Below are 142,390 nucleotides of genomic sequence, written 5' to 3'. Positions count from 1 at the left end.
TCACTGCCAAACCTGAGCTCAGCTCGCTGCCCTGTGTGGGGGCATAAGCCCTTGGGGCAGGGGTCTCTGTGTATGGGATGGGAGTGAGAGGACCCTGAGGGGGCCAGTGACTGAGAGGCTGACTTCCACTTCCACGCTGTGGGGCCCAAGGCCAGTTTGAGGCTGCCCAGGAGTCCCAGGCAGAGTGGGGGCGGCCCAGGGCGAGGGAGCAGGAGGCGCAGGCCCGGAAGGAGTTAACTGTGTGAGGGACCTGAGTGAATCAGAGGCTCCGCAGGCTGCGATGGAAATTCCCTGTGCATGGCGTGTGGTCACCCAGAAAAGGGAAACGGTGCTTTTCGGAGCAGAGGACAGCGGGGGCTGGAGCTCCGGAGCAGATGCCGCCTGGGTGGGGCTGGCAAGGGTGCTGTGACCAAAGGGGCCTGGCCTCTGGGTCTGCTCAGGCCCTGGGTGGGAAAGGGGATGTAAGGAGCTGCCAGGCCAGGCCAGGCAGCTAGAGTGTGTCCATGGGCCCTGACGGATGAATAGGAGTTCACCAAACTCAGAGGAAGGAAGGGCTCTCGGACAGTGGGAAATGCTGAAGCCAAGACACAGGGATGTGACTCAGAATGGAGAGCCTGCTCCCACCTGCTTTTGTTGGGGAACCCGCTCCTGTCGTTTAGGGTCCATCCCAAGTGGGAACCCTCCCTCCTCAAGTATTCACCACTCCTTCTTGGTGTCTCCCAGGATTTTGTAACTCACCTGCCTTCTCCACAGACCTGTGGGCAGGGCCGTGTCCTAGCTTTAGAGACAGCTTGCCCTCAGCTCAGTGTTTGTGAAATGACAATTTCACAGAAAAGGACTCAGAGGCTCGGAGACGTGAGGTGACCAGCAGCCAGCTGGCTGTGGCTGAGCGGGGCTCGAGCCCGGGATTTTGCCTCACCTGGCCTTGGCGGGAGGAAAGGAACGGGGCAGTTAGATTCTTCCCTCCAGGCCGGGCAGAGGGTCCTGAGCATGGGTGGCCTGGCCAGGGACGGCCATCTGACAACTCTGCTTCCCCTCAAGCTTCAGGTCAGCCACTGCTGCCCGTCAGAGTGCTGGGCGACTCTGTCCTTCCAGTAGGGAGCCTGAGGTTCGCGCTGAAGCAAGGGGGCAATCGGCTGGAGAGAGAAGGGGGTTGGGTGTCTGGGAACCTGGACACGTTCCAGCTGTGTGGTCTCAGGCACGCAGTTTCCCCTCTGAGCCTCGGTGTCCTCTTACGGTGGCGATTAAGGGACAGGCTTGTTCAGAAAGAACTGGCTGGTAGTAACTGCACCCCTCTGCACCAACGTGAGGGCATTTGTCTAGTATGAGCCATGAGCATGCGTACTGCCCGTGCTCGCTCTCCTTGGAGCAGTCGCTGCTGCAGCACCACCCTGCCTGCCATTTCCTAAGCGGGGTGTGCTGTGGTCTCAGGCCCAGTGTCCATCTGTCCCGCCCCGTTCTGCACCGTGAGAGGGGCCTGTGACCCACACCAGCCAGAAGAGAGTAGTGGCCGGGGCCTCCTACCCAGAAACGGGGCCCCTACAGTCCCCACGGGCCTCAGGTTGAGGGCGCCCCGAGAAGCCACCCTCAGGCAAGGCCAGGCCGCATGGTGGCGGCCATTGGTGTTGGAGCTTTTCCAAGCACGAAGGGGAACTGAGACTGTGGGAATGTGCCTCGGGCAGGCAGGGTGGGCTGGGCCCCGTGGGAAGGGGCTGCTGCTCTCAGGAGCCCAGACGAATGGCGTCCTGGGGTCGAGGAGAGAAGGGGCCCTGCAGACTGGCCGCTGTGGGGTTGAGGGTCACTGTTAGGTGCCTCCAGGTCTTCCAGAGAGAGCTGGCCAGGCAGTGGGAGGTTGGGGGGCTGTGTGGGGAAGGAAAGAGGAAGCCATGGGGAGAGGGGGGATGGGCTGCTGGGGATGGAGTGGGAGTGGGGGCTGGGGGCCTGGAGCCACTTTGGCCGCAGCCACTCACTCCTCCCCTTTCGGTTTGTAAATAGCTGCTGTCTCCGTGCAGGCGGGATGGCCCTGTTCCTGTGGCCTGTGTCCAGGGAGGCCCAGGTCTGAGTCGCTGTAGATGCACAAACCCTGGATTTGGGGACCCCAGGAGGCATCAAGGCCAGTCCGGCCTTTGGCCCGGGTGGGCAGGTTCTGATGGGCCCAGCTCTGGGCAGCCCTGTGCTGTGGTCACTGAGGTAATGCAGCTGAGACAGAACTTGATGACTCGGCCACACGGGGCTTATTTATAACTGGGCCTCCACGGGCAGAAGCAGCTGCTGAGCCGCCAACTCAGCACTTGGGCTGGCCCAGGGCGCCAAGGAGGGACAGCATGGTGGGGCCCAGGCTGGCCTGGTAGCCCCTCAGCCTGGGCCTCGGGGTCCTGGGGTCCCCAAGGCCTCTCTGGCTGGAGCAGGTCTGTGTGCTCTGCGATGGGCAGGCCTAGAGCGGCAGGGGGAGCTGCTTTGGGCCGGCATCTCAGGACCCCCTGGACCAAGGGGGTGGCTGAACTCAGTCAGTGGACTGGTCAGTCCCCAGGGGGCTCAGGCCTCACCCTTCCTGCAAAAGAAACTTCCTCCAGAGGTCAGATGCTGTCAGCAAACTCAACAAGAAGCAAGTCATCTCCCCTCCCCTTCTTGCAATAGCAGCTTCAAAACAAAACACATTTGGGAAGAGGGCAGTGCCGAACCCGAAGGCCTGGCCCTAAGGGTGGAACTCTAGGCCCCTGGCAGATGGGGAAAGGCTGGGTCCCCCCCCCCCCGCCCCAGGGCTCCCCCATCATAGCACATGGCACTCATCTCCTGGGGGACTGACGGGGCTGACCCTGGCCCCACCCTCCAGACAACCGCTTGTCTTTCTTCTGAGGAAGAATTCAGGAAGATGTCAAGCCCTTCCCTAAGGCTTGCAGGAATACAGAGGTTCTTAAAGTCTTTCTCCCACTTCTGAACCTTCTGGGTCAGCCTTGTCACCTTCCACTCTCTCTGACTGTCCCATCAACACCATGCCTCCCAAACTTGGTCCTGGCCTTCCCACCTCCAAGCCTTGTTCCAGTCTGGCCCCTGCATGGCATGCCCTTTCCATCCCCCAGTCTATCCAAGCCCCCTCTATGTCCAGGCCTATGCTGAGCCCCACAGCCCCAGCCCCAAAGCTGAGGCTCTTGGGATATAAAAATCAAAGCAAGCCTTGGCCAGCGTGACTCAGTGGTTAGAGCAACAGCCCGCAAACTGAAGGATCTTGGGTTCAATTCCGGGCAAGGGCACCTACCGAGTTGCAGGTTCCCCGCCCTGGTTGGGGCACATACGGGAGGCAACCAATTGATGTGGCTCTCTCAGATCGATGTTTCTCTCTCTCTCTTTCTCTCTCCTCTCTCCCCTTTCCCCTTCCCTTTCATTCTTTCTAAAATCAATGGGGGGAAAACATCCTCCTGTGAGGATTAACAAAACAAAACAAAACAAAAAAAATCAAGGCAAAATTGGGGCCGAAGTGGGTGAAGGGTTTTAGAGCCCAGGTGCCACCCTCACTGCACGGAGGAGAAAGCCTCGCCCTGGAGTGGGTCAGGTGGCCAAGCCATCCAGGGAACAAAGGAGAGCTGAGACCAAAGCCACGTGCCCTGACCCCCGGCAGCTCTCACCCCCAGCCTCTGACCCCTTGGGCCTTGACCTTGAATGACTGTACTGCTGGCCCCGTCCTCTTGGTGGAAGCTGTTGGGGATGAGAAAGACAGAGGCCTGGGGTCTGGGGTAACTCAGGCCATCTAAGCCTGGCTTGGGGCCTGGGGCTGGCCTGGGGTCTGGGGTCTGGCGCCTGGGGTGGCAGGCCCACTTGGGCTCCTCTGGGCAGAGTTGGGGGACGACGCTCAGGGTACCCATCTTGGCCCTGGGCTGGAGCCGCCCAGGCTGCAGCTGCCCTGTTTCCACATCGGCAGTAGCAAGTCCGGCGCCTGAGAAAACAGGAAGCGCCCAGTCACCACAGGAAGCATGTGTGCGCAGCCTCCCCACCCCCGGCCCATTGCAAAACGCCAACAGCCCCATTACCACAGGCACCGCACAGTGGCGGCAGAAACGCTCCGGCCGACCCTCGGGCTTGCCCAGCAGCCCGACAGACAGACTCCAGCCCCCCTCAGCTGGCCGGCCACAGGGTGGTGTCCAGCTGTGGCCTGGAGCAGCAGGAGGTTCCCAGGCTTCGGGCCTCATACCTTCCTCTGGGTTCTCAGCCCAGTCCTCAAACCGGCCTGAGCCAGGCCTGCTTTGGCCACTGTTAAATCAGAATATGGGGTCAGGGGTCACAGAGAAGCTATTTCTCTGCCCTGGTGGCTGGCTGTTGAGAACCCTGGGCCTGGCCTTCAGACCCTGACAGGACCCAATCCCCCAGCCTCACTGAGGCCGTTGGCCCAGAGTCTGCCACCCCCACGACCCCAGGGAGCCATCTGCTTTCAAGCCCACACCTGCCTGCCACACCCTCTGCCCAGCCCCACGCCTTCCCAGCTGAGACTGTGCCAGCCCCTGGGTCCTACCCAGGCCAGCCTTTGGGAGGCCGGGCCCTCCTCATCCCGCCCTGGCTGCACCAACTCACCACTCGTGTCTGGCTCCCCGGCTCAACCCTCGGAAGGAGAAAGGAGTCCAGCGAGGCCAAGACCCAGTTCCTGAGGAGGTCCGTGCTCCTCCAGGCCCGGGGACAGCAAGGAAAAGAGAAGAGAGCAGAGCATTTCATGGCTATAATAAATCAAAGGGGGAAGTCAAGCAGGAGAAATAAGAAACTTCCCTACCCAGGGCACAGGGACCTGCCAGGCAGCAGCCCCCGGTGCCCCAAGGCCTTCCCTCCTCCCTCCTGCCTCCCTGGCCAGGGCCCAGATCTGGTGCCCTCTCCCCAGGCCTAGGCACCTGGGCACCCAACAATCCTTCTTGCTATGCATCCTGGGGCTGGGCCCCTCTTGTCTCTGGGTCTCAGTTTCCCCTTAATGGGCACAGAAATCTGAGAGTCGGGTGCTGGCCGCCTCCAGAGAGGGCTGCAGATGGGCAGTGCCCCTTTGGACAAGGCCCCTCGGGGATGAAGGGAGGATGAGGCATCCTGAGAATTCCTAGTAGGAGAGCTGGGCTGGGCTGAGAATTCCTAGTGGGAGAGCTGGGCTGGGCTGAGAATTCCTAGTGGGAGAGCTGGGCTGGGCTGAGAATTCCTAGTGGGAGAGCTGGGCTGGGCTGGGCTGGTCTATGAGAGGAGAAGTGAGCCCAAAGCAAGAGGCAGGAGCACAGAACAGAGGCAGGAAGAGCCCTGGACTGCGAGAGAGAACAGGCAGGGCTTGACCTCAGCGCTGTCCCTGCTAAACTCCCTAAGCCGGACCACGGGGTCCAGGGGCCGGGTGCCACTGTGTGGGCACTGCGGGCACCATGGTGTGTCTTCCACTCAGGTAGAGACTTTTTTTTTTAAGGGGAGGAAAGCTGACTTACTAAAAAGAAGGATGCACATCTGTATACATTTTCAAGACAAAATGAGGAACTTCAGGAACATTTCGGCTAGTTTGGGGGCCACTACGAGCCATGCCCTCAGATGCCCGGCAGACCCTCCTCCAGCCGCTCCTCGGTCATCGAAATACATTGGTGGAGACTCAGGAGGCCTCTACGTGAAGCCTTCCTGAGATGGTGCGCTCACTCCCTTACTCCAGGGGCCTACGCTCTCACTAGGAGCAGACCCTCCTGAGCGCCAGCCCTGGGGCTCCGGCGATGTCTGCTGGACAGCTGTCAGCCGGGGCAGGGATGCAGGAGAGAGCGGCAGGACCTGGAATCCTTCCGAGCGGCGATCACGCCGCTTCACTCCCAACCTGTCAGGCAGATAAGATAAGAAAGTGGCAGTGACTGTTGGAGTCCAGACTGCCGAGCCAGACAGATCCAGGGTGTGAACCTGGGCAAGTGATCTCACCTCTCGGGCCTGAGTTTCCCCGTTTGGAAAATGCCTACCTTGAAAATGTGCAAAGAGACAAAGGAGGTCATGGAATGGGGTGTTCGTGTGGGCAGCATCACACAACAGAGGCCCCTCCCATCAGCACTCAGAAGCCCCACTTCCTCCCTCCTCTCCCCTTCACCTGCCTGAGGGGGGTGAGAACCTGGCTCCAGGTTCTTCTCTGCACCCCCAGGGCCTCTGGCCTCGCTCTGACCTGTCAGGTCTGGGAGCATGCTGTAGCTGCGGTTCCAGCCCTACCCCAAGGTGCTCCCTCCCTGGGACGGAGACCTGGAGGCCCAAACACCTGCCCTGGCAGGACTCCCCACCTCAGATGCCCCTTTCATCCTCAGACAGCCACGACTGTTTCAACCACTGGTGCCATTCATCGGGCACTTTACATACACGATGTCTTGTAATCCTCAAAGCTGCAGGCATTCTGATCCCCATTTCACAGATGCGGACACTGAGGCTCAGAGGGGAGGAGTGACTGGTACAAGATCAGCTGTCCAGAAAGGTGCAGTTCTGAGATGAGGGCTGGGTTCTGACCGCCGACCCAGTGGAAATCCTATGCAAATCAGGATGCAAAGCAGCACCTCTTCCTTTGAGCTTTTCGGGGTGTCACTGCTGCCCAGGCCAATGGCTTCTCCAGTTCCCCGGCTCTCTCCCCATCACCAGAGCTCCTGCTTCTCCTGGTCCAGGTTGCAGGATATCAGTTGGAAATTTTCCAGCCTCCGGTGCCCAAGAGAGCAAAGAGATGATAAGATCCAGAAAGGTGAGCAGACCCTGAATCAAGCGCTCCCTTGGCTCCCTGGCCTGGCGTGCACACCTAGCAGTGAGACGTAACTCCCTGGAGAGACGGGCCCAAGGGGGCAGCCTTCCCTGGTGGCTAGAACCAGGGCATTGGTGCCAGACATTCACAGGTTTAAATCTCAACTCTGGACCTGAGGTGGCACCCCTGGGAAATGACTTCACCCTGAAATGGACAGGGAAGGCCTCTCCTGGCCTGGAGCCGTCACAGGAGGGAAATGTGTTTCTAAGGGCTCAGGCCTTCTTGGTGCATGGTCTCCTTTAAGCCTCATCACAGCTCTGACAAGTAGGGACTATCATTTCTCCCATTTTATAGAAGAAGACACAGGTAAAGGAGTCTTCCCAAGGTCAGAAACACACAGCCTTGCAGGCCCTTGGACCCCAATTCCCTGTGCCTCCAAGTCAGATGCACTTACACTGTCCCAGAGAGGCCCCCCTTTCTTTTCTCCTAGAAGGTGTTCCCCACCACCTCCGCCCGCAGGGTCAGAGGCCCTAAGTGGCAAGCTGAACCAGAACCGGTTGGAACTGGGGGGCTTGGCCCTGCCTAGCCCTGGTGCAGCCCCCAAATGCCTGACTGCCCTTGCTCTTGGGTTGGGCTTGCTGACAGCTGCCTGGGCACGCAAGGCGCAAGACGCAAGGCGTGGGGACCAGCTGCAGCAGGGCCTCTCCCAGCAGCTCCCGCTGTGTTGGCCACCCTACCCTGTAACCGTGGTGGTGTCTGCCCTCTCCCCTAAGAGGGGTGTGAGCCCTTCCAGGAGGCCAGTGGGCTGGGGCCAGAAAACCAAGAAGCTGAACTTGAGCTTCTCACTTGCTTGGGTCCCTTCCAAGGTCCTAGGAGAGAGGCCTCAGGAAATTTATATTTGTGATTTTGTCACTTATTCGTAAGGAGGCCCCCAAATTAAGTGTCCGGCTCCACAAAACCTAGCTCAGTCCCCAGACTGGGGGCAGTGGAACGGGTCCTACCTCCTCCCCTCTGCTCCGTGCTGGCTCTGTGACTTCAGGCGAGACCCCCGCCCTCCCACCTATACAATGGGGATGATGCCCGGAGAGTCAGGGGGTGCAGCAGGGGCAATGAGAGGAGCTCAGGGTCCCCATCTTTCACAAAAGGCCCAAATCCAGAGGCCCTTCATTAGCCCGGACTGGTTTCACCTGCAACAGCCCTGTGGGATAAGTGGGGGCCCCTACCCCCATTTTCCAGCTGAAATAACTTTGGAACTGAAGGAGCCGGCCGAAGCCCCAGGCGGCCCAGCCCTGAGCTGGGAGGAGGGGGCCGCGGGGCAGACCGGGGCTCCGGGAGCCGGACAAGGGGTGCGGGGGCGGGCTGGGCGGAGAGGAGGGAGGAGGCAACGTCCCGCACTGTCTCACCGCAGAACAGACCTCGGCCCTTATCTGCTCGGGCAGCTTCCGCCGCCCACCCAGCCGGGGCCGCAGGCCTGGCCCCCGCCCCCGCCTCCGGAGGGCCGGCCCCGAGCGCCCCTCCCCCGGCCGCCAGCCCCCAGGGAGCGCCGGCTGCCGCGGCTGTGCCCTGTGCCCAGCGGAGCAGAGAAGGGCCCGCCCCCCACTCCCCCACCCCCCACCCCCCACCCCCCAGGAGAGGGGCCGGAAGTGATAAATAACTCCGTGGGGGAAGCGGGGGCACCTTCGCCATGAGGCCTTCCCTGCCCCAGCTTGTCCACCCCAATCAGAGCGGGGCTCCCCCAAGCAGGCCGCTCCAACCAAAGCTGGGAGGGAGTTTGGGGTTCCTTAAAACCCAAGGGGGGCAGGAGAAGCAGGGGGGGTCGGTCTCCACGGGGGGACACGAGACCCCCATCCCTCCTGCACGCGCGCGCACACACACACACACACACACACACACACACACACACACACACGGCACAACGCCATGGGCGTCCCTGGCACAGGTGTGGGCGGGAAGAGAGACGTGCAGACACCTTAGAGAAAGTGAAAAGCAAGCCACGAACTGGAGGAGACGTCTGCCTCGGACGATCGAAAGGATAAGCATCAAAAATACATTAAGAACCTGCCAATCCACAGGAAAAAAAAACAAAAAAAAAAAACAAGTGATCCCATAGAAAAACAGATACAAGACACGAATGGGCATTTTTACAGAGAAGGAAACACATTTGTCCCACCCGCGTCTAAGGGATGCTCAAGCTCATTGGTGATGAGGGAGATGCAAATGAAGACCACAATGAGATGCTATTTTACACCGTTCAGAGAGCAAAAATAACAGGCCTTCAGCACCAAGTCTTGGAGGAGAGGTGGAGCCACGGAATCTCCAGTGCTTGCTCGTCAGAGTGCAACTGACAGAACTACTGGCCAGTGGCAGGCTCACACCATCTAGCCTTATCTATACAGCGGAGGCCCAGCATGTCCCCTTCAGGCACAAAATCAAGAGAAACTTTGACAAGTGCTCCAAGAGACATGGACAAGAACGTTCAAAGCTGCCCTGTTCTTAACAGCAAAAATCCTGACGTAACTCGCGTGCCCACAAACCAGGGAATGGCTAAATTAATTACCGTGGCTTCATTCACACAGTGGCACATCATTCAACAGTGCAAGCAAATAAACCAGTTCCACGCAATATCATGAATGAATCTTAGCACAGTGATGTTGAATGAAAACGCCAGTCCCAGAAGACAGATACTTCCTGTGAAGTCTCTACAAATAACCATGCTGGCTCCTTCCTCCTAATACCTGTGTGTTTAGGGAGTGACAAAATTACCCACCGAAAGGACTCCAGGGCAATACTGAGAAATTATTATAACCAGTAAGAAAACGCTGTTGGCCCCTGTGCCCTATCAACAAGTACTTCAAAATGTAACCGGAAATATCCTATTCAAAATAGCCGCGAAAATGTAAAATACCTAGAAGTGAACTTATTATGCAGAAGTAAACAGTTGTGCAGGACCTATACGAACACAATTATAAAACTCACTGAATAATATAAAAGAAAACTTTAGAACAGCTTTTTTCCCTTATTAAAAAAAAAGCCACGTCAATTAGAATATAGTCTAGGCATATATGTATGTATGCAGGTAGGTAGATAAATGGAAACTATTGAAACTCTATTTTGTGATCAACACAAAACTCAGGTTCCCCCAAGAAGGAGGCAGGGAGATGGATGGGGGAGGCGTAACAAGTAAGTAAATGTATCAATAAACACCAGTGAAGTAAAAGTGGGCCCTGCAAAGGCTCAGATGCACAGGATTTCGCCCCAATTTGCCCTTCTGAGGTTGGAGAGAGGAAAAGGAAGACATTAGATTCATTTGGACAGACTTTATTCAGGGTCTAGGCAAGCTTATCTATCTTTTCAGAAGCCCAAGGCTTAGGGTCAGGGGTTCCAGAGGGGCAGGTCCAGCTTGGAGAGATGGAGCCTGAGGCCTCTGTAGGAGCAGCGGACCCTGGGTGAGCACCCGACTCTGCCCCCTCCCATCTGAGACCTTGGGCAAAGTGTTCACCGCCCTGAGCCTCAGATGCCTTTCCACAGGGGGTTGCTGCCTGCCTGCAGCCCCCTGGGAAAGCCCTGAGAAGGTAAAGGCCACACTCGGGAAGCAGAAGTGTGCATCATCACCCCAGCCCGGAGCCTCTAGCCCTGCACTGCCAGTCTCGCAGCCACTGCCTGGTCAGCAGGCCCGGGCAGTCCCACCTCCTGGGAATAGAAAGCTGAGGCCAAGTTGCTGAGAAAGACCCCCCCTAAAGGAGGTACCAGAGCCAGTAGCAATGTGCAGACGCTGGGCAATCCAGCGAAGTTAGAGGAAGAGGTCTACAGTCCCTCAACCCCTCCTGGCCACTCAGACCCAAGCGGTGTCCAGGCCCTCCTGGCCTGCTGAAGTTTGTCTGTCCCTGAGACCTCCAGACCAGTCAAACACTCATCTGAGAGAGGATGCCCCCACCCTGTGTCTTTATCCGTTCTTTCATTGCTGGGATATCTTTTTCATATACCCATGTATCTACCTACAGACATAAACAACAACAGCTAACCCTTAAACAGAACTCCCACATGCCAGATACAGTGCTAAGTGCTTCAGACATATCCATTCATTTAATCCTCACAACAATCCGATATAGTAATCCATTTTACAGATGAGGAAACTAAGGCATAAGGAGTTAAGTAATTTGCCTCAGAAAATCTAGTACCAGAATCTGGTTGTCTTAACCTTAACCATCAAACTAGGAGACCGTTACAGATATATATATGCACACGCACACAATATACATATGTACACACACATATATCTGCACACACACATAAATATATACATGCAGTCATGTGCTGCATAACATTTCAGTCAACAAGGGTCCACATATATGATAGTGGTATACCACATGTGTGTATTATTATGTTTTATATATAATTTTTAATATAATTACTTGTGATTGTACACGTTTTAACATGTTTTTAAATTTTCCTTTTTTATATATTTTTTAAATTTTTAATCCTCATCCAAGGATATGTTTTTTATTTTAGAAAGAGAAGAAGGAAGAGAGAGAGGAACATCCAAGTGAGAGAGAAATATCCATCAGTTGCCTTCTGTATATGCCCTGACTGGGGCACAAACCCAAAACCTAGGTATGTGCCCTGACCAGAAATCAAACCCACAACCCTTTGGCACACAGGACAACATTCCAACCAACTGAGCCACACCGGCCAGGGCCCTTTTATATTTTTATAGTTTTTCTTTCCCAACCATAGAATTCATGTTATCACCCTACTGTGTGATCATATATATTTTTTATTTACAATTATACATGGACTTTTATATACTGACTAGAGGCCTGGTGCACGAAATTCATGCACAGGTAGGATCCCTAGGCCTGGCTGGCAATCAGGGCCAATCTGTGGGGCGACCAGGAGGGTGATCGGGGGGCCACCACTGGCACCTGTCTTGGCCGGCCTGGCACCACCCACTTGCCGGCCCCACCCCCCACCACGGCTGTCGGTTGCCTCCCTCTGCAGGGTGACCAGCAGGGTGATTGGGGGGCCCCCCTGCTGGCACCCACCTTGGCTGGCCTGGGGCCTGTGGGCTGGGGGAAGCTCCTGCGTTGAGCACCTGCCCCCTCGTAGTCAGTGCATGTCATAGCAACCAGTCGTTCCACCAGTCATTCCACCATTTGGTTGATTTGCATATTAGGCTTTTATTATATAGGCTTCCCATAATCACATGTACAGATATAAGGTTCCTTCTGTCGTTATTTTAAAATAGTGGATTATGTTAAATAAATATTTATTTAATGTCTCTTTTCTCACTTGGTTATACCTGGAAGCCCCCTGGAAGATCTAATTCACTGCTTTTAACAGTTACACATTAGTTTACCCACCATGTCATTCCACCTGGCCCTCCCGCTTGTTGTCATCTTCCATGTCCCATCCCAATGCCCATGTTTCTTTAATCCATTAGGAAGTCGGATGGTAGAAATTCCAGGCCCGGTGAGAGGAAAAGGCCAGTGAGAAGGCAGCAAATGGCGGCTCTTGCCCCTCCTCTGGCTGGTGGCCAGCAGCCCTCAGCCCCCAGAGGCAGGAATACTGACTGCACTATTGTGAAATCATTTGTATATTGTGAAGTGTTTTGCATAAAATGGAGTGATTTGCATATGGGGGGCATCTTAGAGATCCCAAAGCAGCATCCTGAGTATCTTCCTCCCCTCGCAAAGAAACCAACCCAGGGTTTCCACTTCAGAACTCAGGGAGGGGCACAAGAGGGCATCCTGATCTACCTACCTCTCTGATCTGCCTGGTGGGGTGAGGCAGCCAGGGGACTTTCAGAGGAAAGCTGATCCCACCTGGAAGGAGCTGGGAGTCTAGACATTGGAGTGTGAGGTGGTACAGGGCATCAAGTGTGCCCTCAGAGCCCCCAGGAGGAGAGATCGGCTCAGGACTGATGAAGGGAGCTATCATGGGATGCAGATGAGGGTCAGAGGCTTGGAGAACCCCACCCCATCACAATCTCTGCCCAAGTAAGTACCCACATGCCCCCTCCCGTACAGTCCTGGCTGATTCCCAGAGAAGGCTGCAGAGTGGAAACACCAAGCCAGACTCCCACACTCTAGAAATGAGAGGTGCTGTCGCATGCTCTGGGCTAAGGGACACCCAGAGGTTTGAATCCTGGCTCTGCCATCTGTTCCATTGTTTCACCCTGGGCTAATGGTACCCACCTCAATGGGATAGAATGAAGATTCAATGAGAATGCGAGTGAATGGCACATAGTAGGTGTTCAGTAAATTGCAGTTATAATAATAATGCTATTGTTTGCTGCCCTGTCTAAGAAGTCAGGCCAGCTTCCTCTAGGTGAGGGAGGCACAGAGCCCTTGCTTCCTAGGTTTGGAGTTCAGAGTAGCAGTGTCAAGCCACCATGCACTGGACCCCAAAGGGTTACAAGCTCTGGAGGCAAAGGCCTGAGGTTCCCAGTGAAAAACCAAAGCATAAAAATAATTCGATGAGTAAGAATAAAATTCCCTCTTCTGAGGTTCCCGGGGCTAGGCCCCTCCCTGCGGCAGGCACTTCCCCTTTCCCGTGTTCATGGAGGAGCCAGGCCAGGCTGACTCAGAACTGGAGCGCTGCAGCCATCCTCCCACCCGGGAGCCGGGCGCCGGCCGGAGGCTGCGAGTCCGGCAGTCGAGGGCGCCCCCGTGCGGCTTCGGGGGAGACTGCAGCCCGAGAGAAGAAGCGGCGCCGGACCCGCAAGCCCAGCCGCTCGCGGTTCTCGCGGAGCCACCCCTGGCCCTGCCCAGCCTGCTGAGCGCGGTACCCAAGGTTCTCCCACTTCCGCCCGGCCCTCCTCGCCGCCCCTAGTCCGGCCCGAGCGGAAGTGCGCTGGCCGCCCGGATCCCCCATGGCCGCGAAGCGGAAGCGCTCCCGGACAGCCACCCCCACTACACCGTGGCGCACGGCGCCTCGGGTTCCGGACAAGTCCCGAGTGACGTGGCCGCGCGCTGGGGGCGGCTCCGGGCCGGGGGCCGGGCTGCGGGGCCGGGCGGGGCAGGCCCGGGGCGGGGCGCCGCGCCGCAGCTGGATGGCCGGGCCCGCCCGGAGCGCTGCCGCCGCCGCCGCAGCACGGTGAGTGACCGCCCGGCCTCACGGCCCGCGCCTGGGCGGGATGGACCCGGCGATACCCCGACCCCGGCCCGGGGCCGACCTGGGCCTCTCGCCCGGAGCCTGGAGTTAAACTTCCCTGGGCTCCTCTGCCGCCCGCACGTCGCTCCGCATCTCTCCCTTGCTCTCCCCTCCTCGTCCGTCTCACCCACTATCTCTGATCTCTCCCTCTCGACTCTCTTGCTTCTTTCCTTCTCCTCTCAGACTCCGCATCCCCTTCCCCTTTCCCAAACCTCATCTCTGCGTGATCCCCTCATCCCTACGTGACCCGCGTCGGCCTCCAAGCCCGACCTGGCCCTGGCCTCCCTTTCGTCCCCAGTGGAGCCCCGCGGGTTTCATCAGGGTCTCCCGTTCAGGCTTGGAGGTCCTGAACGTGGGCATCTTTTCCAGAGCAGCTGCTTTCCCTCCCTCCCACCTCTAACAGCAGATGAGGAAACTGAGGCAGTGACTATCCAGTCAAGGTCACAGCCAGCACGAGGCAGGGCAGACCGCATTTATACCTCATGCCTGAGTTTCCAGGCTGAACCTCTCTCTTGGTTGACTCACATTTGAGTCCTGTGACCCCGGCTGGGTGCATTCCTGCTGCCCAGTGCTGAGGCCTCCACAGCATAAGGAGGGCGCTGTGCTTCCTCCCTGCCAGGCACGGTTACCTGCATTATCGAGCTCATCTATGTGCACGACCATGTGAGGGAGGCAATACTTATCTTCATCCTATAGACAAGGAGACTGAGGCTGGGGTGAGGGGGGGACACTCCAGGGACTTGCCCACAAGCAGCTGTAAGTTGCCCAGCACCAAGTTAACCGTGGTGCTCTGAGCATCTGTGAGGCAGCTCCAACTGCAGGATCCTTTCTCTTCAGCCCCACCTCCTGTCTGACTCTGTGCCCTGGGGACATTGGGCTCATTTCCTAGGGAGAAGCTCTAATGGTCCTGTCCTAGCTCAGTTGCTTGGTTTCCCAACCTGCACCTCCTAATGTCGCCCATCGAGCTAAATAGTGCCAGCCTCAGTCCCTGGGGTGTCCTCGCCAGTGCACATCCTGGTAGCAAAACCTCCCCTGGCAGCCAAAGGCACCCGGCTGGGCCGGGCCTGCCCTGCCGGTGGCTGAGGGGAACCAGCCAGCGCCTCACCCTGTCATTAGGAAAAGTTTAGCCTCTGGCAGACATGCTGACACAGTCGGAAGCCGGAAGCCGGCTCAGAAGGAAAAAATGTGGTCCTTGGAGTGTGGAGGAGCAGAGCCCTTTCCTCTGTGCACCCACTATTTGGAGCCACAGAAGCCCTGGGTCAGGCAAGCAGGAGGGTTAAGATGCCATATTTCATACACAGGTGTTCAGCCAACCGTGGCAGCTCATGTAAGTGGCCTTTGTGTTTTTCAGCACCTGGCATGCCTGGATGTCCCTGCTCTGGCTGCGGCATGGCGGGCCAAAGGCTCCTCTTCTTCACTGCTGTTGCCCTGCAGCTCCTGGGAGGGGCTGGGGGTTCTCAGCAGGCCCTCCGGAACCGGGGGGCTGCAGCAGCCTGTCGCCTCGATAACAAGGAAAGTGAGTCCTGGGGAGCCCTGCTGAGCGGGGAGAGGCTGGACACCTGGATCTGCTCCCTCCTGGGCTCACTCCTGGTGGGACTCAGCGGGGTCTTCCCACTGCTGGTCATTCCCCTGGAGATGGGGGCCACACTGCGCTCAGAAGGTGGGTGACCCTCCTCTGACACCTTGGGGCAGCCAGCAGCGTGGGAAACATGCTGCTCTTCCCTGGAGAGCTGGGTCTCACGTCCCGGGTTCCAGTGTGTCTGAGGTGGAGGGCGAGGACAGAATACAGTTTCTCACCTTGGTCCTGTGAGACCAGGGCTCACCATGCTCATTTGTTCATTCATTTATGCGTTCTTTTATTCTGAAAGAATAACCACTAGCAAACAGTCACAATAAGCACTATAGATAGTGGTGAGAAATATGGATGTCAGCCCGCCTGGGTTCAAATCTCGGCTCTGCCACTTACCAGCTGGGTACCACTGGGCAAGTTACTTCACTTCCTTCTGCCTCAGGCTCCCAGCCTTAAAAATGGGTAACAATGGTGTCTACCTCATAGGCACTATTGTGACAATTGAATGAGCTCATATCAGTAAGGCACCAGTAAGGTGCAGGGAGAAGGCTGCGTGTGTGCTGGCCCCGTGCTGGGTGTGCCGTGGCCAGCAAAGCACTGCCTCTCCCTTCAGTCTCTGCTCATCATGCAAAAGAGCTCTCCAACTCGAAGCCCCTGGGTCAGCCATACCCAGGAACATGAGAGAGGTTGGTCGCAGGCCTGCCTCTGGGGAGGGGGTCTGGGAGATGGGGGGCCGGCACGGGTGGAGGCTTTCCTTGGCTACCCTTTCGTATGGTGTGCATGTACTGTCTGTCCACAATGGCATGTTGTAATGAAAAGTCCATGAGATCAGGTGGGGAGGTGCCAAAAATACAGATACCTTGTGCTCCCTACCCCAGAGTGTGACACAGTAAGTCTGGACGAGGGCCCCAGGCGCTGTGCTCCCTGTTCATTCTGTCCCTGGGCTGAAGGCTGCTGCCACGGCTGTGGGTGAAGCCCTGCTGTCATGCCTGTTCCTCAGCTCAGTCCCTGCGAGGTCAGGGTAGGGAGGACTTGGATTATTAGCTCCATTTTACAAATGGGAAAGCGCGGGCACAGAGAGGTTCTTGAACCAGCCTGAGGTCACACAGCCTAGAAGCAGCAGCTTCCCCTGGGATAGTTGCTGCCGCACCCCCAAGGTGCCTCTGCCTTCTGGGTCTCAGTTTCTTTCAAACCAAGGGTTTGGACATGGCCCCCTTCAGGCACTTCCAGCTCTGGATGCTGCAAATCGGCAAAAGTCACCACATCTCTGTCACTTTTCTGAGAGTAACAGAGGCTGAGAAAAGAAAATTCCCGTGTAGTGAGTACTCGCTATGTGTACTGAATTCCCACAGGATCCCTATCAGATAGGTACACTTATCCCCAGTTTACTGAAGGGGAAACTGAGTCCCGGGAGCAATCTGCCAAGGGCACCAGCTGGTGGGTTGGAGAGCGGAGCCCTTAACCATGAGGCAGTAGCTCTACAGTCCATCGTCAGGTTGAGGTGTGTTCCTACTGAGCACCCAGCCCAGGAAGGGCGGTGCGCCATGTCCAGCCTCTTAGAGGCTGGCGTTCTGGTTGGGACAACACAAAGAGCCTAGTAATCTAGGTGGGCAGAGGCCGGGCCAGGGTCCCTGGTGGGTCAGCCCCCAGGCCCCGCCTCTCTGCCTTGCAGCTGGGGCCCGACGCCTGAAGCAGCTGCTCAGCTTTGCCCTGGGGGGCCTCTTGGGCAATGTGTTTCTCCACCTGCTGCCCGAGGCCTGGGCCTACACATGCAGTTCCAGCCTTGGTGAGTGAGGTCGCAACCTGGGGGTAGGTAGGGGAGGGTTGGAGGGGGGCTGGTACCCATGCCCAGGGATGGCCTAGGCCCTGCCTGCTCTGCCAGAATGGCTGGCAGAGGGATTCTGGGTATCAGGCTGGGATCTTGCCCTGGCCTCTGTGGGAGTCCCTGGGGCACCGCTGCCCCACCAGCCAATCCTGGCCCCCTGCCTCTGTCCCTACCCTGGACTAGGTCCCATTCCAAATGGCCCCTCTTCTCTGGCCTTGGCTTGGCCTGGTCTGTCATTGCTGCCCCCTGCAGGTGGTGAGAGGCAGAGCCTGCAGCAGCAACAACAACTGGGGCTGTGGGTCATTGCTGGCTTTCTGACCTTCCTGGCTTTGGAAAAGATGTTCCTGGACAGCAAGGAGCAGGAGGGGACCAACCAGGTGAGCCCCAAACCCCAGGACCTGGGTACCTCAGTCTGTTCTGTGGTGGTTCCAGGGCCTGGAGGCCCAGGTTCTGAGGTGAACCCTGAAAAGAGGGTCTCTTGGCCTTTTCTTGGGGCCTCTGGGAGGCCAGGCCAGCTTGTTTGGGGATCTGGGGAGTGACAGCATCAGCCCCTGCCATGGCTTGTTCTCCGACTGATAGCGACGGCAGTGCAGGAGGCGGACAGTCTTTTGAGTTTGAGGGCACCTGGCGGATCAAGCAGCAGAGAAGTCTAGACAGAGAAAAGGGGTGTTCCCTGTCTCTGTTTCTCCATCTCGCTCCCCTTCTGTGTCCACCCTGGCCAAGCGGGGGGCGGGGGGAGGGCATCTAATGTCACCTCTCCCTCCTTCTCCTGGCCCTAGGCCCCCCGCAAAGACCCTGCTGCTGCTGCCGCCGTGCTCAGTGGAGGCCGCTATGTGGCCCAGCCGGCTGCAGAGCCCGGCCTGAGCGCCGTGGTCCAGAGCATCAAAGTGAGTGGCCCACTTAGGGCCCCCTCCTCCTGCAGCCGCCCCACCCAAGTGGCCGCCCAGCTCAGCCCCGCCTGCCCTGTTCAGCGGGCTTTCTCTCCCCTCACCCAGGTCCGTGGCTATCTGAACCTGCTGGCCAACACCATAGACAACTTCACTCATGGGCTGGCTGTGGCTGCCAGCTTCCTGGTGAGCAAGAAGGTGAGTGGGGGTTGGGGCAGGTGGGGCCCAGGCAATTCCAGTGGGAATGATGGTGCTTGTGTTGACCAGTTGGCTCTGCCTCCAAAATAGGTCTCCAGTCCATCACTTCTTGCTCCCTGCATCAGCAACACCCTCATCTGAGCCCCAGTCCTCCCTGTCGCTCTCCTGGACACGGCCTTCTTTTGTCCCGAGACACTGGTCTGTTCTCCTGGCTGCAGACACTCCTTTTTGGGATCCATGCCTCTGCCTGTCTGCTTCCAGATGCTCCCCCACCTTCCTCTGCCCTCTGTCTGCCGACTTGTGAACACCACGCTTTCCCCTCCTTCATGGCCTCTACCTCACTGTTCCATATGCCTGAACGCTCTTCCCCCCACCCTCAACGCTGGCTCCTCTGCCATTAGGCCTTGGCTAAATGTACTTCCTCAGACAGGCCTTTGCTGACCCCTCATCTGATTAGGCCCCATTACTCCTGCCCATGTCACCCAGTCCTCCTCGCCCCCAGCAGCTGTCAGTGAGTGACACGCGGCTCATGTGTTTACTCAGTCCTGGCCTCCCTCCTCCAGACTGTGAGCTTCATGAGGGCAGCTTCCTTGTCTGTTTGATTGGCTGCTGTGTCCCTGGTCACCAAACGGGCCAGGCAGGGTGCTCAGAGCAGAGCAGACACTGGTAGACTGAGTGGACAGGGGGTGCCCTGGCCCTCGGCACAGACCCCCACAGACTCCCCTTCCTGCAGATCGGGCTCCTGACCACCATGGCCATCCTCCTGCATGAGATCCCCCATGAGGTGAGTTCCAGAGGGCCTGGGAGCCCAGCAAGGGGGTGCGGGCTGGGGCCCAGCAAAGGGATGCAGGCTGGGGGCCCCGTGAGGGGTTGCGGGCTGAGGCCCAGCGAGGGGGTGCGGGCTGAGGCCCAGCAAAGGGATGCAGGCTGGGGGCCCCGTGAGGGGGTGCAGGCTGGGGGCCCAGCGAGGGGGTGCGGGCTGAGGCCCAGCAAGGGGATGCAGGCTGGGGCCAGCAGCAGGGCGGGGGCAGGGGCTCGTGTGCGTGACCATCCCCGAGGTGCTCAGGGGGTCTGGTCGTACTGGGGCCCAGAGTGATCCTCTGGACCTTCCCTCAGGTGGGCGACTTTGCCATCCTGCTCCGGGCTGGCTTTGACCGATGGAGCGCAGCCAAGCTACAGCTCTCCACGGCGCTGGGGGGCCTGCTGGGCGCCTGCTTCGCCATCTGTACACAGTCCCCCAAGGGAGTAGGTACGGGCGGGGCGTGTGGTGGTGGCAGGTGGCCATCAGCAGAGGGGTCCCAGCCAAGGGCACACCTGCCCCACCCCGATATTGAGACTGAGTCCTGCCCTCGGTCCCCACTGTGGGAGGGGTGAGGGACCCATGGGCTCCCAGCCAGTCGGGCCTTCTCCCACCGCAGAGGAGACTGTGGCCTGGATCCTGCCTTTCACCTCTGGCGGCTTTCTCTACATCGCCCTGGTGAACGTGCTGCCCGACATCTTGGAGGAAGAAGACCCGTGGTGAGTGACTCATTGGGACTGCCACTCACGGGGCCCTTAGCAGCTGGAGGAGGCGGGACTCTTCTGGCCTCTTACCTGCCCCTCACCCCGTGCCAACCCCTGAGCCCAGCCCCTCTCCCCACAGGCACTCCCTGCAGCAAGTGCTTCTGCTCTGCACGGGGATCGTGGTGATGGTGCTGTTCTCGCTCTTGGTGGAGTAACCGTCCCTGATGCCCGCTCCCCCCACAGCAATAAGAGACTCGGATTTACTCTGTGACTATGTGTGAAGGCAGAGAGGGCGAGTGTCTGAGAGCCAGTGAGCCTCCGACCAGACAAGAGGATGACGCGTGCGTGCGTGCGTGCGTGTGTGTGTGCGTGTGTGTGTGTGTGCACACGTGTGGACAGGTGTGTGAGACCGACACTGTGATCCCTCATGCCCAGGGCCCAATGCCCGCGCCTGCCCCAGCCACACTGTGGTCCTCTCTCCTTGCCACCCTGTCATCTTGCACCTCCCAGAGAGAGCAGTGAGGAATACAGCGTTGGTCCCAAGCAGAGGCCTCTCCCCACGACCCACAGGGGAGTGAAGGGCAGCCCCAGCAGCCCCTTGCTGCAAGGAACCCCAAAGCTGTCTCCCACTGGGCCTCATAGGTCCCTGGCTAAGAGAGTAAACCCCTCTGCTCATGCACCCAGCCCTGGGCAGCCTAGGGGCCGAGGCTGGGGTGAACTCTGCTGCATCCATGGTCGTGGCCCTTCCTTCGCCATCTCTAAAGCCAAAGAAAGGAGAGGCAGGTGCTCTTGCAGCCCCCAGCCCCACTCAGCACTGACAGTCCTACCCTCCCAGCCTGAAGCCGAGAGATGCTTTCTCAGACCTGGGCCAGCTCCCGTCCCCCAGTGAATGCTCCGTGGCAGCACCAGCAGCTCTTGCCACCTCCAGCTGCCAAACAGCAGCCTGCAGGGCAGCCAGCAGCCCTGTGCCAGGGAGACCTCCCGGTCCAGCTCAGTGTAGCTTGCGCCAGCACAGGGGCCAGGCAGATATCCTGGGAGCAGGAAGAGAGGTTCGTGGCTGCCCTCCCTGCTCGGGCCCCTTTTAGGTGGGGGTGGTGAGGGCTCCATGTAGTCAGCACTCAGGAATGTGCTCTGGGAGAATGCTGAAGCCATAATCCCCAGCTATTTCCCTTGGCTGACGCCCAGGTACTCAGCTGGTCCACTCCACAGCCAGGCCCAGCCCTGCTGCTCGACCTCGGACATTCTCAGAAGTGGCCATTAAGAGGGTCTGAATGGTTTCACAGCAGTTTTGCTGATTCCATTTGTATCTGTAAATACTTGTTCTATATATAAGATGCAAATAAATATTATACACAAACTGGCTGCCTCTGTCCTGTGCACCATCCACAGTCGAACAGGGCTTTTCCGGGCGGGCCGCTCCATAGCCCCGCGCCGGCTGGCTGGCCGCCTGCCGGTCTCGTCCCCACCTCCCACCCTTCTGCTTTGTGCTGTCTCTGAACTGTTACCCTTGCAGTGCTTCTCGGAACGGGATAGCATTTCACAGTTTCCTGGCTTGTCTTGTTAGTTTTTTGTCCCAATAAAACAAGCCTGGCACTGTGTTGTAGCCCACACACTCCCAAGGGTGGCCTCATATAGACCTAGGAACTGGCGGCTTTTTCCCAGCCTGCCTCTGAGTAATTTAATCCAGGAAGGGAGCTCCATCCATAAAGGCGTCTCCAGGTTTAGCCTCATTGAAATTATTTTTCATTAAAAAGAAAAACGTCTGAATGTGCTGAGAGCAAGGACAGGACCAGGCACCGGGAGGGGGGGGGTGGGGGGTGGGGGGGGGGGTGCTGCTTCCCCACAGTGCTCTCTATCCAAGCCAAGCAGGACAGCCTCCAGTAGTTAGCAGAGAGCAGCATGTCTGCACAGCATCACTGAGTGTGCTCAGGGGCTGTGAAGCCCGAATTGCTGTACCAGCCTGGCTCTGAATCGTTCCTTTCAGCAAAAAGGGACTCGCTGCTCCTGACTGACACACCGGGACCTGGTGGACCGGCGCCTGATCTGTCAAGGAAGTAACCCAGGCTCCAGCAAGCATCCCCTCCCCTTGGCAGCGCTGGGGCTCCCATGTTGAGCCTCAGGTGGTGTGTGCAGGTTTACTAGGGTGTTGTGGCCAGGTGAATGCTCCCACTGGTCAGAAGAGGGAACAGGGAATGCAGGAATGGGAACAGCTGAGCCGGGCAGGGGACAGAACCAGTCCTTCAGAGGCCATGCGGAGGCTCCTCAGGCAGGCATGGGAAGTCAATGATTAGGTGCATCTCAGGGCACGGTAGCAGGAAGGCGGGCCTGGAGGTGTTGGGACCACAGGGGAGGGATCAGAGCTGGTTAGGAGCCTAACCTCCAGAAAGGCTCAGGTCCAGTCTGTAGCCCAATTAGGCATGGTCCTCAGGGGAGGGGACCAGGGACCCGGAGGGTATAGGGCTTTTATCAGAGGGAAAGTGAAAGCTGCTGAGTTCTGAAGAGCTGCTACTTTGAAAGGCCATTCAGGGGAGCTTTCAAAGCATATGGGACCAAGACCCTGCTCAAGGTTCATTTTCAGCCAGAGGAAATGGACCAAAAGAGCTAATGGGGCCCTGACCGGTTTGGCTCAGTGGATAGAGCATCAGACTGTGGACTGAAGGGTCCCAGGTTCGATTCCGGTCAAGGACATGTACCTTGGTTGTAGGCGCATCCCCAATAGGGAGTGTGCAGGAGGCAGCTGATGTTGCTCTCTCATCGATGTTTCTAACTCTCTATCCCTCTCCCTTCCTCTGTAAAAAAAATCAATAATTTTTTTATTTTTTTTTTAAAAAGGGCTAATGGGGCCCGACCAGGTGTGGCTCAGTGGTTGAGTGTTGACCAATGAACCAGGAGAGATCACGGTTCGGTTCTCAGTCAAGGCACCAGCCCGGGGTTGTAGGCTCGATCCCCAGGGCGGGCATGCAGGAGAGGCCAATCAATGATTCTCTCTAATCATTGATGTTTCTATCTTTTTTCTCTCTCCCTTCCTCTCTGAAATCAAGAATATATTTTAAAAAAAACAACAGCTAATGGGACGTGGAAAAACAAGAGGCTTGGAAGCCAGGAAACAAAGGAGGTGTTTCAGGGGAAAAGACCCAGAGCCTGGCTCTACAAGAAAGCGAGGCCAAGGGCAAGAGCACCAAATGTGAAAAAAGGAAAGGCTGGCTCTATTTAGGGCCTTCAGCCTAGGGCTTCAGCACCACAACCTTGAGAGCTCAGAGGTGAGGCAGGGAGTGGGGAGGGAGGGGTCTGGAGGGACCCGTGGGACAGGCCTGAGGGCCTCACCATGACAACTGGATTGAGGCCACAGCTGTCCTGAGTTCCAGGCAGGAGCATGTGGGGAAGGGGTTTCGTGCGAGCAGCCCCCCTCTTCCACTAAGAAGCGAGATAGACAGGTGTCAGAGACCTGAAACCATCTTTTATTATGAATTTTAACCAGCAAGAGAGCAGGGGATCGTGTGGTGGGCGACGCCCTAGGCATAGTACTGCAAGTTGGCTTTCTTCTTGGCCTGCACCTCCAGGATGCCCTCCATGTAGTCCTCGTGGGTGAGCTCCGTGGCACCCCTGCGGAGTGCGATCATGCCCTGCACCCAGGACACACAAGTTTCAGGGTGCCTCCCCGCACCCCTGGCCTGGCTCCCAGGGGCCAAAGCCTTCTCAGCCTCTTCCCCTCAGCAGTCCACTGGCCAAGTAACGCTGCCCTGTCCAGGGAAGGGGGCAGGAAGCACCCACTCACCCACCTCACCCCACCACTCACCGCCTCCACACACACAGCCTTGCACTGGGCCCCGTTGAAGTCATCTGTACAGCGGGCCAGCTCCTCGTAGTTCACATCAGGACTGTGGGAGGACAGATGCCACAGGGCTCAGTTACTCATGGGGACGGGGCAGGGGGAGCAGACGTGCTTCCACGCTGCCCCATCCAGTCAGCTCACACTGTGCCTCGTTCTCTTCGTGGCACAAGCTGGGGGGAGAGAGATAGTCAAAGCAGGTTAGACAAGGTCTAATTTCTCTGTCTCAAGCTCCAGCCTTCTAGAAATCTGTACCTGAGACCCCAGGGACCTACTCAGGCTGACGCGGGGGAGCAGGAGGGTGTGGAGACAAGGATGGCCTTCTGCCCTCTCCTGAGTAGCACAGGCGGTGTCAGTATGCTGCTACCACTTAAAAATCTCACATGCTGAGCACTGTGCTTGATGTTGCCACAACCCCATAAGGTTGGTGCCATTACCCCCTCCCCCGCAAGTCCCCGATAAGAAAGCTGAGGCTTAGCGAGGTTATGTCACCTGCTGAAGGTCACAGAGATCTGAACCTAGGTCCATCTGGCCCCTGGCTGGATCCCCCTGGACCATGTTGGGCTGTGCCCATGTGCTGAGGTCAAGGAGGCGGGGAAACTGAGGCCCTCTGGCCTGCAGACCTTCCTATCGTGGGGGAGGAGGAGGCAGGTGAAGCCTAAGGAGTAGAGCAGTCACAGTTGGAGTCTTGGCCCCCGCAAGACTACCTCAGGCACGTGGGGAGAAGTGGAGGTTAGAAAATGGCATTCAAAGGTGCTGTGTGTGAACGGGCCGTGGGAAGGAAAGGGGATGGGCGGAGGCCTGGGGAGGCTCAGCACGAAGAGGAGAAACAGACTGCCCTGCTGCTGCCCCTCCGGGGCTCAGCGCCCTGCTCCTGGTGAGCGTGCTCACCTGACGTTCATCTTTCGGGAGTGGATCTGCATGATTCTGGCCCGGGCCTCCTCGTTGGGCATCGGGAACTCAATCTTCCGGTCCAGGCGGCCAGAGCGGAGCAGGGCAGGGTCCAGGATGTCCACCCTGTTGGTGGCTGCGATTACCTGAACAAGGAAAGAAGCAGCGACTTGAACTGAGGAGAAAGGGCTTCAGACTGGCAGCAGTCATGGCCACAACAGGCAGAGAGACAGCCCAGGGTCCAGGTGAAAGGGCAGGGGATGTTCAAGACAGACCCCAAGTCCTACTGTGGCTGCCACAGCGAGGTAACGAGAAGGTCTTCGCCTCTAAGCCCCATGTTTTTTACCTTCAACAATACTCACCTTGACCTGGGTGTTGGGCTGAAACCCGTCCAGCTGGTTCAGAAGCTCCAGCATCGTCCTCTGCACCTCCCGGTCCCCGGCCTTCTCGCTGTCAAAGCTGAGGCCCGTAGGAGGCCCAAGACACTGGTGAGGCCACTGCTTGAGCAGAGCCCTCCCCTACTCTCCACCCACCAGAAGCCTAACCCAGCCCATCCGGGGTAGGGAAATGTCTCACTCAACTTGGGACCCCAGCCAAGGACTAGCACAGAAAAGGTGTCAGTAACTGTGGATTGCAGCATTCAGAGACTGGGGAGGCTCTGGGACCAGGTGTGGAGCTGAGGATAAAACGTGAGCAAAACCACCCACTGCCTGGGCCGGCGCCCTGATGAACATCCATTGCAAACTGAGCTAAGCTTAGAAGTACAGGGGTCCAGCCCAGACTTGGAGCGTAAGGGGAACCTAGGCAGTTATCCCTGAGCAAGTGTCCCTCAGGTGAAAGCTACAGGCTGAAAACACATCAGCGGGGCAACCAATCACTAAAGAGGGAAAAAGGTAAAGCACATTCCAGACAGGAAACAGCAGATGCACAATATCTCCCACTGCAGAGCCGGAGTGGGCCTGCAAGCCCGGGGTGTGGAAAGGAAAGGGGCTGTGGAGAGTCTCGAGGGAGGAGGAGGCAGGGGCAGAACCAGCATGAGGCCGGAGGGGAGCAGGGACAGCCACTGAGGGGGCCTTGCAGGTCATGGCAAGCCCAAGAATTTACTCCAAGGAGCAATGGGGAGGCCCAGGAAGGGTTTTAAGTAGAATCCGTATGTGTGAGGGGCTGTGGGTGTATGAGTGATATGACAAGGTTTTTGTAGGGAACACGCAGCCAGCTGTGAAAACGGATGGTCGGGGAAAAGATAAGAAGCAGGGAAATTAGTTAGAAAAGAATTTAGGAAGTAGAACACAAAGTAAAGCTACCATCACCCCAGGAAAGGGGACAGGGTGGGATAGTAGGAATTTAGAACCATCTCTTTGGTGGTACCCAGCACCCCCTTACCGCTTGGTGCCGATGGCATCCAGCTCATCAATAAAGATGATGGATGGAGCTTTCTCCTTGGCGAGGGCAAAGGCATCCCGGACCAGCTTGGCACCGTCCCCGATGAACATCTGCACCAGCTGAGGGCCAGCCAGCTTCAGGAAGGTGGCCTGGGTGCAGTGGGAATGGGGGTTGACGCAATCAGGCCAAAAGCACCATGACAGGTTCCTTCAGGCCCCGAGTGCCCAGTCCTGCCCATTTCTCTTCAACCTTCCCAAAGCACTCACCTTGGTCTGCGCAGCACAGGCCCGGGCCAGCAGAGTCTTCCCCGTTCCTGGGGGCCCATACATCAGTACCCCCTTTGGAGGCTGGATCCCCAAGTTCTCAAACTTCTCCTTGTGGTTCATTGGCAGGACAATGGCTTCCACCAGCTGCCAGGAAGAAGTCCTGGGTGAGGAGAGTGAAGCCCTGAGGGCTCCTACAGCCCAACCTTTAATGGTTTCAATCCCAATCTGTAACCCTCCTATTCCAATTCAGGACACTGCCCTCCCCTTCCCCCCTATCAAGGGAACGCGGAACCTCACTCCCATCAAGGCTGACTATGGTCTCTCCAGGAACAGCAGCACATGGTGGAAACACTGAGCCCGAGTTCCAGGCCTGGCTCTGGCCTTAACCTTCCATGACCCTAAGCAAATGGTTCAATCTCTCTGGATCTCAATCCCCTAAACTGTCACATGGCATCCTTCTTGCCTCCCTAGGATGCTATGAGGATAAGAGGCACATTAGGGGAAGTGCCCTGGTCAATGAGGCAGAAAAACACAAAAGGCTGGCAGGCTGCTAGTAGCTGCCACACCTCCCTCACCTCCTGAATCTGCTTGTCCAAGCCCCCGATGTCACTGTATTGTTCTGTGGGCCTCTCGTCCACCTCCATGGCCTTCACCCGTGAGTCGTATTCTGTGGGTAGAGTCTCCAGGATCAAATAGGAGTCTTTGTTCACACCCTGGAGACACAGCACAAAGCCTTCAGATTTGTCCCAGCTCAAGATCTAATTAATTGGCTGAGTGACAGGTATTTGAAGAGTGAAAAGAATGATATGGAGCCCTAGCTGGTTTGGCTCAGTGGATAGAGCATTGGCCTGAGGACTGAAGGGTCCCAGGTTCAATTCCGGTCAAGGGCACATGCCCAGGTTGCGGACTCGATCCTCAGTAGGGGGTGTGCAGGAAGCAGCTGATCAGTGATTCTCTCTCATCATTGATGTTTCTGTCTCTCCCTCTCCCTTCCTCTCAGAAATCAATAAATATATATATAAAAAGATTCACAGAGCAGGGAGACAGGGTCTGACTCTTCAGGCTGCTCTGCTGAGAGACTCAGGGCCAGCAGTGACCTGGGCCTGGGTCAGGGCTCAGCTGCTCAGTGGGAGAAATTCACTGGAAAAGCTCTGCCTGGGCTCAGGGACACCACTCACCACCAAGTCTCCAGGCTTCAGTTTTTCAGCATCCACCAACCCAATCACAGGCAGGAAGTATGTCTGTCAGAAAAATTCCAGAAGCAGCCTCAGTTACTGCCCTCAGTAAGGCTCCCTAGCCCTTCCCCACATCCACCCCTCACCCTCCTCCGTTCTCCTTCTATTGAGCCAGCCTCACCTGTCGTGTGGAGGTTTTGATCACGGCACATTTGCCCTTCCTCTGGGAGTCCAGGTCAATGTTGGCACCATCCTCCTCTTGGTCATTGGGATCAACGTCCAAAAGCTGGGAAGGGGAAGAGCTTAGATGAAGAGGCCCTGCTCAGCCCACGAACTCCCCAGAGCCGGGTACTTCCTGGGCTGAGACAGTCCCAACGCTGGCAGGGCTGACCATCCCTACTTCGCTCCTCACACTGGCCCTGAGCTCAGCAAGTGCAATTGAGAAACCATGGATTGATAAGATCTCTGTTTAGATGATGCTTCTCTGCACAGACAGCTCATCTATCCCCAAGGAAAAATAACCAGTAGAAAATTAGACATGTGAGGCTTCTGAGGCCTTTTCCAGCCCTATATATACACCTAGAAATGCACACTAGGAAGGGTCCCCTTCTGAGGGTGCATTTGGGCCTCAAAACTTCACCCACTCTTTCCCAAGGGCCCATTCACAGGCTGTCTCCAAGCCCCGCTAACCCCTCTCTTCCCCTCCACATACACACACACCTCGATGACGTTGGAGACAAGGTAGGGCAGGGTCTTGTTCACTTTGATCTTCTCACTGTTCTCTTTGATCTTGTCCTTCATGGCTTGGAGTTCGTGGGTAACTCGTAACACTTCGCTCTTCATAATCTGGGATGAAGACAAGTGGAAGCAAATGTTGGGCCTTGGCTGTTATTCCAAGGCCTTGTAATGCGTGAAGTCATTACAGGGGGCCCTCCGCTTCCGCTCACTTGGCTCTTAGGCCTCTGAGTGCCGAGCCCCTTGGACCACTGCCTGGTGAAGGAGTTGGAGTAGAGGGAAAAGAGTAGGACCTTGGGTCAAACAGAAGTTTTAGGTTCCGCCTTTTATTAAGGGCTGGGTAGTTCAAAATAAAAACCTTCTGAGCCTCAGTTTCCTCTCTGTAAAATGAAGGTTTCCTAAAAGAAGGATTTTCGAGAGGAATACTTAAAAGAGCTCGCTGGGAATGGCAGTCTGATTCCTACTTCCAGGCCTGGTGTCCCAACATCCTGTCCCTCTTCTGGTCCCTCTTAAGGCTTAGTTTTCTTTTCTCTTTTTGTGGCCCCAGGAGGAAACAGCGGTCCCCATGCTCCCCCAGGGAGGCAGCTGAGACCACCCGGGCCTGCCCTGGATGCCCACCTTGATTTCACTGTCCAGCAGCCGTGTACGCTGGATAATCTCTTCTGTGGACATCTTGAGCACCTCTTCCCCGATTCCATCTTGCTGTTAAAAAAAATTTTTTTTTTTAATTAACGGCACGTGCCCGCTTTCTCCAAGCCCGCTCAGCCTCAGTTTCCCCGTCCATAAGACTAGAATGAAGGAATCAGGATGCTTGCCCACATCCCAAGCGGCCCCGACCCTGGGACCGGGTCAGACCTCGACCCCCGGGCATCTCCTCCCCTCCCGCCAAGTTGGTCTCCCCGCTGGTCCGGCTCTAGGACCCCCGAGCTGTCCCAGAGCGGACCTCAGCCTCGTCCCACACGGTCGCCATCTTCTCCTGCCGAGTCACTGAACTCTCGAGTTTCGGCAGCAGATTCATTTCCTGGAGGAAAAGATCGAAGATCGGACTGGGCAGGAGCCGTGGCAGAAAATTAGTACTGTCTCTGTTAACACAACCCTTCACTAGTAGCAGACCTCTTTCTTCAAGTCCTGACTCCAGTCGATTTATCTCCAGCCGCGAATCTGCTTCTCGGGTTCAAAAGACCACGCGCGGGCCACAGGACCCACCCCGGTGTCTCCTGAGAAGTTCCCGCCCCCGTCCTGTTTATACTGTGCTACTGGCCGAAGCGTGCAGCGGGCGGGGCCTGGATGTATAAACGGAAGGGGCGGGAGAAAGGGCGAGAGCCGCAAAGCCCCTTGGGAAATGTAGTCTTATTTTGGCCCATAACCGAAGGGCGCTTTGGAAGGAATGATTCAACCTCAGAGTCTGGCCCAGTTAGGAATTAGGGGATTTGCACAACGGCTCTGCCTCCCAAACTATAAACAACATACGCCAGCCGTGTGCAAAGGGAGGAAAAAATATGGGGGGAGTGGGAATAACACCTCAGGCAGCATTTTTATAATTATTATTTATTAAAGTAGAAGCTGGCCACCAGGGGTTACCTGAGAGAATCCTTAACCAGTTTTAAAGAATGATCACTGCTGCTACTAACTTCAGAGCAGGGGCCACAGCACTGCCCCTGTGGGAAGAGCTCAGTTGGCAATGAGCCTCTACAATTAAAAATAAAAAAGTAGCCCTAACCGGTTTGGCTCAGTGGATGGAGCGTTGGCCTGCGGTCTGAAGGGTCCCGGGTTCGATTCCGGTCGGGGGCATGTACCTTGGTTGCAGGCACATCCCCAGTGGGAGGTGTGCAGGAGGCAGCTGATCGATGTTTCTCTCTCATCGATGTTTCTCTCTATCCCTCTCCCTTCCTCTCTGTAAAAAATCAATAAAATATATTTTAAAAAAAAATAAAAAAGTAAACATCACGTCTGTAATCGTTTCTTTTCATCTCACTGAGTAAGACAGGTCTCTGTGGATCAAATGAGACTCATTTGTTGCACCTGTGTCCTCTTCCCTGAGTTAGGGCTTCAACATATAAACTTTGGGGAACACAATTCAGTCCATAACATCTTTCTAACAGTCTCTCTCTCTCTCTCTCTCTCTCTCTCTCTCTCTCTCTCTCTCTATATATATATATATATATATATATATATATATATATATATATATATATGTATTTCAGAGAGGAAGGGAGAGAGAGAGAGAGAGAGAGAGAAACATCAATGATGAGAGAATCATTGATCAGCTGCCTCCTGCACACCTACAATGGGGATCCAGCCCGAAACCCAGGCATGTGCCCTGATTGGGAATTGAACTGTGACCTCCTGGTTCATAGGCTGATGCTCAACCACTGAGCCATGCCAGCTAGGCCCTAACAGACTTTCTATGTTGCTTGATTATTATCATTACTGTCTATTGCATCCTCCCACCCACCCCTGCATGCCAGCAGCTCCTTCCCGAAGAGATCTTTGTCTCTGGCTCACTGGCATCCCAAGAACCTGGAAGGGAAGCTGGAGGCACTCACACATTTGTGCAGAGGGACGCTGTGTCTGAGGAGGCTCACATGGGCAGAGAAAGTCAGAATCACTGGGACCACGTACAAACAGTTTATTTTTCTATAAAGAACAAAGTACAAAGAGGTGGGCGATGGCAGTGGGGCCTTGAGGAGCAGCCGTTCGCAGGCCTCAGACCCTGGTGGAGGCCCGAGGAGGCCTGGTGGTTGCTCCAGGAGTAAACAGGTGTCCAAAACATGGCCCGTCAGGGGTGGAGGAGCAGAGAAGATGAGGTGACCTGAGTGCTGACGATGTCACACAAAGCCAGGCTTCATGGAAGAGCGGCGGCAGTTGGGGCAGCTCCGGGTCCCACTGTTCTGCAGGCACCTTGGGAGGCAAAGGGCTCTGTCCACTCACTGAGCCCGTCCTTCCATCCCGGGCCAGGGCCTCTCTCTCCTCCCCTCTCCTCTGCAGGGGCTTGGAAGGTGTCAAGGGAAGAGGATGGCCCTCAGTTCCCTGCCTGCAGCCCTGCTTGTCCATCGCACTGGCCTGGAAGGAGTCACTTCCAGGTGTCTGAATGCCATGACCTTTCAGAGGCCTCTCGGAATTCTCTTTGGAGAGAATGATCGTAAGAATGACCACCTCATAGGGCTGCTGGGAGGATTCAATGAGTTTACATATGGGAAGCTTTTAGGAACACCTGGGACGCAGAAAGCACTAATGTAAACATCTGCTGTTAGTATTACTATAGTGATTAGATCTTAGAGCACCCCAAAGAGGCCCACGTGCCCCCTTTCCCGGACAGCGGGAGCCCTCACCGGAGGTGGAAGATGTGGGAGCAGGGCAGGGCCTGCAGCCGGCTGTTCCTCTCGCCTATGGACTCCCCGCACAGGCCGCAGTAGAGCTCCGTCTCCTCCACGCACTCGTGGAAGCGCACGACGTGGGCACGCAGCTCCCGCTGCAGCCCCTTGCTGCGGTAGATGCTCTCGCTCAGACAGTGCAGCTTCAGCTGGCTCAGCTGGGCCCGCAGGGACAGGAGCGCAGGCGGAGGGGACGAGACCAGATCAGTGTTGGTGAGCAGCTGTCCCGCCTCCCCTTGCCCAGCCCAAGGAGCTGTCCCGGAGGGGTCACTGCAGTCAGGCTGCACAGGGTCCTCCTGGGCACGTTCCTGCCCGGCTGGTGGACCCAGAAAAAACGTCCTGCCCTCTCTGGGCCTCGGTTTCCCCTCGTGCAGAATGAGGGGGTGGTGAGGTCAGCAGTCTTCCCCCCTAGAACCAGCTGGGACCCCCTGTTTTTGAAGGGTTTTATTGACCAAACCTGTTGCATTGACTCCATAATTGTTGTTAGCATTTCTGATCAGACCAAGATACTCAGGGTAAACCCGAGTGGCTATAACCAAGCATTTTGGGACTATTACCCATTCTCAGAGAAATGCACATCTTTTAGAAGATTTTGAGAAACACTGAGTGTGTTTCCACTGTTTAGAGGTTTGGATACAATTACTGAGTTTAGAGAAGCCATATATCTGGGCAGTTTAGACAGGCCAGTTACCAGGTAGTGGGCTCTTGAGCACCCCGTTGGGCCTCGCCTTCCTCATCTGTAAAATGAGACTCACTATACCCACCTTTGCAGAGAGACAGCGAGGACTGGAAGCGATCCCTACAAGAGCCCATCTCTTAGTGAGTGGAGGCCACTAGTAGGAGTTTTGATGACCATCAAGAAAGTTCTGAGGAATTCTGCTACCCTCTGAACTGCGGAACTCTCACCCAGCCCTTTGAAGCGCTCTCTGGGTGGAAGAGAAACAGCCGGGGTCTGGGGATGGCTGGGGCAACTCCTGGAGATTAGGAAGGGCTCGGGGCATGAGTGGACTCAGGGGGGCCTCTCCACCCACCCACAATCCCACCTTGGGCTCTTGACTCCAGCCCCAGGAGACAGAATCAGGTCTGACCTTGTTCCCCACCTCCTCGGCCAGGTCCTGGGCTCTCTCGATGGCATCCAGAGCCTGGAAGGTAAGCACCGCTCTGAGGACAGAGTTGTCTGACTGAGGCCTTGGCTCATAGGCAAGGAAGGGGGTAGGGAGAGGTGGGCATGGGGAGGGTGGCATGGCTGGCAGCCGCCCTGTGTGTGAAGGTAGCAGGAAGAGACTGGGGTGCAGCTGCAAGAGCTCTGTGGGTGCTGCCTCCTGCTTCAGTTTACTCAGATACAGAAGGGGGAAATATTTCTGTCTGGTGGGGTGTTGTGCAAGCACGGGAAGCAGTTAAGGTATTGAGTTCAAACCCAGCTCTGGCCCTTTACTAGCTTAGCTGTGTGACTGGGCAATGCATGGGCCTTCTCTGAGCCTGGAAGAGGGCCTGGAATGCCTAGATCGGGGGGAAGCTGATGTTAGACAACGTGTGTGAAGTCGATGAGGCCCAGACCCACAGATGGTTGGCTGGGAGCCCTGGGAGAGCTGGGGGCTGTAGGACCGGGCCTAACCTTACCTTGTCCAGCGCCTTCCGGGCCACCCAGCATTTGGCCACACCCAGCAGCACCTGCACCTGCCCCAGGCGGTTGCCGATCTCTGTCATGATGCTCATGGCGGAGTCGTACCTGGGGAAGGCTGTCTGCACAGCCAGGTGGGGGTGGGGTCAGGCTGGGCCAGGCCTGCACCCCCTGCCCCACATCCTGGTGACCTCACCTCCAGGTCCCCGCGGCTCCGGTGGATGTCAGCAAAGCAGAGCAGGCAGAGGGCCTGCAGTGGCCGGTCCCCATGCTGCAGGGCGATCTTCATCGACTCCTGTGAGGGAGGCCGGTCACTCAGGGCTGCTCGTCTGCCCCCACCACTGGGGTGCCCAGGGATCACCAACATCCTCAGAGCCCTACACACCAATCATGGTTCTCAGGCCCCACACACCGAATCAGTGGGGCCTCACAGCACCCAGCAAAGTGGAAACTGAGGCTCAGAGAGCAGAAGTGACCCCATCAGGCCACCTGGCTAGTAAGGGGCAAAGCTGGGATTTGAACCCAGGTTGGTGGAACTTCAGAGATGGCTCTCTTCCAACTTAAAGTGTCCCCCAGAAGATGCGGGGTGGGGGGGGGGCACAGGGAAGCCCCCTCCCCTGAGAATGGACTGTAAGGAGTGAGGTTGGGGATGGGAGAAACATGCATCCTTCAGGGCTCAGCTATAGACAGGCTGGACCAGGAGCAAGACATGGGGTTTCTGTGGGCTGATTTGGAAGGAGGAGACCCACCCTCTCTGGGCCCCAGACCCTGGCCCACACCACCACCTGCCCACTTCCCTTCTGCCCCACCTCACAACACTCCATGGCACTGCCCAGGTGGCCCAGCAGGCGATATGCCACAGCCATGTGGTACTGGCTCATGGCCCGGTACTTGAGGCTCCAGCCTTTGCCATAGTCATTGACGAGCTCTGCAGCCTTGCACGGGAAAAACAGAGCTTTCTCGTAGTCCTGCGGGGACACAGGGAGGGGATGGGGTAAAGGGGGCACACTGAGCATCAGGAGCTGCTCTAAATTGAACGCTGTAGGCCCTGGCCTCTCTGGGGTGTTCATTCATCCTTTCTGGAATCCAGGGAGAGTGATCCAGGCAGGGGCAACAGCCAGTGCGAAGGTGTGGGCTCCATGAACACAGGGATTTGCACCTGGTTTGCTGATGTTGGATTATAACCCACTGCTCGGTTCTTGGCATTTAGTAGATGTACAATAAATATTTGTTGAATGACCCTAGCCCGTTTGGCTCAGTGGATAGAGCATCAGACTATGGACTGAAGGGTCCTGGGTTGGATTCTGGGTTGGATTGCAGGCTCAATCCCCAGTAGGGAGTGTGCGGGAGGCAGCCAATCAATGATTCTCTCTCATCATTGATGTTTCTATGTCTCTCTCCCTCTCCATTCCTCTCTGAAATCAATAAATTATTTTAAAAATATATATTTGTTGAATGAATGAATGAATGAATGAATGAGAAGGCAAAAAAAGGCTTCTCTTCTCACCCAGTCCCTGGTGGCCCCTCAGCTTCAGAGACACACAGAAGGGTGGGGGTGGGGCTCTGGTATCCTCCCCACCCCCACCCGTGAGGTTGCCTCCTGGACCCAGCAGCAGCTGCTCCCTGAAGGCTCCATGACTGCTCACTGAAGAAGGAAACATCGGGACTGAGGCAATGAAATCATTCTCTCATTCTTTCTTTCTCCTCAAACCTCCAAACGCCCTTTCTACCTGCCCGGTAAGAGCCGACAACCTCACCTCACTCAGTTTGGAAAACAGAAGAAAAATCAGTAAGGCGTTCCGTTCAGCAGCTTATCCATCAACCCCACTGGACGGGTCCTCTGCTTCTGTCTTACTAATGTGCAGGAGCGCTCCCCACTGCTATCAACGTGAGCCACTCCTGGGACTCGGGAACAAATCCCATCAGCCTTCCTCAGCTCATTTAAAAGAAAAAGACAAAAATAAAAATCCAACCATCTTCTTTTGACTCATGTCTCCTTCAGCTACAGCCCCGTTTCTCTGTTCATCCTCATAGAAACCTATTTGCTCTTTCACTGCAGAGCTAACAGGCATCTCTGAGTTAATATGACCAAAAGAACTCTCAGTAACCCCAACGGAACCTGTTCCTAACAGTGTACTTTTAATTTGAAGTCATGTAAATGTTCTAGTTTCAAAAAAATTTAATTAAAAATTAAAAAAAACACCCAAAGACAGCCCTAGCTGGTTTGGCTCAGTGGATTCTGGGTTTGATTCCGGTCAAGGGCACGTACCTTGGTTGCAGGCTACTCCCCAGCCTGAGCCCTGGTTGGGGCGTGTGCAGGAGACAACCAATCGATGTGTTTCCCTCACATTAATATTTCTTTCTTTCCCTCTCTCTTCCACTTTCTCTAAAAATCAATGGAAAAAATATCCTCAGGTGAGAAAAAAACCAAAAACCCAAAAAATAGAAAATAGAAATAAATCACCCTAACTGCATATCATATTATTATAATTAATTATGATAACTATAATTATTATCCTATCTAATAAAGAGGGAATATGCTAATTGACCCTAATGCCATTGCAAAGATGGCAGCACCCACAGCCAATAAGGAGGGAATATGCTAATTGACTGCCATGCCCTCAAAGATGGCGGCGCCCACAGCCACAAGATGGCGGTGCCCAGTCCCCTCAGCCCCACCGGGGTGGCAGGCCCAGCCACTCCGCGCGCCTGCCTCTGGAGTCATCCAGTCCCCTCAGCCCCCCAGCCGCCCAGGGCCGGGCCGAGGCAGAGGCAAACCTCAGATGTCAGCTACCCAGCTGCCCAGGGCCACCCGAGGCTCAGGCAATCCTCAAATGGCGGCTGCCCAGCTGCCCAGGGCCGCCCGAGGCTCAGGTAACCAGGGCTGGCCGAGGCTTGCGCTGCTGGCAGTGGCAGCAGCAGAGGTGTGATGGGGCGTCGCCTTCCCCTGATCACCAGGTTGCCTCCTGCCCCTGAGGGCTCCCGGACTGTGAGAGGGGGCAGGCCGGGCTGAGGGACCCCCCCTCCAGTGCATGAATTTTCATGCACCGGGCCTCCAGTCTATATATAGAGCAGTCGACCAGTTGACCAGTAGCTATGAGGTGCACTGACCACCGCAGGACGCTCAACACAGGAGCTACCCCCTGGTGGTTGGTGCGGTCCCACAGTGGGAGCACTGCTCAGCTGACCGACGGGCGCTGGGCTCATGGCTCCCGGTCCTGGCACGGGGATTGACTGGGCACGAGCCCACAGCTGCTTCTCCACACCACGCGGGGAGTGAGGCTGCTATGACGAGCGGCATCTGCGTGGTCATGGGTGCCGGTAGCCCTAGGACGGGAGCGCAGAGACCGCAGCACAGCGGAGCAGCAGCGAGCCTACTGAGTGAGTGGCGTGGCGGCAGGCACAGTGGGGCCTGGATGAGCAGAGTGGGATGGCGCGGCGCCCAGCCCGGGCACAGGCTCCTCCCAGGCCACCTGCCGCTTTGAGCACTACTTTGTGCTGTGTGGGATTGAAGTGGACAGCAGGCTGGAGCCGATGAGCTGGCGGGTAAGACCGGGCTGCAATGGCATGGAGGTCCACTGATCCCCGCAGGCCAGGCCGAGGGAACCCACCCGTGCACAAATCCATGCACTGGAACTCTACCCTGGTGGTCAATGTGCATCATAGCTACCGGTCAGATGGTCGGATGGTCACTTAGGCTTTTATATATAGATTGTTATAATAAATACATTAATGTTACATATATATAAAATAATGCTATATATAACATACCAGGTAATGCTATATAATACGGTTGCATCATAATACATTATATTGTATTAGACTACATTAGTATAACTGCAGAGAAAAAATTTTTTCAAATGAACTTACAACATATACTTGGACAGTTCATCCATAGTGGGATGTATTATAAAGACAAAAAAAAAAAGAGCAAAGAAATCTTAAATTTCCTTCAGTTGTCTTTTTTTTTTTTTTTAAGTAATATTGGTACTGTTGTTGAAACTATTTTATATATTTTGTAGGATAAAGTAAATATTTAATTGTGTTGTTAGAAACCAAGATTTTTAGTCTAAGAGAAAAGAGAATTGATTTTAAAATAAGTTAAGGAAAATCCAGAAACATTAGACTTGAACTGGAAGCATCGCTAGAAAACACCCTGGCAACTGAAAAGATTTAGAAGCAATGACAACCCAGTAGCCATGAGCACCCTGAGAGCCCACACTTTGCCTTTAAATACCATTTTCTACTAAAAAGAAGACAAAGAAATGGCTGATTTCAGGTCTGAGACAAGAAATATAGAAACCAGCCTGGGGCTGTTTCCTGTGCCAGAAAGCAAAACGCTTTCCAAGACTAAATTAATCTCGTCCAAGGACACAGGAGCTTGCTGAAGGGAATTCCACGGACTGGAGTTAAGGTAATATGGACATCAAAAAGAACAATGATTGCAATCGACTGAAGAACACTGAATATAAAGAAAATCCACGATTTCATAACAATACTCCAAACAGAGGAAGCAAAACAAACCTGTCAGTGTGACCACTGAAGGCAGCCGTGGCCTCCACTCCTTATTCTGAAAAGTGGTAACTAAAGAAGGAAAAAGTATTTATTCTGCCTTTCCTTTAGGAACTGTGTTTCAAAGTAACCACCCAATCCCAATAGATAAGGGAAAGGTCTTCCATTTAGAAAATTCTCAGCTAATAATTGTAGCAGGAATAAGAGTACTTGGAAATGGCCATTTTATTAGAATAAAAATGAATGCGTTGATCCAGGCAACAAACATCAACGGGTGCTAAAACCATTACAGTAAATGTCACGGCAGAACTGAATGTTCCCAGGCATCATGAAAGGAGAAACACAAGCCCTAAAACTGAGGGATCAGGCGGTCACTCCCCACACCACCCGATATGATGTAACGTGAAGAACACAGTGTGGACGCAAAGGGGCCACATACTACACCTGGCAAGCTCAGGGGAGGCCTGCGTGGCCTTACAAACTGAGACCTAAAATACCCACAAAGGATGGCCTGAAATTAAAGCTTTTCAACTACAAATTATTTATAGTGGGTAGTCACGCCCTAGGCCAGCATCTTTCCTGGCAAAGGTTAATCTTGACCTTAACTGAGCCTGTCTATTGTCTTTTTGCATCTACGATAACAGACCATTAGAATGTCAAAGTAATTTTCCTTTTTCCGGACCCCTCAATGCACAGGCACCACTCTACGGAGACCACAAACCCCCTCATTGTTATCGAGGTCATTGTTGACTGTTAACTATCCTATACCCATCTAGTAAAAGAAGTCTGCAATTTTACTTTTTACCCACTCCCAGAGGTTTCCCCTCTGCTTCCTCCCGCTTCCCTAACCTATCACCAATGGATTTCATGTAACCTACATATGTCTCCTCTTTGACTGTAAAATGTATAAAATAAGGTGCAAAACGGCCATTCTCCAGAGCATTATCTCAATCCCTTGATGTTTTGCCTCCCGGCAACTGTCAACAGTTTGGCTCAAATAAACTCACAAAAACTCTCTATGGGTTTGAATGTTTCATATGTTGCCAACAGCATTGCTCATGTAACAGTCTTACCAAAAGTGGGCCACCTACATCTATCCACGTCCTTGTTCAAATTGCAGTTCATAGGGAGAAAAAGAGATAAGGGAACAATCATACGACTCCTTGAGGAAGCAATGAGACAATGAGATGGAACATTCTACAAGGCAGGTAATCTGGCTTCTTCAATAGATGATGGGAAATAAACGGGAAGGGTAGGAATTTTCTACCAAAAGAGACTTAAGACACACACTAACCACTACAATATGTGGCTCTCCTTTCTAGTCTAATTCAAAGGAGCCAAGGGCACAGGCGTCTTTTCAGGGTAAGCACAGAAATTTAAGATAAATGAAGTTGCTCATTATGGTGTGTGTGGTAATAGTTTTGTGATTATGTATGAAAGTGTCCTTATATAAGAAAATGTCCACCCGCCCCCAGATGCATACTAAACTACTTTGGGGTAAAAATATCATGATGTCTATAATTTTATATCATGACACTTCAGAGATTAAGAAGTACAAATTAGCAGTTACAAAATAGTCACAGGAATGTAAGTCACAGCACAGGGAATACAGTCAATAATACTGTAATAACTATATATGGTGCCAGGTGGGCACTAGACTTTTCGGGGGGATCCCTTCGTAAGGTCTGTAAATGCTGTACACCTGAAACTGACATAATATTAAATGTCAACTGTAACTGAAATTTTTTAGCCCAGCCTACATGGCTCAGTGGTTGAGCATCGACCTATGAACCAGGAGGTCATGGCTTGATTCCCGGTCAGGGTACATGTCTGGGTTGCATGCTCGGTCCCCAGTAGGGGGTGTATAGGAAGCAACCAATCAGTAATTCTCATCATTGATGTTTCTATCTCTCTCTCCCTCTCCCTTCTTCTCTGAAGTCAATTAAAAAAATATTTTTTAAATAAAAATTTTAAATGAAAATAGAAAAATATGTAAATCAAATAAGGCCAAATATTAATAATTGTTAAATCTAAGTGGATATATGGAAATTCATTACATCATTCTCTTGACTTCCCTGTATGGTTAATTTTCTTCATAATAAAGAAAGGTTTGAAAACACCCCTATTCCTCTCCAATCCTATAGCATCTCATTGGATGGCTTCCCTGTCCATCTAGTTGCTGAAAACAAAATCCTCAGTGTCATCCTGGACGACTCTCATTTCCTCACAACCCACCTCTGAACTATCTGCACACTCACTGACCCTCTGATTTATTGAGCATCAGTATGTGCCAGACATTAACATCTGCCATGGGCCAAGTGCAGCCTGGCTGCCTAGAGAAAGAACAGCTGCTCAGGACCGGAAGCCTGCGGCCATTGGTCCCATCAGTTCATTCAGTCTGCCTTCTCCCCTCCCCTTACCCTCTGACCCCACCTCCTCTCTCCTTCTCCCCTTCCTGGCCTCCATCCTGCCTAGAACATGCCAGGTATGCTCCCCCACTTCCAGGGCAGAGCTTTCCATTGGCTGTTCCATGTTTTCCACTCTTTCCCAGGTTTCTGCATGGCTCACACGCTCACCTCCTTCCAGTCATCGACACCACCTCTGAGTCTTGCAACATCCAGTTGTTTGAAATTGCAGCATCTCTCGCCCCTTTCTCTGCTTCCCTTCTTCCTAAGAAGCACTTTCTAGCATGCTGTGCAGTTTACTTACTCATTGTGCTCATCCTCTTTCTCCCCCAACTAGAGGGCAAGCTTCATGAGGCCAGGGACTTGGCTGTGGCTGTCACTGCTGCACCCCAGGCCAACAGTGCCTGGGATACAGTAAGTGCTCCATAAATACATGATGAATGAACCATTACTCTCCCTCATTATACAGATACGCCTACCAAGGTTCAGAGAGGAGAAGGCCGTGTCCAGGCTCACACAGCAAGTGCGGGGCACCCGTTCCATGGCTCCTCCTCACCCAGGAGCCTCCCATTCCCCCACAGTCAGACAGACCAAGGGCTGATTTCTGGCTCTGCCCTTCCTGACCCAGTCTTCACCTTCCTGGGTAAGGGTTACCCCTCTTGGACTCTCGTCCACCTTGTCCCTACCTAAACGGGACGACTGAACGAGGTAAAGCAAGGGGAGCCTGAGCCCGCCGCTGCCCTCCCCCGGCCCAGGCCCACCTTGACCTGGGCGTAGAAGCTGCCCAGGCTGCAGCAGACGCGGCACTCGAGCATGGTGTCGTCGTTGTTGTGGGCATAGCGCAGGGCCTTCTCGAAGCTCTCCAGGGCCTTCTGGAAGAGGCTGAGGCCCAGGAAGGCGTTGCCCATGCTCAGGCTGACCTGGCCTCCGAGCTGGGCGCCCGCCCTGGTGCCAGGCAGGCCGAGGCAGGTCTTGCAGTAGGAGATGGTCTTGTGAAACTCGCACAGCTTCTCGTTGCTGCGCGCCAGGTTCAGGTAGCTCTCCAGGAGGAAGTTGGCATCCTCCAGCTCCCGCGCGGTGTCGATCTGCACCACAGCAAACTGCCACGGGGTGGGGTGGGGGGCATTGGCCGTCAGCCTGCGCCTCGGATGGGAGCCTCCACCCGTCAAGCCTCACAGCCCGAAGCTTTGGAGTCAGAGCTGCCACGCCAGCCTCGGGCACTCTCTGCTCCCCGCCACTGGCCACGGACCGGAGCCTCAGCCCTGAGCCTCCAGCTCCCGAGCGCAGACCCAGCCTAGATCTTCAGCCCCACCACCTCCCAGCGCCTTTCCTGCCCCAGCCTAGATCTTCAGCCCCACCACCTCCCAGCGCCTTTCCTGCCCCAGCCTAGATCTTCAGCCCCACCACCTCCCAGCGCCTTTCCTGCCCCAGCCTAGATCTTCAGCCCTACCACCTCCCAGCCCCAGCCTCAAACCTGGAGCCAGCGCCCCACAGACTCAGGCTCACACCCCAACCAGGAAGGCTGGAATCTAGACTCCTGGCTCGAGAGTCCCAGCCCCTGCTGTTCAAAGCCACAGGCCCAAACCCCAAGCCAAGACGCAGCATCTAAGACCCAGGCCTCCGATGTGGGTTCAGAGCCCCCGTCCTCGGCGGCTAGCTTGTGGGGCACAGGGAGGCCTGAGGAGCCAGCTCTGGCCCCACCCTCCCACGCCAGGGCAGGGCGCGCCCACCTTCAGCATCTCCTTGTAGCGGCCCATCTCCGAGTGGGCCGTGACCAGGCAGCCCAGCACGCGGAAGCGCCCCACGAGGTCCGAGCTCTTTTCCAGCAACTTCATCCACACCTGCAGCGCTTTCTCGGTCTGGTTAGACTGGTACAGCTGGAGCCCCTTCTCGATCTGCTGCTTTGTCTGGTCCTGCCCCATCCCCAGAGCCCCGTGCCCCACCCGCGAGGACCTTGGTGGCTCCCTGCCTCTAGGCACTCATGGCGGGGGACCCACAGTGCCAGCCGCCCTCTGAGCCCCGGGGAGGAAAGCAGCTCCAGGCAGGAGTGGAGCAGGGCCTGATGGAGAACGGTGCCACTCTGGGAACAAAACTGGTCTGGCCCCTGTCTGCAGCTGTCCCTGCCAGTTGGGGCCACGTGGCCACTGAGGAATGTCAGCCGCAAGGTCACGCGGGCCTCTGTGGCACCTGCCCCCAAGCTGGGAGGTGGCTTCCCAGGGATACAGGCACCCTGCCCCCGGGGCAGCCCCTGGGGTGTCTCTCTGGCACCTCTGACACTGGCCCTGACCCTCCTGGCAGGGCAGGCCCTCCTGCAGCCTTGCCAAGGAGCCGCCCCCAGGGGTGGGCGGGGAACTGGGAGGAAGCAGGAGTGAGCCTGGGCACACAGGTGTGGGAGGCAGGGGCAGGGCACAGCCTCCCCCAGGGTTTGCTCCTGTGGTCTCCCGGGCACCAAGATCACTTACCCACATGAACCTGCCCACACCATTCCCAGCATCCTAACCCCAGGCAAGCCACTGACCTCTCTGGGCCTCAGTACCCTCATCTGTAACAGGGGGGTAGCCAGAGGCTGACGAACCCTGACGCACAGGGTTATTACGAAGCCGCGGAGTCGTGGGTGACAGCACGGGCCCTGCAGCCAGGCTGCCAGGGTTGGATTCTGACGGCCATTGATGAGCTGTGTGGGCAGTGTGACTCTGGGCAAGAGAGATGGTACCCACGCCACGGGCTGTGAGAACTAAATGGCGAGCTAGCTGACCAGGGCTTAGAACAGGGCCTGGCACGCAGGAAGCGCTCCAGGTGTCGACAAGCAAGAGGCCATCCCGAGCCGTGTCTGCTCCACGGCAAACTGCCCTCCAGGGACAGAGCTGACCCTGGGAGGTTTATTTTTTTAATATACTTTTTTTGTTGTTATTGATTCAGAAAGGGAGGGAGAGGGAGAGAGAGAGAAACATCAATGATGAGAGAAAATCGTTGATCGGCTGCCTCCTGTACCCAACCCCGGGCATTGGACCTTTCGGTCCACAGTCCGACGCTCTAGCCACTGAGCCAAACCAGCTCGGGCGACTCTGGGAGGTTTAAAAAGCTTCCTAATTCCAGTCCCAGAGTGAAAGGGTCCCTGGTCGTGAGCTTTCATGCCAGACGTTGAGGACAGAGTCTATGCAGGGAGCAGACACTTGGTGTGCGAGGGCCCCTGGGGTTGAGTGAGGCCCTTGGTAACGAGGCCCCCGCCAACCCGCCAGCACCCCATTTTTCTCCTCCCTCTCTGCAAACCAGGCTCCTTCTCCCACCAGGGCCAAGTTCACCCCCTCAGAGTTAAGACAGTGGTTTTCAGCATATTCACAATTCTGTGCGTTGATCATTGCTAATTCCAGAACATTTTCATCACCCCATATTCATTCGCAGTCACTCCCCACTCCTCCCGTGTTATGGGCTGAATTGTGCCCCAAACCCACATTCTTTTTTTGTTGTTGTTGTATTTTTTTAATATATTTTATTGATTTTTTACAGAGATGAAGGAAGAGGGATAGAGAGTTAGAAACATCAATGAGAGAGAAACATCGATCAGCTGCCTCCTGCACACTCCCTACTGGGGATGTGCCCCCAACCAAGGTACATGCCCTTGACCAGAATCGAACCTGGGACCCTTCAGTCTGTAGGCCGACGCTTATCCACTGAGCCAAACCGGTTAGGGCCAAACCCACATTCTTATGTTGAATCCTTAACCACCCCCTGCCCCCAGTACATCAGAATGTGACTAATTTGGAAACACCATCTTTAAAGAGGCAAAGTGAGGTCATTAGAGCGGGCCATCATTCCGTGTGGCTAATGTCATGAGGAGAGACGAGGACACAGACATGTGAGGAGAAAGGGGAAAGACGGCCATCGGCACCCAAGGAGAGCGGCCTCAGAGTGACGCCACCGCTTCCAGCACCTTCATCGCTCACTCTGGCCTCCAGACTGAGAAACAAGCTTTTGTTGTCTAAGCGCCCAGTCTGTGGTGCTTTGTTACGGCAGCTTGAGTAGACTAATGCACCGCGCGACCACAGTCTGCCTGCCATGCACTTGTCTGTTCTGGACAGTTCATCTGAACGGGTCCTGCAGTATGCGGCTTCTTCTGACTGGCGTCCTTCACTTAGCACAATGTTCTCAAGGTGCATCCATGCTGTAGCATGTATCAGTACTTCATTCCTTTTTATGGCTGACAGTACTCATTGGGTGGATATACTATTTTGTCCATTAGTCAATGGACGTTTAGGTTGTTTCACTTTTTGGCTGCTATGATCATGATGCTGTAAACATTCATGTGTGAGTTTTCACATGGGTGTTTTTATTTTTCTTGAATACACACACACACACACACACACACACACACACACACACACCTAGGAGCAGAATTGCTGGGGCATGGGGCAGGTTATTTGCTTAATGTCTGCTTCCCCCACTCAAACGTGTGCGTAGGGACGTCGTCTCATTCATCACTGACTGTATCCCCTGAGCTAAGGCCTGACAAACAGTGGTCACTCAACAAACACAGTGAATGAATCAATGGTAAGAAGGGAGAGAAATGAAATTTAAAGCAACTGCTGCAGGCTCAGGAGCTGACGTGCCATGTTTTGCTCCATCACAGGCAGAGATGACCCCATTTACGGCGAGCACAATGGGTCGAGAGAGGGGCCATCTGGGAGTGGGGCGCACGGCCAGCTCGGGGCTCCATGCCACAGGATCGTGGCTCAGCAGAGGTAGAGAGGGCAGCGGAGCGAGGCCCATGGACTGGACAAGACCATGGGGACTCTCCAAGGGGGAACTGCACTTGAATCCGGCCCACAGGAAGTTGGGGCAGAGGGGAGCCTCTGGTAGGGGAGTTGGCTGGGATCTTCCTCTCATCTGGAAGGAGACCCCTGGGTTGAAGTGAACCCCAGAGGAGAGGAAGCTGGGCCCAGAGGGAAGGGGCTGAAGAGGGAGCAGATTCCCCCCCACTTGGTGCTCCAGACGCAAGTGCACCTTGAGTCTTTGGCAGGAAGGAAAGGAGGTGGCAGCCCGCAGCTGCGCCCCAGAGCAGTCAGGGACTCCAGCCTTCCGGGCGCCTGGGAACTCAAGGGATTTCAAAACTTGAAAACTTGACCCAAGACTTCCTCTGCCCCAGAGTCAGCTTTTTGCTGATGGTTGCGCACAGTTAGGTCAGGGTCATGCTCCTTGAGGGCCAGGGCTGTGGTTTGTCTTTCACTAGCCCCTGCACAGCCCCTGGCAGAGTGAGAGGCGGCCAGCAGAGGAATAACTACTAACACGTCCTGACCTAAGCATTTCCTCCAGTTTACAGATAAGGACACGAGGCACAAGTGGTAAGGTGACCTGCCCGAGACAACACTGCTACCCGCGACAGAGACCAGACCCCAAGAGGTGTGTCTTCTGAGGTCCCCTCTTAACCATGATGCTGACCCAGAAAGGTGAAGGAGAGGGAGAACGTGAAGGGGAGTTGGACACCGTTTCTGGGAATCATACTGATCGATACCTGACACGCGAGTTCACGCTCTGGCCGGGTGGGCAGAAGACATGCACACAAAGGCGGCTGAGGTGAGGTGCATGTCAGCCTGGCTCCCCAGGGCCCAGCAATGAAGGTGGCCAAGAGGCTCCCGGAAGTTGAGAGAACGAGCCACAGAATAACCCGGTTTTTCTGGGCCAGGGTGGTGGCACAGCAGGGCGTGGGGGTGACTGCAGGGTCAGGTACCAGCTGTCACCCCTCACTCACATTTATAATCAAAAGTAGAAAATGAAGTTTGGGCGCCAGCAGATCACAAACTGGCATGCGAGGGCAGGTTTCTGCGTTGGCTACATTTGTGTCTGGGAGATTTCAGAGAAAAATCTGCATTCTCTGCGTCTCTTGGAGACTGAAGCTCAAGCAACCGGACTTGTGACTGTGTCAATCAGTTATGTGGTTGGTGACCAAGAATGTCTCTCACCCATAACCCCGCCGCTCCTATTCTCACCCTAACACTGAGGCCTGGTGTCCCCTATTCTCACCCTAACACTGAGGCCTGGTGTCCCCTATTCTCACCCTAACACTGAAGCCAAGTTTCCCCTATTCTCACCTTAACACTGAGGCCAAGTGTCCCCCTATTCTCACCCTGACACTGAGGCCACGTGTCCCCCTATTCTTACCCTAACACTAAGGCCAAGTGTCCCCCTGTTCTCACCTTCACACTGAGGCCAGGTGTCCCCTATTCTCACCTTGACACTGAGGCCAGGCATCCCCCTATTCTCACCTTGACACTGAGGCCAGGTGTCCCTTATTCTCACCTTGACACTGAGGCCAAGTGTCCCCCTGTTCTCACCTTCACACTGAGGCCAGGTGTCCCCTATTCTCACCTTGACACTGAGGCCAGATGTTCCCTATTCTGACCCTAACACTGAGGCCAAGTGTCCCCTATTCTCACCTTGACACTGAGGACAGGTGTCCCCTATTCTGACCCTGATACTGAGGCCTGGTGTCCCCTATTCTCACCTTGAAACTGAGGCCAGATGTCCCCTATTCTCACCCTAACACTGAGGCCAGGTGTCCCCCTATTCTCACCTTAACACTGAGGCCTGGTGTCCCCTATTCTCACCCTAACACTGAGGCCACGTGTCCCCCTATTCTTACCCTAACACTAAGGCCAAGTGTCCCCCTGTTCTCACCTTGACACTGAGGCCAAGTGTCCCCTATTCTCACCCTAACACTGAGGCCAGGTGTCCCCCTATTCTCACCCTAACACTGAGGCCAGGTGTCCTCCTATTCTCACCTTAACACTGAGGCCTGGTGTCCCCTATTCTCACCCTAACACTGAGGCCAAGTTTCCCCTATTCTCACCTTAACACTGAGGCCAAGTGTCCCCCTATTCTCACCCTGACACTGAGGCCAGGTGTCCCCCTATTCTCACCTTGACACTGAGGCCAAGTGTCCCCTATTCTCACCCTAACACTGAGGCCAGGTGTCCCCCTATTCTCACCCTAACACTGAGGCCAGGTGTCCCCCTGTTCTCACCTGCACACTGAGGCCTGGTGTCCCCTATTCTCACCTTGACACTGAGGCCAGGTGTCCCCTATTCTCACCTTGACACTGAGGCCAGGTGTCCCCTATTCTCACCCTAACACTAAGGCCAAGTGTCCCCCTGTTCTCACCTTCACACTGAGGCCTGGTGTCCCCTATTCTCACCTTGACACTGAGGCCAGGTGTCCCCTATTCTGACCCTGATACTGAGGCCTGGTGTCCCCTATTCTCACCTTGAAACTGAGGCCAGATGTCCCCTATTCTCACCCTAACACTGAGGCCAGGTGTCCCCCTATTCTCACCTTAACACTGAGGCCTGGTGTCCCCTATTCTCACCCTAACACTGAGGCCACGTGTCCCCCTATTCTTACCCTAACACTAAGGCCAAGTGTCCCCCTGTTCTCACCTTGACACTGAGGCCAAGTGTCCCCTATTCTCACCCTAACACTGAGGCCAGGTGTCCCCCTATTCTCACCCTAACACTGAGGCCAGGTGTCCCCCTATTCTCACCTTAACACTGAGGCCTGGTGTCCCCTATTCTCACCCTAAACTGAGGCCAAGTTTCCCCTATTCTCACCTTAACACTGAGGCCAAGTGTCCCCCTATTCTCACCCTGACACTGAGGCCAGGTGTTCCCCTATTCTCACCTTGACACTGAGGCCAAGTGTCCCCTATTCTCACCCTAACACTGAGGCCTGGTGTCCCCCTATTCTCACCCTAACACTGAGGCCAGGTGTCCCCCTATTCTCACCTTAACACTGAGGCCTGGTGTCCCCTATTATCACCTTAACACTGAGGCCACGTGTCCCCTATTCTCACCTTCACACTGAGGCCAGGTGTCCCCCTATTCTCACCTTGACACTGAGGCCAGATGTCCCCGTTCTCACCTTCACACTGAGGCCAAGTGTCCCCTATTCTCACCCTAACACTGAGGCCACGTGTCCCCCTATTCTTACCCTAACACTAAGGCCAAGTGTCCCCCTGTTCTCACCTTCACACTGAGGCCTGGTGTCCCCTATTCTCACCTTGACACTGAGGCCAGGTGTCCCCTATTCACACCTTGACACTGAGGCCAGGTGTCCCCTATTCTCACCTTGACACTGAGGCCAAGTGTCCCCCTGTTCTCACCTTCACACTGAGGCCAGGTGTCCCCTATTCTCACCCTAACACTGAGGCCAAGTGTCCCCTATTCTCACCTTGACACTGAGGACAGGTGTCCCCTATTCTGACCCTGATACTGAGGCCTGGTGTCCCCTATTCTCATCTTGACACTGAGGCCAGATGTCCCCTATTCTCACCCTAACACTGAGGCCAAGTGTCCCCTATTCTCACCTTGACACTGAGGACAGGTGTCCCCTATTCTGACCCTGATACTAAGGCCTGGTGTCCCCTATTCTCACCTTGACACTGAGGCCTGGTGTCCCCTATTCTCACCCTAACACTGAGGCCAAGTTTCCCCTATTCTCACCTTAACACTGAGGCCAAGTGTCCCCCTATTCTCACCCTGACACTGAGGCCAGGTGTCCCCCTATTCTCACCTTGACACTGAGGCCAAGTGTCCCCTATTCTCACCCTAACACTGAGGCCAGGTGTCCCCCTATTCTCACCCTAACACTGAGGCCAGGTGTCCCCCTATTCTCACCTTAACACTGAGGCCTGGTGTCCCCTATTATCACCTTAACACTGAGGCCACGTGTCCCCTATTCTCACCTTCACACTGAGGCCAGGTGTCCCATTCTCACCTTGACACTGAGGCCAGATGTCCCCGTTCTCACCTTCACACTGAGGCCAAGTGTCCCCTATTCTCACCCTAACACTGAGGCCACGTGTCCCCCTATTCTTACCCTAACACTAAGGCCAAGTATCCCCCTGTTCTCACCTTCACACTGAGGCCTGGTGTCCCCTATTCTCACCTTGACACTGAGGCCAGGTGTCCCCTATTCTCACCTTGACACTGAGGCCAGGTGTCCCCTATTCTCACCTTGACACTGAGGCCAAGTGTCCCCCTGTTCTCACCTTCACACTGAGGCCAGGTGTCCCCTATTCTCACCTTGACACTGAGGCCAGATGTCCCCTATTCTCACCCTAACACTGAGGCCAAGTGTCCCCTATTCTCACCTTGACACTGAGGACAGGTGTCCCCTATTCTGACCCTGATACTGAGGCCTGGTGTCCCCTATTCTCACCTTGACACTGAGGCCAGATGTCCCCTATTCTCACCCTAACACTGAGGCCAAGTGTCCCCTATTCTCACCTTGACACTGAGGACAGGTGTCCCCTATTCTGACCCTGATACTGAGGCCTGGTGTCCCCTATTCTCACCTTGACACTGAGGCCAGATGTCCCCTATTCTCACCCTAACACTGAGGCCAGGTGTCCCCCTATTCTCACCTTGACACTGAGGCCAAGTGTCCCCTATTCTCACCCTAACACTGAGGCCAGGTGTCCCCCTATTCTCACCCTAACACTGAGGCCAGGTGTCCCCCTATTCTCACCTTGACACTGAGGCCAGATGTCCCCTATTCTCACCCTAGCACTGAGGCCAGGTGTCCCCCTATTCTCACCTTGACACTGAGGCCAGGTGTCCCCCTATTCTCACCTTGACACTGAGGCCAGGTGTCCCCTATTCTCACCTTGACACTGAGGCCAGGTGTCCCCCTATTCTCACCTTAACACTGAGGCCAGGTGTCCCCCTATTCTTACCCTAACACTAAGGCCAAGTGTCCCCCTGTTCTCACCTTCACACTGAGGCCTGGTGTCCCCTATTCTCACCTTGACACTGAGGCCAGGTGTCCCCTATTCTCACCTTGACACTGAGGCCAAGTGTCCCCTATTCTCACCTTGACACTGAAGCCAGGTGTCCCCTGTTCTCACCTTCACACTGAGGCCTGGTGTCCCCTATTCTCACCTTGACACTGAGGCCAGGTGTCCCCTATTCTCACCTTGACACTGAGGCCAGGTGTCCCCTATTCTCACCTTGACACTGACCCCTGGTGTCCCCTATTCTCACCTTGACACTGAAGCCAGGTGTCCCCTATTCTCACCTTAACACTGAGGCCAGCTGTCCCCTATTCTCACCTTGACACTGAAGCCAGGTGTCCCCTATTCTCACCTTAACACTGAGGCCAGCTGTCCCATATTCTCACCTTGACACTGAGGCCTGGTGTCCCCTATTCTCACCTTGACACTGAGGCCAAGTGTCCCCCTATTCTCACCTTGACACTGAGGCCTGGTGTCCCCTATTCTCACCTTGACACTGAGGCCAGGTGTCCCCTATTCTCACCTTGACACTGACCCCTGGTGTCCCCTATTCTCACCTTGACACTGACCCCTGGTGTCCCCTATTCTCACCTTGACACTGAGGCCAGGTGTCCCCTATTCTCACCTTGACACTGAGGCCAGGTGTCCCCTATTCTCACCCTAACACTAAGGCCAAGTGTCCCCCTGTTCTCACCTTCACACTGAGGCCTGGTGTCCCCTATTCTCACCTTGACACTGAGGCCAGGTGTCCCCTATTCTCACCTTGACACTGAGGCCAGGTGTCCCCTATTCTCACCCTAACACTAAGGCCAAGTGTCCCCCTGTTCTCATCTTCACACTGAGGCCTGGTGTCCCCTATTCTCACCTTGACACTGAGGCCAGGTGTCCCCTATTCTGACCCTGATACTGAGGCCTGGTGTCCCCTATTCTCACCTTGAAACTGAGGCCAGATGTCCCCTATTCTCACCCTAACACTGAGGCCAGGTGTCCCCCTATTCTCACCTTAACACTGAGGCCTGGTGTCCCCTATTCTCACCCTAACACTGAGGCCACGTGTCCCCCTATTCTTACCCTAACACTAAGGCCAAGTGTCCCCCTGTTCTCACCTTGACACTGAGGCCAAGTGTCCCCTATTCTCACCCTAACACTGAGGCCAGGTGTCCCCCTATTCTCACCCTAACACTGAGGCCAGGTGTCCCCCTATTCTCACCTTAACACTGAGGCCTGGTGTCCCCTATTCTCACCCTAAACTGAGGCCAAGTTTCCCCTATTCTCACCTTAACACTGAGGCCAAGTGTCCCCCTATTCTCACCCTGACACTGAGGCCAGGTGTTCCCCTATTCTCACCTTGACACTGAGGCCAAGTGTCCCCTATTCTCACCCTAACACTGAGGCCTGGTGTCCCCCTATTCTCACCCTAACACTGAGGCCAGGTGTCCCCCTATTCTCACCTTAACACTGAGGCCTGGTGTCCCCTATTATCACCTTAACACTGAGGCCACGTGTCCCCTATTCTCACCTTCACACTGAGGCCAGGTGTCCCCCTATTCTCACCTTGACACTGAGGCCAGATGTCCCCGTTCTCACCTTCACACTGAGGCCAAGTGTCCCCTATTCTCACCCTAACACTGAGGCCACGTGTCCCCCTATTCTTACCCTAACACTAAGGCCAAGTGTCCCCCTGTTCTCACCTTCACACTGAGGCCTGGTGTCCCCTATTCTCACCTTGACACTGAGGCCAGGTGTCCCCTATTCACACCTTGACACTGAGGCCAGGTGTCCCCTATTCTCACCTTGACACTGAGGCCAAGTGTCCCCCTGTTCTCACCTTCACACTGAGGCCAGGTGTCCCCTATTCTCACCCTAACACTGAGGCCAAGTGTCCCCTATTCTCACCTTGACACTGAGGACAGGTGTCCCCTATTCTGACCCTGATACTGAGGCCTGGTGTCCCCTATTCTCATCTTGACACTGAGGCCAGATGTCCCCTATTCTCACCCTAACACTGAGGCCAAGTGTCCCCTATTCTCACCTTGACACTGAGGACAGGTGTCCCCTATTCTGACCCTGATACTAAGGCCTGGTGTCCCCTATTCTCACCTTGACACTGAGGCCTGGTGTCCCCTATTCTCACCCTAACACTGAGGCCAAGTTTCCCCTATTCTCACCTTAACACTGAGGCCAAGTGTCCCCCTATTCTCACCCTGACACTGAGGCCAGGTGTCCCCCTATTCTCACCTTGACACTGAGGCCAAGTGTCCCCTATTCTCACCCTAACACTGAGGCCAGGTGTCCCCCTATTCTCACCCTAACACTGAGGCCAGGTGTCCCCCTATTCTCACCTTAACACTGAGGCCTGGTGTCCCCTATTATCACCTTAACACTGAGGCCACGTGTCCCCTATTCTCACCTTCACACTGAGGCCAGGTGTCCCATTCTCACCTTGACACTGAGGCCAGATGTCCCCGTTCTCACCTTCACACTGAGGCCAAGTGTCCCCTATTCTCACCCTAACACTGAGGCCACGTGTCCCCCTATTCTTACCCTAACACTAAGGCCAAGTATCCCCCTGTTCTCACCTTCACACTGAGGCCTGGTGTCCCCTATTCTCACCTTGACACTGAGGCCAGGTGTCCCCTATTCTCACCTTGACACTGAGGCCAGGTGTCCCCTATTCTCACCTTGACACTGAGGCCAAGTGTCCCCCTGTTCTCACCTTCACACTGAGGCCAGGTGTCCCCTATTCTCACCTTGACACTGAGGCCAGATGTCCCCTATTCTCACCCTAACACTGAGGCCAAGTGTCCCCTATTCTCACCTTGACACTGAGGACAGGTGTCCCCTATTCTGACCCTGATACTGAGGCCTGGTGTCCCCTATTCTCACCTTGACACTGAGGCCAGATGTCCCCTATTCTCACCCTAACACTGAGGCCAAGTGTCCCCTATTCTCACCTTGACACTGAGGACAGGTGTCCCCTATTCTGACCCTGATACTGAGGCCTGGTGTCCCCTATTCTCACCTTGACACTGAGGCCAGATGTCCCCTATTCTCACCCTAACACTGAGGCCAGGTGTCCCCCTATTCTCACCTTGACACTGAGGCCAAGTGTCCCCTATTCTCACCCTAACACTGAGGCCAGGTGTCCCCCTATTCTCACCCTAACACTGAGGCCAGGTGTCCCCCTATTCTCACCTTGACACTGAGGCCAGATGTCCCCTATTCTCACCCTAGCACTGAGGCCAGGTGTCCCCCTATTCTCACCTTGACACTGAGGCCAGGTGTCCCCCTATTCTCACCTTGACACTGAGGCCAGGTGTCCCCTATTCTCACCTTGACACTGAGGCCAGGTGTCCCCCTATTCTCACCTTAACACTGAGGCCAGGTGTCCCCCTATTCTTACCCTAACACTAAGGCCAAGTGTCCCCCTGTTCTCACCTTCACACTGAGGCCTGGTGTCCCCTATTCTCACCTTGACACTGAGGCCAGGTGTCCCCTATTCTCACCTTGACACTGAGGCCAAGTGTCCCCTATTCTCACCTTGACACTGAAGCCAGGTGTCCCCTGTTCTCACCTTCACACTGAGGCCTGGTGTCCCCTATTCTCACCTTGACACTGAGGCCAGGTGTCCCCTATTCTCACCTTGACACTGAGGCCAGGTGTCCCCTATTCTCACCTTGACACTGACCCCTGGTGTCCCCTATTCTCACCTTGACACTGAAGCCAGGTGTCCCCTATTCTCACCTTAACACTGAGGCCAGCTGTCCCCTATTCTCACCTTGACACTGAAGCCAGGTGTCCCCTATTCTCACCTTAACACTGAGGCCAGCTGTCCCATATTCTCACCTTGACACTGAGGCCTGGTGTCCCCTATTCTCACCTTGACACTGAGGCCAAGTGTCCCCCTATTCTCACCTTGACACTGAGGCCTGGTGTCCCCTATTCTCACCTTGACACTGAGGCCAGGTGTCCCCTATTCTCACCTTGACACTGACCCCTGGTGTCCCCTATTCTCACCTTGACACTGACCCCTGGTGTCCCCTATTCTCACCTTGACACTGAAGCCAGGTGTCCCCTATTCTCACCTTAACACTGAGGCCAGCTGTCCCGTATTCACACCTTGACACTGAGGCCAAGTGTCGCCCTATTCTCACCATAACACTGAATCCAGGCGTCACCTGTTATCTTAGATGGGCCTTTCCCACACTTGCGTAACCTGCCTGGCCCCTGCACACACCTGCATTTGCAGCTCTGCTCCAGAAGCACAACAAATGTCACTGGAGGGACAGTCCCGGGCCCTCTCTGCCACGATTAGCAGGATCCTTGGGAAGCCTGTCCCTCTCAACAAATTTGTTTCCCAGGTCGTAAATGGGGTATCACCTCTCTGGTAAGGTTTCTGGGAAAAGCAGCAGAAGAGATCAAATAAGAACTTGCTTTGAAAACCAGACATTGAACAATGCCCCCGATGAACCTCCTGAACCTTCCTTGAATTGGCCCTGACTATGTGTAACAGCGAACAAACGGGAAATAACCCGAGTCCCACAGGAGTGGCTGAGAAGCCAGGGGATGCTACGCAGCCGCTCAAAATGAAGTTGTTGACGCTGGTGCAGGATCCCAGATGGAAGGGTGCCCGGGACGGAGTAACTGAGAAAATTCAAGCTGCAGAATATTCTGTACGTGATGGCATGATCTCCTTTTTATTAACAAAATTACATATGTACATATTTTGTATATAGAGAGAAAAATTCTGGAAGCATACCTATTCCATCTGTTTATCAATGGGCTATGGGATGGGGAAACACTTATTTTTTTTTTTTTTTTAAATCCTCACCCAAGTATATTTTCCACTGCTTTTCAGAGAGTGGAAGGGAGGGAGGGAAGGGGGGAAGAGAGAGAGAGAGAAAGAGAGAACCATTGATTTGAGACACATGGACTGGTTACCCCCTGCACATGCCCTGACTGGGGGCAGGGAGCGAACCTCCAACCCAGGTACCTGCCCTTGACTGGGAATGGAACCCGAGACTCCTGGGTGGGCAGGGGGACGCTCTAACCACTGAACTTACCAGCCAGGGTGGGGAAACACTTTTAACTTACATGTACGTAGGGCTGTTAGCAACGTGGGTGAGCATTTGCCAAGCGTTTGGGACATTCTCTCCTCTTCCCAACCCCATGGAGCAGGTATTTTCACTGCCATTGAGTGAACTGGGAATCTGAGCTGGAGAATCAAGTCACCTGCCCGAGGTCACACAACCGGTGTTATAACCCAGACTCCCTAGACACAAGCTTTCCCCACCACACTCCAAGGCCGCCTCCATAACTACAGGAATGTTTTGCAATAAAAAATCCTAAAATGACTTTTGAAAAGGCCATTGTGTCGCATAAGCCTCAGGCTCAGGCTCCACAGCAGGGATGAGCAGGGCAGTGGCACTCAAGGCGGGAGGTAGGTTCTTCTCCCTCCCTCCTTCCTCCTCTGCCTGCCAGAGGCCCCTCTAAGCAGCACAGGCCCCTGCAGAGCAGGTGCTGGCCCCGCCCCACATCCTCCAGGACAGACCCGGGAGGCACTGCTTCAGAGGCTGTGTTCACAGGATCCCGTCAACTGGCTCTAAGGGATTAGCTGTCATCTGTCTCCCGGGCACTGAGGGCCTACGAAGACTGGGTACAAGCTGGTAGCTCATCTATAAACCTGGATCGAAAGTAAGTTATGCCTTCTTCTGGAGTGGATGGAGATTTCAAAATAAAACTCCAGTGTAGGGGTGGGGGAAGGGGGCACCCTTTTGGGGAAACTCTTGGACAAAAGTAACTGTCATCTCTGATATTTGTTCATTTACTCACTAAATATTCCTGAACACTTATCTGCCAGCCCTGGGCTCCAGGGAGGACTGAGACCGATGTGGTCCCTGCCTTCATGAAGCTCATGCTAGCAGTGGAATTTCAACCAGGGCACCCGGGGTCCATCAGACACTCCCCAAGGAGTATGCTCTTCGGTCAGGGACTTCGGTCAGGGTAACCTGGTTAAAATCCAACTTAGAACTTGGAGCCACGTGACGGAGGAGCCGCGACTTCTCTGTGCTCGTTCCTACCTTCCCACATTGCTGGTGGACTAGTACAGTGACTACAATTTTTAGGTAGTAGTTATTGTGTATTCTTTTAAATATATTTTTATTTATTTCAGAGAGAAAGGGAGATGGAGATAGAAACATCATTGATGAGAGAGAATCATCTATCAGCTGCCTCCTGCAACCCAGGCATGTGCCCTGACCGGGAGTCGAACCTGTGACCTCCTGGTTCATAGGTTGACGCTCAACCACTGAGCCACGCCAGTCAATTTGTATTCTTAAAAGCAGAGTGACTGTCTAGAACAGTCCTGACAGTAACTGCCTGGGATCATGGAAATGTTCTTTGTCCAATACGGTAGCCCATGTGGCTTCACTGTGAAATCAAGGAATGAAATCTACGTAACAGCTCGAGTGGCTCGTAGTGGACAATGCAGGCAGGTCTAGAAGATCGCTGGGCCCAGGGCGCGCCAGGTGGTGTAGCACGTACACAGGAGCTGGGAGATGTGGAAGGGACAGGTGGCTGCGGACACATGGCTGGATGGCGAGGAGACAGGCTCCAAAGAGCTAGGAATGGCAGGAGCAGGTGGAACACGGGCCACTGCTGTGAGCAGTTTCAAGTAGGGGAGGAAAGGACATGCCAGACACAGGAAAGCACATGCTGTCGGACTGCGCTGACATGATCCGTCCAGAATGGGCACATCTATAGAGCAGAAAGATCAGTGATTGTGGGGGGCTGGGAATGGGGGGGAGGGAGGGGAGTGACTGCTAATGAGAATGGGGTTTCTTTGGGAGGTGATGAAATTAGGCTGTAGTGATGGTTGCACAACTAATGACTATGCTTCAAGTGGATGAATTGTACTATTATAGTGCGTGAATCTCCACCAAGCAGTTTCACAACACGGAAACCTCAGGCCTCAGGTCAATTTCCCACCGAAGGCTCTGACTTTGATTTAAAAAACAAGAGCCCTCCCTATGGCTGGAGCCTTTCACAGTAGGAGAAAGTCAATGCACGTAGAAGAAACTAAACACTGGCTGATGGGGGTTTGAAAGGACTCCTGAGACAGAAGGAAAATGCTTGAAAAACACAAAAGGTCCAAGAAAAAGCCACCTATGATCTCTCCTGGAAAGGCTGTTACCAGACGTGAGTTTGACATTCCCACAGGTGAGAGGACAAACCTGGTCTTTCACTTCCTTCCCGATGGCTTTTCTTCATTAGGGACCGAGATGCTCAGGTGGGCACAGCATGTGCAGAACCTGTGCGCTGAGGAAGCTGGGGCACAGGCTTTCTCTGCGGTAAGCCAGGAACCAGGAGGGGGGCAAAATCTCGGTACTGAGGAGTCTATTCAAAGGTAAAAGGTGATTGTCCGTTTTAAAAAAAATACAGTCTAAAACCCAGTTATAAAGATGCACAAGTCTAAATTTTAAAAGCTTAAAAACAGTCCTTTTAGCACAGTCCTTTTTTGTGAATTTTAAAGAGAAACCACCACCTTTAAGTATGTTGTTAAATAGGAAGACATTCAAGCTGTACTTAACATTGTTTTTCTATCAAGCTCCGTATCACGAGTTCTAAGGCAAAGACTTAGATCTAGATCACCTTGATCTTGAGTCAGAGAAAAATCAGCGCTAGCTGGGGATGTAATGAGCAGCCTGGAGAACAGTCAATAATGCTGTAATAGCTTCGGTATGGTGACAGGAGGCAACAGGCTTATCTGTGATCACTTCACTATGTATTTAATATCGAGTCACTATGTTGTACACCTGAAACTAATGTAATATTGGAAAGTCAATTGTACTTCAATTTTAAAAGGAAAGAAACTTCAAGTTCACCCTCTAATTACAGAGGAAACAGTTCGGGAAGAAAGTCCATGGAGAAAGCCCCTGACGCTCCATCCTGGCCCTTTCCCACAGTGTGAAACACAGACCTGCCACGCCATGCAGCGAACACGTTAACTATAGGTGGCTACGCAGCTTAATGTGTATTTTAAAACACAGAATTAGGAGATTTTACAAATACTGATGGTCAGAACGAGTTCCAGTGGAAAAAGGTGCATTTCAAGTTGCTTTAAAACCTTAGTGGTGACACCCTGGCTGGTACAGCTCAGCTGGCTGGACATCGCCCCGGGCATCAAGAGGCTGCCGGTTCAACTCCCAACCAAGGCACATGCCCGGGTCGTGGGCTCAATCCGCAGTATGAATCATGCAGGAGGCAGCTAATCAACGTTTCTCTCTTCCTTCTCTAAAAATCAATCAAAAATCTAAAAATAAAAAACCCAAACAAAAAAATACACATTAGGTGGTTTGTATGACATTGTGAATGTACTGAATTGTCCACTTAAAAATGGTTAAAGGAGAACAGTTTACATGTTTTTTACCATAATAAAAGTTAAGATGAACATTAGGTAAATACTTTAGGTGGTACTAGATCTAGGAAAAAAACATGTAGTAGGACTGACGTTGCAGTCGTCTCAGGAAATGGCCTCACAGGAGCACAATGACCAACTACTTAGGAACAGAGCTACCAATGAACCCCCCTAAACACCAAGACAGCTGCTCTGAGGAGGGCGAAGCTGTCATGATTTGCCACCTGAGGGAGCCACAGGAGTGGTAGGGCCCCAAGTTCCTTTCACTAGAGCCTGGAGGACAGTGTGCGATCACGTGCGGTGAGACAGCACAGGTTAACTACAAGCATAGTCATTGACTCTGGACTCAGTTCTCTTCAGTAGTGGTTACAAGAAAGGGCTTGGAGTCAGGCAGATCTGGTTTTTAAATATATACAGTATATATATATATATACATTTTTATTGATGTCAGAGAGGGAAAAGAGAAACACTAATGATGAGAATCTTTGATTGGTTGCCTCCTGCACACCCCCTACTGGGGATTGAGCCCATAACCCCCCGGTTCATAGTCTGATGCTCAACCACTGAGCAGCACGGACTGGGCAAACCTGGTTTGATTCCCAGTGCACGCCAAATACCAAGTAGGCAGCCCAACTTCTTCTGTTTGCTCATCTGCAAAATGGGGATGAGAACAGTGGCTTCCTCCCAGAGATGTTAGAAAGACTGGAACACGTGAGGAGTATTTTTTACCGCTGTGAAGCCTTTACCTAGCTCGGCCATCACCAGTCAACTAAATTGAAGTGTATTTGAATCAAGGACTGTAATGTTTTAAATAGATCTCAGTAAATGATCTTCTTTGGGGGGAAAAAAGCCTAAAACTTTTTTCCGGTGTTTCCCACAGTACTTGGACTGCGGTCAATGAACATTAGCTAGAATAACTACTGCCTATTTTTTTTTTTTAAATATATTTTATTGATTTCTTACAGAGAGGAAAGGGAGAGGATAGATAGTTAGAAACATCGATGAGAGAGACATCGATCAGCTGCCTCCTGCACACCCCCCACTGGGGATGTGCCCGCAACCCAGGTACATGCCCTTAACCGGAATCGAACCCGGGACCCTTCAGTCCGCAGGCCGACGCTCTATCCACTGAGCCAAACCGGTCAGGGCAACTACTGCCTATTAATACAAAGTTCAGACTTTCAGTTAAACACATTTTTGATGAATACAATTGAAAAGGCTATTTTCCCAAGTTCGTTAGTATTCAGAATCCTCACTTCCACCCAACATTTCATAGGCTAGTCTTCCGTGCAACCCCCACTGGGAAACGCTACCCCAGACAAGCCTCTGACAGAGGGCCTGTGAGGAGAAGGTTGAGGCTTGGCCTCTCACAGGCCAGGTGCGGGTTGCACGCCTCAAGGCAAGCACCGGCTGCACAACGACTGGCCTCCAGTAGAGTGAGGGTGGCAGTGAAGGAGCAGGTAAGGTAGACTTCAGCCAGAGGACCTGAGCCTCCCGGCCCTATGGCTGAGCCTGTCATTCAAGCACTGAGGAGGAAGGCGCAGGTGTGGGGCCTCACTTGGAGAGAGACCTAAAATTTATAGTAGCCACTGCTGGTTTGGCTCAGTGGATAGAGCATCCACATGCAGACTGAAGGGTCCTGGATGTGTTGCAGGCTCGATCCCCAGTAGGGAGAGTGCAGGAGGCAGCCAATCAATAATTCCCTCTCATCACTGATGTTTCTATCTCTCTCTCCTTCTCCCTTCCTCTCTGAAATCAATAAAAATGTATTTTAAAAATAAAAAACAGAATAAATCAATAGAAATGCCCTTCTGTGACCTTGCTCTGAGGTCAGAATCAGGGGAAAGGAGCTGACCCACTTTGGGCTGCAGCAGGTAAGGCCCAGAGGAAGAACCGCATGCTCTGAACTCCACACTGGCCGGCCGCTTCCCTGGGCAGAGGACTCCACAGCCCAGGGGAGAGACTTGCACTCACAGGGGTGGGCCCACTCTGCAGTGTGGCAGCACTACTGGGAATAGAAAAGCATAAAAATTAAGGATGCCCCAAAAATTTTAAGGCACATCCATATCAGCAAGGATGTTGCAAAAAAAGAGAGGGTGATGGAAAAGGCAATTTTCTGGGCAGATTACCTCCTTTCAGGAGCTTTGGTAGGTTTGGTCGAATACAGGTACATCAAAATGAAACCTTATCAGGGCACCCAACCCCTGCCCAGGAACGCCAACAACCCCCTAAACCCACTGCCCGCCCCAACAATCAATAACTCTGAAGACAACACCAGTTCTTCTCAAACAGTTTAATAGCAAATAAACAAAGGAAGGTACCACACTTGGCAGATACAAAATGACTTTTTGTCCGTGTGTCTGTGCAATTAAAACAGATTTAGGTTCCCCATTGGGACAAAAGGAAAAACACACAAAAAAAGGAGATTCCTTTTAAACACATACTCCCTTGCTCCAAACTTTTAACAATTTTTTTTTTTCTTTTTAATCCACTACACAAACTGTGATCAGGTCAGAAGAGCGACAAGGGCTCCTCTTGCCTTTTTTTTTTTTTTTTTAAACCATTAAAGTAAAATCCATAATTTTCTACATAGTACAACACAAGTTCACACAAAAAAGACATTTTCTTTTGCAAATCAAAACAGGGAAGAAAGGAAAAGCTCAAACAAGGTAAAGGAAAAGCATTTCTACGGCTGAATCACGACTTTGAGTTGATTGAATCCCGTTGTTGCTGCAGAACAGACTGTGCGTTTGGTCATAGTGGCAATTTTTTCTCTTCACATTGTGAAATCACTTTACATTGTTTTCTAGTAGAAAAGGCAAAAAACTGTACAAAACCCCTAGTGTTAAATACAACGTTTGTACCAATAAAAAACTCACACAGGTTTGTCTCCAAAATGTAAAGATTCTTTTTTTTTTCTTTTTAAATTATTCACAAAAAGCAGCTGGAAATCAGAAAGGCAGCTGCCGCTCCAGGGTCTCAAATCCATTAAAACCACCACAGAACAATTAAAACAATCAGAGAGAAAAAGAAAAGGAAACGTCCAACGTTTGGCATTTGGTTTTATCCACAGGTTTTCCCAGAGCTCCTCTTGGAATTAAAAGCAAAATATATTGGCAAACACGGATTCTGAATACACAGGAAGGGGAGCCTCAGCGCCTTCTGCCAACAGAGGCGGCTCTGTGCAGTCAGACTGTAGGGTGCACGGCAGTTTGCTCAGGCTGGGGTTCCTGGCCTCCTTCCATCCACTCGCCCCTTCCAGGAAATTAAGCAGTCTACCATACACTGGGCCTCCACGTGGCCGCCCTTTCCTTCTAGTAAGAATGGCCTCAAGCATAATACTAGGCAACCCGCTGGGTCCCAGACCAGAAATTCTGCTGGGATCCCTTCCTTCATCAACCCCAGCATGGATGATGCTAACAGTGCTTCTACCTTCCCCACCCCCTCCCCCATCCCTCGGCTAGCCCTCCCTCTCCACCCTTCCCCGGGCACTCCTGCTGCCCAGCTCTCGGGCCCACCAGCAGCTTAGTTCTTCTCTGGGTGGGATCTATCACAAACTCCTCTCTCTGCAACCTCTTACCTCCACAGATCATCCTGTGACCCCTCATCTCCCCTGGCTCTTCCCCCGCCATTCACATTCTGACTCAAGCCCCTAAGACCCTGAGGCTGATGGTGCCACAGAGAGGAGGGCAAGTTCCCTTCAGGGAACCAAGGAGCTGGTTTGCCTGGCACCCGGGGACAGTAGCTATTTGGCTCTTCACCCAATTTTAAAAAACAAACCCCTGCCCTTACCCCATCTCACTAGCTAATAAGCAAGAGCAGAGCTGTGGTGAAGAGCCAGTGTGGGGTGGCTGGTGGCCAGGGCTGTAAACAGTGTGAAGACTGTAGTATTGTGCTTGTCACCTAGGAAAAGCGCTGGCAGGTGTATTGCCGCTTAGTGCACAGATGGCCTCCTCTGAGTGGTCAAGAGCACCCTCCTTTCTCTGGGCTGAGAGATGCTCACTACCCCTAATGCGCTAAGCCTCCTGCCCACCCGCAGCCACCTTCTGGATTCTACCTCTGTTCCTGTGCCTCTCAGGCACCCTCCTAACCCATCTCTGAGCAGAGCAGCCAGCCTTCTGGAGGCCCTGCTGAGGCCTGGAGGCCACATGAGGCGACAGTCTAAGTGCACAGGCAAACGCTCTAAGGGCAATAGAGGAGAAAGTTGCCACTTCAAAATAAAACAATACAATCTTGAAAAAAATAATCAACCCCACAACAACTTAAAACAGCTTCTTTGAAACCCTTTTAAATCGGTCAGTTTTTGCACAAACTATAGAAAACAGAGAGGTGAAGGTGATATATAAGAAGGTGTGAAGAAACAGCAGGAAACATGCAAAACTTGTTTTTTCTGGGCATAATCTTAGTAGGAAAGGAAAAAATTCCAAACAAAAGCACAAAAACAATACAAAAACAAAAACAAAAAAAATATCAAAGCATCACATTTTGCTGTGGAGACTGTAGGAACAAGCATGGATAGGGACAGTGGCCGGGGAGGGGCCAGAGGGATCTGAAGGCTCCCTGCAAGTGGCTGCAGAAAGAGCCCCAAAAGGAACAGGGCTGGCTGGGGCTGCAGCCTGCTGTCAAAAAGAAAAGGGGTTCAGGTGTTTTCTGCAGTGAGAACTTAGAAAACAAAAATAAACACATGCGGTCTCCTCAAGCCCCACAAACTGTATCAGCAAAATGTGCTCAGGAGCCTCAAAGGTTTCAGTGACATCTTTTATTTCATTGTTTACTTCAAAGTTGTCTTTAAAACTAAGCACACAGAAACAAAGCCTAGAAACGGACTGGCTGTGTGTTCACAGAAATACAAACACTACGCGGTATGTGCTAGTAGGGCTGCTCTGAAGACAATTACAAAGAATTGGAATCACAAAATCAAGTGGTTATCTTATGAAGTTCTAGAAAAATAGATTTTTTTTATATTCAAATGCAAGTTTAAATATTTCCCCTTCAGCAGTCGTTCTAGCAAAACCAATTTGGCAGCACAAAAGAAAAAAAAGGAAAGAAAAAAGAAAAAACAAAGAAAAGAAACAAACATAATAAAAATACACATCAGCATCAAAGGTCAAACACAAGGTCAAAGGTGAGAGTTCAAGCATCAGAGAAGCTGAAGAGACAGGGATTTGGACGATGTACTTGACGCCACATCGACATGCTTTAGGCACAACGATGAACAAACGGCAGGAATCTAGAAAAAAAAACAAACCAGAAAGAGGGAGACCCACTGAGTTACACAGAGCAATACATCCAAACAAAGAGAGAGAGAACAGGAACACTCACTGTGTACAGCCCTGAAATGAGGAGGCGGGCGGGGCAGGGGCTGGGCAATGACAGGGAACTTTTGCACATGCTAACAATGGACACAGGGAAAAGTCAAAAAGGACATGGAGGACACCAAGAAAACATCCAATTGCCAGAGACAGAAGGGAAACTAAGGCTTGGATTTCCCCCGAAGCATCCAAACACGTCTGAGATCTCTGGTGGAGTAGACCCTCGACCTCTCCAGCTCCCTGTTAAAGACCCAGGGAGAAAGAAGCCTGGGGTGGGAGAATTCTTTAGGGGAGCGGGCCAGGATTTCTCCTCAATCCTATAGGGATGGCCCTTTGTTGCCAGAAATCCAAGCTCTTAGCTTCCACGCAGGCCCTGGTCACTTATGTGGGACCCAGGGAACAGTGTCTGGATGTATTCAAGGCAAATCAATTTCATGATGAAACCCAAGTAGGAAACAAAACTACATGATAAAACACATTTATGTAAGTGAAATCCCCACACAACAGCAAAAGATTGCTTAAGACTTGACTGCGAGTCTCCACTCTCTGAGCTGAACCCTTTCACACTGGGAGACTTGTAGGGGAGCAGCTTCTTCACAAAACCATCTTTGGCCTGGGGAGAAAACTGTGCTCGAGGGCAGTGCTGCTGCGCTAACTCACTGGGCAGGAAAGAAAAGAACGGACAGAAGTGCCGAGTCTCACCCGCTGGCCCCCACGGCAGCCCAGGACCCTGCTGGGGCAAGCGCTCCTTTTAGAAAAGAACACCCACAAGCAGGTCGGAAAGCTCAGGGTGTGGTGTCAAAGGCAGGCTGATCACACCTTTGCCTTTCATGTTGTTTGGAAAGGGGTTTCCGACTGTCTCAAGAGCCCAGGACAAATCTGTGGACAATAATGGTGAAATGGGGGAGGAGTGAGAGGGGGAAAAAGTGGGAACGGAGTGGACTTCTGGGATTTGGAAAACCCCACGATGGCCAAGGAGGAAGACAGAACAGAAGGTTAGTGATCACAGCACCACAGCACCCTGGAGAGCACAGTTCTCTCCTCCGCCAATTCACAGCATTAATTCCTCCCCCTCTGGCAGATTAGCTGGGCTGCAAACAGGCTACAGAAAGTCAGTAGTTTCAATCATACACAGCACCCTGTGTGTATAACAATCACATTCTGGATTCTACAAAATCCTGGCCTTTTCCAGAGATATAATTTAGGTAATAAATATTCTCCACCCCGGAGCTGTATAAAACTTCTATAAAAATAGAAACAACATTCTTAATTCCGGCCGGTTGGGATTCAGAACAGCGCCTCCCCAACCTAGCATTTTTTTTTTCTTTTTTCTTTTTTATTTTTATTTTTTGCATTTATTTAAAAAATCCCATCATGACCCTGGAAGCCTTTGGAACAGTTTTATCCTTGAAACACAGGACACATTTCACCCAGTGCGCAGAATTCAAGTTTACGTGGTTCAGCTTAAAAAGTGTGTTCACGTTTCTTAGAGGACAACAGACCCAAGTTATCACTATGAGAAGGGAACAGCTGTCCCAGCTTCAGTGGGATAACCCACCACCAAATATTTGTACAACAGCAAGATGGTCAATCCCTGTCTGTGACCCAAATGGACAGCATGACAAGGAGAGAGTACCCACCCAACTTATTAGCAAACCAACCCCTTTGATCTCATCTCTGCTGCTAGGGGTCAGGACTGATGTTTGTGAAATTTAAGATCCCAGGGACCCAGTCACTGGCCTGGATTAAAAGTCATATCCTAACAGGACTACCTGGGCCCAAGTGCATTTCCCAACAGCATGTCCTTCCTGGCTCTCCACCCCCAAGAATTTCTTGGAGCAGAGGCACAGCCCAGAGGCTGGGGAGATCACAGGCAAGAGCTGGAGTAAGACCCATGGGAGGCAGCAGGGAGCTAACTGTAAGCACGTGGACAAAAATGAACATGGTAATACTGAGGTAAATAAACACTAAATCCATATGGAGGCTGTAAACGTCCTGTTGTCTCCTCTGTCCCCAAGAGAAGAAGACAGGGCTGGAGTGCTTAGAAGAGGGGGCTGCCTTGATGAAAATACTACATCTGGGACACCTCAACCAAGGAGACAAGCATGGATTGCTTAGTTCTTTTAAGTACCAAGTGCTGGCTGGCCTCTGGCAACTTAAGTACTCTAGCTTGAAGGGACCTTCTGATGCAGATGCACCAAGAAGCAGGCTCCTCTCCCCCAAATAGATGGCTTTTGATCACTCTGATCAGGAGAAGTGCCCCCTCAGCCAGATACTGTAAGCCCTTCTTGGTTCTGCCTTCATGATAAAACAGTGGCTTGGGATGAAATGACACTCCTTGCTGTGGTCAACTACAAAGAAGGAAACCAGTGTGTCTCCCTAGACACTCTGTAAGAAAGGGGCCATGGTCTAATGATCTGTTGAAATAAACTAAAACTGACTCTGACCGGCTGCTTCTTTCTAACAGCCACCAGCCTGGCAGGGCCAACCCTACACCAATGGCTGGCTGGAACAGCTGGTAATGGGTGATGTCTCCCTGCTTTTTGCATATGTCAGGCTAATTTAACGGGTGTTTTATTTCCAGAGAATTGTTAGCCCCTTCTTGGGAAAGAGGGGCAGAAAACCTGGACAAAACCTCAGTGCTTCCATAGAAGCAGCTATAGGAGAGTTCCCGCTGACACCTCGCAGGGCCGTGGACATCAAGTCCCTCACTCTCCTCAAAGCCAACCCCACCAGCTCCACCCTCCCATCCCCAGCTCTTGGACGGCAGCTCTCATTTCATCCACTCTCAAACTCAGGGACATTCTGGGGGTCAGTTTTTTTTTCACTCAGTCCTCTCTCAGGGTAGTTTTGGACAAGTTCTGATCTTCTTTAATGTTTCTCCATTCCCTCTCCTCCCCCAGGGTGGTTTGATGTTGGTCCTTCTCAACATACACTGGTTACAAACACAGCAAACTTTAAATAAAGGGGAAAAAAAAAAAAACAACTCAGGATATGGCACCTAAACTCCAAAGTAAAACACTGGAAACCAAAGCACAAACTTGTCCTCTGTACGAAGCGAACTCCCACAGAAGGCAGTAGCCGAGTCTTCAGGGCAAGCTGTGCCTGCGAGAGTGGCAGGGATCAGGGTCCAGGGCTGTCAACACACAGCCTTAGGGCTTCGAATCATTAAGGGTGCTCCTCCCCAACTTACCAGAAGACCCTCACTCCAGTCTCAGAGGGGAGCACGCTCAGTAGGGCTTGCTGTCATTCTTCGAACGTTTGAGCTGCACTTTAAGCCGCTTCATGCCAATCTGAAAGCCGTTCATGGACTGGATGGCAGCTTGAGCCGAAACAGGATTGTCGTAACTTACAAAACCTGTGTGTCCAAGCAGAAACCTAGGTGAGGGACATAACCAGGCAAGGACATTCTCAGTCCTCCTTATGCAAGAGGGAGACCTTATGAGCTTAGCCTCAAATCCCAATTTTCCTCAGCAGGAAAAAGAATTCTGGAAATTATATCACATAAATTTAAATTAGGTTCCTAAACAGTACCACTTTGACAATGACATAATACTTTTAAGTATTTTGCTTTATTTTATTCTCTGGAGAGACAATGTGGGCAGAAATCATTGAGCCCATTATAGAAGTGGGGGGAAAACAAACACACACACACACACACACACACACACACACACGCGCGCGCGCGCTCTCAAAAAGAGGTCACGTAATCTGCCGAAGACTGAGTTAAACAATAACCCAAACTCCATCCCAGGTTTCTGCTATCAGCCCCTTCCGTTTCTTCTTCAGTGGTAAAAATACTTATCACCCCCCAACACACACACACACCAAAAGAGAAACCCACATACCAAAACACTTGCTCAGGTTTGTCTGTTTGTCTATAAAAACCTTGGCAGACACAACATTCCCAAAGGGCATAAACATCTGCAGCAGGTCCTGATCTCCAAATTCCTGGGGCAGGTGGTAGATGAACAGGTTGGCTCCCTCTGGACCTTCAAGACATCCATTGATTGAAAAGATACCAGTGTGAAGCATGCTTATCCTCCCACCAACCCCGTTAAAACTATCCGAACCCCAACAAACAAGAGATTCATTCATTCATTTGGAGAACTAAACAGATTCTCCAAATACAGAGCAGGGAACTGAAGGGCATTCACTGAAACAGGTCCCTTCCCTCATGTTTACCTATGCTCTGTGTCTTACTGAGGGATGTGAGAATTTGACCTTGTAGGAGGAAGGTGTGCTGAGACAATAAAATAGGCAGACTTGCGTGAGGAGCATAAAACCAGAGACTAGGTGCTTGTAGAAAAATACAGAAAAAGAGGAAGAAATTATAAACACAACAGGTTTCAAAATTATGCCTAGAAACTGCAGGGACGGCAAATACATTGAGGCAGGAAGCGGGGTCAGGAAATGACTACAAAGGGACATGAGGAAATTTCTGGGGGTTATAGGATGTTCTACATCTGTGATAGTGGTTACATGACTGTATGCATTCATCAAAGCTCATAGAGGTATATTACAAAAAAAAGGTGAATTTTACCTTATGTCACTTGTGCCTCAGTAAAAAGAAATTACATTTTAAACTATGATCAACACTGAGCTCAAAAATAGAATATGCTTTCCTCTTCCAACCACTCAATGATTTTTTTTTAATAAATCTTTATTGTTCAGATTATTACAATTGTTCCTCTTTTTCCCCCCATAGCTCCCCTCCACCTGGTTCCCACCCCACACTCTGCCCTTACCCCCACCCCCACTGTCCTCATCCATAGGTGTACGATTTTAGTCCAGTCTCTTCCCGCACCCCCCACACCCATTTCCCCCCAAGAATTGTCAGTCCACTCCCTTTCTGTGCCCCTGATTCTATTATATTCACCAGTTTATTCTGTTCATCAGGTTTTTTTAACTCGATTTTTAGATTCACTTGTTGATATGTATTTGTTGTTCTAATTTTTATCTTTACCTTCTTCTTCTTCTTAAAGAATACCTTTTAGCATTTCATATAATACTGGTTTGGTGGTGATGAACTTCTTTAGCTTTTTCTTATCTGTGAAGCTCTTTAGCTGACCTTCAATTCTGAATGATAGCTTTGCTGGATAGAGTAATCTTGTAGGTTCTTGCTATTCACCACTTTGAATATTTCTTGCCATTACCATCTGGCCTGCATAGTTTCTGTTGAGAAATCAGCTGACAATCCTATGGGTGCTCCCTTGTAGGTAACTGTTTTTCTCTTGCTGCTTTTAATATTCTCTCTTTGTCTTTTGCTCATGGCATTTTAATTATGATGTGTCTTGGTGTGGTCCTCTGGATTCCTTTTGTTTGGGGTTCTCTGCGCTTCCTGGACTTGCAAGTCTATTTCTTTCACCAGTCATTATTTCTTCAAATAGGTTTTCAGTATCTTGCTCTCTCTCTTCTTCTGGCACCCCCATAATTCTGATGTTGGTACGCTTGAAGTTGTCCCAGAGGCTCCTTACACTATCTTCATATTTTTGGATTCTTTTTTCTTTTTGCTTTTCCGGTTGAGTGTTTTTTGCTTCTTTGTATTTCAAATCTTTGACTTGATTCTTGCGATCCTCTAGTCTGCTGTTAGATCTCTGTATAATATTTTTTATTTCAATCAGTGTATATTTAATTTCTAGTTGGTCCTTTTTCATATCCTTGAGGGTCTCGCTAAATTTATCGGCCTTTTCTAGAAAATTCTTTTTTATTTTTTTTAATATATTTTATTGATATTTTACAGAGAGGAAGGGGGAGGGATAGAGAGCTAGAAACATCGATGAGAGAGAAACATCGATCAGCTGCCTCCTGCACACCTCCCACTGGGGATGTGCCCGCAACCAAGGTACATGCCCTTGACCGGAATCGAACCCGGGACCTTTCAGTCCGCAGGCTGACGCTCTATCCACTGAGCCAAACCGGTTTCGGCTTTTTAAAAAGTATATTTTATTGATTTTTTTACAGAGAGGAAGGGAGAGGGATAGAGAGCCAGAAACATCGATGAGAGAGAAACATCGATCAGCTGCCTCCTGCACGCCCCCTGCTGGGGATGTACCTGCAACCAAGGTACATGCCCTTGACTGGAATCGAACCTGGGACCCTTCAGTCCACAGGCCAACACTCTATCCACTGAGCCAAACCGGTCAGGGTAGAAAATTCTTGAAAAACCTTATAACCGTAGTTTTGAACTCTATATCCAGTTGTTTGCTTTCCTCCATTTCTTTCATTTGTGGTCTGTTTCTTTGTCTCCGCATTTTGGCTGCTTCTCTGAGTTGAGAGAGTGGCTTTGTGTGCTAGGTATCCTACAGGGCCCAGTGGCTCAGCCTCCCCAGTTACCTGAGGTGGACACTCTTGGTGCACCCCTTTGTGGGCTGTGTGCACAGTCTTGTTGTAGTTAAGCCTTGATTGTTGTTGGTATCACTGGGAGGAATTGACCTCCAGGCCAATTGGCTGTGAGGATCAGCTGTGTCTACGCTCGGAGAACTTCTGTGCTGGAGACACACTTATGAGACAAGGCTTGCAAAAGCCTCTGTGCTCAGCGTGGATGGGGCGGAGTCTCAGGGCAGAGCAGACAGCATTGGTTTCCCATCAGCCCTGCCCTAATAGGCCCCTGTGTCTCAGTGTCCGGTGGTAATCGCTGCAAGCACCTCTGAGAGAAAGCTGCCCTCGAGTTCCGCCCGCTGCCAGACAGTCCAGTTTATCCCCAAATGAGTCTGGGTTCCCAGAGTCTCGCCCGGAACTGGAGTTCAGTGCAGTCGGGAGCTTTTGTCTCCCTCCCGGTTGAGAAAGCCAGCCGCGCATTCAGTTGCCAGTCCTCTCCATGTGTGTGCGTCTCAGTACCTCTGCCTCCTGCAGCTCCGAGTCCCAGTGTGCTTTTCTCTTTCCTTCTAGTTGCAGAATTTCCACTCAGCCAGCCTTCCTGTGGTTCTGGATGATGTCCGTTTTGTCTTTTAGTTGTAGTTTTGAAATTGTGCGAGTCAGCAGTTTAGGTGTTTACCTATGCCGCCATCTTGTTTTCTCTCCCACTCAACGATTTTCTAACCAAGAGTTTCATTACAGCCACAGTGCAGCCAATTCCCCACCCTGGCCTCCCTGGTGTTGTCAAACACATTAAAGAACCTTGCTGCCTCAGGGCCTTTGCACTGGCTGTTCCTCTGTCCCTATCACTTGTCTTCCTCTGCTTAAATGGCAACTTAGAACTTCTCCGAACATTCCATATAAAATGCTGTGTTCCTGGCACTCCCCATCCCCTTTCCCATCCATCATTCTTCAGAGCATCATTTGGAATACCCCGTTTTCTTACTGGTTTATTGTCTGCCTGCATAGTTCCAACAGTTACCCTATTATCACATTCTAGGGCACTTAAGCGCCTGATTCAGAGCAGGGGAGGATGCTGTTATGGCAAGAGAGAATACTTGTCTTTTTCCCACATTAGTGCTTCAACCTTGCCAGCTCCTACTTATAATACAACTGCAAGCAGAGGTGTCAGCAGGGCTTTCTAGTTATATAAACCACTTTCAGGCCCCTTACTGCCTAGAAAGCCTCTCCTGAACTTAATACCATCAGAACACATACTTCCCACTGCATCAACACATGGGCCCTAACTCTTTGTCCCATCAGTGTTCAGTCTGTCCTCAATTAGGAAAAGCATAGATCAGAAAGTGAGGAAAACACCAAATGCTAAAGCTAAAAGGAACACCAACCCTGAAGATAGCCTTTGGCAGATTTATAACCCACAGGGAAGACTTCCTAATTGCCAAATGTGTCAGACACAGTAAGGTCGGCATCTATCTTCATCTAAAAATGGCAGCCCCATCCCAGAAAGGTGTACAGAGGTTCTGATCTGAGCCACATCCAGAAAACATTCCAAAAGCAGGTCACACTTAAAGAGTTTCTCAGTTTATCTTTGACACCGTCAAAGAAAAGTGGTGGTCTGACCACCTGAAGGACTCTTAGCCTTCGCCTGCCATTCAGTTCTGGTGCAGGTGGAGAAACCACCCCTGCCAAACCCCAGCCTCCCTTTGCACTCACCTTCCTTCTGGCTTCCAGCAGCACCAATACTCTGCTGTGTCAACAGATTCTGGTTGTACAGAGTGGGGAGCGCCGCAGCGGCATACTGCTGGATCCCCGAGTAGGCCTGCGTGAGGGCCTCCATGGTGCTCCCAGTGCCATTGGAAAGGCCACTGCTGCCCAGGCCACCATTTAAAGCAGCCATCCCTTGGTTGGGGAGAGAACAGAATTAACAATATTGGAAAGACTCAACTGACGCCAAGGAAAAATTCCAAAGTCCTCCCTTTCATCCTGCTCCTAGTTTCACTCTGAGGAGGAATATCCATGAGTGGTCAGACTTCAGGAAACTCATCAGACCTTGTTGCTAATGGGGACATTAAAAAATGCCACACCCAGATGTGGCTCTCCCCATTACCTTCTTCTAACCTGTGCAAGAAGTGACACATTTTACACATGATTTGCCCCATTTTCTCTAGCTTTCCTGCTACTTTCTCACACAGAGCTGGAATCTGGTAAATAGAGGAGTCCCAGGATTGGGGACAAAAGGGGGTAACATGTTGTCCATGACAAGATGTAGGTAAACTCTATCATTAACAATAGCAGTATCATTATGGAACACTAGAGGCCTGGTGCATAGGATTCATGCACTGGTGGGGGTGTGGCCTGAGGAGATAGGCCCACTGTGGGAGCCCCACTCATCCCAGTCAGTTGAGTGGCTGTAGACCCGCCCTCTGAGCACCTGCCCCCTGGTCTGGCATCTTCCGTGGAGCTGGAGCACCTGCCTCTCCGTGAGACCTGGTCGGGGCTGGGCCCAGGGACAACAGCACTGAGAGGCAGAGTAGGCCTCAGTTCCTCGGCGGCCACGAACCCGCCTCCCAGCCACTGGGGTCAGCTCTGCAAGGCCTGCGGGCATCCGGAAGAGGTGGGAGGAGGAGGACCCTGGGGCGAGGAGGCCATGATCACAGCCCAGGTTCCTGCCTGTCGGCCTGGAGTTTGCAGCGGAAGTAGCCGCTCATCCCAGTCAGCCAAGCAGCACTCCCACTGTGGTAGCGCACTGACCACCAGGGGGCGGCTCCTGTGTTGAGCGTCTGCCCCCTGGTGGTCAGTGAGCATCATAGCGATCGGTTGTTCTGCCGTTTGGTCACTGGGCTTTTATTATATAGGCTATTCCATGTGCCAGACTCTGTACTGAGCAATGTGCTCACACTTTACCTGTGTTCTCATCTGACTTTTTTAAAAATACTTTTTATTGATTTTTTTTACAGAGAGGAAGGCAGAGTGATAGAGTTAGAAATATCAATGAGAGAGAAATATCATTCAGCTGCCCCCTGCACACCCCCTACTGGGGATGTGCCTGCAACCAAGGTATATGCCCTTGACCAGAATCGAACCCGGGACCCTTCAGTCCGCAGGCCGACGCTCTATCCACTGAGCCAAACCGGTTAGGGCTCATCTGACTTCTTCCTAATAACCCTCAAAGTGTCCTATTCCCATGTCATAGATAAGAAAATGACCTTGGAGCCTGGCTGGTATGGTTCAGTGGTTGAACATCAATCCATGCACCAAGAGGTCGCCAGTTCAATTCCTGGTCAGGGCACATGCTCAGGTTGTGGGCTCAATCCCCAGTATGGGGCATCCAGGAGGCAGCCAATCAATGTTTCTCTCTCATCATTGATGTTTCTCTCTCTCTCTCTCTCTCTTCCCTCTCTCTGAAATCAATAAACATTTAAAAAAAAGAAAAAAAAAGAAAATGACCTTGGAAAGGTGGTTGAAAGTTATAGCTGGTTAGTGGTAGAGGTGGGATTTAACTAATGATCATTATTATTTTGTAAAAGATTTTGAGAGAGAGTTGCCCTAGCTGGTTTGGCTCAATGGATAGAGCGCTGGACTGTGGACTCAAGGGTCCTGGGTTCGATTCCAGTCAGGGGCACATGCCTGGGTTGTGGGCTTGATCCTCACATAGATGTGAGCAATACATTGATCAGCTGCCTCCTACATGCCCATTACCAGATATTAAGCCCACAACCCTGACATGTGCCTGTGTTCTCATATGACTGCTTTTTTTTTTTTTTTTTTAAATATTTAAAAAAGAAATCCTGACAGAGGATCGAACTGGCAACATTTTGGTGCACAGGATGATACCTAACTGAGCCATACCAGCCAGGACAATTCATAATTATTTTTTGGTTCACTGGGCTACTCAATCATTCTAACAATACCCTTACCAGGGTTGTTTATAATGTGCTACCTGCACAAAGAAAGGCCTGATGACATCCATGGGCTGCCTCTCACCTGCCAACGAGCTGACATTGAGGCCTGCTGTTGCTCCAGCTAATGTCTGCAAGGCTCCAAGGGAGGCAATGGGGTTGACAGAGTTGCTACTACTGGAGCTCGGTGAAGACCCTGCGACCAAAAATCTGTGAGTTAAACTCAAGCCAACACTTGCCTTCTCTGCAGGAACCAAAGCCCAAGAATGACACTACTTAATTATTGTCTTAGAAAAAAGTTTTCAGTTACTAATTTTGATAACTGTCCCTGCTGGACATAAAAACAAATGATGATTACAAGAAATTAAAAATTATGAGATATGTCTCAAGTTAGAAGATGGCATTTAAAAATTTGTTGTTCATAATCTGTCCCCTTTGGAAATGGGTATTAACTGCTCTCAGAATGACATATCCCTCTCTTGGGATTCTGCCCAAGGCACACAAGGGCCCCCTGGCCCCTGCTACATGCTTACCTGAACTGGTGAGTACGCTGAGGGGACTGCTGGATGTAGTGAGAGCGTTGGTACCACTAGGTGTGCTCTGAGCAGCACTAGCGGCAGCAGCTAGGGCAGCCAAATTCTGTAACTGCATTGCATTTAACCCTGCAACATCCAAAGCAAGAGATCAGCAAGCAGATCGGAGTGCCTCCTTATCCGCTCCTGGAACAACAGCTCACACCAGTGGAAGGCTAGTTCCAAAGAGGAAATATTCTAGATAAGCCTTACAAGCAACTTTATAGGGCTCCAAAAAGATTCAGATACCCCTGAACTCATTAAGAAACTTGATATCATTTCCTCAGAGAAGAGGTATCTACTCCAATGGCATACCACCCCAAGTGAGTACTAATAAAAGGATGGGCAGGAAATCAGCAAAGGGGGTTGGTCAGTGTTCTACCATGGGTTCAGGTGTCCAAGAGGACAACAATGCTCACACCTGTGGCACAGAATGGGACTGCATCCGAGCCCCTCACTCAGACTTCACAGGGGATGTGCTCTTTGAAATGGAGGTGAACAAGCAGAAAATGTAGCAGAGACCCAGAAAGGAAGGAACGACAGGGGAGGATACATGAGAGAACAGCAAGAGGACAAAGAATAAAAAAAACACACCACTTGAATAGCAGATTAGTTATCAGAAGAGAGAAAAAAACACTGAGGGAAAAACTTCTAAGTAGAACCTAGGCAACAATTAAAAGGAGAAGAAACTTGAACTGCACTGACAATGAGTTGCAAACCATTTAGCAGATGATGGAAAGGCAGAGGGGTGGAGGGAAGAATTAATGAGAATAAAAACTACAACACAAATTTACAATCTAGCAACTTTCTCAGTCCTTGGGAAAAAGTGAACCACTATCAAAATTTTTCATATGATAAACGCAGTTCACCTAAGACCACCCCAATTTCAAATGCACTTGCCTAGCCTTATCCCACTGCCAAAGGGGCAGCGAGAGCTCCTGTCCCCCACCCCCACTAAGTATTCTGATGGACCCTGCGTCAGGTTTGTTTGTGGAGCTCTATTTTGTTATAAACTCAGGTATTTGTCAATTAACTTTTCCATGCACGTTAACCACAACAAAAGGTAATTCACCTATGAAAGAAATAACATGTATAAGACACAGAGGTAAACTAACTGCCTGGATTCTAGCAACTTCAGGGTAAGCCATTTGTATGAAAGTATTTCTTAGGCTTTTCTTCAGTCACTGAAAAAGTCACTTTATTGTGGAAATAAAGAGTTCCTGCAACTTTCTCCTGATCAAAATGGCCTCAGGTAGTCTGCAGGTGTTAACAGCTCGTTTCTATCTTCTTCCTCAACAGACACTTAAAGGAGTGGGAAGCAGTAGACAACTCCAGAACAATCTGGCATAAATGACTAATAGAGTCACCTTCTAGAGACAAGGCAGTTGAATCCTGTGATGTTCATTTTATGTCAGGTTTACATGAGTGGAAAGTAATTTGTTTCTGCACAAATGGTGCAAACTCTCAGACTGCTGTTAGCTGGGTCTGATGGCCTGGCTGCTGCTGCTCCTCCACAGCAGTGAGACACTTACCTCCCATTGGGTGGAGGCTGCTCAGGGTGTTGAGGTTCCCAGAGGAGGCAGTCTGCTGAAGGAGCTGCAAATAAAGCTAGACATTACACCAAAAAACAGAACAAGAGTGAGAGTGAGGGCTGGTTCTGCATCTGGGATAACTCTACAGCACAGCAAAGCGAGAGTGCAGAGGCCCCGAGAGAGAAGAACGTTGAAGACAAGAACCCAAGCCAACACAACAGAAACATAAGGCTTATGACAGCACAATATAATACAACACAGCTAAAGCCCTGGCCCAGAAGACAGTAATGCTCATCGAGTTCTGAGCCAAGCTCAAGTGCTTGGGCAACAGAATGCAACACAGCAGAGGACAGAAGTAGAGCAGGGAACTAAGTTCAACTCAAGCAGCTCTGTAATCGACTGTGGTGAGTGTCTGTGGGTGGATGCCTGCCATTTCTATTTCCTCTATCCCAAGTTCTCCTTAGTTACGTCCACACATCTTATTTTGCAGATTGTTTCCATCTGGATACCCAATTTCTATTTAAACAACTATTTTAAATATAAAATCTCACTATTTCAGGGTATTTCTTAGCATCACACTTCACCAGCCACAACAGACCCATGTCTAAATCAACTTCTCCCATGCTACACATCCATCGAGCCCAGTTATCTACTCCCCTCCAAATTGGTCTTCACTGTTGCAGATGACCGAATGACTGATGAAGTAGTCCTTCAGTTCAGTGTACATATTCTTTCAATGGATGTCCATAATAAATGTAACAAGAGGACCTGTCCATGAGCTTATGGATCCCCATGACCTTGATCTTCTTTTGTATCTTAGTAAACCATAATCTTCATCTAACCAACCTGCTGAAAACCTTTGCTCCATTCAAGTGCAACCACTGTTCATTATGAACAATTGGTATTCTTGTTTCTAGATCCTTTATTCAACCTGTTGTCCTTTCCCACAACCATCTGACTTGGTTTCTCTATCATAGATCCCTTTAATCCACAGGGCTCAGGAGATCTACAAACCTCCAGAAACAGAATGAGAAAAAAAAAAAAAATGCACATGTACACGATTCTTATCAGGTTCTCAAAGGGGTCCACAACACCAAAAAAAATTAAAAACCACCACTCTGGTCCAATAGAGATCAGGTTCAATCCACATATTCCAGAAAAAAACTCGTAACGAATGATGATGCACTATCACTTACACAGCCCATTAGCACCCATGCCTTCATTTTTGTCTTCTTAAATCCTTGGGCAATGTGTTCAGTCCCAGCTGGTGGACTGTGCATACTGTATTTGTCCCCTTCATTTCTTCCCTAAATGAGAATAGCTCTTAGGGAGGGGGTCACACCTAAATTAAAGAGACCATAGTTCTCACCATAAACCACAATGTACTTGCTAGATGTGGCAATGAGAACAAGATGGGGACTGTTCCCTAAAAAAAGGCTCTAAAACTCTCTAAGAAGTAAATGTGTATCATGGAGATCATTTTCAAAGAATTACCATTTTGGCAGAAGACTAAAATCTCTCTGAATTTTCTAAACTTTTAAGCAATGTTCTGGCACTAAGAAACAATTTGATCTATTGAAATAGAACAACCATCTTCACTTTTGGACTTCAGGGAAACTGGGATTTCCTCTAACATATTAGAAGTACGGAGACAGGAGGCATCCAATTAGTCAAAATTCAGTACTGGGGGGCAGAAATCATTGTCTTTGTTGTTTCCATAGAGAATAATCTTTGAAAGGATGAGAAATGGATGACTATTATTATCCTATGTGTATATTTTTTGACTATTCATATACATCTAGTGGTTTCACCATTTATTTTCCTTCATTGGTAGCTTTACAGATGACCTTTTCATTCTGATTTACAGATGGCACAATTTTAATTATGTTGTCCTTTCTGCATCCCTTTCAAGGTTTAAGCAGTGCAATTCTCCTGTAATACTGCAGACCTAGTAAATCTTAATAATAAAGTGGAGCCTGCCCCTCTTTTGGACTGTATAACTTAAACTCAATAAGAGATCAAATTAAAAGAAATCTATTTACAACATAGCAAACTCAAATATACAGCTGTAATACTCATTTCATAATGTCCATGCCTGATCTCTCAATCAGCAGAAAAACATTTATCGTACTCTTCAGGGAGAATCAACAAGGTATTTAATGATGCCTTCTACACAGGGTAGAAAGGGATATAGAAAAAGATATTTTGTAGGTAAGAGTCCCTGAAGAATTTTTTTTCCTTGGGGGTAGGGACATAAGATGTTCCTAAAAAAAACTTTTTATCAGAAAATTATGGTTTCACTTTAACTCAAGATATAACCAAAACCTCAAGATATAACCAAAGATGTGTGACCAGAGAGATAGAGAAAATAGCACGACTTAAAGAACACTTCATTGCCTGAATTTTTACATAAAATTTCAGTGTGCTAAAAGTTGTAAATGCCATTGTGTCTGTTTGCTGGGGATAGCAGAAGAAGAAACAGCTGGGAGCTTGCACAGTCTGCAGAAAGCAAACCACAAAGACTCACTGCTAAATACTGGGGTCCAAGAGTATTGAGACCAGCAAGGTTTCCCCACACAGATGCTGCGCTGATTTGCTGCATCTGCTGCTGGAGCTGCTGGGCCATTCTCTTCTGTTCTTTGTCCTTCTGTGTATCAGCAAATTTTACCACCATAGGGGATGAGCAACCCTATGAAAACACCAAAACCAAAGGGTCAAATTCCTCCTTCTGGGTGAAGGAAAAATCCTCCTTTCTAGTGACACACGGGCTGCATTCTAATTTCACTCACTGCCAAATGACTCTCTTCCTAATACATGTAAGTGGTAAAAGACAATTTAAAAGGGCAACTAGTTCCTATATGTTAATTTTAACTTTCATTTAATAACATCCAATATGTTAAAGAAACCATCAGTTTTTAACTTTTAAGACGTTTGGCCTGCTTAACTTTTAGAACCACTAGATGCTGTACATGATGCTGGGTTTGGAAGGCCAAAAGTCCTACCACTCTCAGGCTAAGGAATTGCCCCTTGCATTCATCTCCCTACCTCCATGGTCTGTGCTTGGTGCATTGCCTTGATAGCTGTCTGTGCCATGGCTCTTGTTGTAAAAGTCACAAATGCACAACCTGGTAAGAGAAGGGTCAATAACTCATTCATTTGCTTACTTACTTATAGACATTAACTGAGCACTTAACTATGAGCAAGTACCAGCTAGCAATATGTATAGATAAGGTTCCTGCCTTCAGGGTCTCATGATCTAGTGGAAGAGAGAGCTATGTTACACCAGAGTGATAAGTGCTATAATGAAAACCCAGGGAAGCAGAAATAAGAAACAAAGTGCTTAAAAGATAAAGGAGGATTCATAGCCTCAAGTTCCTCCTGCAAAAAAAGTGTTTCCATTTTAACATCAAGAACCTCTCCAAGCATAAAAGAGAGAATTTTAATACATGACACTGAAGAACAGAATATAAACTCCTTAAGGATGTTGGGAGAATACAAAAGGAATCAAATTAAAGAAGAGTTATGACAGGACCTACACATACAACTTCAAGCCCAACTTCTCCATCATGACAGAGCCATATTGGCTAGGGATTACTGGTTTCCACTGGTCAGATAAAAAAAAACACACAACAACTCCAAATTCAAAATAAGCATATAAACTTTAAATATAGAGAGAGAAACATCGATTTATTGTTCCACTTATTTATGCATTAGTTGGCTGATTCTTGTATGTACCCCAATTGGGGATCAAACCTGCAATCTTGGCATATCGGGATAATACTCTTACCAACTGAGCTACCCAGGCCAGGGCAAGATGAGTATCCTTTTTTTAAAAAAATATATTTTTTTATTGATTTCAGAGAGGGAGAGGCAGAAACATCAATGATGAGAGAGAATCATTGATTGGCTGCCTCCCGCACGCCCCCCAACTGAACTTGGGACCCTCCAGTCCGTAGGCCAACTTTCTATCCACTGAGCTAACCCAGCCAGGATAAGATGAGTATCTTTAAAGTTTAAAAATGTACCCACCTCGGCTCAGTCCATCAGGTCCCCGCAATATCCGACATTCTTCAATCTGTCCAAATGAAGAGAACATGACTCGGATGTCATTTTCAGTGCACTTCTTGGAAATCATACCAATAAACAGCTTCCTGTCTTCCACTGCTAAGAGAGTAAAACACAGAAGGCTTGAACATTATTACTACAAGAGATAGCAGAGCACAGACTCTGGGTTTGAGAACTGGCTCTGGTGCATTTATACCACATTTCACAGATTATAAGAAGTACCTTTTCCCCCCATAAGTTAGCACCTCCTCTTATAAACAATGGTATCTTAAAATTATCATTGAAAGCACTTAAGAGGAAATGAAGTAGCTTTATGAGCTTGTGAAAGTTACTTAACCATTCTGTGCCTGTTTCCTCACCTGACTAGTAGGGAAACGTGGTTTACCTCAAAGGTAGCTGTAGGTATTAAATGCACAGTTCTTGGGCTCTTGCCTAGCACTCAGTAATATTTGCTCTTACTAGCAATATACTATGCTAAAGAATGAGTTTGCACATTTAATTAATATGATAAGAGAAACAGGACACACCTTACAGAGAGTCTAACTATATCCACTTTCCTTTTCTGACTGTCCTCTTGAGGACTAAGTTCTCCTTCCTAACTTGCTCATTTTCCCTCTTCACTTCTACTCATAAGAAATTATATTGACCAAAGACATTCCAGTTCATTATAAAAAGTTCTTGTAATGTTTCCCTATCAACTCTACCTCAGTTATTTGCCATACTTATTTTAAAGAAAAAAAAATAGACAATTTAGATGACATTAGAGCAATGAACCACTATCTTATACAATACACCAAAAATTAACTAAAATTTGGCTCAGTGGATAGAGTGTCAGCCTGCGGACTGAAGGGTCCTGGGTTCAACTCCAGTCAAGGGCACATGCCTGGATTGCAGCCTCAATCCCCAGTGTGGAGCGTGCAGGAGCCAGCCAATCAATGATTCTCTCTTATCACTGACGTTTCTAGCTCTCTCTCCCTCTCCCTTCCTCTCTGAAATCAATAAAAATATATTTTTTAAAAATTAACTAAAATGGATTAGACTTCAATGTAAGACCCGAAAACATAAAACTCCTAGAAGAAAACCATACTTAGTAAGTTCCTTGACATCAGTTTTGGCAATGACTTTTTTGGATCTGACTCCAAAACTAAAAGGCAACAAAAGCAAAAATAAACAAGTGGGACTACAAACTAAAAAGCTTCTGCACAGCAAGGGAAACCATCAACTAAATGAAAAAGCAACCTATAAAATGGGAGAAAATATTTGCAAATCATGTATCTGATAGGGGTTACTATTCAAAAAACATAAAGAACTTATACAACTCAAAGGCAAAAAAAGGGAAAAAAACACACAGTTGATTAAAAAGCGGACAGAGGATCTGAATAGACATTTTCCAAAAAAAGACATACATATGGACAACAGACACATAGAAAGATGGTCAACATTACTAATCATCAGAAAAATGCAAATAAAAACCACAGTGAGGTATCACTTCACACCCATTAGAATGGCTATTATCAAAAAGCCAAGAAAGGGTCCTGACTGGCATGGCTAAGTGGTTAGAGTGTTGTTCTGCAAACCGGAGAGCCGCGGGTTCAAGGGCACAAACCTGGATTGCAGGTTTTATTTCCGGCTCTGGTAGGGATGTGTATGTGAGGCAACCACTAGATGTGTCTCTCACATTGATGTCGCCCCCACTTCCTTCCTTTGCACTCTAAAGAAATATCAATGGGAAAAATATCCTGCGATAAGAATTAACAAAAACAAATAAAGCCAAGAAAGGAACAAATGTTGGCAAGAATTCGGAGGAAAAAAGAACCCTTGTGCACTGTAGGTGGTAATGTAAATTAGTGAAACCATTATAGAAAACAGTATGGCGGCTCCTCAAAAAATTAAAACTAGAACTACCATATGATCCAACAATTTGACTTATGGGTATATATCTGACAAAAATGAAATCACTAACTCAAAAAAATACATGCATACCTATATCCATTATAGCACTATTTACAACAGCCAAGATACAGAAACAACTAAAGTGTGCAGTGGTAAATGAATGAAGAAAATGTGTGTGTGTGCAGCACATGCACACACAAACACACACAGAGAGAATTATTTTTCTGTCATAAAAAGGAATAACATTTTGCCATTTGTGACAACATGGATGGACTTGGGGGCTTTATGCTAAGTGAAATAAGTCAAACAGGAGAAGACAAATACAGTATGATCTCTCTTCTATGAGGAATCTTAAAAAGAAAACAAAACCCCAAACTTATACAGAAAACAGGTTGATGGTTGCCAGTGAAGGGGTCCAAAAGGTACAAACTTCCAGTTATAAAATAAATAAGTCATGAGGATGTAGGCTGCAGCATGGAGACTACAGTTAATAATGCTATACTGCATATTTGAAAGGTGCTGAGAGAGTAGATCTTAAAAGTTTTCATCATGCCGAAACCCGTTTGGCTCAGTGGATGGAGCGTCGGCCTGCGGACTGAAGGGTCCCAGGTTCGATTCCAGTTGAGGGCATGTGCCTTGGTTGCAGGCACATCCCCAGTAGGGGGTGTGCAGGAGGCAGCTGATCGATGATTCTCTCATCGATGTTTCTAACTCTCTATCCCTCTCCCTTCCTCTCTGTAAAAAAATCAATAAAATATATTTTAAAAAAAGTTTTCATCACAAGAAAAAATTTTTGTAGCCATGTATGGTGAAAGATTTTAACTAGCTTTATTGTGGTGATCATTTCACAATATTTATCAAAACATTATGCTGTACATCTGAAATTAACATGCTATATATCACTTCTACCTCAAAAGAAATTACTCAGAGCACAATGCAATCAGATGCCATGAGAACAGCAAACTAGAAAAAAACCTGATAAGGGGAGGGCCTAGGTGCTTGCTTACCATTGCTCTTCTCACTGTCAGCAGGTTTCATCTGTATAGGATGATGCATCTGAAAAGGAGAAAATGTGAATATTACCACTGTACACACTGAAGCAGAAATATAAATGAGGACTCTAAAGAAATACCAAAACTAGAGCCTGTAAGAGTTCTCTTGAACTCACACCTGCTTCATGACCTTTGCCCCACAAAATATCAGAATGGATAGAACTCTGAATCAAGAAGTAAAAATTCTCTTGGCTGAGAAAGAACTACTTTCAGCCTATAATCTTTAAAAGTTCCCTTTACATCCATACCTGTGAAAGTCACCCTTTCCCCAAAATGGTTTTCAATGTGTATCTAATACATGTAAAGTATGTTCCATGTGTCAATACCACCACAGTTCCACTTAGTAGGAGCTTTCTTACCCCTGGGAGGACCTTCATATTGTGAAGAGCATTCTGTGCTTCTAATGCAGCTTTGCGAGTGTAAAACGTAACAAAACAGCACCCTGCAATAAAGACGATTTCACAAATCAAACCAGTCCTTTGAAAGTAGAGAATTCTAGAGCACTCAGTACTCCCTGGACATACAGGGTTGGGGCAAAAGTAGATTTACAGTTGTGAGTATGCAAAACAGAGTTTATTCTTGCATCATTAGTATTTATTGCATTATTCCCCAAACAAACTGTAAATCTACTTTGGCTCCACCCTGTATTAGAACTTAAAAAGAAAAGGTAATGTTTATTAAAATATGAGAGAGAGAGAGAGAGAGAGAACCTAGCAGAAAAAAAACACACACTTTTTTTCTATGCATTCTTTTTATTGTTATAGTCTCTTAGTTATATTAAAATTCTTCTTTAGCTGCTCCTATAACATCTCTGGGAAAGATGACTTCCCTTGCAAAGGTCACAGTACCAAGCCATTCAACCCACCCTATTTGGAGCATCAGGCAGTGTGCTGGGCAAGAGGACTCAACTACAAACAAGACAAAGAGGGGCCTTGAACACTTGTGGCTCTTCGTCTATCAGAAGCTCTTCATCTTTCAGAAACTTTCTCTTTTAGAATAAACCACTCCTTACATTGTAGCCAATTTCTATCATATGCCTCAAACATAATTATCATTTTAAATTATAAAATTTCTTAGTATCTTTTCTGGGGGACTCTTAGTTCCCATCAAATATAATTAAGTTTCTAGCAGCACATGGTGCTGACTGAGATCTGTAAGTTTTATGCTTTGTATCTTTGCTGGGGATAGGAGGGAGGAGGTATATTTTGTAAATCTTGGGTCCATAGTCCAAGAGACACAATACAGATGTCTTTAAAAATCACTCTGCAATTAAGATTTAAATTACTGCACATTATATTGCCAGTCATTTTCAGAAAATACAAGACTTTAGAGAAAGAGGGGAAGCAGGTCGGGGGGTGGGGGAGAAGAAGACCACATCAATTTGTTGTTCCACTTATTTATGCATTCACTGGTTGATTCCTGTATGTGCCCTGAAGGAGGATCAAACCTGCAACCCTGGCATATTGGGATGACATTCTAACCAACTGAGCTACCCAGCCAGAGCTGAAACTACAATACTTTGCATTTTTGTTAACTATGCCAAAAATAAAAATTAATCCCTCTGCTTCTAGATCCTGTTATTAAACTGGTTTTCAAACATGACAATCATACTTGTTGATATTTGCACTGCAGAACAGCTTTCACTGAAGATTACTCTGAGTCGGTCACTTGGAAAAATAAGAGTATGTCTCTGTGTGTAGGGGCAAAGATTATGCTTTATCGACCATCAGTCCTGTGAAACTTCCACTCTGCGGGATATATCTGGAAGCAGTTCAACCTTTCTTCTCCTGTTCATTTTATAAGCTATAGCAAACAGGTTACCTACAAAAAAGGCTCTCCTAGTTGCTAAGCCATCCTGCAAGGCCTTTATATACATTAACAGAAACCCATGGGTTCAGGGACAGTCTTTTTCTTTCCATGGCCTTCCCCTCCCATTAGAATTAGCTTACCATAGCCAAAACATTAAAGAAAACCTTATGTGATTGGTTTACTAAATGTACTACCCAAGATCCAAATTACAAATCAACCTCATGAAGTCACTTTGATTTTTTATTTTTAAGTCATTAAATGAGTTTGGCCTGGAATATATAGGGACTATAAAAGAACATATTCCCCCCTCCCAATATGACCATAGGAACATTCTGACAATGAGACAGTATGTACATGACAAAAAATTGCACATGAAACCCAAATCTTCACCTTTGCTCTGAGGAGGGTTTTGGCTCCTATCTCTTAGAACGTTGATTTCATAGACAGCACCATACTGTTCAAAGAGTTCCCTCAAGTCCTTCTCAGACCAGGTCCTCGGAACCTGGCCCACAAACATCTTGATAGCATCAAGATCCGGTTGGTCTGGGTGGTCCAGGGTGCCGTTCATTTTCTTTGAGCTGCATTAGATAAAATAAAACTACTATTATACATTCATGTTGCTCTCTAGAGGGAGTTTTGTTTCCTTTAAAGATCTCAACTATTTCCTGGGAAAGTGGGGGGTGGGAGAATCTACTTCCTCTCATGACATCCGTTCAATTTACCAGGGTTCCCAGGTCCTCCCTCAGCATGGTCACCCCTCCCATTAGCTTTAGATCCCAAACTAAAGCTGCCATTCTGATTAGGACATCCTAGGTTTTAATTAAGAAATTGAGTGTCACTTATTCTTTATCTAGCATGAGAATTCTCAGAAGAACTTAAAAGTCAGAGTTTCTAAAGCAAATTTTAATACTTTTAACAAAGGGTTTTTTAAATGTCCATAAAATAAACAAAGGACTATTAATTATAAGATTCAGGACTCTCAATAGTACAATGACAGTTTAAAAGTTTTCTTTCAGTAGACATTAGAACAGAAGCACTTGATTTCAAAGGCCTAAGCTACGGACTGACTAAAATGTTGGTCTTTGAATGTGTCTCATGTGCTTAATTCTGGTGCTCTTGAGATAGGCCCCCTGACCAAAACAAAGTTTTGCCTCTTAAACTCTAACAAATGATTGTTATATAAAATAAAGGGCTAATATGCAAATTGCCCCTTGACCAGGAGTTCAACCAGGGGATGATGGGGCGGCCAGCCAACCGCCCAAGGCCTCTCCCCCTGGCCAGCCCTGTCCCCAATTGGGGGGGTGGGGGCAGCAGGGCCAGCTGGCCAAACACCCATGTACCGGGCTTCTAGTTGTTATATAAACATAAACAATGATGTCATCATTCTAGATTTTTATTGTTTCTAAGTTATCCAATTTAATGCTACTTTTCCAAGATTTTACCAGTTAGTTCCCTTACCAACTGCAACCATTATAACAAATTCCTCCAATCCTCTCACACCAAACTTGTAATGCTCATACTTGAATACCTTCATTGCTATCCTTGCAATTGCCAAGAACCTCAGGGGATTCTTACACTACAAATATTTCTACCATTCAAAATAAATCAAAGACCTTCCCTACCAATGTTTTAAGATCTACATCAGTAACAACTTAAATTCCGAAGAGCCATCATAATGAACTTTTATGCTAGTGCTGGCTGTTTAATCCAGAAACACATCACCATATTCAAATTTGCCATGTTTTAATATCTAACCCTAAATAAAGTAATAGTTCTCATTAAAGGAAACGCAAGTTTTTACACTACTGTTTTTTTAAAAAATTCTTCATTGTTTAAAGTATTACGTATGTCTCCTTTTTCCCCCATTGACCTCTCCCCAGCCCTTCCCACCCACCAGCACATGCCCACCCCCTACTGTCTGTGTCCATGGGTTATGCTTTTATGCATGCACTCAAGTCCTTTGGTTGCTTTCTTACCCCCCACCCCCCGCCTTCCCTCTGAGGTTGGAAGGTCTGTTCAACACTTTTATGTCTCTGGATCTATTTTTGTTCATCAGTTTATGTTGTTCATTATATTCCACAAATGAGTGAGATCATGTGATATTTATCTTTCTCCGACTGGCTTATTTCATTTAGCATAATGCTCTCCAGGTCCATCCATGCTGTTGCAAATGGTACAAGTTCCTTCTTTTTTACAGCAGGGTAGTATTCCAATGTGCAGATGTACCACAGTTTTTTAAACCATTCATCTGCTGATGGGCACTTAGGCTGTTTCCAAATCTTAGCTATTGTAAATTGTGCTGCTATGAACATAGGGGTGCATATATCCTTTCTGATTGGTGTTTGTGATTTCTTGGGATATATTCCACTGCTATCTTTTGAATAGTATTTGAAAATCATTGAGAATGATGAATCTACGAAAGGAGCTCAACCACTCTTTTAATTCCGAAATCTCTTGTAACTGAACACCCACCAGGGCTATTCTCACATCACCTTTACTGAAACCTAGCATTAACATATATTTTTATTGATTTCAAAGAGGAAGGGAGAGGGAGAAAGAGATAGAAACATCAATGATGAGAGAGACGCATTGACTGGCTGCCTCCTGCATGCCCCACGCCACACCCATGAGCCCGCAATCCAAGCATGTGCCCTGACCCAGAATCAAACCCTGACCTCCAGGTTCATAGGTTGACACTCAACCACTGAGCCACACCGGCCAGGCTAAACCAACTCTTGTCGCTATGTCTGTAGAGGGTCCCCATTCTCTAGCTCTTAGTCTAGAGCTCCTTGAATGCAGAAACAATTTTATTTCCTATTCATTGTTGTAGCTACACTTGGTATAGTGCCTGGTTCAAAGTAAGCACATACTCAATGTGAGATGGGAGAAATTTCTTGTTCTCAACAATTCCCCTATTTAATCAACTAACCCTCATAAAAATAAATGCTGTGCATAAAGAGGGCTCACAAATTAAAGAGCAACTATTATCTCTTATGATTACTTGATTGTCACAGGATCAATCTACCTGTAGTAGAGGGTAAAGGGAGCCAAATATATGGTGATGGAAGATGATTTGACTTTGGATGGTGGGCACACAATGCAATATACAGATCATGTATCACAGAAATCTACACTTAAAACCTATATAATCTTGTTGACTGGTGACACCCCAATAAATTGAATTAAAAATAGAAAACAAAGTAAAAAATAGATTATGACTAGTGAAACAATGAGTGTCACTCCCTAAAAACTGCTGCCAACAACTTTAATGACCAATTATAATATTTTATTAAAATGTTGCTAATCTTTCCTCCTACTTCTATTCTGGGGAGGGTTAACATAGAAAACCAATGGTGCTCAGAATGTTTTGATGATAAGGAAACTGACAGCAACTTAAGAGGCAGGGTTTTAATAACTTGTATTACATTATAAGAAAATGCTTTCAGCTTATCCCTTCCATCTATATTTGTGTGCTGTTTCTAAACTTTCTACATCATTGTTTAGTGCAAAAGCATAAACACAGTCAACAAATGTGGATTGTGGTTTATCCAAAAGTTTAGTGAAAACTCAAAATTCCAGACACATGATCTTCCTTTCTCTCTTTATTCTCCCAATCCTCCTCCATGTCTTCAATCCACCTACTCCATTAACATCCCCACCCCAATACCAATTCATTAGAAGAATCCACAAGAGCAGTGCTGCTCAAAGTACCCAAGGACCAGGGATAATCTTCAAACTTAACTCTTTAGAAACTTTTACAGCAATTGGACCAAGTCATTTTGTAAATGTTCAATCCAATAAAATAAAAAGACACAAAATGCAAATTTACACCTTATTTTGTTTTCTACTCAATTGTTTTTACTGTATTTTACAAGTTGGAAGAGGCACAGGACACAGCCCTTCACCATTATAAGAAGCACTTCTAGAGCACAGCAAGTTATCGAGCCAGGCTCATGATGCTGTGGATATCATGCAACTGGAGTTATCCACTGACTTCTTCCTTCCTCCAATAAATACTGCGCATTTATATACATAGCCACTGTGTTAGATAAATAAGAAAAAAATTTCTTTGGAGCTCAGGAAGACAGCGTAGAAATGAAAGTGATAACATCAGCTACGAATAATCTAAAAAAAAGGGAGAAGCAACCACATGTATACCTATGTATATGTAATAAGCAGTCAAAAGCTTTCTCATCAACTGTTACTGTGTCTGAAGAGATGAGCAACAACGCTCTTCCATCCTCAACCTTAATTAAAAGTAACCACTGCTGCCGAAACCGGTTTGGCTCAGTGGATAGAGCGTCGGCCTGCGGACTGAAGGGTCCCGGGTTCGATTCCGGTCAAGGGCACGTACCTTGGTTGCGGGCACATCCCCAGTGGGAGGTGTGCAGGAGGCAGCTAATCGATGTTTCTCTCTCATCGATGTTTCTAGCTCTCTATCCCTCTCCCTTCCTCTCTGTAAAAAATCAATAAAATATATATAAAAATATATATATCCTCAGGTGAGGATTAAAAAAATAAAATCCTCTAAAAAAAAAAAAAAAAAAAAAAAAAGTAACCACTGCATGCCCTGGCTGGTTTGGCTCAATGGATAGAGTGTTGGCCTGGGGACTGAGGGGTCCCGGGTTTGATTCCGGCCAAGGGCACATGCCTGGGTTGCGGGCTTGGTCCTCAGTGGGGGGCGTGCAGGAGGCAGCCAAGCAATGATTCTCTCTCATCATTGATGTTTCTATCTCTCTCTCCCTCTCCCTTCCTCTCTGAAATCAATAAAAATATATTTTAAAAAAACATATAAAAGTAACTACTGCAGCCCTAACTGGTTTGGCTCAGTAGATAGAGCATCGGTCCATAGTCCTGGGTTTTATTCCAGTCAAGGGCATGTACCTTGGTAGGCTTGATCCCCAGCCCTGGTTGGGACACATACAGGAGGCAACCAATCAATGTGTCTCTCTCACATCAATGTTTCTCTCTGCCTCCCTTTCACTTTCTCTAAAAAAAAACACACAAAAACCAAAAAGTAACCACTGCATTAAAAAGCCATCTGGGACAAGACACCCAGTGTGATATGCCAAGGATCCCACATCGTTCAGGTATGGCATTTATATACCACTAAATCCATTCTCATATTTATGCCTTACCTCCCACCGATGGAGAGCTCCTTAGGATCAGTGATCAGGAATTATGTGTATTTTTTACACCTGCTCAAGAACCAATGAATTCAGCAACCCTCTGGAGAAGTATCTATTGTATACCTGTCATTTCTTTCTTTCTTTTTTTTTAAAATCCTCACCCAAGGATATTTTCCCACTGTTTTTAAATAGAGTAGGAGGGAGGGGGGGAGAGAGAAAGAGAAACAGCCACATGATAGAGACACATCGATTGGTTGCCTCCCAGACTCACCCCTATCAGGGCCAGGGATTGAGCCTGCAACCAAGGAACGTGCCCTTGACCAGGAATTGAACCCGAGACCCATCTGTTGATGAGCCGATGCTCTAAACCAGGGGTGGGCAAACTTTTTGACTCGAGGGCCACAATGGGTTCTTAAACTGGACTGGAGGGCCGGAACAAAAGCATGGATGGAGTGTTTGTGTGAACTAATATAAATTCAAAGTAAAGAAGCGGAGGGGAGAGCAAGAGAACCCTTCGCTCGCCCTGACTGGTTTGGCTCAGTGGATAGAGCGTCGGCCTGCGGACTGAAGGGTCCCAGGTTCGATTCTGGTCAAGGGCATGTACCTTGGCTGCGGGCACATCCCCAGTAGGGGGTGTGCAGGAGGCAGCTGATCGATGTTTCTCTCTCATCGATGTTTCTGGCTCTCTATCCCTCTCCCTTCCTCTCTGTAAAAAATCAATAAAATATATTTTAAAAAAAAGAGAACCCTTCGCTCTTTCGGCTCCGTGGGCCGGATCCGGCCCGCGGGTCGTAGTTTGCCCACGGCTGCTAAACACTGAGCAAAACCGGCCAGTGAAGTACCTGTCATTTCTAAAAGGCAAGTCTATAGAATTCTTATCTTCTGTGGAGGTACTGAACTGGGAGTAAGATGGAAGAGAGGAAAAGCAGGGTATGCAGCAGTGAGGAAAGAAGGGAGATAAGAAGGCAGTCAGTGTTTTAGGGGAGAGGCATGGCACCATCCCACCTCTATGTTCTGCTTCTGACAGCAGAAGCAAATAATGGCAGCAACTGGCAAATCATTTAAGAATGAGAAACTGGCCCTAACCGGTTTGGCTCAGTGGATAGAGCGTCGGCCTGTGGACTCAAGGGTCCCAGGTTCAATTCCGGTCAAGGGCATGTACCTTGGTTGCAGGCACATTCCCCAGTAGGGGGGTGTGCAGGAGGCAGCTTATTGATGTTTCTCTCTCATCGATGTTTCTAACTCTCTATCCCTCTCCCTTCCTCTCTGTAAAAAATCAATAAAATACATTAAAAAAAAAAAAAAAAAAGAATGAGAAACTGAGTCGTCCCAGCTGGTTTGGCTCAGTGGATAGAGCGTCAGTCTGCAGATTGAAGGGTCCCGGGGTTTCATTCCAGGCAAGGGCATATGCCTGAGTTTCTGGCTCAATCCCCAGTAGGGGGTGTGCAGGAGGCAGCCGATCAATGATTCTCTCTCATTACTGATGTTTCTATCTCTCTCTCTCCTTCTCCCTGCTTCTCTGAAATAATTTTTTTTAAAAAATGAGAAACTGAGAAATCAGACCCAGAGGCTGCCTTGTCTACCTGATTTTTCAAGAAACATGCTATAGGAAAACAGAGTAGAGAACCAACTTGTAAGATAAACAGGGAAGGGAAAACAAAGCTTTATTTTCAAAGCATATATCTATTCAAAACTCCTAAACTCCCTTTTCTCTTTCTCCTATCTTTCCCCATCCTGAAACTTCCCAGCCCAAAACCAGCTCAGAGGACAGAGCTGATGTTCTGTCCCACTTCCTTACCATCCCCAGGGCCCTGCTGATCCACTGGCTGGCCAGAAACCTAAGATCATGACCTATGTTTAAAACAGAAGGATAGGCCTGACTAATCGAGTTCCTCTACAAGTACACTGAGCAAGACAACAGCCACTAGCCACATGTGACTATTTAAATTTAATTTTAAAAATCCAGTTCCTCAGTCACACTAGCCTCATGTGACTAGAGACCACTGCATAGGACAGCAGAGATACAGAACATTTTTATTATCACAGAAAGCTCTATTGCACAGCATTGCTCAAAAGAGCCTGGAATTGGTTAACAGAAACAGGCAATTAGTGGTGAAGTCAGAAGTGGGAAAGGTACAACTAGAGGTAGTATGAGTTAAGTTGACAAGATAAAAGGGCAGTGGCCAGAGATGGCAGGGTCATGCTACAATGTAGATGAAGTTCAAAACATGCTGAAGTGAAAGAAAACTATCACAAAGGCTACATATTGTATGTCCATTTACATTAAATACCCAGAATAGGCAAATCTATAAAGACAGAAAGTAGACAAGTAGTTCCCCAGGAATAGGAGTAAAGGGTGAGGGGAGAGAGGGAAGGGAATGGTTGCTAATGGGTATAGGGTTTCTTTTTAGGGTGATAAAAATGTTCTGGAATTAGATAGTGGTGACAGTTGCACAACTTTATGGATATCGTAAAAATCAATGACGGTATGATTTAAAGGGGTAAATTTTATGTTATGTGAATTATATAAAATTATGTTATGTGAATTATATAAAATACAGAGACAGAGAAAAGGAGTGAGGCATCAGAAGACAGGCTGGAAGGGCAGGGGCAAGGCAAAGAAAGCCGTGCTGTAACCAAGGTTATAGAGTAGATGAAGAGTATTAGCAGCAGCACATGCAGAGAGCAGAACATTTAGGGAACATAAATGAGGCATAAAAGATAGTTTCCAGGTCTTCCAGATGTGGAGTTTCTGATTACATTATAGCCCAGCCCACGTGTCCTTACAAGAAAACCCTTAAATACTACCTTCACATCTGTTTAAAAACTATTTCCAAACTCTTTCATTACTCATTTTTTTCGCTCTCTCCTTCTTTTTCAATACCTATTAACCGCCATTTATATAAATACTTGTTGCATCCCAGTCTCTAGCCACCACCCACTTCTACCAGGTCCCCCTGGCTCACATACTGTACTATGAAAAAAAACTGGCATAGAAGAACATCATAATAAAAAGGACCCAAAAACACTGGCCTAAGTTACTTAGCAGCTGGTTCTCTAGTGAGAACAAGACAGAACGTGTCTTTGCTGGAAAAAAGTAATTTTCATTTGGATAAAGGGAGCTCTTCCTATGTTAGCTGGGGTATTAGGTACTAGAAAAAGCTATCAAAAAGATTTTTAAGACATCACTCAACAATAGAACAGCTAACAATCTGCTTGTAAAGGTTTTCAAACTTTTCCCTGAGGTATGGCGGTAATGTCTGGAGTGCCTATCTCTGTAATCATCTCTAATTATAAAAAAAACTCACAGGACTTATCGTTCATTCAACCGTACTTTCCAAATTTCCTACAACGTGCCAGATACTACACACTATAAGGGTCTATTAAAGTGGACAGAATAATTCCTGTCCTAGAGGCAGTGGCACTGAACAAGTGGAAAGACGCAACTATAATACCCAACAAATGCTTTAGCAAATGAATAAAAGTTCTGTGAAAAAAAAAGTGGCTAATAGCCTGGCCAATGTGGATCAGTGGTTGAGTAGCAACCCATAAACCAGGAGGTCATGGTTTGATTCCTGGTCAGGGCACATGCCTGGGTTGTGGGCTCGATCCTCAGTAGGGACTGTGCAGGAGGCAGCCAATCCATGATTCCCTCTCATCATTGATGCTTCTATCTCCCTTCCTCTCTCTGAAATCAATAAAAACATATTTTCTTAAAAAGTGGCTAATAGTTTTATTTTATTTGGAGGGGGAAGTATATGCAGAAATTAAAGGTGAATGGCCTAAGCAGCTGGGAAAAGTGCTATATAGCATAGAGGTATGAAAGCCTAAGGCAGGGGTCCTCAAACTTTTTTTTTTTTTTAATGTATTTTATTGATTTTTTTACAGAGAGGAAGGGGGAGGGATAGAGTCAGAAACATCGATGAGAGAGAAACATCGATCAGCTGCCTCCTGCATACCCCCTTCTGGGGATGTGTCCGCAACCAAGGCACACGCCCCTGACCAGAATCGAACCTGGGACCCCTCAATCTGCAGGCCGACGCTCCATCCACTGAGCCAAACCGGTTAGGGCAAACTTTTTAAACAGGGGGCCAGTTCACCGTCCCTCAGACGGTTGGAGGGCCAGACTATAGTTTAAAAAAAAAAGAACTATAAACAAATTCCTATGCGCACTGCGGGCCTGGGACAAGTCGGCTGCTAAGCAGGACAGGCAGCGGCACCCGGCAGGCCGGATAAATGTCCTCGGCGGGCCGCATGTGGCCTGCAGGCCGTAGTTTGAGGATGCCTGGCTAAGGGGTGGTGATCAAATGGTAAGGACTCAGAAGGAAGAGGAGAGAAGATTGAGATAACATTAGAAAGTTAGAAAAAAGGACTTGAGAAAGTTAGGAGAGAGTATAAAATAATCTAAAATATTAGGGAGAAAAAGAAAATATATATAAATGAAAATCGATAAGAATAAAGAAATAGGTTAGAGAGACCAGTGAGGGGCTTTCCATATTATACTGAAAGAACTGGACTTTAATCCAAGATTTTTAAACAAGGATCACATTTGTCATTTGTCTCTTAAAAGACATCTGGCAATAATCTAGAGGATGATATAAAGTGAGAAAATATGGAGATCAGAAGGCTCTTGAAAAAAACTAGCTCCTAAAATTAGGAACCAGTCCTAGGCAATGCTGAGAAATTGGGGGGGGGGGGGGGGGCAGAATCCACTAGAACTTAGAGATCACTCCATCAAGGAGATGAGGAAGAGGAAGAAGTTACCAATCACTCTTGGATTCTAGTGCAGACAATATGAGGGATTGTTTTTGCGTGGGGAAGCCTTCAGATGGAGATATTCAAAGTCACAGAGCTCAGGGGACACTTACGGAATATATATAGAAATCTGAGAATCAGAAAAGCACATTAGTACTCCCTTAAGCAATGGGAGAGCTAAGAGAAAAGACCTAAGATACAACCCCTGGAGACAACCACATCTTACAGTGCACGCCAAGTAAGAGGAACCAATGGAAGCTGGAGAGTGGTCAAAGCAGAATCAAGGACATTGTTACAAGTGAGAACAGGCACTAGGGGTCAGGTCCCAGGGCCCAGAAATTTTTAAGTAAGATACTGGTACATTGCTAGATCACATTCCCAGGCAATATCTCTTCAGAGGTAAAAGCACTGAGGTCAAGCCTCCTGCTGAAGTAGTATGGGTGTAAAGGGCTTACAATCCAAGAAAGGGGTAGCAAGCACACACCTTTCTCAAGAGCTTTCTTCTTCCTAACTCTATGGTGTGTGTTTTGGTATATGGTGTCTACTGAGGCCCGAGGACTTGCCATAATGAGAAGAATTGATGGGTAACTCTGCTCAATGACAGCTGAGGCCTGGTCTAAGGGGTAAAAATAAGGAGTGTATCATTAAAATTGCACTTTAGGGCCAAGGTTGACACCAACTCTCCTCAGGCAAGCCAGTTTTAGCCCCTCTCAACTGAGTTTCTCATCTGTAAAATATGGGCAATAGTCTATGCCAAATTTACCTCAAAAAGCTTTTGTGAAGATACAGGACTAAAGCAGATGTGAATGCACTAGGGGAAAAAAATGATATAGCAGTCTACTCCCTGATTACCTCTATTCAGAATGGCCTACATTCAGTCCATTAGTTGTCAAACTCTGGTGTACATGAAAACTACATGGGACACTGTTTGAATACAGATTCTTAGACCCTACTCCAGAATAAGAATATCTGGGCATGGGCCCCAGAATATGCAATTTTATGTTCCAAGTAACTTTCATGCAATGTTCCATGGTCCAGCCTTCATGGGATGCTGAATCAATCCAACCTTTTAAAAGATGAGAAAACAGACTGAGGAAAAATGCTGTATCTAAGGGTTGAATACGAGGTAGCAACAAAGCAGAGAGAGAAAGTGTTACAATGAAAGATAATTTGAGCCATAAAGTCCTATTACTAGGGATCATATATCTGGTACATGGGAATATTTTTATTATATAGTAAGTCTTTATTATGATGCCATTCACTGTGATTTCACCTGTTATCTACTCTCATAAAAAGTCCTAAATAACTATTATTTTTGGAGACTACAGGGAAGGGATAGGATTTATTTCAAACAAGCAAGTCAACTAACTTTGAGGACCGCTACACTATTCCATGAAGAGCTATTCTGAATCTATTATCCACATCAGTTACACCCAATCCCAGGGTAGCCTGGTTTGCACGTGGAGGCCTAAACTCAAAGACTTGCAACTATCCCATTATCTAGAAAATATTCTACCATTTAATATTCTTGGCTTTGAATAACTGAAGACTCATTTGCTTGAGGTCCCAAGATACTCTGAAGCCTGGTTACAGTAGCTGAAATCAGGAGTTAGAAATGTGTCACCTACAAAGCCCAGAATTCAGATCCCCTGTAGCTACAACTCAGGGCCAGGTTAGCATGTACAATGGCAGTGTCACTTTTTGAACAAGTACTGTAAACTAATGAGCTTCTCATTCCCATGTTCAAAATTTATTTGGGTAAATTGCCAATCAAAATTGATCTAATTGGGAGGGCGGGGCACCTGATACCTCCCAAATCATGTATTGTGTTGCATTTTCAATTAAATTGGGGGGGTAGGAATAAAAATCCAGAATTACAGTTTACATGGCAATACAGCATGCTGCATACACTACTAAATACATCCTCTGTAATGAGTCTAAGAATTTCATCATTAAAAATACCTTCCCAAAAGATTCTTTGAAATTACATACCCAACCTAAAGCAATAAAACTACAGTTTAAAAAACAAACAAACCTCAGAACCTATCATATGGGAAAACATTATAGCTTGGAGGGACAGGAGCCAGCACACTTGCTGGCCATAATTCCAAATGTACCTTCTTCTGTATAGAACTTCGTTATAGCTTTGAGGAAATCAGCAGTAATGAGATAGAATCAGACTGTAATAGATAATAACAATAGTCCTAGCCGGTTTGGCTCAGTGGGTAGAGCATCGGCCTTCGGACTAAAGGGTCCCTGGTTCATTTCCAGTTAGGGCACATATCCAGGTTGTGGGCTCCGTCCCCAGTAGGGGGTGTGCAATGATTCTCTCTTATCATTGATGTTTCTATCTCTCTCTCCCTCTCCCTTCCTCCCTGAAATCAATAAAAATATATTTATTTTTTTTTTAAAAAAAGAAAATAACAATAGCGTGGACTTTGGCTTCTTCACCCAATTATTTCTACTTTTAAGGAAAAGAACCAGTTACATTAAATAACAAAGAAAACAACCCAGTACCTCTGCTTATGATAAAAAATTAGACAACAAAAATACTTACACGGGACTGGAATTCAAAGAGCAATGATCCACCATCATTTCTGGAAGGAAATCCAACTTAAACGCAGCCATCACCTCACTCTCCCCTTCAGAAGCCAATGATATTAACTTGCTGCACTTGTCTGATCCACAAATACACACAGCTTTAGCTTCCTGGGCCCCACAAAAAACACAAAGTGGAAACAGGAGCTCAGGGAAACCAGCAGTAAGTGCCACAGAAACAGGCAGGACTGGGGAAGGGAAAGGGAGCATTGGATTAAAAGGGGGATGTGACCATGTGAAGGGAGGCTCAGCCCTGCACACAATGAAAGTGCTGATGCACCAGGCTTGTTTTGTGTGATTTTCCCTGGCAAAGCAGTACTAAGTGCACTGTCAGATAAATAGAGTGTCAGATCCATGAAGATAGCAGTGGCTAACAGAGCAGAAGAAACACAAACTTGTTTCACATCTTCCCAATTCCTCTCCCTGCAAATTAGTTTCTGAGGACCCCCAAAACCTGAAACTACCTGGAAGAAAAAACACCTCACCTTACATGGTCTGAAAATGTTTTTGGAAACTGAGTTGTTAGCCTTGGTCGAAACTTAGTTTCCACGTGCCAAAGACAGCAGTGAGCACAGTGCTTGGGTCCAAATTACCTCAGAATAGTCACATACAGAGGACCACTGGTTCAGACCATCAAAAGCATCCAGGAGCAAGCTGGTTGAAGAACTGGACACCAGGAACTTACTGCTCACATAACTACTACCCGCACTGGACCTTGCTTTCTTGATGGCGTTGACAGCAAAGTGTGCTTTCTCATCAGAGTGAAAGACTTTAAAAATTGCTGCTTCAGTGACATTCATTAGGTGGCACAAGGCAGAACTTCTTCCCTAACTCTGAATCTTAATTTGCCAGAAAATTTAAAAGGCAAAAATGAAAATGGAATTGTAATATTCTGCCTCTTGACAGAGTACTAGAAAATAATATCTTCTCAGTTGTTTGACTTTCCTAATAATGAAAAAGAAATGGGGCCTGCTAGGGACAAGCACTCAAACATGTAAGGAAGGGCAGAGAAATGCAGGCAAAGCCTCTTGGTTCTCTGTCCTCCTTTAAACCTGCTAAACCATGATTAATGAATGCAACATAAAAATCCTATTGTGGGGAGCAGTAGAGATGGATATACTTAGCAATAAGGCAGATGTGGTGCTCCCGTTCTCAATTTAGCTCCACATCCCTCCAAACAACAAATGGTGGCATTTCAATATTTAGGCGATGACTCTAAAACTGTATCTCTGAAGGTTCCCAAATTTCACAGGCCTTCTTTCCATTTTTATCTTTAGGGTTGCCTTACCTCAAAGATTTCACTTCACTCAAGCTCAGTTAACAACACAGGGAACTTTGAAAAAAGAAGTTATATTCAGCCTGTAAAGAGGTAAACGAATGCACTCCTAAATGTGTATAGTTACTTTAAAAAAAAAACCACACAGTATAGGCCTAACTGTTCTCATCTGTATAGAAATGGCTGACACCTATCCTGCATGTGACGGAGGAACGTAGAATCTGTGTCTTCTGTCCAATATGCATATGTAACCATCCAAAACTTAAAAGTGTAATAGTAGCTAACTACTTTTCTATTTTGTCAGAGACCCTGGCTCATTTGATCTACTGCTTTAGAGGCAGCAGTAGCAGGAGCTCTCTGCCATTCCATTGAAGGAGGAAGCAAAAACAGGCTACAAGTGAGAGGAGACTGGCACACAATACACAGTTCACCAAGCCCTGCTGCCAGGCAGAGGATGGGAACCCAAGCTGGGACTGGTTAAGTTACTCGCTAGGTATGTCCTAGTTTCTCCTGTGTACAGTGGCGCTGATCCCATGCCTCCTCCTATAGTAAGTTATCTGGACCTATGAGTAAATTTGTGAGATCAGTTAACCAAATCAGATTTTTTAGTTCAAGGATTCCTTTAAAAGGAATCAACGAATTTTAAAAGAATCCCACTGGTTATTGTTATGCTTTTATTCTTCAGTAAAAATACATGGCTTGTAATTATCTCTCTGTTTCAATCAGAATCACATCTAGAACAAGAGAGTACTTAAATGTGGGAGACTTCACTGAGTAGCCTGGCACTGCTCAGTGCATGAAAGGATGTGCACTCCTTACAGTAATTTTCACCAAGCCAAATGTTGAGAAGCATTGACTTGGAGTAATGTTTTAAAATCCACTTTACGATATATAAAGCAACACTGCTTTAAAAATCATACAAGATGGAAATGTTATTACATGAAGGAGAATGCTTCCTTTTAGGCAGGTCACAAGACTTATCTCGGTATAATTAAATTCAACATGCTTGGGGTAGGGAAACACAGAAACTAATCACAAATCACTCAATTTTAGAAAAGGGTTACAAAGTTAATTGATGATAAAAACAATTATGGGAATACAAAATGCAAGTGTTAAAATTAAAAAGCAGAATCAAGAGTTATTCACAAAAAAATGCCCAGGTTGTTTTTAATTTCTAAATCAGAAACACATTCCAGGCTTTTCCCATGAAGAATGCATTAGAAATAAAGAGTTAGCAGGAAGAATTATAACCAAGGGTCTACTGAAAAAGGACTTAACCTTCCCTCAGTCCCTTTTTACCACTTGTCCTCGCATTATGAATTTATATTCATGAGTTCCTTTTCTTTCTTTGATTCTCAGTTTTCTTTGCTTAGAATATTCTCTATTTTCTAAGGGCAATAATTCAAAACTTTATTATATGAATGCAGGGGCAATCTGTCTGCTATAGCATTAAGAATCCAAATCATTAAAAATGATGGGTCTAGAGCCCTGGCCGGTGTGGCTCTGTTGGTTAAATGTTGTCCCATGAACCCAGAGACTTGATCCCCAGTATTCTACGTGCAGGAGGCAGCTGATTGATGTTCCTCTCTCTCTTAAACACACACACACACACACACACACACACACACACACACACACACACACAAAACAACAATAAAAATATGTATTTTTTAAACTAAAATGATGGGTAGGGTAGATAAGGGAATCCTCAAAAGAACAGCACAACCTGCACTTAAAATATCCGAGTGGAATAAGCAGTTTAAAAACTGAATTAGAAGAATTGCTAGAAATCACAGCCTTTGTTTTGTCAAGTGAAAGAACAAAGCATAGGCGAGGAAAAAAAAAAAAAAAAAGCAAAAAAACCAACCCAGGTGGTACATGCAAATGTCAGGCGATAGTGTTGCAACCAGGGAGTTCAATAGCAGGTGAAGGGATTTCATACTTCCACCCTGATAATGTAAATGTGTTTAAAGGGCAAAATGTGAAGTCTAGTTAGATGAGCTTACAGAAAATTAGAGCCTACTGCTAAATTATAAAAAAGAATCTATGTCATTAAAAATGACCATCAGGCCCAGCCGGCATGGCTCAGTGGTTGAGCGTGGACCTATGAACCAGGAGGTCACGGTTTGATCCCCAGTTGGAGCACATGCCTGGGTTGCGGGCTCCATTCCCGGCTCCATTCCCTGTGTGGGGTATGCAGGAGGTGGCCGATCAATGATTCTCTCTCATCATTGATGTTTCTAGCTCTCTCCCCCTCTCCCTTCCTCTCTGAAATCAATAAAAAATATTTTTTAAATCACCATCAGCATGCATGTGTGTGTGTGTGTGCGCGCGCGCCCACGTGCGCGCGTAAAAGTATAAAAATCCAGGGAAGTCTTAACCTCAGACAGTTAAGTGGACTAGATATCCTCCCTATTCGCTCCCGCCCCCACAACTTCTAGCAGTTAGATGATGTAAGGAATGCAGAAAAGAAGCAATTGATACAACTTGAAAATAATCAACCAGAATAACTTAATTTAGCTTAAAACCTTTATGGACTTAAATTTTCACTTCAAAACTTGAGTATTTCTACTATATTCACTGGGTCTCCTACAGCTCCCAATCCAGTATCTTGAATATGCAACTGACCTAAATTGATAATGATGTCGTTGGCATCTCACTTTGTGGGAGCTTTTTTGCAAAAAGTGTGACAGTTAAGTATAATTTAAAACAAGCCAGAAAACTTTGTAAGTTTCCAATAAGAATATAGACAATGAATTTTTCTAAACTTGGGGGAAATGGAGTTTTAAAGTAACAAATAAAAAAATATTGTAAATAATTTTCATTTCAAATCTAAAATCACTGTTAAACAAAAAGCACTGAGTTTAATGACTAGTGTATCCAAGTTGGTTTGCCTATAAAAGTATCATATACGGTATACTGAAAGAACATGACATGGTGAAAGGGAGAAAAAGTACTACCTTTTTGAAATCTAAGAGGTTTTCCATTGCCTCCCCCATCCTTAATCACTACTGTCTCCTCCCCGAATCGGTGTCAAAGAGAAAGACCTCTTCTCTACTTAGTTCAGTCAGCAAAAATTTGCTCAGAACCTCCCTTAGAGTGTACTGTCAAATTGTGACCACACTTCAAATCAGGTCATATTTTCAGATACCAAACTAGCTCTGGAACTTAATTGTAATTTTTTTATTTAAGGTCCAGTAATGATTAAAAAATCAGTATGTTGAACAATTTCTGGTTCCAGGAAGGTAACATTATCTGTTTAAAGTCCATTAAATTCTGTTCTCATCCTTGTTCTAGTTTATTCAGGTCTTCCAGTTATGAAGTAGAATGGGAAAGAAAGTCAGCTGGGTAGTTGATGAATGGAATACTGCTACCAACTCTCTCTCTCTCTCTCTTCCCTCCCTCCCTCTCCCTTCTCCCCACCTCTCCCAAAGCTATTAGAACTAGGCAACAGGTAGTTCAATTGGGAGATAAGCCTGCCTTGTAAAATTGTACCTAAGGAAAGAGAGTTGGAAAAGGGCTAAAAAATATTTCTAGTTTCCTAAGAACAGGAAATAATATTATTCCATAATGTAGAAAAAAAAGCCATCACCTTTCTGAAGGCAATTTTTTCCATATCTGCACAACAGGCCTCATGCAAGAAGTTAAGAAGATGCCCACGGAGCACACCCATCCAGCAGTTAGCCCATACCTGTAGCTTTACACCTCCCTCTCTGGACTATGTCTTCACTCTAAAAAACCAAGGAAAGAAAAATAAGTGGGCCATGCCTACACGTCTCATAATTCCAGATATGTAATGTATCTTCTTTCCAAAGAAAAGCCCTTTTGGAGCATCATCCCATGCGCGAAAAAGTCGAGGGTTTGATTCCAGGTCAGGGCATGTGCCCAGGTTGCGGGTTTGATTCCCAGTTGGGGCACATGTGGGATACACCGATGAATGTTTCACTTTTATATCTCATATCAATATTTCTCTCTCCCTTTCTCTCTCCCTTTCTCCTTTTCCCTCCCTCTTCCTCTCTCTCTCAAGTCAATTTTTAAAAAGCATGTCCTCTGCCCTAACCAGTTTGGCTCAGTGGATAGAGCGTTGGCCTTCGGACTCAAGGGTCCCAGGTTCGATTCAGTCAAGGACATGTACACCTTGGGTGCGGGCACATCCCCGGTGGGGGGGTGTGCAGGAGGCAGCTGATTTGATGTTTCTCTCTCATTGATGTTTCTAACTCTCTCTCCCTCTCTTTTCCTCTCTGTAAAAAATCAATAAAATATATTTTTTTAAAAATAAAATAAAGCCCTGACCGGTTTGGCTCAGTGGATAGAGCGTCAGCCTGCGGACTCAAGGGTCCCAGGTTCGATTCCGGTCAAGGGCATGTACCTTGGTTGTAGGCACATCCCCCGTAGGAGGTGTGCAGAAGGCAGCTGATCGAAGTTTCTCTCTCATCGATGTTTCTACCTCTCTATCCCTCTCCCTTCCTCTCTGTAAAAAACCAATAAAATATGTATTTTAAAAAAATAAAAATAAAAAATAAAGAAAAAATAAAACAAAAAAGCATGTCCTCGGGTGAGGATTAAAATAAAATAAAAAAGGAGTACCTCCCTCTCCCATTTTAAAAAAATATATTTTTATTGATTTCAGAGAAGAGGGAGAGGGTGAGAGAGATAGAAACATCAATGATGAGAGAGAATCATTGATAGGCTGCCTCCTGCACGTCCCCTACTGGGGATCAAGCCTGCATCCTGGGCACGTTCCCTGACCAGGAATGAAACTGTGACCTCCTGGTTCATAGGTCAATGCTCAACCGCTGAACCACGCTGGCTAGGCCCTCTCCCATTTTTAAAGTACACAATACCTTAAAGATTAATTGCATTTAACATCTTAAAAGACAGGGAAATAAAGTACCAAAAGGCTTAAAAGAGCCTTGCCCCAAAATGTCAAATTGTAAAACAATGATTAGGATTCATGAGGTTGAATTTCAATATATCTAAGTCACCAAAACAATCATTTTTAACATCTGCTTTTGGATGGGAAAACTACAATAAAGCTAAAGGCTGCACAGTTCTTTTCACAATTAAGGATCGTGCTATTAACGTAGTGAGGCCATGTTATTGGCCTTCCTGAATAAGTGCCAGGCATAAAATTCTTCAAAGGCAATCAAGGCCCTGCCTGTGTAAATGCTTCTCACTAGCCCTGAAAATGCAGGGTGGTGGTGAACCACTGAAACCAAAAAAGTCAGAAGATAAGGAAGTTAATTGAAGGTAAAAGCAAACAGAGAAACCACAAAACCAATTTGTTTTATTTTTAAACATTATCAAACAATCTTGCAAGTAAAGATCGATTCTGTAAAGCTGCCCAAATCCTTACAAACATCATCAACAATTCCTCCAGCTACATACACAGAGAACTGCTCAAAGTCAATAAGGACGAAGTCTACATTGGAAAGTGTAAGAACCCTGAAATGTCAAAGCCAGAACCAGAACTGAGAGACACCACACTCTACCTACCCTCTCTGAAGACAAAGATGTTCCTTGACAAGCATAAAATCAGCGCTGAGGTGGTTTTTTGAACAGCAGAATCCAATAGATTACTACAAATCAAGGAATTAAAGATGCCATAGATGATGATAAATGTGTGCATCCTCAAATTAATAAAATATGGTACTTAAAATTTGTAAATCTTATCTGAAAGTAGGGAGAAATGTCTAGACATTTACAAAGTGATAATAATTATGAGTTTAACATTTTTTGAACATTTATTATATGCCATGCAGTATCTTGGTGCTTTATATTTAATCCTCATACCTATCCTAACCTTATTGACAGATGAGAAAAGATTTAAAGAAATTAAGTAACTGTCAAGATCACCTGAATCCAGGCAATGAAGAGGTTTGGAATATAAAGCCAGGTACGTTAGCCATGGCCAAGTAATTCACTTGGTTGGAGCCATCATCCCATACACCAGGGGATCTGGTTTGATCCCCTGTCAGTAACTGATCGTCTCTCTCTCAAATCAATAAACATACCTTCGGGTGAAGATTTTAAAAAAACAAAAATGTGTTCAAAGCCAGATACTTAAAACCTTGGGTGAAAGGAGAACTCTGCTTAAAAACTGTGTACAATGAAGATCACATACACAAACCAACAAAAAGACTGTTTAAATGCTGAAGGCCATAAAGTTGAGTCTGACCTTTCTTCTAAGACAAATTTTCTAAGTAGATAAATGTAGAAAGTTTCAGTCACATGAGAGATACAATTAAGGTTAGTGAAAACTTCATGCTGTTAGTAGATAAGTGACTCTGAGCAAGTTAATTAACATCTCTAAGTTTCAGTTTCCTCACCTATAAAAGAAGACTTTACATATCTCAAAAGGAACCAAAGGGATGACCAGAATTCAAGCCATTGTACAAATTTCTAACTGGAAGAGGAGAGAATGATAGAAATGACTTGGGAAAATTGTGCTCTTTTTTTAAAATGTCTGTCAGTTACCTGTTAAGACTGCCTGCAATGCCCTTCTTTCTTTTTCGCCTATTATGTGGCTGGTTCAATAGGAAGGAAGGCTGGGCTTACTGCTTTGGAAAACTGCATGTCCTCCTGCTCCCATACTCTAGAAATCCAAGTAACCAGATAATAGGATCAACTGCAAAGCTTTCCATACTTAGCATGCTAGCCAGGTTCATCTCTATGCAAAACTCCACCAAGGAATGGTGCTAAAATCCAGTAGAATTTGACTGGGGTAGCCAATCTACTTATCTTCCTTGGGAACCTGTAGCAGGGAAATAACAGTTGCCTTCAGATTCTAATCCCACATCCTGGACACACACATCACAACTAATGGGGTAGAATCTACCTCAAAAGACTAGTGCATTAAATGAAATAAAATGTGGAAAACCACTAAACTATTTAACTGCTTTGCTAATCTGAAAATGGGGATGACTAGGTGGATTAAACAGGTACACTGAAGCAGGAAGTAAATTCCTTTCTAGTTCTGTTATTCCCAGAGAATCTCCTTCCACTCTAATAAATTACTCTATGTTGAACAATCTGGGTCCTGTACTGGACCAGGCTTACCAGGTGTACCGGTTAATAATGTGGATTTTTTTCAAGTTACACATATGTTGACATATATGCGATTTGATATGTATGCTATTTTGTTGTATTGACAGCAAGCTTCAAAACTTCATATGTCAAATTTTCTGAAGGTGTTAACATCATAGATATTTTTATGCTTGAAAATGTCTAATGTTGTGCCCAAAAAAGAGCATTTGCGCGAAGTTTTAATTCATTGCTTTATTTTAAAGAAAAGTGCTGCTGAAAGTTATTGTATACTTCGGGAAGCTTATGGTGAACATGCTTAACCTCAAGATACTTGTGAACGCTGGTTTAAACACTTTAAAAGTGATGATTTCGACGTGAAAGACAAAGAATGTCCAGGTCAACTGAAAAAGTTTGAAGACCAACAATTACAAGCATTAGTGGATGAAGATGTGTGTCAAACTCAAAAACAACTTGCAGAAAGATTAAACGTTGCTCAGCAAACAATTTCTGATCGTTTACAAGCAATGGGAAAGATTTTAAAGAAAGGAAAATGGGTGCCACATCAACTGAACAAAAGACAAATGGAAAACCAAAAAGTCATCAGTAAAATGTTGCTTCAACGGCACGAAAGAAAGTCTTTTTTCCATCAAATTGTGACTGGCGATGAAAACTGGATTTATTTGAGAATCCCAAACGCACAAAATCATGGGTTGATCCAGGTCAACCATCAATACTGACTACAAGGCCAAATTGCTTCGGAAAGAAGACAATGCTCTATGTTTGGTGGGATCAGGAAGGTGTGGTATATTATGAGCTTCTCAAACCGGGTGAAACCATTAATACTGATCGCTACGGACAACAAATAATCAATTTGAACCACGCTTTGATCGTGAAGCGACCAGAATGTGCCAGAAGACACGGCAAAGTAATTTTGCTTCATGACGATGCACCATCACACACTTCAAAACCAGTTAAGAGCCCTAACCGGTTTGGCTTAGTGGAAAGAGCGTCAGCCTGCAGACTGAAAGGTCCCAGGTTCAATTCCGGTCAAGGGCATGTACCTTGGTTGCAGGCACATCCCCAGTAGGAGGTGTGCAGGAGGCAGCTGATTGATGTTTCTCTCTCATCGATGTTTCTAACTCTCTATACCTCTCTCTTCCTCTCTGTAAAAAATCAATAAAATATATTTTAAAAAAAAACAAAAAAACAGTTGGAGACACGTTAAAAGATCTTGCCTGGGAAGTATGAATTTACCTGCCGTATTCACTAGACCTTGCTCCTTCAGATGACCACTTGTTCCAATCGATGGCACACGCACTTTCTGAGCAGCACTTCAAAATGTAAAACGTACGAAGAAGTGTAAAATTGGGTCTCTGAATGGTTTGCCTCAAAACAAGAAAAGTTCTATTGGGACAGTATCAACAAATTACCTGAAAGATGGGGGAAATGTGTAGCTAGCGATGGACATTACTTTGAATAAAGCACTTTTGAGCCCTAGCCAGCTTGGCTCAATGGATAGAGTGTGAGCCTGCGGACTGAAGGGTCCCTGGTTTGATTCCGGCCAAGGGCACATGCCTGGGTTGAAGGCTTGATCCCCAGTAGGGGGTGTGCAGGAGGCAGCCGATCAATGATTCTCTCTCATCATTGATGTTTCTCTCTCTCTCTCCTTCTCCCTTACTCTCTGAAATCAATAAAGAAATATATTTTTTTTAAAAAGCACTTTTGATGTTTCTCTTGAAATTATCATGGTTTCTTTGATTACAAAATCTGCATTATTAACCAGTACACTTGGTAGTTCTGACTTCTCTTGGTCAACAGGGATAGAACTTAACAATTGGGGTGTACAAAAATCCTTTTTTCCCTTGTGACACTGCTCTGTGACTACTATTTCCATGATTCAGGCTTAAGTTTAGGGCTTCTGACTTTACTGACTGAGTCATCTATGTGTGTCCTCTCCCTGACCCTAGTAGAAGAGTTTATAAACAGATCCCAATCTCATCTCCTCCACTGGCCAGTATGCTCATCCTTTCTTTAGTGGCAACATTTTTTTCCAGCTTTTAAAAAAAGCTGTGGAAAAACACATACATAAAATTTACCATCTTAAGCATTTTTAATACAGTTCAGTATGTCAACATTGTTGTGCAATGTTGCAACAATTTTAAGACCTCTCCTTTTTCATCAAGATTCTTAATCTGAGAACTTCAGATCTCTTCAAAGTCCATAGATGAGCTGTGAAGAAAGGGGAATAGTAGGTCTATAAACCCTATGACTTTTTTTTTTTTTTTTTTTTTTGCAGAACTGTGTTAAGATGGACATGGGAGAGTTCCTGGAGAACCCAAAATTTTCATCAGATTCTCTAATCACCTGAACTTTGATTCTCTCTGCTGCAAAGAAACAAAACAAACAGTATGTTAGACAAAGGCCAGATCCGATGTCATTTGTGTGATCTTGAGTGAGTCACTTTTCCTGGGCTTCAGTTTCCTCATCTATAAAACTAGAAGATGGGACTAATCATCTAAAAGCACAATCCTATTTTCTCCAAACGATTTTAAACCATTATTTAAGGTCTAGTTCAATTCCCACCATATATGAGATACCTAGGACAAACTATGTATAAATCTCATTTCTAAATTTGTATTAATGAAATATATTTCATATGCTATCATTTTGTGAACAAATAAGTCCCTCCTCTTTTCTACTTATATCCCCAAGACACCTGGAATGAAGATAACACATTATCAGACCTTCAATAGTTGAACTGGAATTCCCTAGTTTATCTACTCTAATTTATAAATTTTGCATTAACATTTACATTAGTATATCTGCACATAAATATGTGTACTTTTTCATAAAAAAAAAAAAAAAGAACCCCCCCCTTTCCACTTTGGTTATTTCGGTGAAAGCAACACTATGAGCAGTCTCCCCCTGTCGTTTAATAGAAGTAGATTTATTAAGTACTTATTTCCCTTTAATTTTTCTACTTCCTCAATTTAAAAAAAATTAACTAGATAGGTTAGCATTTAGGTAAAAAAGCCTACGAGGCTCTTTTCTATGTATATATTAAGATTCATGCACACTCAAATACACATAATTATTATCAAATTAAGTATATTCTATATACTATTGTGTAACCTACTTTTTTCACTTACAATTATAAACATTTTCTTGTGAGCAGCCCATATTTAAGAATCAGTCAGAATTGGCATGATTTTGCCAATAACATCCTTCCTATGTGTCACAACCAACCAATAAATATAACTACACCTATTTTACAAAGCCAACATAATTATCTAGTCCTCTGAAACTGCTAAAAAAAAAGGGGGGGGGCAGTAAAGTTGAATGGGTGTGGGTGAGTTGGCTCTTTGTTCTCCTTCCTTTCCCTATCTGCCATCCCATCTTTTGTATAGTTATGTGATCTTTCCATATGACTATATAGGCACCTAAACACGGCATCTCACCTAATCCTATTTTGGAGGTGTTCAGGTTAAGCAGAGAAGGAATGTAAAATACATAGTTTTTAAGCCTCTTTTCCTACTTCCTTCTAAAATGCCTATACTCTCAAAATAATTCTCAAATCCCCATAAAGTATTCATTCTCTCCTACTATAGCTCTCTATAGGGGGTCGGGGGTGGGGTGTAGGAATCTCATTCTGTTTTAGCTCCTCCTGTTTCCTTGGCAGCACTATCAGAACTGGGCAACATATTGCTGGATGTAGCAGCAGTAATTTACACATAGTAGCTAAGCTAATATGTGGCTTTCTCTGGGGAGAAATGCTTACTTTTTCATGTATCTTTCTAGTTTGAACCCAGTGTTCCGGCAATATCAAAATTAAATATTTGACTAGTGGCTTCTACCTTCAAGACGTGGAACCATGCACAGAAATCACAGGCAGCGAAGACTCCCCATTATGTGGTAAAGTGGGGACTCTAAAGACCTACCTACGTACAGGGACTGAAACAAAGCACCTAATCCAAACTTGAAGGGCTCAGTCATTACACTGTATCACTTGCTTAAATCTGGCCACGTTATAAGACCACCATTTCCGCCTTAGTTTCACTGCCCTGCCATAAGGCCAAATCAATCTCATCTAGTGAGTCACTACTGCTCCTCTCCAACTGCATTTTGATTTCAGCCCACTTGTGCAGCTCATCAGGGCTGCACCATATGTTAGTACCATGTAGGCAGAATGTGACTAAATTTTTTTCTAAAACATTGTCAAGAGTTACTTCTAAAATTACTTTATAATTTTGATGTCTCAGAAGAGTCATTTCTGTAATACATAACCTCTGGAAATGACTTTATAATTATTTTTCTGAGTGCCCAAAGGAGATTCTTTAGCATTTTCACTCCCATTTTCAGATGAGGGAATTAAAATGAAGAGAACAAATTAAGTGACCCAGGTTCCATAACCAGCCAGTGAGAGTTGTACTTTCTGGAATCATGGCACTCTGGTAAAATAAGTCCATTTGTAAAATGCTTTTTTAGAGGGGAAGCTCAAAATAGTATGTTGCTTTTATTTTCTGAAGTGATTACTGAACTTTAAGTATAACTACTTGGAATTTAAAGGCTAATTATGATGACTAAATGGCCTCATATCTATCTGATAGTTTTAAGAATAAAAGGACGGAATGAGCCAGGTAACACAAATATTTTTCTAATTGGTAAAGATCATAAATGGGTGAAACTAACATTTTGAGAATAAGAAAGAGAGAGAAAGAGAGAGAGAGATGACTTGCAGATTCAGCTATCATCACTAATTCCTTTAAAATAAAAACAATTTTTTTTTTTTTTTTTTAATTTTAAAAAGAGGGCGGTCCAACTGGAGTGGCTCAGTAGGTTCAATCCTCGGTCGGGGCATCTATAAAGGGCAGCCATTCAATGTTTCTCTCTCACATCAATATTTGTTTTTCCTCTCTCTAAACATGTCCTCCAGTGAGGATTCAAAAAAAAAAAAAAAAGGAGGGGCTGTAGGCAACTTACTTCTTCTGTGGTGATAACGATTGCTAGGCTTGATAATAAAACTTATCTCGCCCTAGCCGGTTGCTCAGTGGTTAGAGCACTGGCCCTCAAACAGAAGGGTGGAGGGTTCTATTGCGGTTAAGGGCACATACCTCGGTTGCAGGCTTGATCCATGGCCCAGGACAGGGGCGCGTGGAGGAGGTAGCCGATCAATGTGTCTCTCTCACATTGATGTTTCTCTCTCTGTCTCTCCCTCTCCCTTCCACTCTCTATCTAAAAACATGGAAAAAAATATCCATTAACAAAAAAAAATTTTTTTAATAATAATAAAACTTATCTCAAGGTTTCTTAAATCTTCCATTTCAGATCATATGTTCATTCTAGTAACTCTTTGGGATGCTAGTTTGACTGCCATTGCATTGAGACCTTTTTGACTGCTAATAATATTCTTCAGGATAATATCCCTTGCTAAACATTTTTAAAAGATCTTAAGTATCTTATCAATACTGAAAACTGCACATGCCCTTTGAATCCAGTAATTCCAGTTCTAGAAATATAACCCTTAAATAGGTGATGTACATAGAGTATGCGAAGGGTCGTTTGTAAGAATACTATTTATAATAGCAAAAACTGGGAACATACATATATGCTCATCATATGGGTGCTGGTTAAAAAATATATAGTATAGCAATACAACAGAATACTGCAGCTATTAAAGAGAATAAAGAAGACAGTTCCAACCTCTATTAAGGATTGATCAGAAGGATATATTTATATAATAAGAAAGGAATTATACATGGTTTGTACATAAACAGAACAACTCTGGAAGGATAAAGAAAAAACTGCTAACCAAGTTGCAAATGTGGAATACTGGCTGAATTATTTACAAATTGATGTTCCCTATTCTACAGTAAATTTTTATTGTTAATCCTCATCTGAAGATATTTTCCCATTGATTTTTAGAGAGTGGAAGGGAGGGGCAGAGCCAGAGAAAGAGAAACATAGATGTGAGAGAGACACATCAATTGGTTCCTTCCCACACAAGCCCCAACCAGGGCTGGGGATCAAACCTGCAACCGAGGTCTGTGCTTTTGACTAGAATCTTGAGACCCTTTAGTCCGAGGGCTGATGCTCATCCACTGAGACAAATCAGCTAGGACCATTCTACAGAAAAATTTTAAACGGAAACTCTTAAAACTATGAGGTACAACGTAAAGAAAAAGCCTAACGCATGCTGTTCCAAAACAAGTACTTTTGTTTGTTTCCTGCTTTGCCTGGAACTTTTGTGTGGAAACAGCCGTTGTCCAGGTGAACCAGCAGTGTACCACAAGTGAGCTGGGTAGTTATACTACACCGTTTGATTACCCCAGCAACTCAACTGATATTAAGGCTGGCCTATTTACAAAGTTTGGAGCCATTTTCAATCACTCAGCTGCATATCTATGTGTACATTTTCTTCAATCAACCTTTTCTACCAGGGAAAGTGCACCATTAGCTGAATTCCAGTAAAGGGACAGGGTGAGATAATATGTCAAAACAAATTCTATAAATACAGCTTCTGGCCTAGTATCTCACAAAGGAATCAAAACAGCTTCAAGCTTAACAGAAAAATTCTAGTTCTGCAATATCTTACTTGAAGGCTCTAGAGAACAGAAGAGGCCAGGGATCTGGAATCCTGTTTCTCACACTGTATCTTGTCTCCCTCTCCCTAATCTGAGGGAGGTTAAGATCAAATTGTAGATATCATTCCAGGTCAGCATCTCCTCACCTCTTCCCTTATCTTAGCCCCCACACTACCCAACTCATCAATATCCTTCACTGAGCTCACTCCACCTGTTAGGCAGATATGCCCAATACATACAACATATAACAGCCCTTCCACAGTACCTAGCATCTAACTTCTATCACCTCTAAAAACCATTGACCAAGGAGCCAAGAACCCTGCCTGTACCATCTGCCCCAACCTCACCCCAAACACATGGGCACTCAAGCAGGATGCTTCCATATGGCCCTGTCTCAGGTGGTTTATCCTGTTTTGTTGACAATCAGGAAACTTTATTCAATCTTTTCTGTTCTTAATATCATAATCCTACAAAACTAGAAAAGACTTCTTTCTATGGAAATGATTCCTGGGACTGTTAGGTTATATGCCAAAAAGTACAAAAATTACACTTTTGCTTCAGCCAGTCAGAGATTATGTTCAGGCTAGCTCTAGGGCAAATTCTATACTATCACTTTTTTTTAAAGTTACTTCAATTATCGTGCTTTCATTACTCTCAAATTGTGCTTCTAAAAGCACTTCTGACCTTTAAATACCCATTTATATGATGTCACAGCCTTGAAATCACTGCTTTTAAAAAAAAATAATTGTGCCACAAAATTAAACTTGTGAGTATTTTGATTTCATTTTTATGAAAACAAGCTCTTAGCCCTAGCCACTTTGGCTCAGTGGGTAGAGCATCGGCCTGCGAACCAAAGGATTCTGGGTTTGATTCCGGTCAAGGCCACGTACCTCAGTTGCAGGCTCCTCCCCAGTCCAGGCCCTGGTCGGGGCTTGTGCAGGAGGCAACCAATCGATGTGTTTCTTTCATATTGATATTTCTCTCTGTCTTTCCCTCTCTCTTCCACTCGCTCTAAAAATCAATGGAAAAATATCCTCAGGTGAGTATTAAAAAAAACCAAACTCTTTATAAAATGGGAGCTCTAGCAATCAAAAACACATGTAGAGAACATCCACTATAAACCCAGAACTAGGCAGTACAAAAAAAGGCCCAATCCCTGTCTTTAATGAGTTTATAAGTCTTATTCAGAAGATATAACTTACACCACAAACAAAAAACATTGCACAGCGTGTATCTGCCATCAATTTGAGAGAGAGACTAAAAAACATCTCAGGAGAACTGGTTCTTATTCCCTATCTAAATCAAACATTTGTGCTATTCAATCATACTAAGATAGAACATCATTTTTGCTACCCTCCAATGAAATTACCCAGCCTATCATAATTCTGCCATCATCATTTCTTTGAACAGACCTCCCTGTTATCCTGTAATGTGCACACAGATCTAGTTAATGGGTTAGGCAAAACTTGCCAGTGTTCCTTTCTCATGGTTCTGCTATGAGGGCTTCTCTTGAGAATGTGCAGTGCAGGGAACAAGAGTTAAGGAAGCTAAAATTCTGCTTTAATATCTTTGGTAAATAGTCTGGCACTAGCAGAGATAAACTGGTAATTTCAGGAATGCTCATGGACTTCTTATTTGCCATGCAGCTCTTTATCATCAATAAATGAATTTGTTGACAGTGACCTGCAAAACCAAAGTCATACAGTCATTTTCATAAGGAAATTCTAAAACGAAACTGGGTTAGACTGACTCATGATTCAATAATCCCAATATTCCAAATGTTATGATAAATATATACTGTCAAACTACAATATATCCTACCACTCAGATTCTAGTCACACTGCTTTCTAATCCCAGTTTTGCCACTTACTAGCCAGGTAACTTTGGGTAAATTGTTTCACTTCTTTATACTTGTTTCCTCATCTGTAAAGTGGTTATAGTTATAGTATCTACCTTACAGGGTATTTATTAGAATTAAAAGATTTACATAGCATTTAGTCAGTACCTGGCACATGAATGTTCAATAAATGTTTCCTATCATTATAATTCCAGGTTCTAAGGTTGGTGCCTATGGTGAGACAGGATGAGTCCCAAAAAGTTTTCTTCTTTGACAAGATGATTAATAAAGATATTATGCCCTTCTTGGCAACTCTTAGTACCTATATGGCATGGCTCAGTGGTTGAGCATCGACCTATGAACCAGGAGGTCACGGTTTGATTCCCAGTCAGGGCACATACCCAGGTTGCGGGCTCAATCCCCAGTGTGGTGCGTGCAGAAGGCAGCCAATCAATGATTCTCTCTCATCATTGATGCTTCTCTCTCTCTCTCTCCCTCTCCCTTCCTCTCTGAAATCAATAAAAATATATATTATTTTTTTTAAAAGAATTAAAGGAAATGTGGAATAGAGATGTGCTAGCTACAGTGTCCTTTAGTGAGGTTGAGCTATAATATCAAAGAGTTGTCACTGAGTTTAATCTCCAATGACATCCCCTACAAAGAGTATATAGGGATTCATGGTAAAAATGGGAAAACATTAGTAGGATGGTAAAATGAGATGGGTACTAAGAGTTGCCAAGAAGGGGAAAATGAAGCCTATTTAATACCACACTCAACAGAAAGTCATTTAATACACAGGACCCAGGAGAGACTCAGCACCAGGTCCTAGGCTCTAAACAAACACATACACCCAAAGCCAAAACAGACAAGTGGCAAAATGTGATTCAGAGTCAGAATACATCAGCAAATAGTAGCATGGAACTCTGCAACCATACCACACAGCCACAGGAAGGAGCTGCCTCAGTGAATGTGTTTCTCTAACATTTAAAGTCCTTTTCTCTCCTTACCCACCACAGTTACAAATATGTGCAGAGAACTGTCTCATCCCTACTCAGCTGACAAATTCTATTCCCAAGTCTGTATGCTTATGACTCATGGGGACTGGGGGAGGGGATAAAGTATAAAACAAACAAACTTGAATTTAGACTTAAGTTGACTAAGAGTGAGGAATTCATTTCTATCTAATCAGAATATCTCATAACAAATCAAGAAAGCAGCCTTTAAAAATATAGTAACAAATTCAAAACCGTTTGGAAATAGCCTGAAATCTGTCTACATGTCACGTCCCCTACTATTCCTTAAATAGACATGACACCAAAACACATTGCAAGCCCTCTGTGTAAGGCCCAACGTTACAAAGCACTCTGCATCAGTACAAACATAGCACAGGCCAAAGCAACAGGGTGTTTCCCACAGTTTCTTTCCCAGCAAATGGCCAAGTTAAGAGGCGTTAGCTCCTACTACACAAAATCATTTCTTAAGGGTGCAGAGGTGTCTCAGCCTTTTCTGCTCAAATCTACATCAGGAAATTTGTATGCCAGGAAAGGAATTCATTTCCATCCCCGAGGAACTGATCTTTGTGATCAGTAGAAAAGAAGGAAAAAAATACCACACACACTACTATTTTAATGAGATAAGTTTCTGAGAACCCAAAGACCATTTTGACACTGTATTTTACCAATTTGGCATCCTCTCTCTAAAACATATTTTATTAAATAATACAAATCTTGCCTCCTCACCCCATCCCAGAACATTCTCTATAATTTATAATTGACAAAACAAAGACAAACCAGTCACCTCTTTAACTTGAAAATCTGAATCCTCCACAGAAATGTACACAGACAGACAGATGGACGCATGCAAGAACACAGACTTCGAGCCCTGGCTGAGTCCAGAGCAGGCCTGAGCCAGTATGGGAGCACAGGGCAGCCACACAGGCCTAGCTAGTGGGCTGCGCCTGCTGTTGCTGTACAAATATAGAAACCTGAAAAGTGGAACAGGAGCTTTAGCAGAACAGATTCTGCTCCGTGCTCAGAGAGGGAGGAGCAGAAGACCAGAACAGCTTTACCCATACATGGTTGCTGAAAGGGGGCCATTAGTGAAAGCCCAATTATCTCACACACATGCACTCTGTTCACATGCTCCAGACAAAAAACAGAACCATGCCGGCTGGTACTTGAAGGAAGGTTTGAGAGATTGTATTTCAATTAAGGAACTTCCCAATAATTTCAGTGACTTACACGAAGAATCCCTCCGCCCAGGGAAGCAGAAAAGACATTGTGAAAACTTTACTGGGTCAGATTCTTACCTGATCAGCAGTATACGTGAGACTTAATTTATCATTTAAAATCTGAAATTTAACACAAAGAAAAGTTATTTCCCATATTTGTGAATGAGCTTTATCTTTACTGATCTGTTTGCTGTTTTCAGAAAGAAGGTCTCACTCCAATTTTCAGACTATATTTTGGGGTCTATTTTTTCTGGTAAGAAAAAGCTAAAATAATTTCTGATGTAATATTAAAAATGTATTTCCCAGGATGCTGGCTTATAAAATCAGAACCCAAATATGTACTTATATTCCCAAAATTACTTTGCTTAGAACAATTCATTCAGATTTATCTCAATGTGAAATATATGAAAAGCCTAATTTTTGAGCAGAGTGAATGCTCCGAAGATAAAACACATGGTTTTGCCCTGGTCGGTGTGGCTCAGTTGGTTGAGTGTCATCCCATTGGGTGTTCGATTCCCAGATTACAGAGTACATGTCCAGAGTGTGAGCTCTATCCCCAGGGCGGGTACAGGAGAGAGCCAACTGATGTTTCTCTTTCTCTCCTGCTCTCTTCCTTCCTCTCTCTAAAAATCAATTTTTAAAAAACTGTTTTTAATGCACGGCTGAGCCCTAGCTGATTTGTCTCAGTGGCTAGTGTCGGCCTGTGGACTGAAGGGTCCCGGGTTTGATTCCAGCCAAGGGCACATGCCCAGATTGCAGGCTTGATCCCCAGTAGGGGCATGCAGAAGGCAGCCAATCAATGATTCTCTCTCATCATTGATGTTTCTATTTCTCTCCCTCTCCCTTCCTCTCTCTGAAATCAAATATTAAAAAAAAAGAAATGCACAGCTGAATGGATCAAATGATTCTGTGCTTTAGCTCTTAATGAATCAACCAAGTACGTCACACTGTCTATATATTTATTTATTCAGTATTATATGGGCTATAGAACAAATATAAGCCCTACTATCACTTAACCCCAATATTTATAACCTAGTTCTTGGATAAGATTAACACGAGATAATAAACGCTGATAGTATATGACTATAACTAAAACATGGAATACAAACTATAAATGCTATGCAAACAGAAAGACTGAGGACAGACAGGCCTGACTCTCCATGGGTTCCATCTATCAGCACTCTCACAAAGGGAACCTACAGTTATCTTAAACTAGAGGCCTGGTGTACAAAATTTGTGAATGGGTAGGGTCCCTAGGCCTGGCCAGCAATCAGGGCCAACTGGGGCCTTCTGGCTGCCGGCCGGGGCCTTCCTTCATCCCGCGCTGTCCCCTGGTGGTCAGCACATGTCATAGTGAGCGATCGAACTCCCAGTCTCCTGGTTGAACTCCCAAGGGAACAATTTGCATATTAGGCTTTTATATATATAGAGAGAGAGAGCGACTAGAGGCCCGGTGCACAAAATTCGTGCACCAGGGGGGGGAGGGGTGTCCCTCAGCCCAGCCTGCACCCTCTCCAATCTGGGATCCCTCTCACAATCCAGAACTGCTTGCTCCCAACTGCTCACCTGCTTGCCTGACTGATTGCCCCTAACCACTCTGCTGCCAGCCTGGTCAACGCCTAACTGCTGCCCTACCAGCCCGATTGCCCCAAACTGCCCTCCCCTGCCGGCCTGGTCACTGTCCTCCCCTGCAGGCCTGGTTGCCCCAACTGCCCTCCCCTGCTGGCCCAGTCACCCCTAACTGGCCCTCCCTTGCCAGCCTGGTCGCTCCCAACTGCCCTCCCCTACAGTCCTGGTCCCCCCCAACTGCCCTCCCCTGCAGGCCTGGTCCCCCCGCAACTGTCCTCCCCTGCAGGCCTCATCACCCCCAACTGCCCTCCTCTGCAGGCCCGGTCACCCCTAACTGCCCTCCCCTGCTGGCCTGGTTGCCCCCAACTGCCCTCCCCTGCTGGCCTGGTCCCCCCCAACTGCCCTCCCCTGCAGGCCTGGTCCCCCCCCAACTGTGCTCCCCTGCAGGCCTGGTCCCACCCCGCAGGCCTCGTCACCCCTAACTGCCCTCCTCTGCCAGCCCGGTCACCCCTAACTGCCCTCTCCTGCAGACCTGATTGCCCCCAACTGTCCTCCCTTGCAGGCCTGGTCCCTCCCAACTGTGCTCCCCTGCTGGCCTGCCTGATCACCCACAACTGCCCTCCCCTGCCGGCCATCTTGTGGTGGCCATCTTGTGTCCACATGGGGGCAGCCATCTTGTGTGTTGGAGTGATGGTCAATTTGCATATTACCTCTTTATTATATAGGATTATTATATAGGATGTGAGTATATAGGATTTGGATTACATGATTTCTAAGGTCCCTCCATTCCTGAAATTTCTTTAGCACGTAATTTAAAAATATAAAGTAACTTAAACCTAAAATGTTTCACAATAGTATGAAATTAATACCACACTGTTCATAGAGGCAAAATTACAGGGTTTTTTTCCCCCCAACTGTAGAGAAAGTGCATTCTACAGAAAGATAAAAATAAACTCAGCATCCACTCTAACATCTCTAACTTTCAGGAAAATATTCTTCCATTTCAGAAATCTCTCCCTAGTACCACTATTTAGGGAAAAACAAGAGTACCTGCTAATGAGAAACAAAATGGAGAAACTAAAAAATGTTGATGCTGATGTACTTTGAGATCCTCAATTACAAAACACTGCTAAGTCATCCAGTCATGAAGCCAGCTCCAGAGAAAAGAGCACTGCCCAGCTCCTTTCCATTACTGAGGTGTCTGATGTATACGTGTACACAATCCCAAGTTTATGGGGCATAAATACACAAATATAGTAGGTAGCCCCCCAACAACACACTTTCCCTAAAACTTAAAGAAAATCCTTAAGATTTAACTGGTCCACCAAAATTACTTACTTTAATACATTATCAGCAAATTAAACATTTGAAATTTTGAAATTTTCTCTTTGCCCCTTATAGGTAATACAGCAGTAATGATGAACAAAAGATGCTCAATGATAGCATATGCCTAGATCTCCTAGTGCAAAGCAGAGCCCCATCCATACCATTTGATATACTGAAAAGAACATAGCAGGGTTCGTACAATAGTGGCACTTTCATGTCCCAGAAAACACAGGCATACAAGTGTTCAGCATTTTACTAAAAACCTTTTGCCTGGCCAGTGTGGCTCAATGGTTGAGCATCGAGCTATGAACCAGGAGGTCACAGTTCGATTCCTGGTCAGGGCACATGCCTGGGTTGCAGGCTCGGTCCGTGTAGGAGGCAGCCAAACAATGATTCTCTCTCATCATTGATGTTTCTATCTCTCTCTCCCTTTCCCTTCCTCTCTGAAAATAATAAAACTATGTAAAATAAAATAAAAACCTCTTAGCTGTGTATAGTGACTTATATACTTCAATTGTTCTGAGCAGCTCTGTTACACAACTTTGATTCTTCAAAGAGTAGCTTAATGTGAATTGATATGCTATTTTAGTGAGTTAAGATCACAGCTTTAATTACCTGTTATGAACTTTATTGAGGTTACTTAAGTGGCCAGGATGGTGTTGCTCAGTGGTTGAGAGTTGACTCCGTGCTAATAAGAGGTCAACAGTTTGATTCCCAGTCAGGGCACATGCCCAGGTTTGTGTGCTTAATCCCCAGTGGGGGGCTTGCAGGAGGCAGCCGATAGATGTTGAGGTTTCTCTCTCATCACTGTTTCTGACTCTCCCTTCCTCCCTCTGAAATCAATAAAAAACATATTTTTAAAAATAATAATGTATTCCAGTATTGGCAAGTGTGTTAAGCGGTTAGTATCTGCCCGAGCACGAAGGGGTTGAGGGTTTGATTCCCAGTCAAGGGCATGTACCTCAGTTGCAGGTTCAATCCCCAGCCGTGGTCGGGGCCCATGTGGGAGGCAACCAATATAGGTGTCTCTCTCGCATTGATGTTTCTCTGTCTGTCTATCTATCTATCTATCTGTCTATCTCTCCCCCCTTTCCTGCCTCCCTTCCACTCACTCTAAAAATCAACAGAAAAAATATCCTCCAATGGGGATTAAAAATAAAATTAAAAATGATGTATTCCAATTAAAACTAAATCTGAATTTTCTTGTTTTTCAAATATATATATTTTTAAATATATTTTTATTGATTTCAGAGAGGAAGGGAGAGGGAGAGATAGAAACATCAATGATGGGAGAGAATCATTGATCAGCTGCCTCCTGCATGCCCCACACTGGGGATCAAACCTACAACCTGGGCCTTTGCCCTAAGTTGGAATTGAACCATGACCTCCTGGTTCATAGGTCGATGCTCAACCACTGAGCCACGCCAGCTGGGCTAACCTGAATTGTTTTTAGATGACAAACATCACAATGCTTTTTTTCAAAAAAGTTTTGAAGCAATTTTACCACCACTATAAGCTCTCCTCAGGGGGCTTACATGAGAGAAGAATTCCTTAGATGTGCTTAGGATAACCCACTAGATAATCCCTCTCTTTCCAGGTGAATTTTTTTGTTAAAGTTAAAGCTTCCAGTTTCCTACTTCTAATCCTATCCTGTAGCAAAGAGAGTAACAGGAGACAGGTATACAGGGGGGAAAAAACTAGAGCATGGAAGATTAGAATGAAGAAGACTGATAATAGACAAAGAAGCTACCCATCCGGATAGCAAGAGGCGATATATAAAAATGGCCACTGCCTAATATCTCAATTTGTAAAAAAAAGTACATTAGATAACAAAAAACTAGCTTTCCTCTAGAGGACAGCGGTTGCCAACCAGTCGGACCACTGGTGGTCCATGAGGTCCGAAAGGTTGGCGACTGCTGCTCTAGGACAACAAAAGAAAAAAAAAGTGGCCCTAACCGATTTGGCTCAGTGGATAGAGCGTCGGCCTGCGGACTCATGGGTCCCGGTCCCAGGTTCGATTCCGGTCAAGGTCATGTACCTTGGTTGCAGGCACATATCCGGGGGGGGGGGGGGAGGGGCGCGGGTGCAGGAGGCAGCTGATCAATGTTTCTCTCTCATTGATGTTTCTAACTCTCTATCCCTCTCCCTTCCTCTCTGTAAAAAATCAATAAAATACATATATTTTTTAAAAAGTGTCTGTTACTGAACCATTTAAGCCTAAAACTTTTAGGTTCTCATGGCAACCTAAGTCTCATCACACTGCACATACTGTATATAAAGCACATATTTAGAGGCTTAACTAGTAAACTCAAAATGTGACATATGTGCAATGTGGGCGACAACATTATTCTGGGAACTTTAACTTTAAAATCTTCCAACTTTTATTTTGCAGCCCCAAAGATGATAATAGTCAACTATGCAGAAGGTACAAGCTCAAGGAAGAAGAGACACAAAGAACATAAATAGAAGCAAAGAGAAGAAAGACAAGAAAATCCAGGCTATCAGAAAAAGTTTCTGAACACGGCTCTCCCCCACTGTGAATCAACTTGTAAATGGAGGCTTAAAAACAAGATTGCTAGTGAGGACATAGATCAAGATAGCATTTGGAATGCTCTTCAACGTGGGCTCCGTCAAAAGAGTAAGACCACAGATCAGACCATTTGGTAAATGTGGCACTGACTGCAAGGCCGTCTGAAGAGGTTGATGCTTTTTTTCTAGGAGCTCAATGAATATAGCTGTTTAGAATCAAGAAGCATGATATCAGAGCCAAAAGGATGGCTGTGGGTCATTGGAGTTGGGGAGGGAGGAACCAAACTTTAAGAAAAAAGGTTTGTTTATCCATGTGCCTAGTGATGAATACTTGGGTTGTTTCCAGATTTGGGCTACTACAAATACAGCTAATATGAATATTTGTATACAAAATTTTGTCTGGACACATACCTTCATTTATCTTGGATGAATATCTGGGTATGGAGTGGTTAAATTGTGTAGTAAGTACATGTTTAACTTTTTTAAAAAATGCATTTTTTTATTGATTTCAGAGAGGAAGGGAGAGGGAGACAGAAACATCGATGATGAGAGATAATCAGTGATCGACTGCCTCCTGCACACCCCCCATGGGGGATCAAGTCTGCAACCTGGGCATGTGCCCTTGATTGGGATCGAACCCGGATCCTTCAGTCCACAGGCTGATGCTCTATCCACTGAGCCAAACCAGCTAGGGCTATGTTTAACTTTTTAAATAAAATTGTCAAACCACTTACAAAAAAAAAAGAAAGAGAGAGAAAGGGAAAAAGGACATGGCAGTCTGACATCATCCTGTCTCATGTCTCACTAGATGTAACATTGTTTCTCATCCTAATACATAAAAACGCAGGGTCCGTAAGGACTGAAGGCTCGACTGAATGCTAGGCTACACATTGGGCAGGACTAGCGAGCCGGCTGAACTGCTGACCTCTTGGAGAGAGAGAGGTGGGGCTGATCTGTGGCTGCTGGCAGAGAGAGAGAGAGAGAGAGAGAGAGAGGGAGAGAGAGAGGGAGGGAGGGAGGGAGGGAGGGAGGGAGGGAGGAGGAAGCAGGGTCTGATCCTCGAGGCTGCGGATCAGACCCTGCTTCTCTCTCTCTCTCTCTCTCTGCGCCTCTCTCTCTCCAAGAGATTGTCAATTCAGCCCGCTGCCAGCAGCCTGGGGTGGCTGTTGATCAGCCCCACCTCTCTGTCAGGCCCAGAGATAGGCCCAGAGATGCTGACTGGCATAGAAACCAACCAATCAGAACCAAATCTGGGTGATTTGCAAGGAGCCAATGGCTGCCTAGGAGGCGGAACGTCTAACGCTGACTGGCATAGAAACTGACCAATTAGAACCTAATCTGGGTGAACTGCAAAGGCAGAACCTAAGGTGGGGGCTGAGGAGGGGTTTTAAGGGCAACAGCTGTTTGGTGTAAGGTGTAAGAAAGCGGTTCAATTTTTTAATGACCAGTTTGGCAGTATAGTGCATATGGCTGGCTATCAGTCCAGATACAGGCATTATGTATTTTTGTCTGCCAAGAGCATCTCCTCCTGCTGGAAAAGGCTCCCTTCCCCCCAATTTGAGCAATCCTATCCTATATAATCTATCTATACTAATAAAAGGATAATATACTAATTAGACCAGGTCAACTGGCCATCTTCCAGACTTTCTGACTTTCTTCCAGACAAAGCCATGGTGGGTGAGGGCTGAGGCAGAGGCAGTTAGGGGTGAGATCAAGCTGGCAGGGGAGGGCAGTTGGGAGTGAGATCAGGCCAGCAGGGGAGGGCCCTTGGGGGCAAGATCAGGCCGGCAGGGGAGGGCAGTTGGGGGCAAGATCAGGCCGGCAGGGGAGGGCAGTTGGGAGCAGGCAGGCAGGCAGAGAGGTTAGGGGCAATTCGGCAGGCAGGCAGGCAGGCAGGCAGGCAGGCAAGCGGTTAGGAGCCAGCAGTCCCAGATTGCGAAAGGAATGTCTGACTGCCGGTCAGACATCTCCCAAGGGGTCCCCAATTGGAGAGGGTGCAGGCTGGGCTGAGGGAACCGCCCCCCCCCCCCCCCCCGTACACAAATTTCATGCACCAGGCCACTAGTTTACTATATGATCCATGGATGGGATCATTCCACCTGTCTGCCCTTAAGAACTCCATTATGGCCAAAACCGGTTTGGCTCAGTGGATAGAGCGTCGGCCTGCGGACTGAAGGGTCCCGGGTTCGATTCCGGTCAAGGGCATGTAACTTGGTTGCGGGCACATCCCCAGTAGGAGGTGTGCAAGAGGCAGCTGATCGATGTTTCTCTCTCATCAATGTTTCTAACTCTCTATCCCTCTTCCTTCCTCTCTGTAAAAAAATCAATATATTTAAAAAAAAAAAAAAAAGAACTCCATTATGATCCAAACATTTCTTCTAAATGACTTGAAGATGCTATGCTATGAATGCTACCTTAACACCACATTTCCATGCCACTTCTGCTAAGGTTAAATTACTCCTACTTTTCAAAAAAAACAGTAAACAGTTTAGGTAGGGAACACAAACAGTATCTCATCAGAGTGGTTAATAGGTGTGCCTATTTTCCTAAAGCATTCAAAAGTAAGAACTTCTAGCCCTAGCTGGTTTGGCTTTAGTGGATAGAGAGCGTCAGCCTGCGGACTGAAGGGTCCCTGGTTTGATCCCAGTCAAGGACACATGCCCAGGTTGCGGGCTTGATCCCCAGTAGGGTGCATACAGGAGGCAGTTGATCAATGATTCGCTCTCATCATTGATGTTTCTATCTCCCTCTTTCTCTCCCTTCCTCTCTGAAGACAATAAAAAATATATATATACTAGAGGCCCGGTGCACGACTCCATGCACCAATAGGATCCCTCGGCCTGGCCTGAGGGATCAGGCCGAAAATGGCTCTCCAGCATCCCCCGAGGGGATCCCAGATTGCGAGAGGACACAGGCCAGACCAAGGGACCCCACCAGTGCACAATCGGGGCCGGGGAGGGACGCGGGAGGTTGGCCAGCCAGGGAGGAACCGCATGGGAGAGCTCCAGGGCGTGTCTGGCCCGACTCGCTCAGTCCTCATCAGCTAGACCCCAGCAGCAAGCTAACCTACCGGTCGGAGAGTCTACCCCCGATGGTCACTGCGTCATAGCGAGCCATAGCGAGTGGTTGAGCGGCTTTAGCATATCATTAGCATATTATGCCTTGACTGGTTGAACGGCCAACCAGACACTTAGCATATTAGGCATTTATTATATAGGATATAAAAAAGTAAACAATAAAAGAAAAAGTAAGAACTTCTAGAATGAGACAGTGAATTCACATTCACATTACTGATTACTAGTTTTAAAAGCTCATTGGTTGAGCATCGACCTATGAACCAGGAGGTTATGATTCAATTTCCAGTCAGGATACATGCCCAGGTTCCAGGCTTGATCCCCACTGTGGGGCGTGCAGGAGGCAGCCAATCAATGATTCTCTCTCATCACTGATGTGTCTATCTCTCTCTCCCTCTTCCTTCCTCTCTGAAATCAATAAAAATATATTTTAAAACATTATACTACCACATGAAAGGGAGTGGCTACAAAAACAAATTATTTCATTACTCTTACAAGACTGGGCCTCAATAAGCAAGAAAAGTACAGGAAAATACTGCAGCATTTGGACTATATGGACTGGTAGCCTAGGCCTGCCCTACCACCTACTAGTAATGTCTGGATGCCCCAAATAAGTGATTGTCTTCACTGAGGTAGCTCAACTCAGGTTTCCTTGTCTATAGAAGGGTAAGCATGCAGTCATATCTCTTCCTTCCTCCCTCTCCCCATGGTCTGTCTCTACCTCTCCTGCCCACAATCAATGTGAAGTCTTTTTTTTTTTTAACCTTAAATATATTTTTATTGATTTCAGAAAGGAAGGGAGAGGGAGAGATAGACACATCAATGATGAGAGAGAATCATTGATTGGCTGCCTCCTGCACACTCCTCACTGGGAATTGAGGCTGCAACCTGGGCATGTGCCCTTACCAGGAATTGAACCATGATCTTTTGGTTCATAAGTTGACACTCAACCACTGAACCATGACGGCAGGGCTCTTTTGATACTCTTTAGCTCACAATCATTTCAACATATTAAGTTTATTATAAGGTACTTTAAGCTGAACACAGCATTTATCATCTCTTTCCTCCCACCTGTTAAAGAACTAGTTTGCTCCAAATATGGCATTGTCTCCTCAAAGTTCTAAGTTAGGTATAACATAATTCTTTTAATGAATTATCTGTCTTGTCATGACAGACACGCATGACTTAAAATGGAGATAAACAGGCTAATGAAAAACACGAGGGTCTGATTTTCAACTGCTCTTTATCTAAGGGGAGAAAAACAATGCATATAGCTTTACAGTGGGAAATCCATGTAAAACTACGTTCTCTTTGAACTTAGGCAGTGGGTTTTTAGGTAGCCCAGCCTGAGGAAAGGGGAAGAGGCAGAAGCCGCCTGTCCAGAATATAGAACAGATTCCTTCCCTGGGTAGAAAGTTTCCCTGCACATCTCTAAGGTCCTTTCCTAAGCTCAGAAAATGAGGCTTTATTTATGAAAAGTAAGGCATGGTGAATGCAATGGATGGGTGGGGATAATAGAACAGGTATGCCAGAAAATTACATGGGCTAGAATCCTGCTTCTGCTTCTATATGAACCTAAGTAACTCATTTCAGTTCTCTCATTTGCAAAATGAAAATATTAGAGAAAAATCTCTAAAGATTCCAACATTCTGAGACTATGGCTTCCTTCTATGCCTACCTCAGCCACCACTTTTTCACCACTGCACCTTACCATAATTAGGCAGCTTTTTTAAGCATCCTTAATGGAACACAGAATTAAAACCTTTAACTTTCTATTTCTGGCTCACTGCAAATGTACAACAGCATTTTATCAAAAAGTGGTTAATGCCACACAGTTCTTGAGATACTGGCTTTTCTTTGAACCCCAGTGACAGTTACACAGTGACAAGTTGTAAGCAAGGAGGTTGTTACCATGGAGACCCACTAGGATTCCTGGGGGTGGATCCAGCAGGCCTTTTCTCCCCCCCTTCTTTTTCATGTCAAATCATTATTTTTTATGTTCTGGATCTGGCAAATTCAGAAAGCCTGATCTGTTTTTTCTTCAGCAAGCTTCCTTCAAGAAATATTACCATGTAATATACAGTTCTGAAGAAATAAAACTGTTTTAGTGACTCTCTTGCAAAAGAGTTAACTATATTCAAAGTCTTAATCTTTCCTCTCCCTATTCATAAAAACAATTAAATACAAACTCAATGACGTTTCAGTGACCTATGTATGCTGCCATTTCTTTTCAAACCATCATATTATTTAATATCTCCTGTATCAAGACTTCCAAGTTCTTCAAAGCAAGTTTCTACTCAGTAAGTTTCAGCTTCCATATATTTATATATATACACACACAGATATATATGTATATATGTATTTATATATGAAATATAACACACACAAAATATAATTATAATAAATCAAAATTATTATAAAATAGATCAAACTGATTAAATGAGAAAAGTATAAGTTTAAATTCCAAGTCTGCTCCAAAGTCACTGTGTATGGACAAAGGGTCTATATAATTCAAGGATATGAACTGCCACTCCCAGCTAAATGTGGGCTGCCACTCAGCTCTCCCAAGACACATTCTGTTAGAAGATACCTTAAGAAAACAGATCATTTACAAATCTGATCTGTGCATTTGGTTTGTTCAGAGGAGAAGTAAAACAGAATTTAAAAGAAAGACTTCACTCTGTTCCAAGAAGCATACATTTTTCTAAGTTGTATGCTTCTTGGAACAGAGTCAAGTCTTTCTCTAGGTCTTACTAGTACTTAGCTCAGAGCAAAGTTACACCAGACAGATCATCATTAATAAATAAAAATAGCACTTGATTTCATAGTAATAATTGAGAACTTCAGCTATCCTAGGCCTGATCCACAATAACTTGCAAGCTAGAAAGTACCAGAAACAAAGCTCAAAAAGTGTCCCTGTGCACACTGGTGTGGCTCAGTGGTTGACCCATGAACTAAGAGATCACTGACCAGTTTGATTCCTGGTCAAGGCACATGCCTGTGTTTCTGGCGCGATCCCCAGTAGGGGGTGGGCAGGAGGCAGCCGAGCAATGACGTTTTTATCTTTCTATCCCTGTTCCTTCCTCTCTCTAAAAAATAAAATAAAATTTTAAAAAGTGCCCCTGTGCTCATAAGTCTTTCCTTAATTTCAAATTAATAATTATTAAAAAGCCTAAATATAAATGTCACTAAGATAAAATGAGTTGAAAACCAAATTAATAATCATATTTTAAAACAGAAACCGAAAATTCACAAGCCCAAAGGGGGAAAAAATGACCTAAGGAGATAAGATATGCCATCAACTAAAGGTAAGCAACAGGCATCAAGATATTCCATAAGGGGTGAGGGGGGAAAGAGCCCTGGCCGGCTTGACTCAGTGGATAGAGCATCAGCCTGCGGACTGAGGGGTCCCGGGTTTGATTCCGGTCAAGGGCACATGCCTGGGTTGCGGGCTTGATCCCCAGTAGGGGGCGTGCAGGAGGCAGCCAATCAATGATTCTCTCTCATCATTGATGTTTCTATCTCTCTCTCCTTCTCCCTTCCTCTCTGAAATCAATAAAGAAATATTTTTAAAAGATATTCCATAGTAATATTGTATCTGGTTTTTATATATTTATTCACCTAAGCTTTCCTGTAGCAGGTCCAAAAGGGTTATTATTTTTAAATAGTTTCCCAATTACATTGCCACAATCTATTAATACAAATTAGTTCAGTAAAGAAGTTTGCAGGGTTTTAAAATTGCACTTGTAAATGTATCCAGAGGCTATTAGACAGAAACATCATATATTAAAACCAATCATATCCTTTATAATAAAAGACTAATACGCAAATAGACGAAACTGTGAACAACCAGGTGCTATGACGTGCACTGACCACCAGGGGGCAGATGCTCAACTCAGGAGCCGCCCCCTGGTGGTCAGTGTGCTCCCACAGGGGGAGCACTGCTCAGCCACAAGCCAGGCTCATGGCTGGCAAGCACAGCGGCTGTGGCAGGAGTGTCTCCCGCCTCTGTGGCAATGCTAAGGATGTCCGACTGATGGCTTAGGCCCACTTAAGCCTTTGGTGGGACATCCCCCAAGGGCTCCCAGACTACAAGAGGGCACAGGCCGGGCTGAGGGACCCGCGACCCGCCCCCCCCCCCAGTGCATGAATTTCATGCACCAGGCTTCTAGTAAATGTATAATAAACATGCCCAGCTGGAATGGCTCAGTTGGTTTAGAGCTGTGGCCGGCAAACTGCGGCTCACGAGCCACATGCGGCTCTTTGGCCCCTTGAGTGTGGCTCTTCCACAAAATACCACGGCCTGGGTGAGTCTATTTTGAAGAAGTGGCGTTAGAAGAAGTTTAAAAAATTTGGCTCTCAAAAGAAGTTCCAATCGTTGTCCTGTTGATATTTGGCTCTGTTGACTAATGAGTTTGCCGACCACCGGTTAGAGGGTCGTCCTGTGCACTGAAAGGTTGCCAGTTGATTCCTGGTCAGGGCACTTACGGGGGTTGCAGGTTCAATCCCTGTCAGAGCACCTACAGAAGGCAGCCAATGGATGTATGTTTCCTCGTTTCCTCCCTCCCTCCCTCCCTCCTTCCCTCCTTCCCTCCCTTCCTCTCTCTTCTCCCCCGCCCCCTGGCCTTCCTCTCTCTCTAAGCATGTCCTTATGGTATCTTTCATGATTATTTCCCATACATTTGAAAGGAGAAGAGTGAAGGACAAGCCCAGAGGACAGTTTTACCACACTAGTTTAATATCAGAGTCTAAAAACAAAAAAGGAGAGACTCAGGTGACAGGACATGAGAGAAGGCAAACTCCTGGATGCTTTATTCATTTTTACTACTGGTTTACAATTTCCTTGATTTTATTTTTAAATGCATGTCTTGGCCAGAAAAGTAAGACAGCACAGACTGCCAGCAATATCAGATTCTCCTTTTCTTATTCTCTGGGGCTACAGCAAACAGATTCAGGGTTGTCTAAGAGCCTTCTGATTTTGTTCAAGCAATATACAATATGAGGTTTCAAGATCACAGAACTATACAAAGGCTTTTATAGCACAAATCTTAGCCAACTTAATGCCTTTCAATGGAAAGCTGCTTACTTTTTTTCCCCACCCAGAAAACTCCTTGGAGCTTTAAAGCACTGTATCTTTAAAAAGCAATAATTTGAACAAACAAGAAATTCACAGAATTTCAATTTTAATGTTTTCTTCCTATTCCTAACCTATCTCAAAACATAAACGTGCCATTAGACCAAACATGAACTATTCAACAGATATTTATTTAGTATCGACTTTATGCAAAGCCCCGATACAAGTAAGCACTATGGATTGTAAAACTTCTATTCACAGCATTCAGTTCAATACTATATACATACTACATGAAGGCATAACATTGTTTAGGTACATATTTACAACCACTTGGCCTTCAGTGCCAAGGAGTGTCTTCCAGCTTTTTCTACCCTGAAATACTATTCCTTCTTGGTTATATACAAATCCACATTTCAAAGCTGGCTCTTGTCACTTTTTAATTCCTGCTCATTAATTAATATTACAGGGAAAGTTTACATTTTTCTGGAATAAAGTCTTTAAACTTAAAAAAACTAAATGATCACAGGAAGAAAAAAAATCAAATTAGAAGCATTATACTGTCTTTCTCAGAGTTTCCCTCCCTTCCTCATTAACATTTCTCAAAGAAAAAAAAACTCCACTGTGATGCTCCTATTACAGATCATTTGTGAAGTTACTGAGTAGAGACCAGACAGACTCCATCAACTGGGCACACAGCCACGCACCATTACCCTTTGTTTAAAGTCTCAACTGCCATTCAACCCACATCATTGTATTCCACTCAAGTCCATTAACCTTTTTTAAGAGAAAACAACCAGGACACTAAATGTGTTACTTCCCTAGAAAAAAAAAAAGGAACTAATTCATATGTCTCACAAAAAAAATTTTTTAAATATGTTTTTATTGATTTCAGAGAGGAATAGAGAGAAACATCAATGATGAGAGAGAATCATCTATTGGCATCCTCCTGCACGCCCCACAATGGGGATTGAGCCTACAACCCACCCATGTGCCGTGACCAGGAATGGAACCGCGACCTCCTGGCTCACAGGTCGACACTCAACCACTGAGCAACCCCTGCTGGGCCTCAAAATATTCTTTAAAAATAATGGCTCACGGCCCTAGCTGGTTTGGCTCAGTGGATAGAGCGTCGGCCTGCGGACTTAGGGGTCCCAGGTTCGATTCTGGTCAAGGGCATGTACCTTGGTTGCGGGCACATCCCCAGTGGGAGGTGTGCAGGAGGCAGCTGATCGATGTTTCTCTCTCATTGATGTTTCTAACTCTCTATCCCTCTCCCTTCCTCTCTGTAAAAAATCAATAAAATATATTTTAAAAAAATAAAATAAAAAAAATAATGGCTCACTTTAAGTTCCCTATTTGAAAAAGCAGTATTATTTTATTATATGTCTAAAAGTAGTAGTTATAAACAAATAATCTTTTAAAACTTGTTTAAAAAAAATTAAAAAACCTTCGATGCTAATCTGGCAAAGCACCAGAGAGAAGCACTCTATACCAAAAGTAACATGAAATTAATATTCCTTAAATAAAACTTTAAAAACAGCCCTGGCCGGTGTGTCTCAGTTGCTTGGGTGTTATCCCATGCACCAACCTTTCAGTGCACAGGACTACTTTTAGACATATAATAAAATAATACTGCTTTTTCAAATAGGGAACTTAAAGTGAGCCATTATTTTTTTTTTAATATATTTTATTGATTTTTTACAGAGAGGAAGGAAAGGGATAGAGAGTCAGAAACATCGATGAGAGAGAAACATCTATCAGCTGCCTCCTGCACAACCCCCACTGGAGATGTGCCCGCAACCAAGTTACGTGCCCCTGACCGGAATCGAACCTGGGACCCTTCAATCCCCAGGCCGACGCTCTATCCACTGAGCCAAACTGGTTTTGGACCATTATTTATTTTATTTTATTTTTTTTTTTTAAAATATATTTTATTGATTTTTGGTGCATGGGATAACACCCAAGGGCATGTACCTTGGTTGCGGGTACATCCCCAGTGGGGGTTGTGCAGGAGGCAGCTGATCAATGTTTCTCTCTCATTGATGTTTCTAACTCTCTATCCCTCTCCCTTCCTCTCTGTAAAAAATCAATAAAATGGTTTTTTTTTAAAAAAGATAATAATGAAACAATTTTGTAAGGAAACCCCTACTTTAAAGAGATCCTAATAGCCGATTTCATGGCAAGGATAAAGTTACAATTATAAAGATCTCATCAAGAAAACTGTCTGTAGCAAACTACAAAGCTCAAATAAGGATTTTTGGTACAAGACAGTTTACAAAGCAAATAGCCCAAACTGATTAACTCTTTCCTCTACATTACAAACTTTATTCCTCCCTCCCTCCCTAAAACTAGTTACCTACTTTGGAAGAGACCCAGGTGTCCCTATTACAAATCCAATAATATACTCATTTGTATTTTCAATTTTCTACCAATAGACTCTCATGAAGTAGACAGTGAAAATGAATCTAGGAAACCAGATTACCCAAAGATTCCAAAGGGAACATAAGCTAAAAGGTTCTATGGGAAGGATGCCTTGTACAGCAAAACATTTCAAATGCACAAATTGGACATTAGGAAACAATGTCTCATCCCTTAATCCACAAAAGACAAAGGAAAATGCAAAACAAAATACACCCAAAAAGGGAAAAACAAAAGGAACACTGAATTAGTAGTTACTTTTTATGTATGGCATTTTAACTGTCGTTTTATTTGAACTGCATTACTGACCCATGCGATGAGTAATATGCCCATTTTCTACACATGAAACAAGGAAATAGCATTATCAACACCATACCAGGCAGTGTTCAGTGCCCAGCATAAGTTATCTCAATTAACTCTCACATTATCATTTCAGGTTGGTATCTCTATTTTAAAGACAGGAAAACAGGCCCAAAAATGTTAAGGTCACACACAGTGATGGTACCAATTTTTAAGCCCACTGGCTTGAGCTGTCACATCTATGCCTCCCAGGCTATACTTAAAAACCCCATTCAAGTCACATCGTTCTTTGAAACCACAAGTTTTCATTTTAAGATCAAATAATCAACTCTCAATTATGGAAAAGACTACTTCTCCAGGTTTTTTTTCCAAAAATTTGTTTCTATTTTACTTGCTGTGTACCACAGCATCTCTAGGAAGTTGTGTGCATGTAAAATACAGGATTACATTACTATCAATCAACTTCAGAATTTGTTAGAAGTTCTATTGGGAAAGACTACACAGAAAGTTAATTCTTGGTTCAAATTATAATTCCTGAAATACTTGAACTTCCATGATACATTCAATGTCTAACTATTATAAAAAAATAATCAAGACTCAAAGAATAGTTTTGAACAAAAGAATGATTCATGTTGTTTGGGGAAAATGTATGCATACCCTCCCTGACACTAAAATCAAGTCTCATGTGTGAGGGCTGTAATACCTCATGGGACAACAGGGTTGACTGAATAAAATTTCCAGTTATCCCATGCCCCAAGGATTAATATTAAATTGCATTTATTATTGGAGAAGAGGAACATGGGGTGGGAGGCAAGGTCCAAAAAGCAAAGAGAAGTAGACAATCAAGCAGACAAAAAACTGTTATGAACCTCCAAAAAATAGTACAGGCTCATCTTAATAAGAAAGCTTTTCACGCATGAGAATATTCTGAATAACTTTGTTCCTACTGAAACAAACTGGGAGACCTAGGACTACATTTAACATGCTCTTACTCTGGAAATATTAGTTAACCAAACTTGACCATTAAATGTCAGGTTTTTAAACTTATCTGCACACAATGTGAAATACCTAGAGATCAGTCCACTCTGACAAAAAACACTCATCTACATATATAAAAGCCTAAGTGACCAGAATGACCGGAAGAACCGATCTCTATGACGCACAATGATGCTCAATGCAGGAGCTGCCCCCTGGTGGTCAGTGTGCTCCCACATCCAACCTCCCCAGGTCCGTTGTTCCCCCCAATTGCCCGACTGGGGCCTGGCCCCGGGGCTGGGACGGGGAACCGGGGGTGGGTGGAGGCGGACATGGCCCCTTTCCTAGGGGACAAGGGCAGGCTCCCTCCTCAGGACCAGCGGCGTGCCCTGTCCCTCCTTCCAACTGTAAGGCCCGGATTGGCCTACCACCTGCCCACGGCAGTGGAGGCACAGTGGCGAGGGAAGGGGGGTGGGGTGGGGAACCGAGGGGTGGCGGAGTGCCGATGATGGTGGCATCGGGGTCCAGTGTCCGTTCCTTCCGGGCCCCCTTTCCTAGGGGGGGGCCAAGGGCCAACCTCCTATGCCCCGTCCCTCCCCCCAGCCAGCAGGCCCCAATCGCCAGCCAGACCTAGGGACTGCACCTGTGCATGAATTTCATGCACTGGGCCTCTAGTATATTATAAAGCAAAGGCAGAAACTTAAACCTGCCTATTCTTCTCTTCATGTGATACTTTTTCTGTATACAACCCATATTTTGAATATGCTGCACATTAAAAATTAAGATTAAATTAGAACTGGTGCTATTATTTGTGATTTGGTTTATTGTTATGTACTTTTAAGCACCCTGTTATGTTTGATTTTTTAAGAGATTTGAGCTTGGTGGTGGACATAACTGTGTGACAATCCACAGGAAGAGCATGAATTCTAGTCAATTCAGCAGTCTTTGTAGAGCTCCAAGAGAGGAAGAACTATCAAGAGACATCACTGTACAAAATGACCTCAAGAAGTAGAGGAATTCAGCCACAAAAAGGAATAAAATCCTGATGCATACATGCTACAACATGGATGAAATGAGTGAAATTTATTGCTAAGTGAAATAAGCCAGATACAAAAGGACAACAATATTGTAGGGTTCTAGTTACATGAAATACCTAGAAGAGGCAAATTCATACAGACAGTAAGTAGACTAGAGCAGCAGTCACCAACCTGTGGTTCATGGACCACTGGTGGTCCGTGAGGTCCAAAAGGTTGGCGACTGCTGGACTAGAATTTACCAGGGGCTAGGAGGAAGGGAAAATCGGGTGTTTATTGCTTAATGGTTACAAAGTTTCCATTTGGAGTGAAAAAAGATTTTGAAAAATGACAGTGGTGGTGACTGTACAATACTGTGAATATACTTGACCTAAACCTAAAATCTAAAATTATAAAACTCCTAGAAGAAAACAGGGGGAAAGCTTCATGGTTTTGGACTTGGCAATGATTTTTCAGGTATAAAACCAAAAGGACAAGCAACAAAATAAAAAACAGACAAATGAGAGGACATCAAACTTCAAAAAAAAACAACAACCTGGTTTTTCAAAAGGTATTTTTTAAATTGATTTCAGAGAGGAAGGGAAAGGGAGAGATAGAAATATCAATGATGACAGAGAATTACTGATGGGCTGCCTCCTGCACATCCCCTACTGGGGATTGAGCCCACCACCCGGAATCAAACCATGACCTCCTGGTTCATAGGTCAATGCTCCACCACTGAGCAACACCAGCTGGACAATATTAAGTTTTTAAAGGATGCAATCAACAAAGTGAAAAGGCAGCCTACAGAATGGAAGAAAGTATGTTCAAATCATATATTTAATAAGGGATTAATATTCAGAATATATAAAAAACTGTAATTCAACAACAAAACAACCTGATTTAAAAATGGGCAAAGAACTTGAAGGCATTGGCCAACAAGCATAATGTTCAACATCATTAATCAGAAAAATGCGTATCAAACCACAATGAAGCCCAGTTGGTGTGGCTCAGTGGCTGAGCATTGGCCCATGAACCAAGAGGTCACCAGTTCTCAGAGCACATGTCCAGGTTGCAGGCTAGATCCCCAGTAGGGGGTGTACAGGAGGCAGCCAATCATTGTTTCTCTCTCATCCATGTTTCTATCCATCCCTCTCCCTTCCTCTTTCTCTAAAAATCAATAAAAACATTTGTTTTAAATTACTCTCAAAACCACAATGAGATATCACCCCCATCAGGATAGCTACACTTTTTTAAAAAGTTTTAAAAACAGGGTAGCTCAGTTGGTTAGCGTGTCATCCTAATGTGACTAGGTTGCATGTTTGGTCCAGAATCAGAGCACATACAGGAATCAACCTGTTAGTGCATGAATGGGTGGAACAAATCGATGTCTCTGTTTCTCTCTCCCCCTTCCTCTCTCTAAATAAGTAAATAAATAGCCGAAACCGGTTTGGCTCAGTGGATAGAGCATCGGCCTGCGGACTGAAAGGTCCCGGGTTCGATTCCGGTCAAGGGCATGTACCTTGGTTGCGGGCACATCCTCAGTGGGAGGTGTGCAGGAGGCAGCTGATCGATGTTTCTCTCTCATCGATGTTTCTGGCTCTCTATCCCTCTCCCTTCCTCTCTGTGAAATATCAATAAAATATATTTTAAAAAAATAAATAAATAAATAAATAAATAATAAGTAAATAAATAAATTTTAAAAACCACATACACACAAATGTTGGCAAGGATGTGAAAATATTGGAGCCCTTGTGCTACTGGTGGGATGGTAAACTTTCAGATTAGCAAGACAGAAATTCTGTAGATATTTCCCAACAATGTGAATGAATTTAATGTCACAAAACTAACTATACACTCAGAAATTGTTAAAATGGCCCTGGCCGGTGTGGCTCAGTTGGTTGGTGACATCTGATGCACTGAGGGTTTGCGGGTTCAATTCCAGATCAGAGCACATGCTTGGGTGGTGGGCTCGATTCCTCGTGGGGAGTGTGCAGGGGGCAGATGATCAATGTGTCACTCTCACATAGATGTTTCTCTTTCTCTCTCCCCTCCTCTCCCTTTCTCTCTCTAAAAATCAATTAAAAATCTTTTTTAAAAAATAGCAATGAAGAAAAATACCACATGATCTCACTCATTTATGGAAAATAAAGATCATTATAACCTGATGAACAAAAAGATAGATGCAGAGGCAGTAAAGCACCCAACAGACTGTCAAATTACAGCGGGAAGGCTGGGGAGTGTTGGGGAGGGGGGGGAAGAGATCAAGCGAAGGACTTGTATGCATGCATATAAGCACAACCAATGGACACAAGACACTGGGGGGTGGGATGAGGGCATGCGACAGAGGGTAGCGGAGGCTGGGGAAGGTCAATGGGGTAAAAAAAAAGGAGATACATGTACTATGTGTAATACTTTAAACAATAAAATAAAATTTAAAAAAATAGTTAGCAATGAACAAAATAAACTGACAAACAAAACAGAACCAGAGACATTGAAGCATGCATGCAACAGACTGTCGTATTTCAGAGGGGGAGGGGGCGGGGGAAGAGATCAACCAAAGAACTTATATGCATATTAGAGGCCCGGTGCACAAAATTTGTGCACGGCGGGGGGGGGGGGGGTCCCCTCAGCCCAGCCTGCACCCTCTCCAATCTGGGGCCCCTCGAGGGATGTCCTACTGCCCACCAGGATCGGGCCTAAACGGGCAGTCAGACATCCCTCTCACAATCCAGGACTGCTGGCTCCCAACTGCTCGCCTGCTTGCCTTCCTGATTGCCCCTAACCACTTCTGCCTGCCAGTCTGATCACCCCCTAACCACTCCCCTGCCAGCCTGATTGATGCCTAACTGCTCCCCGCCAGCCTGTTTGCCCCTAACTGCCTTTCCCTGCAGGCCTGGTCACCTCTAACTGCCCTCCCCTGCAGGCCTGGTACCCCCCAACTGCTCTCCCCTGCAGGCTTGGGTCCCCCCCAACTGCCCTTCCCTGCAGACCCGGTCACCCCTAACTGCCCTCCTCTACCAGCCGGGTCACCCTTAACTGCCCTCCCCAGCAGGCTTGATTGCCCCCAACTGCCCTCCCTTACAGGCCTGGTCCCTCCTAACTGCCCTCCCCTGCTGGCCTGATCGCCCACAACTGCCCTCCCTTGCAGGCCTGGTTCCTCCCAACTGCCATCTCCTGCTGGCCATCTTGTGGTGGCCATCTTGTGTCCACATGGGGGCAGGATATTTGACCACATAGGGGCAGCCATCTTGTGTGTTGGAGTGATGGTCAATTTGCATATTACTCTTTTATTAGATAGGATGTGCATAACCCATGGACACTGATAATAGCATGTGGTTAAGGCCTGGGGAGAGGGCAGGAGCAGGATGGAGAGGGTGAATGGGGGGAGGGGCAACATCTGTAATACTTTCAAAAATAAAGACAGCCTGGCCAGCATGGCTCAGTCGTTGATCATCCACCCATGAACCAGGAGGTCACTGTTCAATTCCTGGTCAGGGCACATGTCCAGGTTGTGGGCTCGATCCCCAGTAGGGGGCATATCAATGATTCTCATCATTTATGTTTCTATCTCTCTCTCCCTGCCTATCTGAAATAAAAAATATATTTAAATAAATAAATATAAACTTTTATCAAATAAAACAAGGGTAATAAAGTTTATATTATGTGATTTTATCACATAAAAATGCAAATATAAAAATTGGTTAAAATGGCAAATTTTGTTATATATATGTCAATTATAAAATCATTTACTATATCAAGAAACCACTGAATTATATGTTATGTGAATTATATCTCAATAAAGCTGTTAAAAAAATAAAAGGCCGAAGAAACAACCACTAGTTGGTAGTACCCAAAGCTTTGAGCAGAGAGGAGCCTAATGCTCCTATTTCTTCCAAATTTATCCTGGCCTCCAGGTGACAACTCTTCTCTTTCCCTTTCCAAAGCACTTATTAGGTCCAGCCTCACAGTCAAAGTAAGTTAAAGAAGCTGCAGTAGCCTTCACAGGTAGGGGCATGAATTCAGGATTCACACTCCACATTTAGCAGCAGAGCCCAAATCTTTATTTACTTTAAATCAAACTGCAGACATACAATAAATGTTAGGTCTGTGCCCTTCCTCTCCTCCTCTTCCAGGTCAGCATATGTTTAAAAGAGCAACTTCTCTGCTCCTATACTGGGATATCCACTGACCTACCTCACTTGTGCTGGAGCTGTTAAATACAGAACACTATTTAAAATGTGGTTGTTAAACCATGCCTATCACCTATTATTAAATCTTAAAAACACAACACAAAATTGTTACTAGGATAAGCTTCTTTTGGTAAAATAAACATTTCTATAGCATATCAAAAGGATGATAAGATAAAGACTGAATATCAGTAATTATCTCTGAGAGGTGGGGACTAGGGTGTGTTTCAGCCTTTTTGGCTTACCTGTCTTTTTTATAATGAATCTGTAACTTCTGTAATAATAAACAGAAATTTTATAAAAATAAACAAATCAGCTAACTCAAAAATTCACTGTCTACCTATTACACCGCAGGCACTTTCACATGCTAAAGCACTGAAGCTGGATTAGAACCATGTGTGAGGTAGACACATTTTCTCCATTTTGCAAATGAGAATAAAAGGCTCAGATCAATTACTTGATCAAGGATGTATAGCTAATAATTGACAGAGCAAGGATTACAATCCAGGCCTTCTAACTTCAAGCTCAGGGCCCTTTCCATTCCATCATATTTTAAAGGGCAATTTGCATGATACTGTTTTTTAAAAATCTGATGAGACTTGCTATGTAACCTTGGGCAAAGTCACTTAACCTCTGGAGGCCTTGGTTTCCTCATCTAAAAAGTGAAGAGTTGCCCTAACGAGTTTGGCTCAGTGGATAGAGAATCAGCCTGCAGACTGAAGGGTCCCAGGTTCGATTCCGGTCAAGGGCATGTAACTTGGTTGCGGGAACATCCCCAGTAGAGAGTGTGCAGGAGGTAGCTGAATCGATGTTTCTCTCTCATAGATGTTTCTAACTCTCTATCCCTCTCCCTCTCCCTTCCTCTCTGTAAAAAAATAAAAATAAATAAATAAATAAATAAATAAAATAAAATCAATAAAATACCTTTTTTTTTAATACAATAAAAGAAATAAAAAGTGAAGAGTTGATGAACAGGGAGGGGGTGCTTAGCGACCAAAGGACTTGTATGCATGCATATTAGCATAACCAATGGACACAGACACTGGGGCGGTGTGGCGGTGGGGGCTTGCCTGGGGCGGTGTGGCGGTGGGAATGGCTGTGGGGGGGAGGGTGTCAAGCAGAAAAAAGGAGACATATGTAAAACTTTAGACAATTAAGAAAAAAAAGTGAAGAGGAAAATAGGTATTCTACCTCTAAGAGCCCCACCTGCTAATGGATTTTAAGTCCAGACACTGAGAGATAGTATCTAGAAGAAAATCCCCATAGGCAAGAATGAATGGTTGGCCCATTTGGGGTGGTTCAGTGGTTGAGTGCAGACCTATGAACTAGGAGGTCACGGTTCCATTCACAGTCAGGGCACATGCCCGGGTTGTGGGCTCCATTCCCAGTAGGGGCATGCAGGTGGCAGCTGATCAATTATTCTCTTATTATTGATGTTTCTACCTCTCCCTCTCTCTCTAAAATCAATAAAAAATACTTTTTTAAAAAACAAAGAATGGTTGGAGAGAAGTTGAGGCCTATCCTCTTGGCCAACAGTCATTTACTTATTTATTTGGGGGGAGGAGGGGTTAATCAACACCCGAGGATATTTTTTCCATTGATTTTTAGAGAGTGAAAGGAAGGAGAGACAGAGAGAAACATCCATGTGAGGGAGAGAGATATCGACTGGTTGCCTCCTGCACACGCCCCAACCAGGGCCAGGGAATGAGCCTGCAACCGAGGTACATGCCCTTGACCAGAATCAAACCCTGGATCCTTCAGTCCACAGGCAGGGGCTCTATCCACTGAGCCAAAACAGCCAGTGTGACCAACAGTCATTTTTAATGGAAACAGGTGGCATACATACAGTCAAGAGGAAATATGGAACCAATGGGGGGAACCATAAACTTCCCGGTTAAAGCAACAGCTGAAAGTTCCGATTCAATCTTGGCTAACTCATGATCAGAAACCACGTATTATCAAGTTAGAAGAATATAAAAACTGACATGGAGGGTATGGGGTGACCAAAGCAATAGTTTCTGCATGCTATGGTAACTTTGTAATTTTCCACGTGGGCTCATAAGAACAGCAATTTGTTGGGAGTACCCAAAGCCTTGAGCAGAGAGGAGCCTAACGCTAAAACAGAAAGAGCCCTGGGCGACTCTAAGTGGAGAAACACACCGTCTTCTTCACCAAGAATTTCAGAAGAGACTGAAGCGTGCAGAGAACTCTGGGAGGCAGACGCCACGCCACACTTGTAACGAGTCCACCCAACACTTGTGGAAAAGGTGGAAGAATGCGATAAAAAGCCTCCCCATTCCAGAGAATCAAAGAGTGAAAAAAGCCTTTAAAAGGTGAGGTTCCTGTAAAGGAGCCGCTGGGTGTATGTAACCTCTTACGCTGCGGACACTACAGCACTCCACGCTACTTAAAACTGTTATACAGCCTTTACTTAAGGGTAATCAAAGTACAGCATTAACTCTGCCGGCGAGAAAAAGATTTCATTTTGCTGAAACAGGCTCCGACCAACTTAGGATGAGCGTTGACCAACGAAAAGCTCCTTAAAGCTTGTGCAATCGTCTTAGAGAATTCAAACAACATCCAGACCCGAGGACCACAGCCAAGACACCACTGGCTTTACATCCAAAGCCAGGTGCCTAGCAGAAAGCTCTTCGCCGGGCTCCCCGCGCTCTGGGTGCGAGATTCAGCCCAGCTTCTAGGCCACGACTGGGCGAACACCTGATGGGGGAGGGGGGCGAGCCGAGGCCCTGGCGGATCTGGGACGAGGAGCCCGGGCTCTCGAGGCTTCGGAGAAGCGCTGCCCTCCAGGGGCAGGGGTCCCGGGCCTCTAGGGGTGAGCACCTAGAACACGTGGGCCGACAGGAGCAGCGAAAGGGTGTCCCGGGCAGGCAGCCTGGGTCTGGCACAGAGGCCGGAAAAAAAAAAAGAGGACGGCGCTCCCCCTAGGCAGGGAACGAAGCCTCTGGGTCCGGAGGGTGAGGCAAAGGGCGCGGGGAGAGAGAGGGAGGCCACGAGGGCGGGTCTCCCTGGGCGGCGGGGCACGCGCCGGGCAAGCGCGGCGGCACCCGGGGAGCAAAAGACCCCGACACGCGGGAGGAGATCACGGATCTGCCCCCGGGGCGCGGGGAACGAGGAGCGGCCGCGCCCGGAGGGCCTGGTGCCCTGCGGCCGCCCGGACCGGACCCGCCCCGCGGCGCCTCCCTCCTGCCTCCTTTCCCTCCCTCCCACCCGCGGCCCGTTATCCCGCGGCTGCCCCACTCACCAGCGGCTGCACCTGAGCCCGCCGCTGCCTCCGCTGCTGCCTGCGCCTCCTCAGCCGCCGCCGCCGCCGCCTCGCTTCTGAGGCCGAGTCCCCGGGGAGCCTCCGCGTCCCGCCGCCGCCGCCGCTGTCTCCAGAGCAGAACACCCCAAAATGGCGGCACTTCCGGCACCTACCACCGGCGGGGAGGGCCGAGGGGGAGGGCGGCGAGAGGAACGTACCACCGCGGAGCCGCCCACAGCGCAGATCCGAGCGGAGCGCGGCGCAGCACAGGGGCGGGCCGAGTGCCCGGCGCTGCAGCGCCCCCTCGGGCTGGGGAGTGGAGAAGCAACTGCGCCGAAACCCGGGGCCGCGGGGAACCCTCAGGTTTGGGAGCTGCAGGGGTGCATCTCTTTGTCTCCGAGCTTTCCTGGAGGGAAAGGTGGGAAGACCCCGCCTGGGAATCTGAAGATCTCGGCTCTGGGCACTGCACCCACAGGAGCTCTGGATGACCTGCTGGGCAAGGACCCCTACTTGGCACTGACTATGAGCACAATAAAATATTGGATGAATGAATGAA

General features: G+C 47.5%; 4 protein-coding genes across 17 annotated transcripts; 1 reads left to right on the top strand and 3 right to left on the bottom strand.

Annotated features, from left to right (window-relative positions):
- The first annotated feature begins 13,654 nt into the window (after window positions 1–13,654).
- Window positions 13,655–21,191, top strand: SLC39A13 (solute carrier family 39 member 13). 3 transcript variants are annotated; one of them, XM_080640530.1, is made up of 10 exons: window positions 13,655–13,789; window positions 15,198–15,506; window positions 17,089–17,202; window positions 17,494–17,618; window positions 18,021–18,128; window positions 18,237–18,326; window positions 19,060–19,110; window positions 19,443–19,575; window positions 19,745–19,844; window positions 19,969–21,191. In XM_080640530.1, exons 2-10 carry the CDS (start codon window positions 15,206–15,208, stop codon window positions 20,042–20,044), a joined length of 1,098 nt encoding a protein of 365 aa, XP_080496656.1. In that variant the 5' UTR covers window positions 13,655–13,789; window positions 15,198–15,205; the 3' UTR covers window positions 20,045–21,191. The 3 variants fall into 3 exon arrangements, with proteins under 3 accessions (XP_080496656.1, XP_080496658.1, XP_080496657.1); XM_080640532.1 differs by having other exon boundaries at window positions 19,443–19,571; window positions 19,969–21,183; XM_080640531.1 differs by lacking the exon at window positions 18,021–18,128.
- Window positions 21,192–23,266: 2,075 nt separating this feature from the next.
- Window positions 23,267–29,327, bottom strand: PSMC3 (proteasome 26S subunit, ATPase 3). The gene is made up of 13 exons (XM_080687177.1): window positions 29,222–29,327; window positions 29,052–29,129; window positions 28,727–28,810; window positions 28,094–28,219; window positions 27,555–27,659; window positions 27,377–27,439; window positions 26,774–26,911; window positions 26,199–26,342; window positions 25,933–26,081; window positions 24,912–25,008; window positions 24,550–24,695; window positions 23,626–23,707; window positions 23,267–23,452 (listed from the first exon to the last, which is right to left on the bottom strand). The coding sequence occupies exons 2-13, from the start codon at window positions 29,124–29,126 to the stop codon at window positions 23,342–23,344; spliced, it is 1,320 nt and encodes a 439-aa protein (XP_080543303.1). The 5' UTR covers window positions 29,127–29,129; window positions 29,222–29,327; the 3' UTR covers window positions 23,267–23,341.
- A 1,388-nt stretch (window positions 29,328–30,715) lies between these two features.
- RAPSN (receptor associated protein of the synapse) lies at window positions 30,716–42,142 on the bottom strand. 2 transcript variants are annotated; one of them, XM_080688429.1, is made up of 8 exons: window positions 41,751–42,142; window positions 40,782–41,120; window positions 33,913–34,071; window positions 33,300–33,398; window positions 33,103–33,225; window positions 32,571–32,624; window positions 31,441–31,640; window positions 30,716–31,009 (listed from the first exon to the last, which is right to left on the bottom strand). In XM_080688429.1, the coding sequence occupies exons 1-8, from the start codon at window positions 41,940–41,942 to the stop codon at window positions 30,937–30,939; spliced, it is 1,239 nt and encodes a 412-aa protein (XP_080544555.1). In that variant the 5' UTR covers window positions 41,943–42,142; the 3' UTR covers window positions 30,716–30,936. The 2 variants fall into 2 exon arrangements, with proteins under 2 accessions (XP_080544555.1, XP_080544556.1); XM_080688430.1 differs by having other exon boundaries at window positions 30,723–31,009; window positions 32,583–32,624.
- Window positions 42,143–60,500: 18,358 nt separating this feature from the next.
- On the bottom strand, window positions 60,501–142,020 carry CELF1 (CUGBP Elav-like family member 1). Of its 11 annotated transcripts, none has more exons than XM_080688613.1 (16): window positions 141,835–141,966; window positions 102,122–102,161; window positions 97,114–97,265; window positions 85,063–85,250; window positions 83,223–83,305; window positions 82,819–82,867; window positions 79,883–80,017; window positions 78,899–78,978; window positions 78,381–78,542; window positions 75,854–75,929; window positions 74,283–74,411; window positions 73,835–73,945; window positions 71,564–71,749; window positions 67,381–67,524; window positions 66,726–66,890; window positions 60,501–63,450 (listed from the first exon to the last, which is right to left on the bottom strand). In XM_080688613.1, exons 3-15 carry the CDS (start codon window positions 97,182–97,184, stop codon window positions 66,763–66,765), a joined length of 1,542 nt encoding a protein of 513 aa, XP_080544739.1. In that variant the 5' UTR covers window positions 97,185–97,265; window positions 102,122–102,161; window positions 141,835–141,966; the 3' UTR covers window positions 60,501–63,450; window positions 66,726–66,762. The 11 variants fall into 11 exon arrangements, with proteins under 11 accessions (XP_080544739.1, XP_080544743.1, XP_080544736.1 ...); XM_080688614.1 differs by lacking the exon at window positions 60,501–63,450 and adding an exon at window positions 64,884–66,637; XM_080688617.1 differs by lacking the exon at window positions 97,114–97,265 and having other exon boundaries at window positions 141,835–142,005.
- Window positions 142,021–142,390: the final 370 nt, after the last annotated feature.

The sequence above is a fragment of the Plecotus auritus genome, assembly GCF_963455305.1.
Source record: "Plecotus auritus genome assembly, chromosome: 9".
NCBI lineage: Eukaryota > Metazoa > Chordata > Mammalia > Chiroptera > Vespertilionidae > Plecotus > Plecotus auritus.
Note: the sequence above shows the minus strand (reverse complement) of the source record. Positions and strands in the feature narration are given on the sequence as shown.

Coding starts and splice junctions, on each gene's coding strand:
- SLC39A13 (XM_080640530.1), top strand. CDS start 15,206: ATGCCTGGATGTCCCTGCTCTGGCTGCGGCATGGCGGGCCAAAGGCTC. Junction 17,619..18,020: donor AGCAGGAGGGGACCAACCAG/GTGAGCCCCAAA, acceptor TCCTGGCCCTAG/GCCCCCCGCAAAGACCCTGC. Junction 18,129..18,236: donor CCGTGGTCCAGAGCATCAAA/GTGAGTGGCCCA, acceptor CCCCTCACCCAG/GTCCGTGGCTATCTGAACCT.
- PSMC3 (XM_080687177.1), bottom strand. CDS start 29,126: ATGAATCTGCTGCCGAAACTCGAGAGTTCAGTGACTCGGCAGGAGAAG. Junction 27,660..28,093: donor TTGTCTCCAACGTCATCGAG/GTGTGTGTGTAT, acceptor TCCCCTTCCCAG/CTTTTGGACGTTGATCCCAA. Junction 23,453..23,625: donor AGGCTGTGTGTGTGGAGGCG/GTGAGTGGTGGG, acceptor TCCTGGGTGCAG/GGCATGATCGCACTCCGCAG.
- RAPSN (XM_080688429.1), bottom strand. CDS start 41,942: ATGGGGCAGGACCAGACAAAGCAGCAGATCGAGAAGGGGCTCCAGCTG. Junction 41,121..41,750: donor GCTACAAGGAGATGCTGAAG/GTGGGCGCGCCC, acceptor ACCCCGTGGCAG/TTTGCTGTGGTGCAGATCGA. Junction 33,226..33,299: donor GGAGCCGCGGGGACCTGGAG/GTGAGGTCACCA, acceptor CTGGCTGTGCAG/ACAGCCTTCCCCAGGTACGA.
- CELF1 (XM_080688610.1), bottom strand. CDS start 97,184: ATGGCTGCGTTTAAGTTGGATTTCCTTCCAGAAATGATGGTGGATCAT. Junction 80,018..82,818: donor TGACAGTGAGAAGAGCAATG/GTAAGCAAGCAC, acceptor TTACTCTCTTAG/CAGTGGAAGACAGGAAGCTG. Junction 74,412..75,853: donor CAGCCTCCACCCAATGGGAG/GTAAGTGTCTCA, acceptor TGGATGTTGCAG/GGTTAAATGCAATGCAGTTA.